Genomic DNA, 120207 nt, shown 5'->3' with positions numbered 1-120207 from the left:
ACATTGACACCGTGTCTACACCGGATGCGACCGGAACGATGCGACACGACTGAAGACATTAGAAACGCATTAGAACCCATTATAATTCAAAAGTTGTCCACACTGGATGCGGCGCATCAAGGCGCAATAAACCCATTAAGAACAAGCAGGTTGTCATGTTCATCCCGCCTGTCGCGTTCGGTGTAGACACGGTGTTATTAATTTAGCAAACGCTTTTTTCCTAAGTGACTTAGAGATGAACTTTGTTGTCATACTCTTTTGCTGAAGCTGTTCTCACACATGGTCATGGGTGAGTATTTGTTTAAATTAGATCCAGATTGCTCAATGTTATGCAAGACTATGCGGTCTTAAGACATGAATGCATAAAAACATTGGAGAACACTAACTTTGTGTCGTGCAGACACGCATGCACGCACATGCACAAAAAAGTCATTTTGCAGATTCACTGAGCAAATAATTATCTAAAGAACTGCAACTGAGAACAGTCACTGGCCTAGATAGGAATCCATAAAGCAATTATATTTCTCATGTAAAACAAAACTTCTTATCTCTTTACTGACCTTGAAGCACTTCTGGATGGCCATGATTTGTAATAACGTTAAATCTAGGCTCTAACGTTTTTGATATTTTGTTGGTTTAAAACTGCATTACAATTTTCTTACATCACACAACATTTTGTGTTTTAATGGTATTATTTTTCTACATGAAACAGTACTAGAGCACAATCAGTGTGTAGTACTCCACCCTCAAGAACTGACCTAGCATTTCACTCCTTTCATAAGCACTCAATATTGTTTTAGGAGGCAGTGGAGTCAAGAGGAAGTGAGGGTAGTGAGTGGGAGAGACATTCCAACTACTTCAATCAGATGGTGAGATTTGCTTGTTTAGACAGAGAGTCTGGGAAACAAAAGAAGTCACATTCTTCAAGTAAACAAATCACTTACTTTACTGTAGAGAAAATAGGCCACAAAATTAAAAGGATAGAAACAAGCATACAGTAAAGATGTCAGGAATACATACAAATATGTTTTGTTGATTTATGAAAATAATAAATAAGCATGTATGTAAAGAATAGCTGAAAAAACTACAGTACAGAGAAACGGAAGTCACAATATATAAAAGGCCTACTGTATTCTTTGTTGTTAAGACACTAAGAACTATGTAGAGCTTGTAAAAGCTATTCAAATGGTCACTGAGAATCAGTCTCTCTTGTCTGTACATGTCTGACTCTGACATGCAGATTAATTTGGTAAATTTCGCAATACAGAGGAAAAGAGGAACCGGGAATTCACAATATACAAATGGCCTACTGTGTGGTTGGGTGGTTTAACATATAGAATTAGAACATACCGTATACACGCTATTCTAATAGTCAGTGAGATCAGTCTCTCATGTCAGTTTATGTCTGACATGCAGATTTATTTGAGATAAATACAGAGAAACGGAACAGAGAAACGGAAGTCACAATAAAAGGCCTACTGTATTCTTTGTTGTTAAGACACTAAGAACTATGTAGAGTTTGTAAAAGCTATTCAAATAGTCAATGAGATCAGTCTCTCATGTCTGTTTATGTCTGACATGCAGATTTGTTTTGTATTTTTGGGGGGATATGCTTCAGATTTTTCCCAAATCTATTTTTAGCATATTAAGCTTAAATCCTGCATCTGGAAACAAGATTATAACTATATTAATGGCAGCCATCTTGTCAGCTTTAACAACCAAAATAACGAAAACCACAGCTGCTGTTAGAATATGTGAGGTACACATAGCGTCTTAAGAGGGTAAAGCAGTGCTCACATAGCTAAGGATGTTGGTAATGGTGAGGAGTCAACAGTATGTATTTTTAAACAGTAGCCTATCTAACTAGAATTGTTAAGTTACCAGTAAGCTACAAAAAAAGTTCACAAGTCACAACAACAAAATTAACGAATCTACATGAACTTGCTGAGATGATGATATAGATATTACAACGTCTGCATATTTGATGTGCTGTCCGAAAGGAGGGCTCTGAGCTTGGACTTTAGCCCGAACCCAGACTCCCCCATCCTTGAACTGGCATAGGAACCAGTCAAGATTAAAGAGATGGGGTGACGGAGGGATGTTCCAAAACTGTCACCACATGGGGCTTAGGTTAGGGATGGACCTCTACTCGTGCAAATTGGTTGGATTTAACTTTGATAAGAAAATATGGATTAGGGTACAACCCACAAAACAAATATACTGGTGAAGCTGTAGTCTATGTTAAATCGGGCGAAACACACGTGGTTTCTGCCAATCTCATATTAATCTTAAATTCCTATAGAGTAGTATTGCATACTTTGTATCTTCGTATAAAGTATTTAGTTTGATCACATTTATAAATGATAGAGCTTAACAACTGGGTGAAGTTGGCCCCCCACCCGATGCAAAACATTTGCAAAATAGCCTAAATCATTTGTGCTCCGTTTGTGCAGTAAAACATTTGTTTGTCAGTTTTTGACAGTTATTCAGATAGAAGAATAATATTAGGTCATTAGGAGTTCACTCATCCACCCGACATGCTCCGAAACCACTGAAAATAGTCCCGCTTGTTTTCTGCTCCGTTTTTGCTGGTGTGTGCCGCAAAAAGCTGCGTTTTTGCTATTCCGTTTTTTTTATATTAGACATTGAATTATAGGCAATGACGTCATCAGCCCAACGACATGCTCCAAACTTATCCAAAATAGCCTTGATCGCATTTGTGCTTATTTTTTGTGCTTCTGTGTGTTTTTTATATAATAAAAAATAGAATTGGTCATTCCGAGGTCACTCAGTCGAATTGCTGACTTTCTTTCAAGACTAATATGTTTGTTCAATAAATAGTTGTCTTCTCTTCATGGGTTCTCTTGTCTTTTTCTTTATTTACACGGAGTAGCCTATCATCAGCTGTGCTTCACTGCCACCACTGCGCATGACACAATGTTAAACAAGTTCCTCTGGGAAATAGTGTTAGTAGAGCAAAAATCCATTATTGAGTTACTATATCAAATTGCTGTACAACATTTTCACACTGACAGTAACAATATTATTAGACATCCTTAAAAAATAAAGGAAGGACATTCAAGAAAGCTTAGATTGGATTAGATATTTATTTAACCAAAGACTCCTTGCTAATATCAGTATCCGTAATGAAATGCTAATTACAGCTGCACGTCTCTAAAATTGTGACCTCAGGCTCAAGTCTCATAGCCTATGAGATCATGAGCAACAAAGTTTGATTTCAAGCATTAATTTTCACTATGATTTCAATTTGTGATATGGCATTACTAAGTCAATTTTAAGATATGAAGGTATTTTCACACACTGTACATTATGTAGGATGATTTCATGTTGAAAACAGCAAATCACATACCAACAGGGCTCTCAACCAACTTTTTGCACTGGTTGCGGCCAACTTTCTTTCTTAGGTACACCAGCACAAAGGTTAGGTTCACCCAAATTTTCGACCAGATCGCACTTGAGGTATTTAACATTTAACTGGTTTTACCAGTTCACTTTTTTTAAGGTCTGTATAGGCTAAATTTACTTGTAAATGATTAACTAACAATCTGGTCAACACAAAGTTCTTTACTTGAAGCACAAATCTACCAGAAAGGTAACTTACTGAAAAAGTGTTGGTGCTTAAAGTGCTTCACTGAACTGAAATTTAAACTTAAAAGATCTTAAGATAAATGGACCAGGGCTTGACATGGGAGGTTGATGGCTCCGTGTCAGAGCAATGCTTACGATTTTTGGATGGATCAGGCCTTAACTTAACATTATTCACGAAAAAGTTGTCAATTGTTCTTTTCATCTTCTCTCATCATCTGCTGCTACATCCACTCTTTTTAACTGACGGCTGCTCACCTCTCTCTGTCTGACTGCAGCACATGCATTCCCAACGTACACACCAGAGGTTGCGCTAGACTTTTTTATTGTCCGACATTTTGACTGACAGGCTCGTAAAAAAATCTGTCATTAGTATGTTCGTGAAGTCATAAATGATGAAAATAAAAGCACAACTGTCATGAATTATGGGACTGTTGTTCTTTTTTTGACCATGTGGGGTCCTCATTGCTGCTTTTTTGTTTTATGCCCGTCACATGTTCTCATTATTGATTTGGTGGTTTCACCTGAACCTTGTTAAGCTGACTATATATATACCACTGTTTTGAGTTCTTTGCTCAGTCTTGAGTCGACACCGGTGCAGTTCTGTTGACTAGCTTGTTACCGACCTTTTCTTGAATGTTCCTTGGATTACGTGTTTGCCTCCTGTGTCTGGATTTATGGACTTTGGCTTTTGCCTGGATTTATTTTGTTTCTTTATTTTAGTTTTTGCCTGTTCCTTGTTGGATATTTTTTGGATAAGTAAAAGCCCCTTGAACTGAGTTATTGTCTCTGCATTCTGAATCTAAACACGCCACCTTGTGGCACCGAGGTAGTGCTCCTGCCTGTTACGCAGGAGACCCACGTTTGATTCCCAATTCGGACATAACAGCAAGACTGAGCCATGGAAGATTCAACAGAGACGCAGCAGACCTCCTCCAAAAATCCATCATTGGACCAGATATATGTAGCAGTGGTCTGTCACGATACTACAGTACTTCGCCATGAGCAGCGGCTACAGACTCATGACTGTGCCTTTGGTTGCCATGAACAACTTCTCCATGAGATCCATCAGACTCTGACCACATTAGTTAATGTGGTCAATGTGGCCCTTCTCCTCCTGCTCTGACTCCAGCTTCCCCGGCTCCAGCCCAGCCTGCCTACGAGCCTCATCTGCCTACCCCCGAGAGATTTGATGGGGACCCAAGAGACTGCAGAGGTTTCTTGACCCAGTGTTCGCTTACCTTCGAGCTCCAGTCTTCCACCTTTCCTACTGATTGGGCTAGGATTGCTTACATCATCACCCTCCTGACAGGAAAGGCCCGAGTTTGGGCTACCGCCATTTGGGAGCAGCAAGGTCCTTCCTGTAACAGCTACCAGAACTTTACTGATGAGATGCGGCGAGTGTTCGACCATCCAGTTGGAGGAAGGGAGGCAGCCAACAGGTTGTTCCAGCTGCGTCAGGGCAACTCCAGTGTGGCTGAGCACTATGCACTTTCGCACCTTGGCAGCAGAGATCGGGTGGAATATGGAAGCACTCATTGCCACCTCTCATCATGGCCTGTCTAATTACATTAGAGACGAACTGGAGGCAAAGGACCCAGCCACAAACCTTGAGTCCCTGATCGATCAGACTATTCAGGTTGACAACCGTATGTGAGGGAGGCGACGTGAACGACAACCGTATGTGAGAGAGGTGACGTGAACGACAACCGGAGCTTCAATCCACCCACGGAGCCAGTGCCCCAGCCTCAAGACCACTGCAGTGGTCACAAGAGATCCGGAACCTGTCCCTTAGTTCTGAGGAACCTATGCAGCTAGGAGGCACCCGACTTTCTCAAACTGAACGATCTCGCAGGATGAGGGAGAGATGCTGTCTCTACTGTGGGAAGCTGGGTCACTTTCGCTCGTCTTGTCCTGAGCTTTCGGGAAAAGTCCAGTTCCGTCCAGGAGGGGGGAGTACTGTGACGGGAGCGACTCTTACTCCTACAACTTCTACCACTTGTCTACAGATTCCAGTCACTATTTCCTGGGGACATCATCACCACATCCTGCAAGCTCTTGTGGACTCTGGTGCTGCTGGGAACTTCATAGATTCCTCTCTAGCCAGTGACCTTCATCTCCCTGTAACCAAAGTGAACCACCCTCTCGCTGTGACTGCCATTGATGGAAAACCCTTGGGTAAGGGTACCGTTGACCATATCACTACTCCTCTTCTTTTGTCTGTGGGTGAGAGGCATCATGAGAAGGTCCAGTTCAACCTCATTCAGTCTCCCGAGTTCCCAGTCATGCTTGGTTTTCCCTGGCTGTCTCACCATAGTCCCCACATCAATTGGTCTTCAGGAACAGTGGTTGAGTGGGGGCCTACTTGCCAAGCTACCTATTTTCTCTCCAGAGTCTTACCCTCTGCTCCTGAGTCTCTTAGTCCTCTCGAGCTGTCCCGAGTCCCTTCCGAGTACCATGACCTGAGTGACGTTTTCACTAAGAGTGCCACATCACTGCCCCCTCACAGACCCTGCGATTGTGCGATTGACCTCCTCCCAGGTACCTTTCCCCCACGTGGTAGAATCTTCTCCCTCGCATCCGCAGAGACCAAGGCCATGGAGGAGTATATCACATCCTCCCTAGAAGCTGGAAACATTCGTCCATCATCTTCTCCCGCTGGAGCTGGATTTTTTTTTTTGTTAAAAAAAGATGCCGGTCTCCGACCCTGCATCGATTACCGCGGGCTGAACAAAGTGACTGAGGAATCTCTACCCTTTACCCCTAATGTCCTCAGCTTTTGAGTTGCTTCGGGGGCAACTATATTCACCAAGCTAGACCTTCGCAATGCCTATCATTTGGTTAGAATCCGAGAGGGAGATGAGTGGAAGACAGCTTTTAACACTCCAACAGGACATTACGAGTACTTGGTTATGCCCTTTGGGTTAACCAATGCTCCACCTGTCTTCCAAGCACTCATCAACGATGTCCTGAGGGATATGTTGAACAGGTCCGTTTTTGTTTATTTGGATGATATCCTCATTTTCTCAAAGTCCCTACATGAGCATGTACATCATGTCAGACTCGTTCTCCAGCGTGTTCTTGACAACAACCTGTTCGTGAAGCCAGAGAAGTGTGAATTTCATGTTTCCGAGGTGTCCTTTTTGGGATTCATCCTGTCCAAGGGGAATCTTTGCATGGATCCTAAGAAAACTCTGGCTGTACGTGACTAGTATCAGCCCACCTCTGTCAAGGAGGTCCAGCGCTTTCTTGGGTTCGCTAATTTCTACAGGAAATTCATTAGAGGCTTCAGTTCAGTAGTGGCTCCACTGACCAACCTAACCAAGAAGCGATCGAGTCCTTTTGTCTGGTCTCCAGAGGCTGATCGGGCTTTTCAAGCACTAAAGGTGAGGTTTACTTCAGCTCCAATCCTTACCTTACCTGACCTATGTCTCCCTTTTGTGGTTGAAGTAGATGCTTCAGATACGGCAGTGGGTGCGGTCCTCTCCCAGCATCTTGCAGACGGCAAGCTCCACCCTTGCGCCTTCCTCCTCTCGTCTCTCCCCCGCTGAGAAGAATTATGATGTGGGAGATCGAGAGCTACTAGCAATCAAGATGGCTTCGGAGGAATGGCGGCATTGGCTTGAGGGGGCCCAGAATCCTTTTCTGGTGTGGACGGACCATAAAAATTTGGAATATGTGCAGAAAGCCAGGCGTCTCAACCCTCGACAGGCAAGGTGGGCCCTTTTCTTCAATCGTTTTGATTTTGTGCTGTCTTATCGTCCTGGCTCTAAGAATCAGAAGCCAGATGCTCTATCAAGACTTTTTCAGAACACTGAACATGAGAACACACCGGCAACAATCCTTCCAGATTCCAAGATTGTGGCTCCTGTACGTTGGGGAATTGAGACAGTGGTACGACAAGCCCAGAGGAGGGAGCCAGATCCTGGTAATGGTCCCTTGGGACAACTTTGTTCCTACCTCTGTGCGCACACCATTTCTCCAATGGGGACATTCCTCTGTTAACTAACCATCCTGGCACAGGCAGAACACTAGAATTTTTAAAGAGGCGGTTCTGGTGGCCCAGGATGAATACTGATGTCAAGTCCTTTGTTGCTGCTTGTCATGTCTGTGCCCAAAACAAGAGCCCCCTGTAGGATCTTGGCCGGATCAAAGGTGACCATTTGTCGTCGTAAAATTCTACGACCTCTCTGTAGGGGTCTAACCGGTACCAGCAAGTCTGATCCAACTGCTCTCTCTTAAGCATCCATCATTTGGTCAGGATAGTTTTTAACACCTCCCTTGGACTTCAAAGAAGTCCCAACGGGGAGGATGGGGTGCTTCTCCAAAGATGGACCATTTGCTCTAAAAGGAATGTGGCCTAGGTTTCATCTCCTCTGGAAATTGTCTATCTTTTCTCCTTATCCACAAAAGAATGTTCTAAATGGATATACCTCTATATCTCCACATTGTATGTTTGTCCCAATGTTACTCGGCCTCGCCTTTAACCTCAAAAGCATGTGTGTTTAGTTGTATTCTGTTTATATTTTCATTCTTGTACAAACTTCAGGTCAATGTACTTATAATCCTGGCATGTTTTATATCTAAATGTTTCTCTTTTCATTCCTTGAAAGATGATGTATAGCACGGTAAGGTGTTTCCTACCATACTCATTTTATGTAATTCTAAGAGTTTTACAGCACCATCTCCTAAGTAATCCTAAATGCAAATGAGATAATTGGCGAAACAAAGGAATTTGACTTCGCTCCAAAATCAGCTCATCACATTGGATGTGGAGGGGCATGGAACCCCCCAGGCTTTAAAACACCCGTGAACGGAGCTATCGATGCTCAGCTCTTCCGTGTGTTCGCGCGTTCCAGTTCAAGAACACCTCCTGAGACCTGTCTCTCCCTTCGGAGACAGTTTTTCCTTTCGGCAGAATTACTTTTCCTAACATCGTCAGCCAATCCTGGCTCTAAGAAAGAAGTAGACGGACTCACCCACTTGCTTTGAAACCATCAGGACTTTGAGAAAACTTTTCCACGGGCCCAAAACCTTGTCCAAGCACACTCAAAAGGAAACTAATGCAAGTATCAACTATTTCCTAAATAGGTGCGTTTAAGCTGTAACCCCTTTTAACTAAGGAGACTGTTCTTGATGGTTCATGCAGATGTGAATAGTTGTTTGTAATACTGCCAATCTTTGCTTTGTCCATTTCTTCCATTTCTTTACTGCTTTTACGCTTCATGTTTGTTTGTTATTTCTTAGTTAGTCGGTTTGTTTTCCCTTTAGTGTGGTCAATAAACCTGCATTTGTCTGCACGCTCGAATTGTTGCTGTGTTTCTTTATCACATATTAACGTCACTTAAACTGCTTGATTTCGTTATATTTTCTGGAGCGGTACTGTACTACATACAGTAAGAGTGTTATGTTTCCAAGGCCAGGAAAGTAATATTTCTTAGGTTTGATATACAATCTGCGGATCACTCGCTGGACGAGTGAATTTAGTTTGTCGTTATTATCAGGTCTGCCGATTCCGATAAAGTGTATGAAACAGGTATAGTTTATCATCATTAATTATACGTCTTTTACTGTGATCAAACTCATAGTTTTACCCGAAATACGCTACACCCCACACCCGCCCCCATGCCCTCGATAAGGGCTTAATGTGTGTCTGTTGTGAATCACAGGGAGACTTTCAGAGTTGTGGATACTTTTTTCTCCCTCGAACAGCTGCGACTTCTGATTATTTTTAGTCGCACCATTTAAAAATTAGAGCCCTGCATACGAAACACTTCAGCTGGGTTTTCACAGAATGGGTGACATAATATTCTTATGTGTAACCCTGCCACTGAAAACCGAGTTAAAGTTATTTTTTTGGTGGTTTGCTGTTTTATACATAAAATCATCCTACATAATGTAAAGAACAGCATGTAAAAAAAAAACATGCATATCTTTAAATGAAAATTCTGACAAAATATAACATTATTTAATAAACCATTACTGCCATATCACAATTTTCAATCATAGTTAAAATCAAACTTTGTTGCTCATGACCTTATTGTTTGAGACCTCTGCCTGGTTTTCAAAAGCAGGTTCACATATATTGTTAGTACATTATATTATCCTAATATTCTGACCAATACAGTTATCCATGAAAATAAGTTTATGCTATACATGACTTTATAGTCAGGATTATATATGTGGGTACTTTCATTTTGCTTATACCAGATGCTCAAGAAACCAGCAGTTGACAGGGATTCCATGTTCACAGTCCTGTGTTCATCAAGAGAGGCAATAGTATAAAATGGCAACATCACTACTCCTAATCAGAGAATCTCCACAGAGCTTAATGAGCAGCTACAAAACAAGATCACCCCAAAGGCTCTATACACTTTTGTGAAATTAAACAGACACAACATCTGGACTGCTTTAGGGCTTATTTGTGAAAGTGAGCATGAAACAGTATTGATGTAGCGATGACACTGACTTTGAGCCAGGGTCTTTTTCCCCCAGACCAAAAGACTGCTGGACTTTTGACCTTCAAAAAGATGCCCGAGCCCCCTCACCTGGGCCCTCTCGTTGTGGAGGAGCAGCGGCTCTACTCTGAGCTCCTCCCGAGTGACCGAGCTTCTCACCCTAAGGGATCGCCCAGCCACCCTGCGGAGTAAGCTCATTTCGGGCGCCTGTATCCGCGATCTTGTCCTTTCGGTCATGACCCACAGCTCATGACTATAGGTGAGAGTAGGAACGTAGATCGACCGGTAAATCGAGAGCGGCTCAGCTCCTTCTTCACCACGACGGACCGGTACAGCGACCGCATTACCGCAGAAGCTGCACCGATCCGTCTGTATATCTCCTGTTCCATCCTTTCCCTACCCCAAGATACTTGAACTCTTCCACTTGAGGCAGGAACTCTCCACCAACCTGAAGTGGGCAAGCCACCCTTTTCCGACTGAGAACCATGGCCTCGGATTTGGAGGTGCTGATTCTCATACCAGCCGCTTCTCACTCGGCTGCAAACCGTCCCAGTGCATGCTGAAGTTCATAAAAATTATGAACCGAACCGGCGACAAAGGGCAGCCCTGCCAGACTCCAACATGCACCGGGAACAAGTCTGACTTACTGCCGGCAATGCGAACCAAGCTCCTGCTCGGTCGTACAGGGACCGGATAGCCCTTAGCAAAGGGTCCCGAATCCCATACTCCCAGAGCACCCTCCACGCGAGGGACACAGTCGAATGCCTTCTCCAAATCCACAAATCACATGTGGATTGGTTGGGCAAACTCCCATGAACCCTCCAGCACCCTGGAGAGGGTATAGAGCTGCTCCAGTGTTCCGCCGGGACGAAAATCACACTGTTCCTCCTGAATCCGAGGTTCTACCATCGGCCAGATTCTCCTCTCCAGTACACTGGCATAGACTTTCCCGGGGAGGCTGAGAAGTGTGATCCCCGATAGTTTGAGCACCCTCCGGTCCCCCTTCTTAAAAAGAGGGACCACCACCCCGGTCTGCCAGTCCAAAGGCACCTCCCTGACCGCCACGCGATGCTGCAGATGCGTGTCAGCCAAAACAGCCCCACAACATCCAGAGACTTGAGGTACTTAGGGCGAATCTCATCCACCCCTGGTGCCCTCCCACAGAGTTGTTTCTTGACTACCTCGGTGACTTCAGCCCGGGTGATGGATGAGTCCTCCTCTGAGCCCTCAGCCTCTGCTTCCTCAATAGAAGACGTGACGGCGGGATTGAGGAGATCCTTGAAGTATTCCTTCCACCGCCCGTAATATCCCCAGTCAAGGTCAACAGCTGCCCACCTACACTGTAAACAGGATTGTAGGGCACTGCTTCCCCCTCCTGAGGCGCCAGAATCTCTTCGAGGCCAACCGATAGTCCTTCTCCATGTCCTCACCGAATTCCTCCCAGGCCCGAGTTTTTGCCTCCACAACCACCCGGGCTGCAATCCGCTTGGCCTGTCGGTACCCGTCAGCTTCCTCGGGAGTCCCAGAAACCAGCCAGGCCTGATAGGACTCCTTTTTCAGCTTGACGGCATCCCTTCCGGTGTGCACCACCGGGTTCGGGGATTGCTGCCTCGACAGGCACCGGAGACCTTACGGCCACAGCTCCGAATGGCCGAGTTGACCATGTAGGTGGAGAACATGGTCCACTCGGACTCAATTTCTCCAGACTCCCTCGGAATCTGGTCGAAGCTCTGCCGGAGGTGGAAGTTGAAGATCTCTCTGATAGGGGATTCGGCCAAACGTTCCCAACAGACCCTCACACTATGTTTGGGTCTGCCGAGTCTGTCACGCTTCCTCCCCCGCCATCGGATCCAGGTGGTGATCAGTTGACAGCTCCGCCCCTCTCTTCACCCGAGTGTCCAAGACATACGTCCGGAGGTCAGATGAAACAACAACAAAGTCGGTCATCGACGTCCGGCCTAGGGTGTCCTGGTGCCATGTGCACTGATGGACACCCTTATGCTTGAACATGGTGTTCGTTATGGACAAGCTGTAACTAGCACAGAAGTCCAATAACAGAACACCACTCGGGTTCAGATCAGGGGGGCCGTTCCTACCAATCACGCCCCTCCAGGTGTCACTGTCGCTGCCCACGTGGGCGTTGAAGTCCCCCAGCAGAACGACGGAGTCCCCAGTTGGAGCGCTTTCCAGCACCCCTCCCAGAGTCTCCAAGAAGGCCGGGTACTCTACGTTGCCGTTTGGCCCATAGGCGTACACGACAGTGAGAGACCTATCCCCAACCCGAAGGCTTAAGGAAGCGATCCTCTCGTTCACCGGGGTGAACTCCAACACATGATGGGTCCAAGGGAGGATGGCCCCACGTCGCTCCTTCGGGCTGAGCCCGGTCAGACCCCACGGAGGGAGGCCCGACCACCAGGCGCTTGCATATGAGCCCCAACCCCGGGCCTGGCTCCAGGGTGGGGCCCCGGCTGAGCCATGCTGGGCGACGTCACGGTCCTTGAATTTGTGGTCATCATAAGGGTTTTTTGAAACGCTCTTAGTCTGACCCTTCACCCTTTGCCTTGGGAGACCCTACCAGGGGCATATAGCCCCAGACAACATAGCTCCTAGGGTCTTTCGGGTACTCAAACCCCTTCACCATGGTAAGGTGGCAGTTCAAGGAGGGGGAAATATATATATATATATATATATTAAAAAAATGGAAATAACCAACAGCCTGTTAAATTCAGGAAGTCAAGAATCTCTGTGCTGAACACCTGTGCTTTTGATGCTTTTTGTCAATGTTTATGTTGTGCTTTCTGCGATAGTGGCACTTTTGGAAATATAGTTCATAGTGAAAACGCCAGTAACGTCCTCCAGCTTGTGAAAACCATCACCACAAATGGTCTGAATGCACAGGTCTACACAAAGAGGGCAGAGCTGCCGAGGGAAATATTCAAAGCTGTCAATTTGAAGTCAGGTGCTCTTCAGATCAATGCACAGTGCCACATCTCTACAATCATTGAAAAGTCAATGACAAAACATGCATGTTACCTTCACAAAACATTGCTCTACTCAGTACTGCGTTCTCAACAAACAGGTAACAAGGGAAATTCCATTTGTTTCTATTTCTGTTGCTGTACTGCAGACTTCCTGTATGGCTCATCTTCAGACCGCAGTGGAGGAAGGCCTTAACCATCCAGAATCCCCCTGCCTCAGGCCCATCCAAAATCCAACACAGTGTCCCTCTAAATTCAAGACAGAGTCTACCTCAGGAACAATGCTCTGTGCAGGGAAAGTTTCCCACAGTTACAGTCTAAGAGATCTTCTGTGGATTGACATTGACCTGGGAAAAAGCAACTCCACAAAATTTCCTTTTTGTGAATTTCCTTCCAATCTGATGCTCCAAGGAAAGAGATTTACCTAAAGGGCAGTCATTGCTTTCAAAAGAAAACGTAACCCAGGATGCTCTTGGACATTATGTGGCCTACTGTAGGAGGCCTCCATGTTTCTGGGAGTTGTATGACGACCTGAAGAGTGGAGTGACAGGAGTGTCACAAAAAACCAAAATATGCCCAGATGCTGTGTTATACACAAAAGAATGATTACATTGTTTAAATGCAATTTTACAAGTACAGAGTTTTTGCTGTATTCTACCAACTTTTGTGTTTTTAGTCCTGTTTGGAGAGTCATCTTTGCTTTTCTGTAAGTTGGGCTTGATGATGTTTGTACTCAAATCTGTTATAAAGTTTGGTATTTCTGAAACGGTATTAAGTGTTTATAGGTTTACAGTGTTTAAAGATCTGTTATTTCTATTAATAGATGTTGGATTGTACATGTTCAATTTCACATTAATTAAATTACATATTAATTAATTCTTAATTCATTGATTCATACATACATTCATTCATATATATTTATATATACACTTTCTTATATATATATATACATATGAACACACACACACACACACACACACACAAACACACACTTGCAGAATTAGGAAGATGTTGAAAGTGTTAGAAGTGTAAAGTGTTCACTTCTTTGAGCATCACTGTTTAAATGTTTGTGGCTAATATAATAAGTGCTGGACAGGGGTCAAATATGCAGAAGATGCTTAAAATGCAAATATTATGCAGGACCTGTATGATCTTTTTGACGATCATTGGACAGTCCAGGCCAATCAAGCTCAAGAGAAAATTAAAAACAAACCTTTGTTTTCAAAATTCTTGCCTTTCTTAAATGTTCAACATTTTCCAGATTATGCAGTGTATGTAAACTTTTGACCACCATATATACGTACAGTATATACAACCAGACTATGTGTTAAATATGAAGAAAGTGTAAGAATATTCTAAAACCTATCTTCTGGTGCGTCTGTCAGATAACTGGATCGCAGCATTCAGAATCAGTTCAAGGGTTTATTGTGAAAAGGTAGATTAACAGGTGAGGGTGGATCTACAATAAAAATAGAATAATAAAGAAACAATTAGAATGACATGTATTTACTGTTATGCACGAAGAAACTATGACATACAATACTATGCAATTGAAGTATATTCATATACAGAAGAATATTAATATATAATAACTTATCAGCCTAACAGCAACATAATGTCAGAAAAAATTGAGGGTACACGGATGGACGTACTACATCAAAATTTCACTGCAATTTCAATAATATAAACTGAGGTAAATGCGCCGAGTGCGCTTTCTTAACCCAGCGAGTCTAGGTCTAAATTAGCTCAATGACCATGGAAACATGAGAGTAACTTATAAAATAGTGTCTATAGCTGATTAAATTAATAAATATCTTTGAAGGAACGGGTTCTCGCAATCATTCAAAGACGAACACTACACACACATTCATTTGTTATTGCTCACGTTTACTAAACATGTGCCTCCTCGCGCCTCTCTTATGATTGACATGAGCGTCTTTAAGTTGCGTGTTCTTTGACATATGTTAATTTTACCACGGCTTTTCACATAACAATATAAAATATTGAGTAAAAACACTTACCTTGGCGTTTGCGATTCCACACATTCTGTAATTCGCTGTGTCCTTTTAAACTTGAATAGGCAGAGTGGATATGTAACAAATGTGATTTGGTGGGTCGTTTTGGTGTTACCTTGATAACGTAACATCAACTTTATAGTTGGAAAAGTCGCAGAAATTATACTTTTATAGGCACAAACGGAGCACAAACGATTGAGGCTATTTTGGATGAGTTTGAAGCATGTCTGGGGCTAATGACGCCATCGCCTATAATTCTAATTCTAACATTTAAAAAACCGCAGCAGCACAAACGCAATTTTTCTCGGCACACAGCAGCACAAACGGAGCAAAAAATAAGCGGGACTATTTTCGGTGGTTTTGGATCATGACGGGGGGATGAGTGACCTCCGAATGACCAAAAATTATTTTTGTATTATCTGAAAAACTGAAGCAGCACAAACGATTTTTTTACGGCACAACCCAGCACAAACGATTGAGGCTATTCTGCAAATGTTTTGCGTTGGAAGGGGGGCCAACTTCTAGCAGGTAGAAAACCAACTGAAAAAAAACGAGAGGGTGACGGCCTGGCGGGAGATGTGTGAGAAAAACGGGAGTGTTGACAGGTATGCTCTGGGTCATCTGCCTAAAGATCAAGGTGTGGTGCCAGTGTAAAGAATCTTTGTTTCCTATATAATGTTCTTTCACGTTCTTGTCTCTCAGTTGCGGCACTGCAATGGCGCTTGTGAGCCATAACTACCATCGTCTTAAACGCGGGGTGTCCGATTTCTGAATTACGCTCGTTTAGACTAAATCTGGCCGAGTACCTAAACAACCTTGTAGCCAATCTTCAGTAAGGAGCACAGCTACAGTATGGACATTAGTCGAGCTCTGACGAAATCGAAAGATGGGGGAAGTGGTGTGTGTCTGTTTCGGTGATTTGAACATCAACAACGGCTATGAGAAATCGGACACCCTTGCCTTTAATGAGCAGACAGGTTTCAACTGCGGTAAAGGTGATGGATAGAATCCACAAATAACCAATCAGGAAACGCCAACATGAATGACGGAACGTTTAACCAATTGAACGACATCATTCCCCACATAAGGCTGTGCAATGATCAAAGATTAAATGAAAAAAAAGACTGGCATATAACTAAACAAATCAAAAGAACGAGAGCAGGCGCCCCCTGAAGGGTGGGGCCCCTTGGCTGGAGTCCAGTAAAGCCCAATGGTAAGTCCGGCCTTTCCCATATATTATTATACAATATACAAGTTACTTACCATCTGACTTTGGAGTGTTCTTTTCATCTACATGGCTCTGATTTACAATTCAACATATTATAGATTTCAATGTCATCAGTGTACATCGTTCTGAGAAAAATTGCAATAATATAATGTATTATTATATATTCTGGCTTCACATTTATTTATCTGTACTATAGAAATATTATATAGACGTGTATCGAAATATTTTCACTAACTGTATGTAAAGCTACTCAAATAAAATATTGTTGATTTTTGTTTATCTATTCTATGGACATGGAGTGGAACGTCAGCGCCCTCTTTAGGCTTTACCGGATAAATACAGGCAAATTGTTGCTACATAAAATAATATTTTGGATTTTCGTTGATGTACACCAGTGGCTCTCAACTCGGCCCGTCAGATCCACTTTCCAGCCGAGTGTAGCCCCAACTCTGATAAAACACCTGATGAGGCTAATCAATGACTTCAGGAACAGACGCGTTCAATTTAATGTTGGGCTGCGCAGATTGTTTGGCATATCGGATTAAAGTACCGCGAGAGCAGTTTCCTTCATAACCGCTGCACAGTCCTTTTACTAATTATTATTCCGTGATGATGCGCCAAATGACAAAGAATTTCCTTATTACTAAATCCTAATCTAAAGTAGGATTTAACCAAATCCTCCACATTCATCCCAGCTAGCAAAAATGTGTTCCTTAGATGTTCATTAAACCACTCCAGTCCACGTGCATTACCACTGGGAATGTTTTGGATGTCTCCCTAACAACACATGAACAAGTTAATGAGTAAAATCAGGTTGAGTTAAGGAATCAATCATCACTTATATTATCTCATTAATCATGAACAGCTGCTGTTAACAAACACAATCACTAACGAAAAGGTGAGCAATAAGAAGTCACCATAATAGTGTTTAGGGTTTCCTTTAGTTGGGCTTTACCCTTAATTTATTATGGGAAGTTTTCTGAGGCACAAATATAGCCACCAAGAAAAGAAAAAGTCATCTAAATGCTTTTTGTTGGGAAAATTTACACAACTTTGAGTGCTGGTGTGTTATTTATTAGACGTATGGAAGTCATGGAGGAGTTCTGTTCTAGGCAGTTATACCCACAATGCATAGACGCATGAATCTTTCTTTTGTTGAGTTTCGTGAGCTGATTCTTGATGTCTAAATTGTTCAGGTGATATTTCTACTATTGTAATAGTAAAAAATATATTAATTCACAATTTTTTTCACCCCAATGAGTCATACAATATCAAAACACATCTACATTTTACTATCAAGACCTCCATTGCAATTACCACCTGAAGGAGATACAATACATTTTACCTTTTGTCAAGGTGTTTTGAATGTGCTTCAGAAACACACTATTACAACTATCAACAAACTTTCCATAATGAGTCAAGGGTGATACGCACACTAAAGGAAACACTAAACACTATTATGGTGACTTCTTATTATTTCTGGTTTATTTCACTGATTGTGGTTGTTATTTCATCAATAATCAGATAATGAAGTGATGATTGATTACTTCGCTCAACATGATTTAACTTATTAACTTGTCCATCTGTTATTTAGAGAGACATCCAAAACATTCAGGGTGGGAATGCACGTGGACTGGAGTGGTCTCTGGAACACACTTTTTGCTAGCTGGGATGTTTCTAACAATTCTGTTATTTTTTTCTCAAAATATTACGAGTTTATTCTCGTATTACTACGAGTTTATTCTCGAAACATTTCGACATTATTCTGTGGAACGTCAGCGCCCTCTTCAGGCTTTACCGGAGTAACACAGTTTATCTGTAGACATTTACATATAGTCATTTAGCAGACGCTTTTATCCAAAGCGATTTACAAGGAATTAAGGGAGCAAAACGCGATATGTCATACAGGAGCAATAATACAAAAGGTGCCAACACAAAGTTACTGGTTTCAACAAGAGCTAGACCACTACCTGTTGAGAGAAAGAGAGAGGGTTAGTGTGGTCTTTTTCATTATTCTGTCAAGTATTCACAGAAGACTGCACAGTTGTTTATTTTTGTATTTTTATTGATGTGTCTGCGCGCATTCTCTAAAAGAGTGTGCAGTGCGAAGACTCGGCCGATGCAGACGGCACGTCTTGAAAAAAAAGATACGTCACAGACTGAAAACAATGTAACCATGAAACAGTATTAACACAAATGAGTAAGACATTATTTAATTCAATATTAATTCATATTTATTATTATTTTATTTTGACGTGAAAATTTTCACTCTGAAAGACAAAAGGCACATAAGGGGGCATTTAGTTAATTTAGGCATATTTAGGCCTGTAAATATCAGATATGGTCAAAACAGCACCGTGCATTACTGATGGAATTCCCTTATACAATTCCTTTCCCCACTTAACAGATAGGCCTACTCTGTATAAAACTAAAATTCTTTGATGAAGATGCATATTTTAAAACATTTGAACACTAGGCTAGAATTTCCATTTCCAAATGGATCAGTAAAACATTGGTATTACTGTTTTAAAGCTGCTGTCCTAAAATCATGATTTTTACTTTTGTGTGTGATTGTAAAATCAACAAGCTCTTTATCTAGCAGTAGGTGGCAGTGTTAAACAGTGGTATATTGACACCGTTTTATTTCACTGTTTTAAAACACGTTTATTTCATGATGTATCTTTTACTTTTAAAGTAATTAAACATATACATATATTGACATATATTGAATATAATAAAGTATATTATGTGTGCGTGTGTGCGTCATAGAATGAAGAGTTCATTTGCAAAAACAGATAACAAAGTTTAAACCAAAAATGTTCCAGTTAATATAAATCAATCTGCAGTTTGGTTATTTTAATTAAATAATAATAGCTCGAAAACATACAGCTAACTTACAAAATAAAACACAATACAGCATGATTACATAATAAAAATATGATTTTTACATTTGTTTTTATTCTTTTAAAGGGATATTTCACTACCAAAATGTTCCCCTCATGTTTTACTCACCCACAAGGCATTCTAACTTAATGGTTTTATTTTGGAAAAATAATACAATCTGAGTTATAGTACTGTGAGAATCTGGATTTCATCCTGTCCTCCACAAATACTGCATCTGTGTTTATTACAATATTCATCATATGTATTCATTCCTTTATCTTATTATTCACTTCTATTCATAATATTTGCTCCTTAGTTTCTTGTTGTTTAACCTCGTTAAATATGTATCATGTCTTATGCTGTCTTATGTTGATATAAGTATCTGTTGTTCTCCATATCAAGGTTCCTAATGATGCCTAGGGACAATTGTTTTGTTATTGTAATATTAAATATGTAATCATATCTGATTGTTCAGGAGGAAAGACTAAACAGAAAGTCTGGTGATTTTCCACTGTTTGGTGGTTTTATATGACGCCTCCTGATGCAAGCTTATAAGTATTAGTCCTTACTAGTCCTTACCATACAATAAACTTTGGACTCTGATTGAACAAGCACTTGTGTCTGTGTCAAACTCTGTCTCCAGGCCTGAAACTCTGTGTGTTCAGTCGACTAGACTCTTCAACCGTAGAATATTGTTTAGACAAGGGGACATAAGAAGTTCACATTCTTACAAGTACCACATATCATTTTGCTCTAAAGCGGTAAACTTTTTTTTGAAGCTCAGAAAATCCATTGAACTGCTCGACACGGCTCTGTGGTCTTTAAAAAAGGTCTTCTGAAGCGAATCGAAGCATTTGTTTTCTCTTAAATTCGCATTGATTTGCTACAGAAGACCTCGGTTAAGACCACGGACCAGTGTTGAGCAGTTCTTTGTTTGATGGATGCACTTTTTGGAGCTTCAAAATATCAACACCTATTCACTCCCATTCTACCACTTGGAACCAAAATGATAGGTTGTATCATAACTCTGACTGGATTATTCTTCCAGACGAAAACCATATTCAGTGACGATACCTTGAACACGAGACTTCCCTTGCCCCTTGTGGCTGATTTATTATTGTATTTATGAGAATCAGGAAGAAAGCAAGCTTTTACTACAGGCGACTGTCAGTGTGTGAAAGTGAAAGCTACATATCACAGACCTACTGCAGCTTTTGAAGAAAGTAACACACTGGCAGAGCACACGGGGTACTTTTCTGCACCAGCTGCTGGTGATGGAGCTCTATAGAGAAGCAGATCACTATCTTATGTCCTATGGCATCTCACCTGGTAAGACTGTGCAAGTAAACATTTGTTTCATTAACATGTGTTTGGTTTTACTGTTATGTTTTTACAGTTTTACTGTTATGTTTTATTAAGTTAATTATGCTTATATTGTTTATTGGTTTCCTGTTAGTGACAGAAAATGCGAATGATATGAGGGATTCTGACTTACTACAGGATGTGTTCAATGCGGAGACAGACTGGGTTTCTCACAGCCCTCTGCAAACTCTACCATGTGTGTCATCCACTCCAGTAAGTCTGCATTTAAAGCCTTTTCTGATACTTACTGTAGCTGATAACAAACTAATCCATCAGTGAGTTATTGTGGTTTTACTGTGGCTGGTAGGTGATAATTTACCTTTTTGATAAATACGCCAATACGCAACAGTTATGTTGTTTGGATGTTACTTGGTGAATTATTTGGGTAATAATGAATGGTTAACAGAATTCATATTTTTTTGTTGTAAAAATTCCCTAGATAGCAAATAGCCCAGATGACCTTCTACAGAAGAGATTGGTGGTTCTGAAAGGGCTTCTGACCAGTGAGGAGATCTACCTGACAGAGTTAGAGACGCTGCTCACAGTAATCTACACACCTAATCTACATCTGTTGATAACTGACCGAGAACATTTTTTCAATTCATCAGCATTTATTCATATCACTTCCTGTCCTAAACACTTCCTGGTTATACTATTGATATCTAAAAATAATAAGTGTGAAGACCAACCCAAAATGGAGGAACATCAGAGTCAAAAAAGAATGTGCTAGCTGTGTTATTTCCAGCCTCGGTTAACATTAAGAAGTTAGTTTTGTCTTTAAACACCTCTTCAGATTAATAGATTTTCTGAATATAATATGGAATTTCCATATTCCGTTATAAAAAAATGTGAGATTAGTCACATTTAGAGATTAGTCGCAAGCTCAATACCTGCTTCAGTAATTTATTTTCCAGTTTCCAAAACTTCTTATTCAATAAATTTCACTTCCTGCAGATCAACTTCTCTTTCTCTAAGCGAAGTACTGCTTCCCCTTCTTGTCTGGTTGTCATTAAACTAGAGTGCTCAAAAAATTCCAGAATTACATGCTAGGATGAAGTACAGAACACATAACCGTGTCATATTTCTCATTCACTTCCTCACAGTGTTGAATTATGTTGAGCTGAACATTCTGTAAATGTGTTGTGTAGTGTTCAGATAAGTGTGAATTGTGTAGTTTTGCATTCATCTGATCCCCTTCATCTTTTTACCTACAGCCCATGAAAGCTCTGAAGGCAGCAGCAGGTACATCTCAACCTGTGTTGTCCACTGAGGAGGTTCGGACTGTGTTCTATCAAATTCCTGAACTCAGAGACCTGCACAAGGACTTTTACAGTAGTCTTAAAACCAGACTGCATAGTGAAAAAGGGCTGGATCAAGAAGACAGCTCTCAAAATCAGGGGACAGAGGAAAGTGCAGTGATACTTTACAAGGAGGACCCTCAAGTACCTGTAGGAGATCTGTTTCTTAAGTTTGTGAGTTTTTTGGGGGTTTATGTAAAAATGTGTTTAGGTCATCATATACACTTACTTTTTAAAAGTATATAAATCCATATCTACAATGATTATAAGTTAACATGTTGAATTCTAATCTATCATAACGTTTTAAATTCCTTATTTATGAAACAATTAACATTTCATTGGCCACTTGGTCACATCCGTTATTTTTTACCATACACTCATGCCCAGACATGTGCATTCATATGATTGTTGTATTTATTGTATAGGTTAACCAGTTAGGAGTGTACCGGGGCTTCATTGATAACTATGAGAATGCGCTGGAGATTGTGCAGAAGTGTATGCAGTCAGACCAGCGCTTTAGGACCCTGGCAGAGGTCTTCTGTTTTTCTCTTCTCTTTTTTAAATTTTGGGAAGCCTGGCATTTGTTTATGTTTGTTATCTTTAACATTTAGAGTATGATGTCCTTCAAAGGGTCAGATAGGGTCAAAACTAAGTACACAATGGAAGGTAAACAGATGGATTTAGTTTGTTTCTCTTTGTTTATCTATATACATTTCTAAACACTCGTTCCATTCATTGATCAATTGATTCATTGATTTCCTTTTGGCACTCCATAGCTCTCCTGTATAAGCCGTTGGACAGAGTGATGAAAACCACCCTTGTGTTACATGTAAGATACTGTTCAAGATAATTTCTCCCGGCTTACATCGTATTTATAAATATTCGTTCACGCTCAAGGATTTATTATTGTTCATCTCTCTAAGGAACTGTGGAACCACACGCCACCTGATCACCACGATAGTGTCTTACTGCAGGAAGCCCTTCGTCTTTCCAGCAGCTTCCTGTCTGGGGTCAATGAAAGGTCCCAGTGCAAAAGAGCTGTCATGCTCAGCAAAGGAGAGGTACTCATACACCTTCCATGTCACATTAGAATAGCGCAATATAACAAACTGTTCAATGCCATCTTGAGTGTATGCTGATATTTAATCTATGTCGGCCATAGAGACGTCAGCTGATACGTGATGGGTTTGTGGTGGATGTCTGTGAGAGTGGGCACAACCTGAGACACCTCTTCTTGTATGCAGACTTGTTGCTGTGTGTTAAACTCACAAGTACCGGGTAGGTCCCCACCAATCAAAGCAAACTACTTAACCTTGAAGAGTAAGTAACATTGGATTTTTAAGATCCTACCTTGGTTTATGGAGTGTCCAAAAACACGTTTATGTACATACAAGGTGTAATAACTAAACAATATTATGTCGTAAAACTAGGCATTTATGCTAACAATACTTCTTGTCTGACTCTAAAATGATTCGTTCCGCGATTCATCCATCTAATCCCCTCCTATCCGTTAGCCTAGTGTCATGTGATTAGTCTGATGGGGTAGTCTGTTGTGATTGGTCAAACACGTTCAGCATGTGCCGCAAACAGAACGCCTATCATCATTTCGGGAGTCTGCTGTGATTGGTCAAACGTGTTCATCATGTATCGCAAATGGAACGGTGGAGCTAACAGGTCCAAACAAAGGTGGGATTGCCCCCTCTTTCAAGGATAGTCGTTTAACATATCCTCCAGTGAACGTGCCAAGATTATTGATGTAATCTTATTTGAAATGATGCGCGCACAGTAAAACCCTGGGGTTATACTCCTTTGGTGTGGTTTAAAAAATGTATTGTAACCATTGTTTCCTCAGAAGTTCTTCCTTTGGTAGTTTAAATAAGACGGACTTAGTTTCACAACCTAGAACACAGGTTCTAGACATGATGCACACGCATCATGAACGAGCCACAGTGTTTTGGGGAGGAGATAGAAGTTTTCGAGGCAGTCACAGCAAACGTAGGCGGGAAATATTTCTAGTGACGTAGATACGTGGCGGTTAGAGGCTCGGACTAGGTCACTTCTCGTTTCCGTGATTTAGAGTCGACTCCATTTTTTACAAGCCAATAACTTTGTTATTCATTCACCTTCGGACTTACAACTTGGCAGACTGCTTACTTTCAAAGACGGCAACATAACACACTGCATGAAATGTAATTTTCATGATTAATGTTACTTACTCTTTAAACATCACAATTTCACATTGGACCAATATGGATTTGTAGCCATAAACTGAGCCATGCAGTTTTCCACATGTAGGAGACAAGCACATTACAGGTTTTGCTGGTACCTGCCATTGGTTGGCCTGAAGCTGCAGTGGGCTTCGGAACAGCTTCCCTCATCAGAATGCCAAATAAAAATCAGCAAAACCAGAGCCAAAATGTACCAGCTCAAACAAGCACTCCAACAACATATGGTAAGGCAAGAGAGTTTTCACTGGGTGTGTGTGACTTTCTGTCATTTAGTTACTATAATAGCAAACTAAGAAACATGTTATGTTCCAGCTTTAATGTGTGTGTGTGTGTGTGTGTGTGTGTATGTGAGTGTGTCTGAGGTTGTTTCTAACCTATATTAACTATTGTGGACATATATTCAGATGGTTAGACAAATGTTTAAAACAACTATGGGGACATCATCAACAGGAATGACATAAAGTTCTGTACATGTGAATTAGAGTTAATCTATTGTCATTCTAGAGTCTTTCATAATTTAGATGTAATTTAGTATTAAAATACAGAACAAAAGAAAGAGAATGGCAAGTGCTTATTTAAAGAGCTACATAAATATCTTTGTTACAGAAAGGTGGCAAGGGGTCATTTTCACGTGCGGTTGAACGTTTGAGGCGGAAGCTTGAAGAATGTGAGCTTTGGCTTTTAACAAACACACCATCCTTTACTTTAGATCTACACAGCACCAGTGGAAAGGTGAGACCACAACACTCTCACATGTGAACACTTGCACATCCTCTCTGTGAGATGTGAGACAAGCATTATTTAAAAAAAAAAAACTCCCTCAGACGTTTAAGTAGATGAGGAACCTTGAGAAAAACCAAGACTCAGGCAATTCTATAATAGGTTTAGGTTAAATAGACTGTTATAAAACAAGGTTTCTTTCTCCTCAGAGTCACACAATACGATTGTATTCTTTATATGACTTGGATGAGTGGAAAGAGGCCACTGAGATGCAGAGTGGAAAGAGTGAGTGCATCTTCTTCCAAATAAGCACCATTTCCCATTGTTTGGCTTTATTTAATTGAGGGATTTTCAAAAAGCATTTTTTCTTCCATTAAAGATTGTGTTCAATTGTGTTATATTATTTTATCATTTATTAGGTTTGGGATTTAGTTTTAACACAAGTGACAAATTCAAATAACTACCAAGATAGTCAATAAATAAAAATATTAACATCACATGCAAACTAAGAATGTTAATCTATTTCGTATTATTTTGTAAAACAATAGTAATAGTGATGCTTTTAATTTAAGGTTCGTCAATATATTTGTCATGACTATGAATTCAAATACTCTACCATGTTTTTTCTCATATTGTGAAAATGACCTAGTTTTAACATTTTCCATTTGTATGTTTGTTAATGTGTGGTAAAATATTTGAAAGGCATAGAGACAGTTCCTCCAGACCTGCTGTCTGTCACTGGTTCCTGTATCAAACTCAGAATGACTCAACAACCTCCCCTTCATTGTGTTAAATCTAGTAAAGCTCTCTCTATATCTTCCACACAGTAAATAATGTATTCTAAATCTCACCAGTGCACAATGATCATACAGTCTCTCTCTCCTTCTGTGGCTTTCACAGATGAAAAATTGCACATTTGTGGGAGCATATATGTGATGGTTCATTCTGCGTGTGGTCTGCAACATCCAAGCAGTAAGTCACATTCACTTACATAAATATACATGTGTTTTGAACTCTGAATGCAAGTTTCCGAGTATCAAATCAAACCACAATCTCATCGCATGCAATCTGCTTTGTGTATTTAACACACTGCATTTATTGAACACTTACTTCACCAAGTCTCTGTCAATCAGAATACCCAGCCAGACATACAGTTTGATGTGTATTTGACAATTCTACTCGTAAAGACAAAAAAGATGTCATGTAAAAGAAAATAAATCAACACTTAAACCAGGGGAATGTATAGTCTTGGAATAGTAGATCAGATTTATAGCTATTTCACTGCAACACATTTATGTAAATGTAAATTGTATGTTTAAGAAACATTGTATGTATATTTGTGTGTTCTATATGCAGGTGTATATGTATGTGTGGAGGTTGATGGCTTTGAGTTCTACGACAGGCGAAAACAAACCTGCCTTTCAGCATTCAGTGTGACACCGGTGTGGGATGAGGTGAGGAGTGGGCATTTAGAATTTTTAGATTATGCCACCTTTAGTTTTTGGATGCATATATCATCTTGTGTTATGATAAATAGGAGCTAGTGTTTCAAGTGGACGGAGCTCAGCAACTGTTCCTGGTGGTTGTGTCTCAGTCTGAGAGTGACTCGCAGGATAACATCTTGGGTAGAGCTGTGTTACTAGTGAGTTCACATACTATATGTACTGTTACATATTTTGTTTTTATTTTTCGTTTATGGAAAAGCAGAAATATATGTTGTATGTATACTTTACAGCTAGACCCTGACATCATGTTTAAGAAGTGGAAGAAACTCACACGCTCTTTGGGGCATATTGATGTAACCTTGTCAATGAAGTACTTGCCCCACCCTCTTGAGCCTCCTAGCTGTACCCCTCTCATACCGGAACCAGTGTTCTGTGTGCAGATTGCACAAGTGGCAAAGTGAGTTTACAAACTAATTCGTTGTCAAAGAAGTGGGATTCATTTTTTTCCTAAACTAAACATTTGGCATGCATGTTTTTTTGTTTGTTGAGGAAATGTAGAAATAGAGGTGATTGGCCATAAAAAAGAAAGAGGGAAATTAAAACCGAAAAAGGCAACAAAAAAGGGTTTCTAGGCCTAATCGTGGGATTGTCCCTGTAATAAGTGCACTGTAAGTCGCTTTGGATAAAAGCGTCTGCCAAATGACTAAATGTAAATGTAAATGTGTCTGTGTGTGTGTATGTATGGTTTTACATAGCTATACTTCAGTAAAAAATTTGCCCCTGTGTCTGTGCAATGTCAGGCAAGAGGGTGTGTTGGTCCCACACATTGTCCGTTCCTGTGTGGAGGAGGTTGAGAGGAGAGGATTGAATGAAGAGGGGATCTACAGAATCTCAGGAGCTAGTAGAGAGATACAAGAACTCAAGCATGCATTCAACACTAGTGAGTGGGCTTATGTGTGTGTACCTATTTTAAAATTATTTAGGATTTTTTTGGGATGTCCTCCTTTTGAAAAGCGAAAAAGCAAATAATGTTGTTTTAATAATGTTGGTTCGATGTTGGTTAGGGTTAGTCTATAGAATTTTTTATTGGCAGTATATGAAAACCATAGAAGTCTATGGTATGTGTTTGTGTTAATTCTAAACTCTTTGATTTCCACAGTAAGTATCTGTCATTATGTCTGTAGATTACCGTGAGGCTGTGAGTAAACTGAGGAGTTTAGATGTGAACGCAGTGTCAGGCACTTTGAAGCTGTACTTCAGAGAACTTCCTCTAGCTCTTATTCCCTCTGACCATTTCCAGGGCTTCTCAGTAGCAATAGGTGAGTTCCTTACACACAAGGTCAAGCCTCTTTATATTCTTACAATGTAGAACCTGTCCCCTTGGTGAAAGTAAATATCAAAATGGCAACTTCTGTAAGAAAACCCCTGTATCTGTAAGGCTTCTGCAAGTTTTATTTCGATTGACAAAATTGCAATGTGTAACGTTTGTATGTATACCGTTATTTGAAAGATAAATTGCAGTTTACTTTACTCTACACCCTTTAAAAAGTTTTGTAGTCAAATGATGTTGATTTTAAATTTCTGGCAAAGTCTCAAAGTATAAATCATTATTATAAGCTCAGTGTACAGTAATCTCTCTCTCTTTCACTCTCAGACATTGCTGACCCATATGTCAGGGCAAACCATATGCTGGCTGTATTGCAGGCCCTACCAGATGTAAATCGCAACACCTTTCTCTTCCTCTTACATCACCTGAGACGGTACATCACTTCCTGTCCCCTCATTACTGTTAAAACACTGATTGCGTTTCTGTCCTGACCTTTGTCTTTGAAGATCTGTCTTTCTCTCTGGCTTTTTTGTGATTGTTCCTTGCTGTCTCTTTCTTATACACATCTTTATTATCCTTAGTGTTGCAGAGAAGCAGGAACAGAATAAAATGTCTTTTAGTAATTTGGCCACAGTGTTTGGCCCCAGTCTCTTGCGCCCCCCAGTGGATCGTGTTGACATATCTCAAGAAGTAGAAGTTCAGGCAAGTTATTCTCAAAATTGAATACTTATTTAGTTCAAATCATAGTAACATTAAAGAGTATTGATAATGGTTATTCATATTATCATATATTTTGTTTTCAATCTAGAGGAAAATGCAAAAGAGGCACATTTTCAAACGATTTACTCATTTACTTTTATGAATTTTGCAGACGCTTTTTTTCAAAGCGACCTACATTTAAAGCGACCTACATTTCATTGTATTATACGTGTGTTTCTGACTATGTGCAATCCCCGGGGATCGAACCCATGAATTCGGTATTGATAGTGCCATGCTCTGACCGCTGAGCCACAGGAAAGCTACTCATATTTCAGTTCATTTGAGTCAAAAGGACAGTTCACCCAAAAATTAAAGTTCCCTCATCATTTAGCCACGTTACTCAAGTTGTTCCAAATCTGTATAAATGTCTTTGTTCCGATAAACACAGAGAAAGATATTTGGAAGAATGCTTAAAACCAATCGGTTCTTTACCACCATTGACTTCCATAGTAGGACAAATTACAATGGTACCCAGAACTGTCCTACATCCTTCATAATATCTTATAAAAAAAAAGAAATGTATAGAACAGTTTTTCCTAATATGATTTTTAGGATTTCTGTTATAGTACAATTTTGACTTTATATTTATATATATATATGCGTTATATATAATTTTATTTTTAATTATATATTTTTACATATTTATAATTCGAAATTTTGAATTATTTGATTTAAAATTATGATAGTGGTAGATCATGGTAATACCAATGTTTGAAGTAGTCTGACTGACGACCTCTATTTATGTGCTTTTTTCGTTATAGGTTCAAGTTATTAATCTCTATCTACAGTGTCATAACCTTCCCGAACCTCTTCTTACTAAACCTTTGGACCTAGAGGAGCTTGAGACATGAGACAGCAACAGCCATAAACCAGACTCATTGAAAGATGACTCAATTTTTATAAGCCATATGTTTTATGAAGGCATATTTCTTAAATATATTAAGTGATATTCTATTCCCATTTTTTACATTTTTTTAATAAATTAGCTGGAAGTTAAACTTTGATCTTTGGACAATATTTAGTAAAACACGAGTTGGCAACTATAACATAAATGCTTTGTAGCCAGCCAAAAGTATTTCAGTTTTTAAAGCAAAATAATACAAGTTCTGTGAGATTCATGGACTATCTCACATGCCTTCTCTTGTCTGTATAAAGTAAAGTAGTCCATTGTAGATGTTAAGTTGTTTTTTGGTTCCTTATACTTCTGTGGAACGATACATCCTCTTTTTAAAAAAATTTGCAGATAGCGTAAAGTTTGACTACAGAACTTTTAAAAATTTAAATTTTCCCCTCTACCCAAGAAATATTCCTTATGCCAGACAGTTGTCCTGAGAGGTTCTTGGTCTTTTATCTTGATTTTCCAGTCCTCCGCTGGTAGCAAACAGCAATAATGTTAACTGCCATTTCTGTCAAGTTCACTATCGTTCAAAAATGATTGACATTAGCATACAGTTTAGATTGGGGGTATAGTTCTGTTCTGTGCAAAAACTCCCTGCCCATCCATGCAGCCAGCATTAATAAGAGCAGGGAGTGCAACGATAACCCCCCTGACACCATGTCTACACCGGATGCGTCAGTTGCGAAGCGACATGTCAACCTGCTTCTTCTCAATGGGTTTGTGCCGTGCCGCATCCAGTGTGGACAACATTTTTTATTATAATGTTTTGAATGCGTTTCTAATGTCTTTTCGTGTCGTGTCACGTTGCACCGGTCTCGTCCAGTGTAGACACGTTGATAGCATAAATAGAACAGAAAAAATAGAAGTCATTAGTTCTTAATGAAATTTAATTGTGACACATCAGACTTATGCAAAAGAATAATACAAGTCTAGTCCTGATTGAAAATGTGGAGTGAAGTTGGGGATGGAGGGGGGTAATTTTGCTCCTGAGCAACGCGATAAGCTGAATTTTAAAACTGAAGCTGTGATAGTGTCATATTTCTAGGTAGATGAGATTCTAGGTAGATGGAAGATACGCTGATGTGAGCCTGACTCTTGTGACCTGCCAGAACTAACGCTACACGCTTGATTTCTTAATTGCAGTACAAACTAAGGAAACTGCTTTTTAATAACTCGGACCTTGATAAAAGTCAGCAGAGGGGAGCAATTTCATACAGGCCTAGTAGTTTGCTTAATTTGTACTGAAATTAAGAAATCAAGTGTATAGCGTTAGTTCTTGCAGGTCACACGAGTCAGGCTCACATCAGCTTTTGGGGTACACAAAAAAGCTATTTTGATGAGTGGCCAATGTCAAAAAAGTCAATGATTTTTTACTTTACAATAAGGTTGTTTTTGTTAACAATGAGCTAATATACAGTATTAGGTAACATTAACAATATACAATACTTCTGTAACATTTATCATTCTTAGTTAATATTAATTTCAGCTTAAACTAAACTATTTTTAAATAAAAAGTTATAACTGTTAACATTAGTTAATGGCGCCATGAACTAAAGTAAATAATTGTGTTAACATTAACAAAAATTTACAAGGATTAGGTTATACATGCTAAAAAAAACACAGGACCACAGCAATATAGTGTACTTGAGTGTAACCCTTATACTGACTACATGTTAGATTCAGAGACTCTGGGTGGGCTAAGAGGGCATTAGTAGAAAAGGTGAAGTGAGACACTTGTAATATCCTAAAACAGATGTCCTGTTCACTCACTCTCTCACACACACATACACTTGTGGGGGCCACCAATAGCTCTACCACTCTTTCCCCAGCCCCTCACCCCAACATCCATGCAAATCAATCCGTTATAGTTCAGCTTTAACAAGACCAAGTTCACCATGGCATGAACCAGTACTTCAAAGAGATCCCAGCTTTCCAACCTCCCCTAAGTTCGCTGGGTGTTGCTTTTCACCTCAACTTGTACCCCACCTGGCTGGGGTGGAATTCCTTCTCCCTCCTTTTGCATGAATTTGACTTTGATCCATAATCCCAACTTGGAAAATTGCTGCCGTTCCCAGCATTTACCACAGGAAAAGTGCAGCTGTGTCAGATGCATGTTGTAATACCCGTATATACATGCCACAGTTTACATGAAGCAACGGATGGTTTATGAACAAAATCAGGACTCCTGCAAGCAAGTGCTAATTCAGAGAAGATAACACAACAGATTTGGTTCTCAACAAAAGGAGAACAACTGACTTAATAACAAAAACAAAGGAGTCTGTCTGTGTAAACCGTATCACACGATAGTATGCAAGTTAGTCTTCAAAGGTGACATTAATATCATTGTTGCAATAGAAACCTGAAGGTTGTGTAAGTAATCATTGTTATTTAGTTGTATTTGATGATGTTCAGCCTACAACCTAATGTGCCATACAGTTGTATGTTTGAGGGTTAGAGTGTGGTACAGTGAACGAGTGAATATACCAAAGTTGGCACCAGTTTTAGGTTTAGGTAACATTGAGCAGGAATCTTGTTGCCATGGACGCAACGTGTTCGTATGAGTGGCATGCATGCAAGAGATCAACTGGATTGACCTCCTCACTCTCGGGTTAACAGAAGCCGTGTGTGTATCTTGTTTCGTTGTGCCTGTCCATGTGTATGCATGAATGATACGAACATGAGCGTGCCGGCAGCATTGTTCACACAGAATTTTTGAACACTGGTTTGATCTATGTGACTCACACTGTGAGAAAGAACAGGAGAGAGTCCAGTACAGCTTGTTGAACTTTGTCTCTTAATGTACTGTAGGCCTCTTGTCTCGTAAAAATTCTCCAGTAAACAAAGCTCCATACTTTTGTGGGGGTTTTGAGTACTGGGCAATCGGGTGTCTTAACGTACTGCATGCCTAATGGTACAGGTGAAACTATTTTTGTTTTGTTTTACTGTGTCAAAAAAGGCACACATGTGATGTATTAGGACATCGCACAACTGTGTGTCTAAGGGGGCTCAGATAGTGTTAAGAGCTTGTTATCTGATACACACACTTGGCTGGTAGACAAAATAGAGGACATGTGGATGTTGGAGCACATGAGTTAGTGAGACTTCCTGCAATATAATTCACGAGGAAATGAGAGGGCAGTTTGATTTTTCAAGCTGTGGGAGATTTCTTACACTAAATTAACTGTCGTCAGTCAGGCAGACAGGAAAACTGGGAACAGGTGTTTCCTGTGCAACCATAGCAGGTGCATCATCGCCAGTCTCGCTTGCTTTTACTGACCCTCCCCACGTGTTTTTCCCCCTCCACATTGTAAAAAAGCAGCTATAGGATTATCTTAATTTTCTTGTGCAAATTATGCACAGTTTTTTTGACAGGACAGCAGAGAACATGTAGAAAAGAATTGGATGGAGACAGAAGAGTGGAACCAGCAAAGGACGCTCTAGACAGGAATCAAAATTGGGTCGGGCCGCAAATGCACTGGCACAATATGTCGGCACACTTACCACAGGGTTTTTGGCGCTGACTGTTTTTTTAAAGTATATTTTACTTACATTTTTTGGAAGAAGGTTTTTTACACTGTTTTTAAATGAGACTTTGTGCAAATTTACACTAAAAAATTGAGTGAATCTTACTAGTTTTGTACAGTGCAGTATGCAATAACTTTCCTTCTCTTTGGAGTAATTGTATTTTTCTCTTCAATTATTTTTACACCCATCTGCGTTGTTTTGTATAGGAAGCAAATTTATTAATAAACAACATTACGATGTGTGTTTACAATATTTATTATGAGGTAGAGTGTTATGTAAATCAATAATATTTGTAACATTTACATGTTGAATGATAGTTTGAGAAGTTTACAATAATATGACTTTAAAGGGCACCATGTGAAGTTCAGTTTAATATTTCTACAGTCTGAATTCACCATCTTTGTGTTTACAACACTGTTTTAGCAATGTTTAAGCCAAGCCACCAAAACAAACAAAAAACTTGAATTGTGAAAGCATCATACAGTCTGGCATATATCACATTTTATTTTCTTGTTTACCCAAAATTCAATCCTTTCATCAAAGATCTGAAAATACAAGGTACAATTTATTAGCTTCTCCAAACGCTGTGCTTCTTTAAGTAAAAAAACTAAATTGAAATAAATTGTGAATGTGACCCACTATCATAGGGAGGACGAAACGAGTAGTGTGTAAAGTAATAAAGCATTTCATTCTTTAATAACTAATTCTACAATAAAAATAGATATTAATCCATTTGTTTTTAACTTAATTTGTTTATTCAAATATAAACAGCAAAATGATAAAGTAATTTATTATTCATTGTTTTAATAGGCAATAAAAAGTGTGATTGTAAAAATAATTAATAATTGAAATATTAATCCATCAATAAATACTTCAAATTAAAAAGGGAAAACAACATAAAACCCGAAATAACACATAATTTTAAGTGCATTAATGAATTCCTTTTTAAATAGTGGAATTTCTAAATGTTTTTGAAAACGTGATTTAAAAAGAGTAATAAATTATTGGATTTACAAATTAAATTAGGAATACGAGTTTTAATCAGTCATTTAAAAGACTATTTATTTTACAATTTTCATTTCCATTAACCAGCTGCCTATCCTTTTCCGATTTGCTATTCAAATATCTTAGTCATTGAGCTTTTCCTTTTAGTTTCTCTGCATTTCCCTGACTCTTTGGGACCTAGCATTGTTAAAATGAGGTTAAACAATGCAAATTAGCTATTGCGAGAGAGATGTAACAAGCTCTCTGATTGACTAGTTCCTCTTACATCATATTCAGATGTTTGTCAGATGAGCAATGGAAAAGAGAGGATAGTAGGGGTAAGGTGCCTTGCTCAAGGACACATGAATCGTTACTCACCAGCCCTGAGGGTCGAAACGGCAACCTTTTGGTCACGAGTCCGACACTCTAACCATTAGGCCACGACTGCAGAAGATTCACATTCTACGTGAAAGCAGCAGTTCTGGGCTCATTTTGGCGCCGAGTCAATTTATGATGCTGACATGAGTTACGTAATACCTCAAGTCATTCATCCGGGCCGGCTGGGGTGAAAATACTACCCTCAGGCTCAGCACAAAATATAAATATCATCAATCATAACTTCTGTCAGTTAACGAAACCTTTTAATGATCTGAGACATTTCTTACATATAAGTTTCGCAACCAAAGCACCCAAATACATGCTCAGTGATGTGCAAATATAAATTAAATTAAAGACGTAAAGTACGTACATAATAAATCTTCATCAGAGTTTAACAGAAACGGTACGATCCATGCATAATTCAATACGATTTATTTGTTATTACATAAATTTACGTTTTGCCAGATAGCTCCAAATTATTTACGTGCTCGGATCACGTGAACTCGTAGCATTAGGACAGCATCAGTTATCCACACTGTTCGATAGCCTCATGGTGAATCTCGCATGCTCAGTCAGTATCCAGCTCATCGGTTCTCAATCGAACGTGTCCGATAGAACCAGACTTCGTTTAGTGTGCTGCTGAATCGTACGACGGCGTATTAGTGCCACAAAAAAAAAAGATTTCGAGAATAAAGTCGAAATGTTACGAGATTAAAGTCGAAATGTTACGAGATTAAAGTCGAAATGTTACGAGATTAAAGTCGAAATGTTACGAGATTAAAGTCGAAATGTTATGAGATTAAAGTCGAAATGTTACGAGAATAAACTCGTAGTAATACGAGAATAAACTCGTAATATTTTGAGAAAATTTACAGAATTGCTAGAAACAATGGCTGTGGAGGATTTGGTTAAAGTACTTCAGCGGGGGTCACAACGCGTTGTGGCATATGGATTCATATGATAAACCGAAGCAAGCATTGAAATAGAATACAAACATTGAAATATTAAAACAAATGCTTGATTACCTAATGTACAAAAAGCTGGCTGCATCAAGCTTTTAAAAGCCACAATCCTTAAGGATTTATAAAAATGTGCAAATGTGAACTAAAGAGGTTTTAAAATTGACTGCTGTTGTTTGCAAGGCCTTCCGAACTCACTGGTTCAGATGACGCTTAAACATAACTTAAACTCTTAAAATACAAAATCTTTTTTTTTTTTTTTTTACGTGGCATTTCGACTTTAATCTCGTAACATTTCGACTTTAATCTAGTAACATTTCGATTTTATTCTCGAATTTTTTTTTTTTTTTTTTTCGTGGCACTAATACGCCGTCGTAGAATCGGAACCTGTTGCAATCGGTTCTTGACTCGAGAACCGCTCTAGCAGTGGGACGAACATAAACGGCGCTGCAGATCGGATTACATACAGTGATAAAGCAGTAATAAACTCTTGAACATATTTCCATGTATGTTATAGTGTCAAACCTCTGATGTTTGATAAGATCTCCGACTAAAAGCTTTTATTCGCTTTAAATTACACGCATGCGCAGTATCATAGGTTCTCAATAGAACGTGTCCAAAAGAAGCAGACTTCGGTTAGTTTACAGCTGAATCGAAAGCTGTTGCAACCAGTTCTTGACTGGAGAAAGAGATCCAGTCTAGCAGTGGCATGAATGTAAACGGCGCTGCAGAATGGTGTAGGCCTACATACAGTGATAAGGTAGTAATACAACGGTTTATTTCAAGTCAGAGAGTATGGGGGACCAGGAGAGTCATGTGTAAAGTATTAAAGCATTTAATTTTTTAATAACTAATTCTTCAATAAAAATAGAGATTAATCCATTTATTTTTAATTTCATTTTTTAATTCAAATATAAATAGGCGAATTGACAAAGTAATTTATTATTTATTGTTTTAATGGGCAATAAAAAACGTGATTGTAAAAATAATTATTAAATGAAATATTAATCCATCAATAAATACTTCAATTTAAAAAGGGACTTTTAAAAATCAACATAAAACACGAAATAAATACACAATTTTAAAGCGCATTAATGAATTCCTTTATAAATAGTGGAATTTCAAAATCTTTTTAAAAATGCGATTTAAAAAGAGGAATAAATAATTGGATTTACAAATTAAACTAGAAATAAAAATTTTAATCCGTCATTTAAAAGACTATTTCTTTTAGCATTTGCATTTCCATTTCCCCTCTGCATTTCCTTATCCGATATTCGATTTACCAAGTAATTTAGTTTTTCCTTTTAGCCTCTCTATTTACCATTTCCGTGACACTCTGGGGCCTTGCATGCTAAAACGTGGTAAAACAAAGCAAATTAGCTACGGAGAGAGACATGTTACAAGCTCTCTGATTGGCTAGTTCATTTTACGTCATATTCAGAGGTGTGTCAGATGAGCAAAGGAGAAGAGAGGATAGTTCTATTATTTTAGCTTTATTTTTATTAAATACTAAAGCATTATTTTTTAATTTTTTAATATTCTTCCCATCTCCCCATATTGCACATGCCAATCACGTGGGGGCTCCGTTAGTTTGCACCAACTGGAAAGCAGATTAACGTGATCGTCACCTGATATTATATCTGTGCAAAATGGATGGTAACATGCAGCTGGGACTGAAGAACTATCTTTTAAATGGAGAATATCCCAAAGCTGCTAATAAACAGCAGTGTTACATTTTGAAAAGAAGAGCTAACAACTTTCGTATCATTGGTAGGTAATGTAAATAAGCACCTGAGAGAAAAGTACACTAGTGGGTATAGCTATAGGCTTTTCAAATATTCATTATCCCCACTATAAATATAGTCTTACTACAGTAACTGTTAACCATGGTATTTGTGTTTAATTTTTTATAAATCTGCAAAAGCATCGATCGCTATTATTTGATATTTTTCACCCATATTGTACATATTTATTATGCATGCATGGCAAAAGTTCATGGAAGGACGTTGATAGCATTTATAACAGATTTATAATAACTTAAACACAAATTCAAAAATATTTTTTAACTAAATTATTACAGTATTCTATTTTTAGTAACGTAACATTTGAAGGTATAAAGTATTCATTTCGTGATGATTTAATCACATGTCTCAGTCAAAAACGATGTGACTTCAGTGGCGCAAAATTTTGGCTAATCATATTCATAGCTAGCAATGCGGTCAGAGAGGTCCAGATAGTTTCTTAATGCTCATAAAAAAATAGAAAAAATACATTAAACTGTTTTCAAATGTATATACAACATACTGTCATACACTAAATCGACAACATCTTTAACAATAAATTATTATCAATTACAATGAAGTTAACGATAGCAAACACAGAACGTTCCCCTAATATTGGTTCCCATTTGGTTATTTTTGGGGAACCAAAAGAGAACGTTCAAAAAACGTTCCATACAGAAATTGGATACAGGTAAAGCTAAAAAATAGAATATAATGAGAAAGGTCAATATTTTTGTCACTCATTTCAGAAAGTTAACCCGTATATTATAAAACAGGGGAAGGTAACAGATTGTTTTAGGCCTTTACTGTGCATCGTGAGATATGGTGACCTTTTGTACCACAGTCACTGTTCTCATCACAGCTAAATGCTCTTCAGGATAAGACACAGAAGGCATTACATGTCAAAAGAGTGAACATGGAGAACAATGAGGCTAACCTGTGTAAAACAGGGGAAGGTAACAGTCTAACCATTTACTGTCTAACCAAACAGTAAATTTGTCACACCGGCACTGCATCTACTATATGCATATAATACACACCATGGTGTGTGTTTGCGGTTTCATAAAAAGTAGATATTGGCGGATTAAAACACAGCTGACATCAGTTACATGCTTTAATGGTAAAACTGTTACATTTCGCGTGAATCTATAAGCATTTTGGCCATAAGCACCGTAACTTATGTCACGTTAACTCCGCGTAATCATCGCATCATAAATAGACTTGGCCCATAATGACCGCAGCACTGCTGCTTTCAAGGGCAGTATGAATGTTCTAACCTGTTCTAACAATAAGTTTCATTTTCTATGATTTGTGTTAGAGAATAAGCAGGCGCTGATAACGCGCTAGTTACACGAGTAGTGAACAACAGACTATCCTCTCTTCTCCATTGCTCATCTGACACACCTCTGAATATGACGTAAAATGAACTAGCCAATCAGAGAGCTTGTAACACGTCTCTCTCCGTAGCTAATTTGCATTGTTTTACCACGTTTTAGCATGCAAGGCCCCAGAGTGTCACGGAAATGGTAAATAGAGAGGCTAAAAGGAAAAACTAAATGACTTGGTAAATCGAATAGCAAATCGGATAAGGAAATGCAGAGGGGAAATGGAAATGCAAATGCTAAAAGAAATATTCTTTTAAATGACGGATTAAAACTTTTATTTCTAGTTTAATTTGTAAATCCAATTATTTATTCCTCTTTTAAATCGCATTTTGAAATAGATTTTGAAATTCCACTATTTATAAAGAAATTAATTAATGCGCTTTAAAATTGTGTATTTATTTCGTGTTTTATGTTGATTTTTAAAAGTCCCTTTTTAAATTGAAGTATTTATTGATGGATTAATATTTCATTTAATAATTATTTTTACAATCACGCTTTTTATTGCCCATTAAAACAATAAATAATAAATTACTTTGTCAATTCGCCTATTTATATTTGAATTAAAAAATGAAATTAAAAATAAATGGATTAATGTCTATTTTTATTGAAGAATTAGTTATTAAACAATTAAATGCTTTATTACTTTACACATGACTCTCCTGGTCCTCCATAAGAGAGACTGTCAGACACGCCAGAAAAGGAGTAATTCAAGTAATTGGGATTAAGTTCTTAGTGGAGACACGAACTGTTTAGAACGGTTCAGTCCGAATTGGTGAACCGGATGAAAGACAAGGATTTGCTTAGTTTTGATTGACAGCATGATGCAGATGCTTCCCTTAGCACCGGTGGGACACTGCTCATGAACAGACTGGGGGAATCGGAACGCGAAGGGGTGTGTGGTGCGCTGCTCTTGGAGAAAATATCCCTCATAGACATTACACAGTAGAATCTACGGTATGGTGTGTGTTTGCGGTTTCATAAAAAAACATTATTTTATAAAGTCATAATGGCAGTTTAAAACACAACAGACATCAATTACATGCTTTAATGGTAAATCTGTTACTTTTCGCGTGAATGCATAAGCATTTTTGCCATGAGCACCGTAACTTATGTCAACATCATAAATAGACTCTGCGCCAAAATGACCGCAGCACTGCTGCTTCCACATGCAGTGTGAATGTTCTTACCTATTCTAACAATAAGTTTCCTTTCCTATGATTATGAAGAAATGGAATTAATGCCTATTTTTATTCTAGAATTAGTTATTAAACAATTAAATGCTTTATTACTTTACACACGACTCTTCGGGTCCTCCATCCTATCACACATAACACTGTGGACTAAAGATAAATGCATTTAGGCTAACATCTTAAGTGACTACAACATTCAGTTTTCCAGAAGTTAAAAGTTTTGAAATAGTGTTTTCATAGATGGGGTGCAAAATCATTAATAATACAAGTTCAACACATAAGCGGTTAGATACAGCATGTGAATATTCAGTGACATTAGTGGCTTGGCAATAGACACATCCTAAACTGTTAAAAATAAAGGTGTTCAACTATGCCATTGAAGAACCACTTTTGCCTGTAAGTTCCATGAAGAACCTTTAACATCCTCATGGGAAAACTCATTTAACATGGAAAAAGTTGACCAAAAGGGTCTTTGCGTGAACAAAAATGTTTTTTATGGCATTGCTCTGAATTACATTACAGTATGTAACACCTTTAATTTTAAAAGTGAATATAATAGGACTATTGTTCTGAAAGATAGAATATCTCTAAGCATCTGTACATTTTTCCCAGTGGAATCTCACTTAAGGTCTCGCTGCTCATTATCTCTCACTCTATCAGACAGGTCGCTCAGGTGACCATGTTGGACACACTGTTGGGTGATACTGGTCATGCTCAGTGCCGTGACTAATCTTTGTACCTAACAGAGGATCCAGAGTGTTCTGCAATATATTCTTTGTATCCGGAGGAGAGGTAGATGTGGAGTAACTTCCATTACGACCGGCAATTTTGGCCTTACGGCCCTCTTCTTGCTCAAGTTGCCGTGCTGTATTTAGACTCCTTCCATGTAAGGCTTTGCGTTTATGTATCGTTGTGTGTGTATGTTTGTGTCGTAAATTAACTTCAGGGTGAAGTTTCTCAAGATGTGGGGGTGTGTATTCTTCATACAAGTTTGGGTCTGAGTGTTTCTGTGCAGTGGTGTTTCCCTTTGGGCACTTTCCCCTGGTATCCTGCCCACGAAAGCCTCTTAATTTTGGGCTCCAGTGTTCCCGCCACTGCAAAGCCATTGTGGTGCGATCGGCAACTAAACGCTTTTCCTCCGGGACCCAACTTCGCCCACTTTCCTCTGCACCAATCAGAAGGAAGCTTCGACCCACCTGAAGTGCAGGGCAGGCACAGGTCAGGTCCCGGTCAGGAACCCAGAGAGCCTGAAGGCCTCGCTTCACGTGTGACGAACCTGTGCGGAAAACTGTATGGACCAACACAGAAAACTGCCACCAGGGGCCGGAACGTTCCTTACCTTTCACCTGAACCCTCAGCACTGAGCCAAAGAATCACAGAAAACAGGGAAAAGATAGTAAAAAAAAGACTAAATACTATAAATCTTTTTGTAGTTCAATTGACTTCTTAGATAAGCCATATTCCAAACTTTAGACATGTAACCCTGTAGAAAAGTCGCAACAACTGCAGTTTTACTTTTATTTTATGGAAACTGCTTGTTTCAATCGCGGGTCTAATAATGTTTTATATAACTAATGTTAACTCATAACATGCATTTACAATCCAAATGTCACTAATTGCATTTAACATCGTGCTCCATTTTACTGCACGCAGTACATACACTACAACAACAGTACAGTTTTAGGGACGTACCATAGTCCTTGAGGCAATACGTTTCTAAATTCATTCTGACCATAGCTTGGGAGGGTGGACAGTAGGAAAGACACTCCTCACCTAGAGAAGAGTTTAAAGAAAAGAGAAACAATAAATTACAGAATTAAATGTTAAATGATCTATTTTATCTGCCTTTTATTGAGACAATGCTGGAAGATAAACAAAAATAAAAAAGTTTACTCCAATAACAATTTCATCGAGTAAGTTCTAGTTTGTAAAACTAAGACCACCAATATCATACTATCATGTTGATATTCAAAGGCAAGAGATGGGATTTTGTAAAGCTCTATTAAAGTATTTAATAAAGTTCCACATCCAGCAGTGAAGTGATGTGCGTTTATATGTGTAAAATGAATTGCTGAATTCTCTAGAGAGCTAGAGCGGGCTATTCTGCTAGATACAGATCACTGTAATGTGTGTGTGAAATCAATCAGCAGTAATGTACTTTCCTGTGTTAAAGTGCTTTCAAAGATATTGGCAGTGCAGCTGCAACAGGTATATGTTACTATAATCAGGACATACTGTACAAGACTCCACAAGACTGTGGCTGCCAATAGTATGAACATGTTTTACTCATAAAAAAATCTATGTTTGAACTTGCTGTCTGCTTGTTACCAGTCCAGTCTTATAGATTTTACAACCCTGGGAAAAAATGCTGCAATTCACACAACTTTTCTAATGTTTTGTTGTGATGCATTGAGCAAATGATTAGATGTTTGTGTGTGTGTTTATTTGAGTGATTCTTTCAGGGGATCCATAGACCATATTACACGCAGGCTGATGACGCCAACCACTAAAATCTCTTTGTCACCAAGAGATAAGGATATGTTTATAAAAAACGTTAAAATTTTTGCGAAACACCAGCACTACAGCTAAAGCACTACAGCTATACTTTATTTATATGTTTTTTAATTAATAATAATAAAAAAATACTTAACATTTATTGATTCTTTGTGGAGGTCCACTAGAAGATAAGTTTGGGCCACATTGTGTTTGTTTATTTTGTTTCCACTGAAACCATCTATAGTGCCAAAGTAGTTGTTTTGTAATCTGTAGTGGCACCAAGGGCAAATAACAATAAACTAAAATGATCATGCAGCTTGTGCATGTTATTAACATGAATGCAATTTGTGCCCTGTGTACACAGGTTGTACAAAAATTGTACATATCTGATCCACAAGGGGGCAGTAAACCACAACTGGTCGTTCTATGGTTTTACAAGCAACAGTACGGAATCTTGCTTTTGTCTTAGACAAACGGTGAATCTAGATGTAGAGGTTTACAACCTTAGAGAACAATCACATGATTTTCACATGTGTGTGAATATGTGTAATATGGATAACATCACATCACCACATGTGTCAAATATGAATCCCGTGCATTTCACCCATAAGTATGTGAAATTCATGTGGCTTCTCTGTGAGAAAATAAAATGATTTGTAAAAATGGAAACTGTTATATCCATCAAAACAGCATCTACCAGTCTACCAGTTGACTTACCAATGCTGTACTGGGGCTGGTAAACTGGGGTGGGCGGCGCAACCTCCTGAATACCTGAATGAACAACAGACAGGGAGAAAGAGGACGAGGGTCTCATTAAATTACAGCAAGCAGTAACAAGTTTATTTGTGTGCCTTTCATTTTGTCCTTCCTCTTTTTCACACCTCTACTGTGGTGACTAATTCTAATCCCTGTGGTGGCTCATTAGAGCATACTTGGCATTTGTATGGGTTTGAGAATAAGAAAAAAGTTGTGCTGTGACTGCAGTTTGCCCTATTGTGTCTTAGCCTTTGGCAAAAACAAGTGTATGTTTGTCGCAGTGTGTGAGTCTAGACAATTTTGTGCATGTGTGTGGTCTTAGAGGTCAATAGGGCCACCTATCAGTAAGCTCTCTGCATGCCACATATACATACATTCTGTGCTGGGTCAACCATATATTACTCATGACATCTGTACTTCTACCCACATCTCTTGACACAACTGGGGCAGTGACACTTTATACCCATCCACCCCCCCAACCCCGCAGACTTTCTAAACTCCTTTGGCTATAACTCTTAACAAACGTCAAGGGCTTGATGTTTCAAATGCTTCATTCAAAAAGATACATGTTTGAAACGTGTTTGTAGGCTTAGCAGAGTTAGAAAGGAATTTGAGTAATTGTGAAGGCCGGATGGTTTGTGGGTAAATTTATATGCCATAAAGTTACAGTTGTCGCAGAAGATGTGAAAAACAGTTCAACCTTCGATAACATGAGACTTTCTGCTCAATGTTATCCAAAATAAAGACCCCCCCACAAATCTTGCGTGTTGTGCTAATAATATCAGAGGTCTGGTTCACTTTGCTTTTGATAAACGACGGCTGCTGCATTAGAGGGAGCAGACCGTTAGTTAGTGCTGGTTGTGTTTTTAGATGCGGCTCGCCTTTGGTGGAGGAAAGATGGGACCTCATGCTATAAATATCCATGTTGAGTCGATCCATGTAGAACAACAAACAAGCTCTCTATCACTGAGCCGTAACCCGTGAAGAATTATACGTCTGTCATGCTGGGAGGGACGCTGCTCTGGTTGTACACCACGACAGGTGTCGCTCGCCATAAGGTGTCACTTGATTAGAAATGTAAAAGCAGTCTGAGGCTGAATGTACTCTGAGGTTTAAACCCAATGCTGTTTGATGGATTATCACGTATTTAGACAGCAGATACAACTGCAGAGCGAAACAACTGGAAATCCCCGAAAGCTGATTGTAATGTTGAGAAAAGCCAAGTGATAAAAGCTGAGAGGTTCAGAGACTTTGCATGGTACTAGATATTCACAGGAATGAGGGAAAGGTTTAAAGCTACAAAAAGGGACTTCTGCTAAATCCTCCATAAACAAACAATACAATGATACAACAAACAAAGCAACGATAATGAGCTTAGAGAGTAAACAAAAAAATAAATTTGGTTTAATTGGATCAAGAGGAAGGGAGATGAAAATAAATCAAGATAAAACTAAACAACCCATTTCCAGATTGCCAGAAATGATTGGAATGAGTCCTTGATGTAACCAGAAACTTTACTTTTATTACCATTCAGACATTTAGGATCTCTTGACTGAAATGTTGTTAATTATCTTAAAAACCTCTTGATCTGAAGGCATATGTCTGACTGGCTGAAATTAGTTTTGTGGAAAACAAAACAATATTAAAGAAAAATTCTTTTAGCCATATGGTGACTTTGAAAATGCTTAAATCAAATACATTTCTGTTAAATCCTAGTAGCTGTCTTTTTTCACAAAAAAATATGAATGAACAATGAGTAGGTGCCAAACGTTTAGTACATATATGCCTTATATTGGACTAAAATAGTGATGCCTTATTATAGCAATGATGCACAGGCGCTGTGGAATTGTACTCACGAATGCAGGGTCGGAGGGGTGAGTGGCCTTGCTTATATCCAGGTGCACAACGGTTACACCTCTGCCCTGTGACTCCCTCTTTACATAAACATTGCCCTGATGACTGGTTGCACCAATGGCCCGCTGCACCCATTGGGTGGCACTGGCATGCTGGGAGAGAGAGAGAGAGAGAGAGAGAGAAAGAGAGAGAGAGAAAGGAAAAAAAACTTTGACAAGGCTGAAGACATTGACAAACATGGCTGCCACAGAATGTTTTGTCCATATCTTGATCAAAGCATCTGACAGAATGTACATAACACGTTGGAAAAGTATTATCAAACACAAAAACAAAGCAATAAAATCTTTTTTGGATAATGAAAATGTTAGATTATGATAGAAAGTTAGGAGTAGAATGATAAAAAAATATTTTAAAAAATGTTTTGAGAAAATGAATGAAATAGGACATTAAAGTTCATCAAAAGTAAAAAATCTTTTCTCATTTACTCACTCTCATTTACTTGTTGTCAAGGTGTACCAAATCTGTATACATTTCTTTGCTCTGATAAACACAGAGAAAGATATTTGTCTATACATGTCTTTGTTGAACACAAAAGAAGATATTTTGAAGAATGTAGGAAAGCAAACAGTTCTGAGGCAATTTTGACTGCCATTGTAATTTTTCCTACTGTAGTAGTTACAAGCATTTTTCTAAATATCTTTCTCTATGTTTAACCAAACAAAGAAATGTATACAGATTTGAAACAACTTTAGGAAATGATGACAGAATTTTATTTTTGGGTGAACTGTCCCTTTAATGTGCGTCTAGTGGAGTTAGACACATGAAGGGAAATGTCAAGGAACACTAAACAGAACAGTCAGCTGTGGTTCATGTCCTCGGTTATAATTCAAGTCCCGTTTGCTCCCTAAGCAACAGTTTCCTCATAAAACATATGTGTGATGACTTGGAGACCATTGAAAAGGGAGCTATGCTTCTCTGATTCTGCTCAACCCTTGTTCATCCAAACAAAGCTCCAACTGTCCTACAAACATTTATGCACTCTCAAAAAAGTCAGGCCTCCTTCAACATTAACAAGTATTAAATCTTTCACTTTCTATTTCACTTTCCAGATAATTATATTGCACTTAATTCAAATATTTACATTTTGCGATTTTTCTGAATATAAGTTAGATTTTGTATGCATTTGACATTATATTTGTACATTAAGTGACCAAGAAACATGTTGATATATGACATTTGTACTGAAGCACACGATGTAATCTGATGTTATATTGGGTTGCATCAAATGAAACGCTTCATGAACATGCCATAGACATGAGAGCAGTCAAAGGGCAAATGTCAATGCACATTCCAATGCTCACGGTGTAGCCATAACATAGACACAGACTATGCTGCCTTTCACAGCCATACACCTCAGACCCCACAGATGGGCTAAACCAAAAGAAAACCTATTTTTTCTTTATCTTAAGAAGCAGAAAGACTGATTCACACATACCAGTTTAAAACATCTTAAAGCATGAGATCCACACACAATCGTTTGTTACTGACGTTGGCAGGCCTTGCGATGGCTTAGTGGTTTGCTGTGGTCCCGTGTGTATCCATTCTGGCAGAACTGGCAATGCCGTCCCATTGTGTGATGCCGACACTTCAAACAGACGCCTCCGCTGACTCGACCGGACTGCTGATACATAGCCATACTGAACCTACACTTAGCTGAATGCCCATTACATTCACATGCTGGGAGAGAAAAAATAAAAGTGGGCGAAATTGATGAGACCAGAATATGGGATTTATATATATATTTAATATAATTTAAAATGTGGATCCAATCACAGACCAATAGACACATACACACAGGCTTGTAACTCACGGACGCACGGGTGTGGTTGGCTGGGGGTGGCCCGCTGCCATGGACGATCATAAAAAAAATGCTCACATACATCACAGTCTGGTCCAGACGTATGATGCTCACACTGACACACAGCACGGCCCTGGTTGTCTCGGCGACAGCGTGAGGCATGGCCATTGCATTTGCATCTGCCTCCGACCTGCAGGTCGGAAAGGGCGAGAGGGAAATTAGATGGGGCAGAAAGAGCAGACACAGGGAGGTCTTGTGGAGCCTTTCTTCTTGATTTAGAATGGGACTTATCTCTCCCTCCATTATTTCGTCTTCTCCTCAACTCTCGCCCCTTCGGAGCCTGCTGGTTATTTAGGGACCCTTTACAGGTGCCATCCTGGCACGGTTTCCAATTTTCTTTCTTGCGACTCATCACCTTACCTCTTCCCTCTCTGTCTTGAGATCCCAACTCCTTCCGGGTGACATTGTGTGAATTTTCTTTCCGATTTCTCTGTGTGGCCTTTTCTGTCTCTCTGTCTTGACTAGTTTCCCAAATAGTTGATGTTTTAGTACCTGTATCTTTCTCTGCAAATTTTAGTGCTTTAGTCATCCTTTCTCTCCCTGCCCTCCATCTTAACGCACCTTCCACCTCATTCTGTTTTTCTTTCTGCTTGTTCATTTTTGCGACTGACTGGTTAAACACTATCCTTATGTCAGTAACAGTCACCCAGTCTTGGAGCCCTGGACTATAGTCAAAATCTGGTGATGAAGGACGTCCATCCAAAGTCGAGAAAGCCAGGACAATATTTCCACGATGCTTCTGTAGTGGCCTGTGATCTGAACACAGTGCCTCAGTCTCTTGGTGCCTTGTCTGAGCAATCGACTGAGCGGGAAGGCCGAACATACCCATACAATCACTGGAGTAATACTGTAGGGGGCGCCAGCTCCTGCCAAAGTTCATTGACTTTAAAATGGTGATGGAGTAAGACTCCACCGACTCCACCTGTTGACAAAACTGAAGACTAATGTATGTGATTTCAAAGCGTCTGCCCAGGGGAATTGTGAAAGTCCAATCCCTTCCACCCCAACCTTCAGCAGGCATCCAGCATGTCAGATTGTGAGGATTATGAAGGTCTGTTAAAGTGCTGATGTTTGTCTTAGGTGCTTGCTTGATATCCTCCATGGTCACAGGCACTCCATATGCAGAATTTATAAATTCTGACAGGCAGTGGCGTGGACGCCCATCCAGATGGTAGCAGGGGTCATGTGGAGAAGTCCAGCTGAGAGGAGATTGAGAAAGAAGAGGTGAAAGAAGGGAGAGAGGGAAGAGGGTGAAGAGAAAGGAGAGGGCCTGGAAAAGAGGGGAGTGATATCTGGACATGATGTCATCGAGCCTGGTGCAGTAGGAGAGATGAAAAAGACAAAAAAATTATAAGACGCACAATAAAAGTTTCATGTATCGATGGATTTACACAATATCTGAGAGAGGACAAAAACAGGTGAGAACATTGCGATGTTGTTAGGTTCTCAGGTCATCTATGACCCAAAAAAATCCCAATTTATGACCACATGACCACATATTCCAACCAATCAGGGGCATATCCGTCAGTAGAGGCCCTCCCTTTACCTTGTTTATGTCAGTTAATGTCAGCTTTTAAAGATATATTGAGCCTGACATTTCAAGGCCATAAAGAATGGATGGGGCAATTTAGTGTGTAAACATGGGGAGTTTGCAAGACATGAAAAAGAGCATGTGGAGCAGCTGGTCCAATATTCCAACCCCCTTTCCATTTATCATATTTATGGCTATCCACCCAGCCTTTTAAATCTGAACCTGGCCAGTGCAGAAGGGTATTTGAGAGTGGAAAAGTGAAAAAACAATACAGACATGATTCAGATATAAAGAGGAATGTAACAGGGTAAAATAAGAATTTGTGTAGTTCAATTCCACCTTGGTCCTCAGTTTGTACAACTGCCTACAAATAAACATAATTTGGAAATAAAAATAAATGGATAATGATATGTGAGTGAAAGAGAAACAGAGAGAAAGAGAGATGAGTAGAAAAAAGTAGAGAAATTGAGAAGGTTAGAGAAATGCCTTGCTCCTCACGAAGATTAAGATAAAATGGAGTGTCAGATTTATAGATTGAATCAGAGAAATGCATGTAGGTTACAACTTGAGCTTTCATTCGGCTATACTTCCTTTGGCTAGACAGAGTAAGCCTGTGCCCATCTGTCTGATGGGACATGGTAATGAATATCTTTGTCTTCCTGTTCTCGGCCTAATGATACAGCTTGTGTATTTATCTGTTGGGAACCAACACCACGCAAACTTGTGAAAAATCTCCTGCAGACATATTGTAAGAAACAATGCATGAACTGTTCTAAAGGCCTGGCAAAATGATGTTTAAGGAGTAAAATTAGTTGCATTCTAACTCTTTTTTTGTGTTCAGTCAGTTCTTAAAGTTATTGGATCTCTGTTGTTGAACTGTTGGAAGCGCACCCTAAAATAACAGATGAGCACTGTGTCTGCTAAACATATGCTTTCTGTTTTTCTGTCAGTGTATCTCCTGCCCTTAAACTTTTGAGATTATTCCTAAATGCCGATGATTGATGATCTTCTAACAAGCGTTTGACATTGACAGCGAAGTCAGCAGGGATGCATAAACGGCCCGCTAGGAGAGAGGAGATAGGAGCACGGAGAGATCCACGAGCCATTGGCTGAAATATGACGACCCCCGACGGAAATGAAGGTCAAATGATTACTGAGGGTGAGAAGTAAAATCTCTACCTTGTTCTGTTTATGATGCAGTTCACTTTCCGTATTTATTTCAGGTTCCTTTGTGTTGATATATATTAAACATATTGATAAATGTGAAGCATTTTCTTAAAACGTCGTCAGGTGTCTGCTTCAACGCGAGGTGATGATGAACTGCCAACGTAGTACTGTCCAACCTTCTTGACCTCTGCGGCGCATTCCCAGGATCCAGTGTTCGGCTCGCGATCATTCCACACATGTTGCAACGTGCCCCGGGGGAAACTGAGAACACTGCGAAAAACCCATCCTTATTAATTGATCGTTTGATTAATTGAATCTCATGTTTCAGACAGACGGCAATATATCTGAGAACGATGCGCAAGTCTGTAAATTGGGCAATTAATGAAACCGGGTTGGGCAGATATTAGCGGTTGTTGATAAGCCAAGAGAGGCGCGAGTTTCGAGAGGGGAGGGTTTGATAAACTCCTCGGATAATTTGTAATCGTCATTATTGCTTTAATTATCTTAAATCGAATTAAACAATTTAATGTACATGGTTGACGTACCTATTGTAGATTCGACGCTCTCAACGTCGTCCTTGCAAAATCAGATTTATTTGGTGGTTCTGTCTACTGTAGTGCGTAAAGAACCATGGATACAGTTTCCACAATTTGCCCTGCTCTTTCCATAAATTAACACCCGGGGTTGTGGGATAGCTGCTAAGTGTGCTTTCCTGTTCATCAGAGCTAGCTTTGAAAATGATATGGGTCCATCTTCATGTTATCCCAAAGTCAAATGAGAATGAGCTGAACAGCTTGTTGTGCGTAAAACACATTGTTGTCGAGCCAACGAGAAATAGTATACGACGTCTTAATTTAATTAGAATCAAATATCAGAAGGGGCCAAAATATGTTTAATATCCAGACTCGGTAGGCCTTCTCGACTGGAGGAACAATCATATGTTCTGGTTGGGCAGATATTTAATCATAGTTCTTTACATGCATAATTTTTTACATGTTTATTAAATTGACATATCATTATTTAATAGATAATAAAAAATAAGTATTCATTTTGTATTCTTTTAATTGTCAGCTGGATATGAAGGTTCCCAAGAAAAACCTGGGGGAAATGGGCAATACACCCGGCCCTGACTTTAACAGACAATTCCGTCAACAAAGTGTCTTACATAAAATGTGTTAAGACGCACGAAAATATTTGGGAGAGAAGTCAGCAGGCCCGACTCTAATTTTAGTAGACTTTTTATAGCCACGTATGTGCCGAAAGAATACCCGATGACAACCTTGATCATGACACTGAGAGTTCCTTCTTGTTAGCGGGTCTTCCGTCTAAATCCTTAAACATTATGACGAAACGAACTAGGTCTGTTGAAGCTATGACATCCCTTTCAAGTACGCCTATTTAAAGTTCGAAAGAACAACTGCACTTTGGTTTATATCAAACCAAAAAGAGTTTAAAAAAATCACTTTGTGATATAAACGTTGTTTTTGCAATAGACTATATCAACATAAAATAGAAAGAAAAATGTGCTTATGTGTAGGACAGATGAGAATTGGTTTGCCTATCAAATGTAGATATTCTTTGTCGTGGATGACAATAAGCTTACTGTTGATGGTTGTACAAGTTGTTTTCAAGACACGTATACGTAGGCCTATGCGCGTAATAAAATTATCTAAATGTATGATTTATAGCTATTAGGTCAAAGGCCCTTTAATTTAATTTATTATTAAATAATCCATCTCTGTCCGCTTGAGAAATTAGTAGAGACAATTCAACCAAACTGTTTTCTTGTCTCTCTCTTTCCACGCACACACCTGTTTAGCAATTTCGCGGCTGGCAGTAATTTCGAATTATCTTCAAAAAATAAAGCCGGGATCCAAAGCATAAAACATATGCTCAATTATTATTACAGGAGTTCTTAAGATCACTGCAGTGTGTTACGTGTATTTAATTAATTATGGTAAAGTTATGAATACACTGCAATAGCTTAATGCAGTCCATTAGCACTCAACAATATCAATTCTAATACATTCATTTGTTTTATAGAGCAAGGTTTATCAGATTGAACACAAGTGTTGTTTTTAGTCATTCCGACTGTGAGGCATGGCCTGTGCTTTATGAAATTTTATTTAAGCAACTAAGCCAGATGTAACCTTGTGTGCTTATAAATTCCTTCAATGATAATATCCACAGTGCGTAAAGTTTTCTAGGTTCAAGCATGGACAGATTAAATGGGAAAACACATGGAGCTACAGAAGGGCAGGAAAAAGGGAAACGCTCTCTTTCTCTCTCTCTCTCTCTCTCTCTCTCTCCCACGCTGCAAGTGAAATCATGAAATGTCCCTGCAGGTTTCACTTCAATGTTGAAAAACAGATGCACATGAAATCGCCTTCCGTGATTCCATGCTTCACTTATGCCAAGCATAACATTCCACGATGTACCTAGGGCGGAACAATTAGCAAAGGGGGTTTCATCCCATTTAGTTTTAATTAAAACTTTAAATGAAAGTTCACCACGTCAAGAAACACAGAATTTATCATCTTGTACAGTACGTTGGCAGCTTTGCAATAGCTAATAACAGATCAATGTCGGCCTATTGAGATTTTTTTTACTCCTTATTCCCACTGCAATATGAGTTTGTATTGTGCAATAAGACATAAATCATATGGGATGTGAACTAAGGCAAACCCTATAATGATCATTTAATGAAAAGTCCGTTTTATGGAGCTGTAATTACAACCATTCGTGTTTATCAGTTGACCCGACATGTGTCACAGTATAATGAAACACAAAGTGCGGCCGCTTAAGGAGAACGGAAATTGCATTTTTGTACTAAAATAACGGTTTTGCAGCTGGCCACCTACATGGCCTTAAGCTGTTGTTTTTGGGCTTTGGTTTTTCTTTGCTCTGCAAGACCAATGATGCCCTTAAAAAAATTAAAGTTATAGCCTAATTGTTATTTGGGAACGCGATGTAATCTAAATGGGCTGTAACAAGTTTGATAATTAGGCGCATTGGTAAGGCAAATAGCAATAAAAGGCAATTAGTCAACATGCAGATAAGTTGAGGTTCACTGTATTCACTGGAAAAAATTACAACGTTTTGTTACAAAGTCACCTCTGCATGAGATTCTGGAAACTGCCCAACATCATCTTTTAAAACATGTTTGTTTTTTAAAAATAATACATAAATAAAACCCCAATATTTTTCTCAATACTTGAGTACTACGTACATTAAGCGAACTCAGACAAATAAATTGGTTGATAATTAGATAACAGTTCAAGCCTGTTTTGCACGGTGTGCCGTACAATAATGCATAAAATCTTTTATAGTTAAATTACGCTCAGCCCTCCGGCACAATTCACATAGCATCTTTATTGTAGCTACAATTAACAGACCATCCGGCCATCAGCCACTGCCCTTTGTCTGAAACATAACTTAACAACAACTTATTTTAAGCAATCTTTAAAAAGCCAATTTTTATTTATATAATTTTTATTTTATCTTTAAAAATGTTTCGAATTTATTACGATAATACAAACAACAATAGGCAACAAGTCCAAACAACAAGATTATTTGTTTTTCACATCAAATTATCTCGGAAATCATTATAATAACAACTATAATTAATATGTTACTATTAGTAATTATCAGCGTTAGTGAACGTTGTTTCTAATTGTTAATTAGATAAATTAAGCAGGATTTACACCTTTTTCCAGATGTGAATTATATCGTTTAAACAACACTGAGCAGTCGGCTGATCATTTCTAAATCACTTCCGTTTTACGTTATATCAAAAAATGATAATGTCAAATAATTGAATGCTGTAAAATAAAAAATGACTAGTTGATCCTGTGATGTAAAACTAAAAAAATATCTTTTTTATATGATTTTCTTCGATCTGAATAGCCTATGTTATGATTTCCCTTTTAATGTAGGTATAGTCTATTTATCACCTTCACTGGTTATAACTAATGAACAGTTCAATGTGTCGTTCTAAATTTAAATGATCTGCCAGAAGCTCTGAGCAAATCGGGGTAAACGCAGCGACGGAGACATGAGTGAAAACAGCAATATTGTTACCTACCATGTGGGTGCCAACGGGGGTTTGCCAACGTAGCCGCGTCCTAGTTGATCAATAAGTGCACGGCAAGTATAGCAGACATATACTCTGAGGGAGAGCAGCGCGCATTAACAACTTGTGCTTCATTCACAGCGCCGCGGCAGAGTTACGTATCGACCTGACGTCAACTCCTTCTCTAACACTGGGCACACATACACTCAAAAAACTCAACTCAGTTAGACCGTGCCTTTTTATAGGCCCTACGTTAATAACGACAATGTATGTACAAATAACTAAACTGTCGTGTTTCTTCTTCAAACTATTTGAATGGGAAGCAAGCAGTTTTCTGCAGACATAAGGATTTTGAACTTGTACCCTTACGAAAGTCAATTTAAATTTCAATGCGCAATTGAAACCCCACTTGAATAACCCAGACCAAGGGGCTCCTTCTCTAGAGATGATCTAAAGCTGACACATATGGAAATAGTGAGTGAGAGTAAAACAGAACAAGTGAATTGAAGGGAAACAAAAGAAAATTCCCCAGTGAAGTCCCATTAAACTGATTGATGACTTCCCTGGAGGACTGTGTCCCAGGTGTGTGCCTATGCGTACCCATGCTTCAGTGCATGCAGTTGAACATTTGATGTTTTTGGATGGGAGTCAAGTACAACAAACATAATTGAGGGATGAACAAGTACAATGATGCATATAATTTTTTTTCTTTCACCACCCAGTTCTGTGACAGAACTGAGATCAATGCTGTATGACTACACAATAGTGTCTGGTAGATCTATTACACTGTGTGATATTGAAAGCAAGCTGGAGAAAGTCCAGACATCGAGGCTGACAAAGAGGGTGCTGGAACGAAGGAAGAATCACACCAAATGAACACAAGAGCTACTGTAGTCAGACTGCAAAAAGACAAGTGCATCTCGAAGTGTTCAGAAAGTTATCCTATGTATGACACTTAATTTATCAATGGATGTCATAAGTGAATTTATTGTTTAATATAAATTAATATTACTGTGTGACTGCAATTAAAGTTTCTGTAAACCTCTTAACAAATAAAAGTAGCTTTAGTAATTTAACCCTGAAATGTTTTGCTTCTCCTGTTTGAACTCTATTAATTCCATCCTTAATTAAGTTTAAAGTGCATGATGGATTTGATTTCAAAACAGCTCTTGCATGGTGGGAACCTTGTTTTGTTTCTATGGAAATCTCTATTTCTGTTTTGATTTCAAATGAAACATAAATCATGTCATTATTAATTACATTTGATTTTCCTGATAAAAAGTGTGGGCATGTTCATCACTGGTGAATTTTCATTTTTATTGTATTGCATTGTATTGTATATCTTTATTGTCCACCAAGGTGGAAATTCATCTCACCAGCACATCAAGGTTAGTAGATCATACGTATTAAAAGAGAATCACAAACAAATCACATTACACAAAAGCTTAATTTTTTTGTGTTTGGTCACATGTACAGTAGCCTATATTTCTTACATTTCCTGTCTGTAGGTCTCTTATAGGTTTATTGAGTACCCTATCTTTTTAAAGGCAAAGAGCTAAACGGCGGCTATTTATTATAACAAAAAAGGGCACAACAGATAGGCTTATGTGCAGGAATACTGATCAAGGCAAAGGCATGACCGGACTGGGCCATAAAGCCAAGATAAGAAACAAAGAAAATGGTCATTCATGAACTTGTAATGTTTAAAATGTGTGTTTTTTGGGCTAATTCTAAAAAACGTTCATATGCAACTGACCAAACAAAGGTTTTTAATATCTCTCAAAAAAATTATAAATGCTAGCATAAACTAATGTAATCTACCAAATTTATGTTTTCAGATAGCAATGAGGATCACCTTGATGGACTCTAAAAACACTTGCTATTTGATGCACTGGCCCAAAAAGAAAACATGACAATTACTCACACACAACATGTATTATTTATACACAACAACACAATGCACAGCGATTTAACACTGAATCCACAAGGTTGGACTCAACCTTAGCATTCCTTGGTATTAACATATAAGCAACTAATTTAAAGGCAAAGATGAGTAGACTATTAAACGTAAAGGAACATAAACTTAAATTACTGGCATTCTTCACATGGACCGACCAGTTTATTATGGATACATATTTTAGTTGGTGTATTAGGGCATGGGCTTTACTGCCCCCGTGTGGCCTCTAATAGTAAGCACTTGGCATGTTCATTAGTTTATTTTCCCCAAAAATGTGTACTTACTAAATTATTCAGTTATTGCTAAATAAGTATACTTGTGCATGGAGAATTCCTTTAAGAACAGTTTTTCATGATATTCTGCAAAACTTGATCTTCCAGGCAGTAACACAGAGACAAAATTTCTTAAAACATTTATTTAATAAAAAAGCTTATAAATAAGACAAGCTTTAATTTTGCATAATTTAAACAAATCTCGACCTGTGGTTCTTAAGCCTACTAATATAATCACATAACAATACAAGGAGAGTGCTGCCTTGCTTCATTCCCTCAGAGAGAAGTGATGCACATTAACAAATATGTGCATGTTAAAAGTTACCAATCAAATGAGCGGAGACATCTGCCATAGTCCCGCCTCCAAAGCCTCAGAAGTCAACTCAACGAGAGAGCAAGTGTTGAGCAGTTGCGAGAGCATAGAGAATCGCGCACGCGCTCGTCAAAGGCTCTGCTCGCGGACTGAGTTTTTTCTCGCGGAACAGAAATACTCCCGCGCGAGGATTCTTTTCCGCTTGCTGATACTGTTCTGCTCTCTCGCGGAGTATAAATGCGCAATCGCGGGGCAGCTTCCTGCGCGTGGCTGTCATTAAGTGCGTTTGCATCGCGCGTGTTTGTGCGGATTCCATGTGCGTGAGTTTTGGGCCTACATAAACTCTATAGATTTCGCTTTCTGAGAATTACGAGAGCGTCTTAAAGATGCACATAGAACCCGAGAAGCCTTGGTACTGCTATATAAGCTTTATAAAACAATCAAAAATCAAAGAACCCCTAACATTACATTCCTTTAAACTAAACGGGTACTTAGAAATATGCTTTGCTTCATATAAAATAGATGTGTTAATAGTGTTCATCTCAAGGTAAAATTGTCTTGTTTCCTTTGTTTATAAAACCAAATAATGAAGGCACGGAGTAATTTTATTGCAACAATACGTTAACCGTATTACTGTTACAACAATGTAACATTTAAAAAAAAGTGTTTAAAAAACTTCTTATTGCATAGGGAAAACTATAACGAATACACAAGCATTCTACAGTTCCCGAAAATACACAAAACTGTCCCCTTCATAAAACAGCCAACACGATTAACTTGTGGGAAATAGTAACATGATGTCAAACGACTGCACCATTCAATAAAAAAATACATGTACAAAATTAAGTCTATTTTTTATGTTACTGCCTATACCTACTCTGAGACACTAAAAAATAAAGATACATTTACAGTCTTAATTCTTGGTAACGCTGTGTAAAAAAGACATTCAAAATATGGACAAATTGGTAAAACAGCTGGACAGAGAGGTAAAACAGCAAGCACTGTCCAAATCCCATCTGGCAAGGAAAACAAATATGGAAAGTTATGACAGCTGCTTGATTTTCTCGCTTGGTTGAAGCCAAGAGCATTGCACTGCATTCCATTTTATCAACTATGTTGACAATCCTGTTCTTCCACAAGTAACCTCAAATCTCCTGTCATTCGTGTCCATTCATCAATCATTGCATCTCTTCATTCAGAGTTCTGCTGAGTCATGGTTCTGTCTTTTTCCCTCTTTCTCACTTTTCTCCTTAGATTCCTTTATTCTCATGTCACCTTTCCATGCCTCCTTCAGGCACTCTGAGTGAAATTGGGAAAAATAATATGTAAGTTAGTGGTTTGATATGTGAGTGTATAACACACACACGCACACACAAACAAACACACAAACAAACAAACACACACACACACACACACACAAACAAACAAACACACACACAAAAGGACAAAGAGAAAAATAATTGCATTTCCTACCTTGGTCTGAGTTTCTCAGAACATGGGCCTCACAGAAGAATTTGTCAAGTTTCTCATCTTGATGATGGAAGTACCAGTTCTCTACAACTTCTTCATGTTCTTCTAACATTGTTTCGCACTGTAACACAAAACAGTTTCCTTATAAAACTGGTATTTGCATATTTTTAACAGACCACTATATCTACATTGTCTCACAGCAAGGCTTCCACAACACGTGTTAACGTAAATGGTCTGCTTAAAGAAATATTTCAAAATGAAAATGAGTGGGAGATGATGTCATTAACATGCCTTTGAATTTGAAATAACACGCTTATAAGGTCTGTATACAGTTGGTTTACATTCGCATGTTGTGTGCATGTGCGAGTATTACCTGCCTCTTCATGTCCGCTACCTCCACTGAAGGCTCATCCCACAGTTCATAAGGAACCCCAAGTTCAACCTTCACTCCCTTATTCACCAGGTTCTTCAGTGTGCTCATTGTCTGACTGGTGCCCTAACAAACAATAAAAGAGGTGATCCCAGTGCTGTAGTCTACGTAATATGCAGGCATACGCCATGTACCCACTAGAAAAGATCAAGAATTTCCATATACCCACTTAAAAAAGGGGGCCAAGATATTTCAATATGATTTACTGTAAGTCTTTGAGATGGCTTTAGTCAGTCAAAACCATACCAAAATGTAAAGATTATACTTTCACACAATATTTTTTACATTATGTTGGTTGCCTTGCTGAAAAAATAATAGAACCCTGCCCAAAACAAAAGAGATGCAGATGAGGATCAATAAAACACCCATAAATGCCCAAGACATTCATAAAAAATTGTGAAATAAAAACATATCGTTTATAATAGCAATAGTGAATCAATATAATTTATGTAATAGTATTTTTTATCAGGGTGGGTTCATGTAGAAATAGAATATCACAAATAAATGACTTTATAGCTGGCTTTTCACCTGGATCACAAAATGTGCATTGATAATCGCGGCCTGATAAACTGAGAGACAGTGATTAACAAGACCAGCAAGTCACCCCAGCTGTCATTGGCTATTGAAATATAACTTGCAATAAATCTTTCAGAATGCTATATGAATTACATACATCATTCGTGAGTGTGGTGGTACTTATAAATGGGTTGTCGACCTGGGACGGGTGAGTAGGCTGGGAGGGAAGTCCCGAGTATACTCACTAAAAAAACCGTAGACTTCATCACTGGGTGACCCATATGCTTACATTATATTAAAAAAGGAAGAAACGAGGTATAGTGAGTTTAAAACCTTAGCATAGCGAAGGCTCCCTGGTCTCTCAGCGTGTACTTTATACTGCAGAATTCTTTCACAGATGTTGTCCATTGCCTCAGTGAGTCGAGTCTCTCTAGCAACACAAAGTGTATTCAGAATTAATGATTCTTACGACTCACGGGGATAGAACTGTCAGAATTTACGTTATCATCACATACGAAGTGTTGTATTTTATTTTGCGTCTTCTCTTGCCACTATCCAAAACTTCTCCGATCTCTAAAACCTCTTTCGAGCGGCCAGTTTTCTCTAAGGCGTCCTGCAGCTCCACAGTCAGTAACTTGCAAACTATCAAAAGAAAATGAATATACGATACAGTGTAAAGTTAAACAGTTGGAAGAGGTTTCGCTTAGCCTACAAGCAGATAAACAAAAAGGCATAATTTGCAAAATTGTGCTATAATGCACATGTTAAGTTTCTAATAGTTAATTTAATGTTCGGGGCACTGTTGAGGAAATACATCTAAATCTACGTAACATGTCCAGTATAATTTCGTAATTGTAACGTACTTATGGTGAGTAATGCACATGATATTAATTGTTTACTAAAAAAGTTAACGTTAAGCACTTTATGATTACCTTCGCATTTATTCGGCAACCGCTCTTCTTGGTTTGCCAAGACGAGGCTAAACATCCAAAAAAAAATAGGAGCAAAGGGTTTCATAATGAAATCTTTTTACAGACTTTTCAGACAGTTCACAAGAGCCACATCAACATTTCTGAGGATGTTTGAGAGCTTCATGCTAGCACAACGGAGCATGCGCACTACGTGGACAAAAGGGAAAATACGAAATAGAGCAATCGATCTAGGCGTGGTTAATAGAAAGAAAAACGCATTGAATATTCAGTTCGCAAGCACATCAAAACACATCACAAAATGCGCCATTTTCTGATCTTTGATCGAATTATAAGATAAAGAGCATCATAGTATAATTTCAAGCATTAGTTTAAATCAGATTTAATATTAAAGATATGGTTATATGTTTTCACATTATGTATTTAGGTTGATTTGAATAGAACACAGTACTCAATATGTAGAAAATAGTAAAAAGCTTTAGCTGGTCAAGTCTGAAATGGGACACAACAGCTTATTTTTATATTAATTAACACTAATAGGTACTAAAAAGCATGCTTTATTAGGATCTAACTCTAAGATAAACACCCACCAACGATTTAATGAAGAATCAACCACAACAGACTATATTAGCTCTATACTATGTCGATGGTAAAGTTTATCAGAAGAATGAGAAAGTTTACAGTAACAGCTTTATATTTGCATTACTGTAACCCTGGCACATTATGCTCATATTTTTGCAAATCTGTAAAAGTTTAACATAGCCTATCATCAAAAGCACGAGCGATCTTGTCTCAGGTATGAGGATTGAATTAGATGTTGGTATAGAATTAAATTTTATGAGTCTGTGGGGTGTCAGGGTGCATTACCCGACCCATGGCCCTCTTGTGGATTTAGGTGTCAGTGCCTTACGCCTCTTGACAGATAGGCATGTTGAACCTACTGGAAGTTTGGTGGGGGGTGGGGGTTTGTGAGGAGAAATCCAGACAGAGGTCTGAGATAAGTACTTCATACCTGTAAACAGGAAGGCTAAATTATTCTGAGTTGGAGGCTATTTGCATGGGAAAGGTACATGAAGTGAGCTGGATTTGGATGGCCTGTGTGTTATTAGAAGAGTGAGAGAAACAGGAGCGGTGTGTGTGTGAGAGGGGGTATCAACTCTGAGAACTCCTAAGAAGTTAAAGAGAGAGTTGGGAGAAATAGGAGTTGTGTTCAGATGTTTAAGGTCACAAGGAGGGCAGCACCAAATATACTTCAAAAGTAAGAGTGAAAGCTAGGGAGAGAAATTGTTATCACAGAAAAAATATTTTAAAAGCAGACAGCCAAACAACAGCAAAACGTATGGTTGCATGCATGTACTATATTGTACTTTTAAAAATCTTTGCTATATATTTTATTAATAAGTTCAAGCATGTCTGACTTGCTGGCTATGTGTGCTTGAATGTATGGTAATGCACCTTTGTTGTTTTATTTTGTGGCCAATGATTTCATTGCAATTGATGACGCTCTCTGGCTGTGCCTAATAGAAAAACTCATTTTAACTATAATAATTCACATGTAATTATATTGCAAACAGGCAGTTAGTGGATTGGTGCATTTGCATGTACTGTAAATACATTTTAGAATTCTAAAGCTTGCTCTGGGCCATATATTTTTTTATATTTTATCACAATTGCTAGCAATTGTTTAGGCTCAGATGAAGCCTAGTCACTCTTCTTGGCTTTTGTTTCATTATAAGGAAACTGATAGTCTCTCTCTCTCTCTGTGTGAGTGTGCATGTGTGTGTACATACCCCTCACAGTATCACTAATTGTTTTTAATGTCACTGTGTTTTGAGCTAGACCGGCTGGAAGGATGATGTTACATCCACTAACAAACAACTATCTGTGGTCAGGTAGACAAGCATGGATATAAAATACTACCATATGCAAGATTACATATTACCAAGCTTAATTAAATATTATTTTAAACACATAGCAAACTCAAGAATACCCACACATGGCTTACAGACAAGACTCGGTTGTCACAGCGACGGCAAGCAGACGAGTTAAGCAGAAAGGAAACACCTGTCGCAAGGATCCTGACATATCAGCCACATGGACAGTATTATGGTAAAATTACTCAAGGCCAAAGTCTTATACCTGTCGTCCTAAACAAATACTCTGCTAACAACTTGTGACACTACATTTATTGGATATATCTACAGGAATAAAATCACACAGAGAAGACACAAAAGCATTAGAGGTTAAGGTAAGTGCTCTGTCTATTTGGCTCTGGGTTTGTATTGCATCTTTTATTATTCATGCAGTGGTATTTGGGTAGTTGAAAAATATACCTTACATGTGTACTATGGTGTGACATAGTAAAAATGTAGAAAACAAACTGTAAATAATATATTATTTGATAGCATAAGAGTGAGTCATCTTCATTGTTAGGTTTTCTTCCTAAAGGTTTGCTGTCACACCATTGGAAACATTAATGGTTAATTTGTCTCATTTATATACCAGGATCCACAGTGAACACATTCTTATTCATAAAAAAAAAATTATTAGGTATTAAAATACTTCCATAATGTTGTACTATTCTCTGTGCGTTATAGTGTCAAATTGTACAGTGTATTAACAGTGCTTGTGGATAACATGATTTTATGTTGGTGAAATTAATAGCTGCATCAAACACACAAGAAGTCTCCCAAGTCATAGTCATTTTGGCATTGCATAAAACAAAACCCATGTTACATTCTAACACAATTTGATGCGAAAGTTTACATGTTGTAGGCACCATGTAATTTTCATGATTATATACACTGCAATTTTAAAAGTATTCAGAATGTTTACCAGTTTTCTAATATGTTTAACCTGTTACAATTAAAAATGAATTATTGTACTGCTATATGGTGAAATAAGATGAGATTCAGTCCTTTTGTAGAATTGCAAGGCTTACACAGATCAAAAACAACTACCCTAACAAGGACACAATTGCCTTGCAATCTGCCTCCATGTGTGAATCATTAAAATAACTACCACATTTCCTGCAGAAAAATACCCTAGTGTCAAGGGATAATTATTCTTGTTGTGAATCTAAGGTGAAAGTGGGATGCATAGGGAGAAAAGATTATGTGGCCAAGAGCCACAAAAATTTGATATGTGTAATCCTAATCAAACAGTTCCACTTCTCAGAAAACCACATACAGTGAAGATAACTAGAAGACCCCAACATGCTGTGGGGCTTATTTCCTGTTTTAAATCCGGTAGATTTACTAAGAGAATGATCCCAAACAGACACAAATTTACATAGCAATGGCCCCAAAACAAAAAAGGTTAATGTTCTGGGCCACTCAAAAGCCTGATCTCAATCCAATTGATGATCTGTGACACATTTTGAAAATTGCAGTGCAATAGTACTGTCTGACTAAGGAGATCTATGTGAAGCAGATCTGCATGAACAAATGGGCCAGAATCTAACAGTATGCAAATAACTTATTTAGACGTTTCATACATTCCTAGGAAGTTAAATTACTTCTAAAAATATAAAAGTATATTTAAATAAATATAAATATTTAGCAGTAAAAATGAGAAGAATTATTTTATTTCTGTATATGTTTTTTTTCCCTGTGCTCAGTGGTTAGAGCAAGGTACTAGCAACACCAATGTCATGGGTTTGAACCCAGGGGATTGCACATAATAAGAAACAAAATGTATAGAACAATGCAATGTAAGTCGCTTTGGATAAAAGCGTCAGCCAAATGCATAAATGTAATTGTTGTAAAGGGCACTTTTGACATTAATATTATGTATTACATACAAAAGTTTAGAATATAATTTTCAAGGGAAAAATTATGATAAAACTTCAAAATACTGTTTCTTGGGTGTATGTTTCAAATGTGATTTAGACATTAAGAGAACATTAACAGTTCTATTTATGTGTGTGATCTGGTATGTTTGCACAGAACTACACGACTTGTGTTTTTTATTCTGAGCTTTATTTCTATCCTTATTACCCCTTCCGCAGACCGATCCTTTGACCTAAACATTCTGAATTTCAAAAGCTTAATTATACATTATATATCGTGTTGATGATATTTTCCTTGTGGGGATAGTTGATTTCAGGGATTTTTAATCTTTGTCGATACATTGAAACCTTACCCACACAATTACACTCACACACACCCACCCGCACTCACTTTATTTGGGGCTGTGCATTAATGCAATATTTCACAACTGGATCACTTTTGACCATTAACCAAATGTATTCAAATCATACATCAACAGGGTTCTTTTCTCTTAACCATTTTTCCTGTATGTTATTACTTACAAAGGAACAGCTGTATAGTATTTTCTGTAGGTTCTCATCTGGGGAAATTGTATTGAATTCAATTTCCACTCTTCTTCTTCCAACTTCCTCCTCTCTTAGTATGCCAGAGAAAGTGCGCAAGTTTCAGGGTCAGTGTTATCATAAACTGAAGAAGGCATGTTTGAAGAGAGGTGCTCTGTTCCAAGATCCATACTTTCCTCCCTCAGCTGAGTCATTGTTCTACAAAAGAGCGCCCCCTCCAGGAGTGACATGGAAAAGACCAAAGGTAAGAGAAAGATACCATTTCACATAAATGCCTATATAGTGTACAAGAATGTGTGCCATATTGAAGAAAATACATGGAAAGTTAAAAAGTATAAGAAAAAAAAAAATCTTGATAAATACAGACATCCCTGTTTTGATGTGTTTCCTTTAGGGCAGTCAAATGATTAGTCACATCAGAATAAAAGTTTGAGTTTACATAATATAGATCTGTTTACTGTGCAAAATAATTAGTTTTTTAACACATACATGCATATATTAAAGAAATATTAAAATTAAAAACGTTTATATATAATTTCAATTATTGGTAAATAAATATTATACCATGGTCTGTTTGAATACTGGTTTATGATTGGCTGGAAGGTGTGCATTAAACCCTTTAACGCAAAGGTAGCTCCAGTCAGTTTGATTACATTTATTTACTAAAATGACACTGTAAACATCAATAAAAGCTTTAACTTGGCAAATGTGTCACGGTTCAAGGAAAACAAGGAGAGGATCCACGGGCAGTAAACTATTTTTATAAAAAAGGCAGAACAGGGGGAGGGACGGAGGGCCAGGCCCGTGTAGGGAAACAAGACTACGTGGTGCAGAGGCGGACCTGGGCCATGGTGGCCGTCTGGAGGCCAGGGAGGCGCAGGGTCAGGAGGCACCATCAGACCTGGACGACATGGAAGTGCAGGCAGTGCTGGAAACCTGGATGTGGCAGCTTTCCTGCCCGCGGCCTCTGGAACGGAAGTGCAACGCACAGAGCTGCAGCCACAACCAATAGAGCCCACTCCTTTGACAGGACCTCAGGAACAGCTGCCTCCGGAATCACCTTGAACCACTAGCGAAGCGAGCGTGATGGCTGGATGTTCTGGGCTGGCCACCATCTTGCGAGTGGGCTCTGGACTGGTGACCATCTTGCCAGCGGGCTCTGGACTGGCGGACTCTGTGGACTCATGGCCCTCTGCCCCTTCCCAAAAAATATTTAGGTCCGACCACTTCCCTCACCTCAGCTACTGTAAATGTGGAACCAGACAGCAGCAGAGCATAATCCACAAATTCGGTTAGCGACCCTCGAGGACCATTGTGATTGAGGTGATCATGAAGTGTTTGATACAATCCATGGCCAAAAAAAATCTATAAATGCAAAATCTGATAAATCTGTAAAATTGTCAATCTCTAAAAAAACAGTAATGTGGTCCTCAAGGGTACGATTACCTTGGTTGCTGACAAGACATACTGCTGAATCGATGCTTTGGTGAATTGTTCTGTCAGTTCAGCAAGGAAAACAAGGAAAGGATCCAGTAAAATATTTGGGAACTGGAGTTCTTACAAAAACACAGGCAGTACACAGAGTAGCATCAGGGCGTGACACCATGGTATAAGCAAGATAATCATCCGCTTCGCGTTGGGTGTTGCTTCGCCTCCACATCGTGCATTAAAATCCTCTAATCCACAGTTAGCCATGGATTATCCCTTTCAAAAATACATCTAAATATTTCCTAAATATATATTAATGTATGTGTATGTATTTATTAATACAAAATGAATATGCATGGTACATATATTATGTAAACACAAATGTATATTCTGGATGCGATAAGTAGTTTCTTTATATACTGGAAGTTGGGGTAAACATATCAAAGGACACATGCCTTTATAGTGAATAGCAAAGAATATTTGAGGAGATTAGCACCTCACAGCCCACAAGACTCCAACTAAAAACTGCAAATACGATTTCATGGGGTTTTTAAGAGCATTTTGGTGATAAAAGTACCACACCAGTGCAAACAGCAATTACTGTTTGCTTTTTGCCTTTTGTTCATTAATGTATTACCAATGTGAATGTCAACAAGTTAGATACAATACAACTAGAATTAAATAAATGCTGATGTTACATAACACCCATGTATTTCATGTAAAGAACATGTTAAAGCTCTATACAACACATTGAACACAATGTCAAACACATTCTCTGACAAGACTATATGTAAGCACAGTAAACAAGACAAACAGAATTGTATACAAAATGTAAAGAACAGTAAATGCAGCAGTAGTTTGAAATCAATCTATCATCCACATTTAATTATTACTAGGCCAGTGTGGATTGTTCACGTATAAAATAATTTCCACTCATCTATAGAAAAAGCTGAGACGTGCAGCAGACATCCGATCAATATCACTACACAAGGCCTCAAAAAACATGTATGTTAAAACTTTCAGCTATTCCACAATCATGAATACTCTTTACTCTTTTCTACACTGCAAATTATTTCCAAACAAAACCTATTAAAAAATAGATAACTGCTTGGGAAACTCTAAGATTAATACAAGTTACTGCATATGGTTTGACAACAAGTCAAGCAGTATCTGACCCTCTATGATTGATGACTCTTGTGATTCTAAATGCGGATACAAGGTCAGCAGTATTAGAGATATGTTAAATTAAAGGGGTTTTGCCAGCTGCAATACGTCAGCCTGAAGTAACCTGACCCATTAGAGAGTGTGTGTCGTGTGTATGGTGTTGAATAAAGGGGATTACTGACATAATGCTATCTTTACATGTGATGTAATGAGTAAAAAACAGAAGCAATAAAATATAGAGGGACTATATGGGAAAATATAATTTATACATTTTAATGGGAGGAGTAAAGGATGTGAATAATTCATCAGGTACAAACTGAGATGATGTTACTAGCACCAGGTCGGCCTGCAAGGATTTTTTCTTTATATTTCTCTTGTCAGTAAAAATATGTCCGTTCAAACCTATGTATGTTTATGCCTCTTCTGTTTATAAGTAATCTGATACTGATGATGCTAAATTTGAAATTTTACAAGTCAGCAAGGATTGCTTCTATATATTAAAAGCTTGTCAGGGTCCTGTCCTTCCTGTCTTGAGTTTTCGTGCTTTGTGGACAGGGCTGTGACAATACCGTGTCTCGTGTGTATATTTTGTCTTGTGTGGAGACACGTGAATAGTTTTGGTTTGTTTAGAAATTTCGGCGCATCTCCTCTTGTCTTTCGTTTAGCTCCCCCCCCTTGTTTCTCCGTTAGCGTCCCATTAGTGTTTCATCTTTCAATTCCCTCGCCTGTCCATTCTTCTTCCCATCTCCCTTGACGTTAAGTCTTGTCACCTGTCCTTCAACGTCCCTGTATTATTATCCCTCATCAGTTATTCCCTTTATATGCCTGTTCTTTCCCCAATCCTTGTTGGTTAATTTCACATGTTACATTCCTCTGTGCTTCCCGATCGTGTCATTGTAATTACAGGTTCTGTCCATTGCTCCTGACAAAGCTAATGCACACAGGCACAAATTGGTTCAATATACCCACTTCTATCATCAAATTGAAATAAAATTTTCTTTAAATTTAACAATAACAAAATGATGATGATGCACCTAGGAATTATGTAAGGACCCAAGACTATTTGTTGATGGAATCAGCACAAGAGATCTGCATCAGGGCAGCCTGGGTAACTGCTGGATGGTAGCTGCCACATCCTGTCTGGCATCAGAACCATCACTCTGGAAGAAGGTCAGAATCGTTGGTTCAAAAGAATAAAACTATCCAGATCTGAAAGTAATACATACAATAGCATTTATGAGATGCTTTTATACTTCTATATGCTTTTTTAACTTACAAATAACACCACAAAAAATAGTTTTGCCAAATTATCAGGACTTCACATTAGTTAACACTCTTCACATTCCCAATTGTATTGCTTTCAGGTAATTCCTGACCATGCCGAACAGGAGTGGAACCCAAAACGCCCCCACATGTACGCTGGAATTTTTCACTTTTGTTTCTGGCGGCTGGGAAATTGGACAGATGTTGTAGTGGATGATCGTTTACCTGTCAGTGAGGATGCAACACTGCTTTTCTGTCGTTCTGCAACCCCATGGGAATTTTGGAGTGCTTTGCTGGAGAAAGCCTATGCAAAGTGAGACACCTGTCACACACGGACAGAATCCAAACACACGCGCACGCACACTTTATTACTCTTGGATTTTTTCAATGATAGATTTCTTTTAAAAATAATAATAATAAATAAATAAAATCTCTCTCTCTCTCTCTCTCTCTCCCTGGATGTATCAGACTGAATGGATGCTATGAAGCTCTAGAGGGAGGAAATACTGCTGAAGCTCTGGTTGATTTTACGGGTGGTGTTTCTGAACCACTCTGTCTGGACCAAGAGAAACTGATGCAGCATGCTTGCCAGAGGAGGATGCTGTTCCAAACACTAGCCTATGCCCACAACCATAAAGCACTTATTACCTGTTCCATTCGGGTCAGAAGCCATAGAAGAAATTAATGCTATAGTCTAAACACTCTTTAAATACACAAACTAAATACACATGTCAAAATATAATACCTGATGGCTAGCAAAGGCAAGAGCCCTCAAGTATAGATGCTGGTTACACAGAATTTCTTTTTAAAGGGCCACTAATCTAGATGTTTTCTGCAATGTAAAAATAGTCAGTGGTATCTCCAGAATGTCTCTGTAAAGTTTCAGCTCAAAATACACCACATATCTTTCATTACAATATGTTGAACATGGCCATTTGTGGCTGCAATGGAAACGCACAGTTTTTGTGTGTCTCTTTAAATGCAAATGAGCTTCTGCTCCCCTCCCCGTATGCAAAATATGTGGTAGAGCGCCGCTTACACATGTGCTTTGGATGACACCAAGACAAGCAATATGGTGGAAAGCGCAATTACATCTGTAAATAATTGTCCAACCAAAACCATACACTAATTGCAACAAAAATCACCGTAATGCCTTGTTCATAAATAGGAATTAAATGGAAAAGACAAAAACATAGATAGAACAACATGTGCTGACCATTTGCTGTTTGAAATGTTGGCCATTGATGATTAATCATGTGCATGCATATTACTAACAGACATAAACACTGATATAGCCATAAACATGCATTCAGAGTACTTGTATAAGACAGACAGGTATGAAAAGTATTGTAAACACTGAAAAAAACACTGAACTCACAGACAAAGACACTGCTATAACTTTCTTTCGTTGTAATGAATAAGCTTTACAGAAATTATGTCAGTGACAGTGACGTTTTACCACTTACGTTACGACATAACATTTGTCTTTGGACCATGTCTCAGGTTTATGCAACCAACAGCCGAAACTGGCGAAGCCCATGCTATACTGACAGGCCACCGGAGCTTAGATTTTTAAACTTTTCCATCTACTGGGAGCTCTAGCTCCCGACCAAGGGGTCCATCAGCTTGTGGTCAGCGTCATTTGAATGCCCCAACTGAGACCTTTCCAACAAGTCCTGGCTCATTTATCTAAGTCTTTCGGACCGGAGATGCGGAATGTTGAATGTTGGTTTGTCGATCCGAACGCCCGGGACTGTACATTGTTAATAACTCCGGCCCCCGAGATCGCTGCGGGATGAACCCAGGGTCGTCAGAAAGGTCTCCTCCCGGCCTCCTTTTGTAAAACATTTTACTTCGAACAACAGCACCCATTTGTTGTTTCTTAGACATTTTTGTAGCTGACCAGTGGCAACATCTGCTCTTGCCTGAAAATGGCTGACAGCATGTCTCTGGCAGAAGGTGACACTACACGCTCATAAGGCGGAGTCTGGGAGGTCATAGTCAGGCATAAACAATGTGACATCAGATTGCTAGGGGATCACCAACAGCCTGTTTTGTGTCACTGTTGTGGTTTAAAGGAGATTACAAAAAGAAGAATACATGGATTTGTATAATTAGAGGGTGTCTGCAAATCTTTTTAATATTCTTTGATGCTTGATCTGTCTTGACATTATCTAATAAAGATTGTTATTACTGTATATACTAATTTAGCTTAAGTTACTTTATAGAGATCATATTGAATTTAATGCTCCATATTGCAAAAGTTCTCTTTTTTTTGGTCTGCAGCCAGCAGAAGGCGAGCAAGTAGAATCAGTTCTGGATTGTGGACTGATAAAGGGCCATGCATATGGTGTGACTGCAGTCAGGAAACTCCGCATGTCAGAGAATCAACAAGTTATGTGTGGTACACCCCATTTATTTATGGTGCGGATGAGAAACCCATGGGGCACAACTGACTGGAAAGGAGCTTGGAGTATAGGGTGAGTTTGTCTCTAACCTATCTCTCTCAGAAATTAAATGATTTGAAAGTGATGTGAAGTGAGGCCAAGTATGGTGTTCCATTCTCGGAATTTGTGCTCTGCATTTAACCCATCTGTTACACGCCAGAGAACCTACCCTGCTTCAGCATCGGTGAAATGCAATACCATCAGTCCTAACCTCCACATATGTTACCGGAAATGCTAGGCTAAACCGTCAATACGCAAAAATACATAGTCCAGGGGTCACAGTTTACAACCTAACAAGATATTCCCTGCGTGCAACTTTCCCTGCGGTATGTGTTCGAACTTGAAAGCGTTACTATATCAGTGAGGTGTGTAATAATGTATGGATGCTAAGGGAGACCAACCAGAGAAGCTCGCTTACCTGGTGGCGGGGATCTTTCTCAGCCTTCTGGGCGAGCCCAAGCCTTGCTGCCTCGGAGCAACTAGCCCTCGCGTGTTTCTCACGAATCCACGTGCGATTTAGAAGATAATAATAATAATAACTTTATTTTCTATAGCACCTTTAAATGAAGATCTCAAAGCACTTTACGACAATAAATAAAACCACACACAAAAACAATCAAAACACAACAAATAAAACAATATAAAAAATAGTACAAATGTTGAATTAAAAGCTACCCTAAAAAAGCTATTGAAGAAAAAGCCCTATCGCCTATCTATCTTAAATGGTTTAAAGGAACAGTTAGAAGACCAGCTTCTGATAAGCGTAGGTCACGCTCGAGGTCAAACCCCGCTGCAACGATCCTTTGCGCAATAAAGTCCAATTGTAAACCAAAACATAACAAAACAAACAAACAAAATAAACTCTCATCACTAGGGAAAGTAAGTCCAAAGGACGTCAATAGGTTTGAACATCCAACAGCCGTAGACTCGACAGTCTCAGGCCACGCAGTATGCCAGACTGCCTTCCGCCATTGAACTGCCGTCTCCTTCTTTGCTCGCTCCGCTGGTATTTCACCTGTGACTCATTCATTCATATTTGGCCACACCTACCAGTCAGCAGCTCTCTTACAGCTCCAATATCAATATGTACTTTCCCTAACTTCCACTAATCTCATAACACCTTCCAAGTGCACACACACAGCAGTGAGTAACACACACACACCGTGAACACACACCAGCAGTTGATAATTTAACAATTCAAATTTAGAATTAAATTAAATTGAAATACATTTTAGCCTCATCCGGAGCATGTCTTTATGATAACAAAAAAAGTTTGACCCAGTCAGAAATTAGTGTATTAAAAATCAATCCATTGAGACAGATAATTTGTGTTTCTGTTTTCAAATCTAATAGTCCAGAAAGGCACATTAAACGGATACTTCACCCCAAAATAAATTTTTTGTCATCATTTAATCATCTTCGAGTTGTTCCAAATTATTATAAAGTCTTTTTTTTTGATGAACACAGAGAAAGATATTTGGAAGTGTGCTTATAACCAGACAGATTTTGTCCCCCATTGACTACCCCATAACGGTATGCTGTCCTAAATCCTTTAAATGTCGTCTTTTGTGTTCAACAGAACAGTATTTTTTCTTACTGTGGCAGTTAATGGGGGAAAAATCTGTCCGGGAAAATGGGAACTGCGTCAGGCTGAAACTAGCCAAAACACTTGCACTGCGCTTTGCGCCAGGTGTACGATAGGGAACAGTACAAGATACTGAAAGTGTCCAGTGTGCATGATTAGAGAAGAGAGTGCCACTACAGGGGGATGGTTTGTACAACCACTCATCCACTGTGGCACATTCAATATTTACACATGAGTGTTGTTAACATGGTTGTGATTAATCAGTGAAAAAAAATTGAAAACGAAGAAGGTCCAGGTGTCAAAAGAATTAAACTTTATTTGCTCGAGCCAACATAGTGAGACGTCCTCAAAGCATCTGAAGATACAGCATTTTGCATCGACAGTTATACACAAACTTCAGAGGGCAATCTCTGCTCTTTACCAATCAGACATGGTTCTGTTATCTCTTATTTTCTTTAGCCAATCCCATTTAGTCTGCCACCCTTACTTCCTAAGCAACAAGGTATGGTTCTAACTGTGGTAAAAACCAATCGGAATTTTGTTTTGAAAAAAGATTTACATGTAATAGGTACACTTACTTTTCTCCTTGTTCCAGTCTCAGAATTTGAAAGAAAAACATGTTTTTACCAATATGACTGGACCAAGAGCATTTCTATGGATACTCATACACAGTGGAATGTCTCCAGAACTTGTGCAAGCTTTTAAACAGTGGTTGGTTCACTTTCTTAGGCCTCAGACATTACTGGTTGTTTAAGGTTCTCAAATGTGCTCAAAAACATAGAAAGTGCATTTGTATAAGTAATAATTTATTAGATATACTGATTTTAATGTCTTTAGTTATAATAGACTGAAATTTCATAAACGTGCATAACAAGATTGTGACCTGTCTATGATGGCCATGTTTCCTATGACTACTTCTTATTTAAACATAATTGTTGTGAGTGAAGAATTGCGCATGTGTTTTACGTTTCGCAGCCCTCCTTTCTTTCATGTTTCGGTCAACAATCAGAGATGGCCCACTGAGAAAAGTGTCAGCAAAAATAGCTAAATCAAAACACTGACACTCATATACAAAGAAAGTTTCATTGAGCTGAAAAGAACTGTACAAAAAATGGCATAATGGTGCCTTTGATTAACCAGTTCGAAAATGAAACACAAAACCAAATGAAACTAAATGAAAGAAAACAAGTTGATAAAAAGATTGAGTCCAATATTTGGTGATGCAGGCTCAAAGAAGCACTAGTCCTCGACACTGACAAACCATAGCCTACGTATATAACAAATACCCCCAGTTAACCTCAAGTGCTCGCAAGTAAACAAAAATCTAGTGGCACATTGGTCAGCGCACTATACTTTTAAAGTCAGAATGTAGCAGGGCAATGTTGAGGTTGTGAGTTCAAACCCCACTTTAAGCATAACTTTATGATGATGAGAGACTTTCTACCGAGACAAAAGTTAATTTAGTCAAGTTAAATCGAATGATTATGCAAATTATGATAATAAGAGTCTGGGCTTTGCTTGGGGTATTGACTTAACATACATTAGCGAAAAACATCACTATGTCAACATTTAATGTAGTGATCTTAAAACCAGCGAGACAGGGAATTCCTGAATCTCTATGCAACTACATATACGGTACTTGTAAGGCAGTATGTTGCAGGGCATTGCCGAGGTTGTGCCTCTACTGGAGCATTACTTTATGATAATGAAAGACTTTCTACCTAGGCAAATGTTAATCTAGTAACGTTCAACACAATGATAAAGAGAGTTATGATAATAAGACTCTGAGCTTACCTTTGGGCATTGACTTAACATTTCGAAAAAAATTACAATGTCAACATTTAACGTGGTGAACTTAAATCCAGCGAGACAGGGAATTCGGGAATCTTTGCAACTTTAGTAGCTTTCAGCAGAACGTCTCCAGTGGCGCAATTGGTCAGTGCGTGTTCCATATAAGGCAGTACGTTCCAGGGCAATGCCATGGTTGTAAGTTCCAGACTTACATTGAGCATATCTCTGCAATAATGAAAGACTTTCTATCAAGGAAAAAGTTGATCTAGTAAAGTTCAATCTAATGATAATAAGATTTATGATAATAAGAATCTGAGCCATCCTTTGTGCATTGACTTAGAGAAAAACGCCACAATGTTAACATTTAACGTAGTGAGCTTCAAGCCAGTGGGACAGGGAATTTTTGAATCTCTATGCAACCTAATGCCACCGTAACACATGCGGTTTCTGCCAATCTCAAATTAATGCATGCGCTTGCTCCTTCTCCTGCTCTCCTTGCTGTCGTGTTGGCGTGCCGCGTGCTTTTCCGGGAGAATTGTCCAATAAGGGACTAAGAAAAATTGTTATGAAACAGTTTTATAGGTTCGAAAAAAACGTTCTGAAACCTGTACGATTGCTAGAAAAGTGTATCGGGCACAGAAATACTACGTCATATGGCCAGCTCTTGTTTTGACAATGTGACCATGTTAAGCATGAGAAGACAGCACGTTTAACATTGTAAAGAAATCAGAATGCATGAAACACCGTTGCAGGGCCGCTTTAAGAAATTCTATGCAGAACTGCTCCAGTAGCACAATTGGTCATTGAGCTGTACATATAAGACAGTGCTCAGCAGAGCAATGCCGATGGCTTAAGATTGATCCTCACCTGGAGCATAACTTTATGATTATAAAATACTTTCTACCAAGAAAAGTTAATCTAGTAAATTTCAATCCAATGATAATGAGAGTTACAATGATAATACTCTGAGCCGTCCTTTGGGCATTGACTTGACATAACGAAAAACGCCACTATGTCAAAATTGAACCTAGTGAGCTACAAGCCAATGGGACAGGGAATTCGTGAATCTCTATGAAACTTCAGTAACTCTATGCATTACGGCTCCAGTGGCGCAATCGGTCAATGCGTGGTACTTATAAGGCAATAAATAGCAGGGCAATGCCGCTGTTGAGAGGTCGAGCCTCACTTGGAGCATAGGACACTGCTCACAGTTAAAATACAGGGTGGATGGTGGATCGCGGGTGGATGATATTATATACAATATTAACAAAATTTCTCTAAAAATACGAATGTGTTTTAAATGCATTTTTCATCAGGCGCTAATTTGCAATAATTTAAAAGAAATACGCGCATGGCGGCGGTAAAGGACGGTCTCTCTCTTAAAGCAGAAATGGAGGCAAAACAGATCCGAGAGAAATTTATAAAGGGAGAATTAAAAACAAAACAAAAGGTAGGAAAGAAAAGTACCGTGTGGGAGCGTTTTAGCGTTTTAAGTGGTTAAGACCTTAGAGCTTACAGTGCATGTCAGAGCAAATGAGAGTCATGAGGTGAAAGGAACTGCCTGAAGAGCTCAGAGACAGAATTGTGGCAAGGCACAGATCGGGCCAAGGTTAAAAAAACTGAGCTATCGGGGTAGAAGAGCCTTGGTGAGAGAGGTAAAGAAGAACCCAAAGATCACTGTGGCTGAGCTCCAGAGATGCATTCGGGAGATGGGAGAAAGCTGTAGAAAGTCAACCATCACTGCAGCCCTCCACGAGTCGGGGCTTTATGGCAGAGTGGCCCGATGGAAGCCTCTCCTCAGTGCAAGACACATGAAATTCTGCATTGAGTTTGCCAAAAAACACCTGAAGGACTCCAAGATGGTGTGAAATAAGATTCTCTGGTCTGAGGAGACCAGGCACTGCTCATCACCTGTCCAATACAGTCCCAACAGTGAAGCATGGTGGTGGCAGCATCATGCTGTGGGGGTGTTTCTCAGCTGCAGGGACAGGACGACTGGTTGCAATCAAGGTGAAAGCTGAATGCGGCCAAGTAGAGGGATATCCTGGACGAAAACCTTCTCCAGAGTGCTCAGGACCTCAGACTGGGCTGAAGGTTTACCTTCCAACAAGACGATGACCCTAAGCACACTGCTAAAATAACGAAGGAGTGGCTTCACAACAATTCCGTGACTAGTCTTGAATGGCCCAGCCAGAGCGCTGACATAAACCCAAATGAGCATCTCTGGAGAGACCTAAAAATGGCTGTCGACCAACGTTTACCATCCAACCTGACAGAACTGGAGAGGATCTTCAAGGAGGAATGGCAGAGGATCCTCAAATCCAGGTGTGAAAAACTTGTTGCATCTTGCCCAAAAAGACTCATGGCTGTATCAAATCAAAAGGGTCCTTTTACTAAATACTGAGCAAAGGGTCAGAATACTTAGGATATTGTGATATTTCAGTTTTTCTTTTTTAATAAATCTGCAAAAATTTCAACAATTCTGTGTTTTTCTGTCAATATGGAGTGCTGTGTGTACATTAATGAGGGGAAAAAATGAACTTAAATGATTTTAGCAAATGGCTGCAATATAACAAAGAGTGAAAAATGTAAGGGGGTCTGAATACTTGCCGTACCCACTGTATATGAAAGCCATACGACTTATACCATTTATATGGTACATCATGTGTGTGCTAAATCGAAAGATTAGATTTAAGCATTTACAGACAAAGACAGTGCTAGAAAATTTACTGAGTAGTTTAAATGATGATCGGGTGCAGATATCTATATCAGAGAAAATTATACGTACATGTACATATATCAAAATGTACATATAGGTGCATCCCTACTTTCTACCAAGGCAAAAATGTATCTAGCAAAATGCTATCCAAAGATATTGGGAGATGATAAGACTCTGAGCCGTCCTTTGGGCATTGACTTAACATAGCGAAGAACACCACGATGTCTACATTTAACGTAGTGAGCTTCAATCCAGCGACAGGGAATTTGTGAAAATGAAGGGTTTGCTGGGCGGTTGATACAGGTATCAGCGGTCTGTTGTTCATGATAGCTGAGACTTAAGCAATGAGAGTGGAGAGTACCTTGTGCGTGAGTTTGGAGGATTTCATCTGAAGCTGCATCGAATCCAAGATCTTGCAACCAATGCCAATCAATTGCAAACTGTACATGGTACATGGCATTGCAAACCATGTACCGCCCATGTGTGAAGCACGAGGAGGGTTGAATGTCCATATGCAACTGTGGTCTGACAGAAACTGTTTCACTGCCTTTTCATGAATGCTGGAAGGGATCTGCAAGTCTTTACAGACTCCAATGAAATTGATCCCTCTGTCTGAGAGGATATGTTCCACAGGAGCCGGATGGCAACATGTTGGTTCGGAGCTCACGACTTAGCCGCCATACTCGGGGCCATCTTGAATTGAGTAATTTTGCATTTTGCCTTGAACGGTGATAGGGGCCTCAAACCCCAGGGGTTCGTATACACTGTTTACTACCGCCAGCAGGCCCCGTCGGGTGTAAGGTCTTTCATCCTCTTGGATATGGAAAGTGAATAAGTCTGAGTCTAGATTCCAAAGCAAGCGGAGACTGCTTTGCATAGAAGAGAGCTGGTGCCTATTACCAGCTCTTTAAATGAGTTGACTTAAACCTCTGATGGGAAGGCGCTCATAACTTCCTTGGTATTTGAGGCCAATTTATGCAACTTCAAATTAGACCCGGCCAGCATGTCTTGTCCTGATCGAATTACTCTTCTCATTCTTGAGCTGCGTGTCGAAGACAATAGATGCCGGGGAGGGACTATTCCCAAACACGTGTACTTTCATACGGTATTCGGTGACCTCACTCTCAGTGTCGTTTTTGTGAAACCAGTGGAACCTGAGGTAGTTTCTGTCTGCGGATCGAACTTTAAAGAAGTGGAACATTTGTTGTATGTTTACCGTAAAGGCAACAATCTCCTTGTGAAAACGCTTGAGGACTCCAATCAGGCTATTGTTGAGATCTCGACCGTCAAGAGGATCTTGTTTAGTGATGCACCTGTGGATTGAGCGCTAGGATTTGGGAAGTTTTTTTTGGATGGTATATGCCGAAAGAAGGTAACACCATGTGAAAGACATAGACAATTAACTTTCCGTCAAAAGTTGCCTTCTCCTGATTGGATCAGTCACGTCTGTAGGATGTGACATCCATACAGTGTAAAAGAGAGCCTCTTTGGGTTTTTCGGGTTCGGTTTTTCGGGTTTGTTATTTCTCTCCTCTCTTTTGAGTTTTTCTATTCTTTTCATTCGAGTTCTGTCCTTGCCACCTCTACAGGGGTAGAACTATCTCTAAAGGATGGACTAAAAGAAGACTTCACGTTTGACCCCTAAATTTGTTCCAGTGTAGTGTATATCCATTTAGAACATTCTTTTGTGGATTAGGAGAAAAGACAGACAATTTCCAGAGGAGATGAAACCTAGGCCACATTCCTTTTAGAGCAAATGGTCCATCGTTGGAGAAGCACCCCATCCTCCCCATTGGGATTTCTTTGAAGTCCAAGGGAGGTGTTAGAAACTATCCTGACCAAATGATGGATGCTTAAGAGAGAGCAGTTGGATCAGACTTGCTGGAACCGGTTAGACCCCTACAGAGAGGTCGTAGTATTTTACGACGACAAACGGTCACCTTTGATCCGGCCAAGATCCTACACCATGCTGCGGCCTCGTCTTTCCAGATACAGATCCACTGCATAAAACTGGTTCTCTCAGATCACATCAAGCCAAGATGAACTTGAGCCTCAACAAACTGCATCAGGACACTTTCTTTCTTTTGATGGGCAAGACATGCAAGTATCATCCTTGGTCTTATTCACGTGTTCGCCTATACAGATAATAGAGAAGTTTTGAGGGTATGCATATTTGGCGTGCTGTCGAGGAGAGGGCTCTGAGCTCGTTCATTCTTCCGAGCCCAGAGCACTCCCCCCTGTCCGGGGTGAGGGCTCCGAATCCGGCATTAGCCTGAACCCTGAACACTCCCCCAAAGAGATGCAACTGGTGCAAGACAGCAGCCGCAATATGTACACCCCCCAAAACGAGGCTGGTATAGGCTGCTGTTGACCCGGCCTTGCTTGGTATGAAAGCCAATGTTGCGGAGTCTGGAAGAGATTCCAGATGTTACTGAAGCGGGAATTTTGAGGTTTCTGGAGGAAGGATGCCGACTGATCAGAGAGATGAATGAAGCAGGGGGCCCCTGTGGGGGTGGTCGCCGAGGCGATACCAGCTTCTAGATGAGTTCAGACTGCTGTGGAAGAGTTTAGATGGAGGCACGTGCCCTTGTGGGGTGGTCGCTGCTGTGATGTCGGCCTCTAAGTGAGAGATGTCTGCTGATGCAGAACGTAGATTGAGGCACAGGCCCTTGAGGGGCGGTCTCTGCTGCGATACCCCGGGTCTAGGGAGTGATGTCTGCTGCTACAGAATATAGATGGAGGCACGGGATTTTGTGGGGAGGTCGCTGCTGCGATGCTGGTGTAGGATCTTGCCCAGATCAAAGGTGACCATTTGGAACATCGTAAAATATCCTGACCTCTCAATAGGGGTCGCACCAGTGATTAGAGATCCGGGTGTTGAAATAAAGAGGACCATTGAGGGTCGTTAAGACTATGACCTCTCAGTGGAACTCTAATCGGCGCCAACAAGTCTGATCCAACTGCCCTTTTGTAACACATCCATCAATTGACCAGGATAAATCCCAACCAACACTCGTGGACTTCAAAGAAATTCCAACAGAAAGGATGGGGTTGTTGTCAATAAACATGGACACCCGATGTGTTAAACAGGAATCAGGGCAAATGGTCAGTCAAGTCTTGAAAGTCTCCCTCTTGTTAACCACAAAAGAATAGTCGAAAAACGGGTTTAAACCTACATCTCCACATTGTATCTTTGTCCCCATGTTATTCGGCCTCGCCTATAACCTCTAAAGCATGTGTGTTAAGTTGTAATTCTGTTTATATTTTCATTCTTGTACAAACTTCAGGTCAATGTATTTATAACACTGGCATGTTTTATATCTAAATGTTTCTCTCGTCATTCCTGGAAAGATGAGGAATGGCACAATAATGTATGTGATACCATATCTATGTTATGTCATTCAAAAGATTTCTACTGCGCCACTTCTAAGTAATCCTAAATGCAAATGAGCTAATAGGTGGAACAAAGGAATTTGACTTCGCTCCAAAATCAGCTCATCACATTGGATAACTCAATGTGGAGGGGCGTGGAACCCCCCAGGCTTTAAAACACCCGTGAACGGAGCAAACGATGCTCAGTTCTTCCGTGTGTTCGCGCGTTCCAGTTCAAGAACACCTCCTGAGACCTGTCTCTCTCTTCGGAGACAGTTTTTCCTTTCGGCAGAATTACTGCGGCTAACTTCATCAGCCAATCCCAGCTCTAAGAAAGAAGTAGACGGACTCACCCGCTTGCTTTGAAACCATCAGGACTTTGAGAACACTTTTCCAAGGCACCAAACCTTGTCCAAGCACACTCAAAAGGAAACCAATGCAAGTATCAACTATTTCCTAAATAGGTGCGTTTAAGCTGTAACCCCTTTTAACGGTCCTCGATGGTTCATGCAGATGTGAATAGTTGTTTGTAATACTGCCGCTCTTTGCTTTGTCTATTTCTTCCATTTCTTTACTGTTTTTACGTTTCATGTTTTCATGTTGTTATTTCTTAGTTAGTCAGTTTGTTTTCCCTTTAGTGTGGTCAATAAACCTGCATTTGTCTGCACGCTCGAATTGTTGCTGTGTTTCTTTATCACATATTAACGTTACTTAAACTGCTTGATTTCGTTATAATTTCTGGAGCAGTACTGTACTACATACAGTTAGAGTGTTATGTTTCCAAGACCAGGAAAGTAATATTTCTTAGGTTTGATTGGAAACATACGCTGTTTGAAATGGCCTCTTTTTAATTGATCCGTCATACTTAGCTTGATGTGGAAAGAGATTGTTTCTGCATCCAGCACTGCTAAGTCAGAGATGGTGGGGTGGACTGTAGGGTTGAAGCTGGATGTAGTGGTCATTTCAAAGCATCTGAGAAATCCCAAAAAGGCCAGAGTGAACATGGCGTCGAGTGTGCGGGCGGTGTGTATGGAGTGGTAACCTCTGTGGAGGGTAGAAAAGCATTTGGTCAAGAGATCCAAAGTTAAAGATTGTCTTGTGTCCGGGCAGGCGGGTTCAGCTCTTTGTATTCCTTTAATGAGCATGGAGGCTTGAGGACTTGCTATAGCTGGGCAGGTTGAGTTAAAAATGAGTTTGTGGAAGAATTGAATTCCGCTTAGGTACCCTTTAATTGAGCTGGCTTGCATGTTTTTGTTGATATTTAGGAAGGATACGAAAGAGGTGATGGTAAGCAGAGAGAACCAGAGAAAAGGCATGTTGTATGTGTAGCCGGTGAGCTAGCTTCTTTTTTGTGTAGGGCGTGGCTGAGTACATGGTTGGAGGTTTATAAGCGGGCAATGGAGAGGACGCCAAAATATGAGGTCCGGTCCGTTTGTCTGGATCGCAAGTGCGTGGGTGTGCTCTCGTTGTCGTTTGTGCCCTGATCAGGTAGGCTAAGTGAATGTTGTTTTTTATGGTCACACAGCCCTGTTTTAAGTTAAGAATCTTTTTAAATGTAGATACGTGCGTCACAACCTCATAGACCTACGGTAATGCTGGGTGGTTTGAGGAAATCGGGTCAGTGGTGATGGCAGTGTTGCAGGTAATTGAAACTGTTTTATATAGGGTTGAAAGTTTTTTAAAGGTAACATGATTAAAATAAATATTTGTATTGTTATTTGAACAATAAAGTGTATTTCTGTGTTTCTTTGTAGTAGATATAGTTGTTTGCTGTTCCTCCTGTTTTTGTTTTTGGTTCTGGTTCGGTTTTCTCTTCGCTGGTCTGTCCCTGTACGTGGGTGGCGTATGTTTCCAATCTAGCTAAGGGCTATGATTGTGGTGTATTGGACTTACCAGCGAGGTGGTTTCTTTTTTCCTTTGTTTGTTTGTTTATGTCCCTTCCCAGTCTTTCATTGTCTGGCCATTAGGACATGCTCCAGACAACATTGGTACCTACCGCACGTGGACTACTCTCTTGTGTGTGGTTTGGTGTGGTGTTGCTTTTGTCATATTTTATGTTATTTGTTTTTGTTTGAATTGTATTATGAGTTTGGGGACTTGGCATATGAATTACTTTGGGTCTGGAGTGGTCCTGTGTTTAGGTTGCCATTTTATCTGGGTTTGGCCAAAGAGTTGAGAGAGGGAAGGAAAACATTTGTTACATGTTTTGTCTTTGATGGAAGAATTTATCTGTTGTTCTCATAAACTCTGTCTTAAATAAATTCTTATTTTTTGGAAAACCTTGTCCCCTTGTGTCTACTTTAAAGCCCAAGGGTTTTCTACCCATGCAAGAACAAGGCGATGGGTAACATATGTTTGGTGGAATGACTTAAAACTCCTCCACGCGGTTAGGTAAGACTGAAGGGTCCTCAGTGAGACGGCTTGGATGATAGAATTGAGTGAAGAGTCTAGGAGAGTACTTAGTTGGTGATTTTCGGGAATATCCGTTCTGAACAAGGAGGTACTGGTGTTGGTAGAGAAACAAGCAGCTTGAACTTCTGTCAGAATCTGTGATCTGATGGTTCCTGAGACGGGAGGCGGTTCCATTGCCGGTTTGTTGGCATTGCTGCTGGAAGAGAGAGAAGGGAGGGGATGGCAGCCGCTTGAGCGGCTAGCGGAGATATGTTCGTGCTAGCAGCGGCTTCTATAGTGGATGTGTAAGGTTTTGGGACCAGAGCCTGAGTCGCTAGCGGAGGCAACCCTCTCGCTAGAGGGCGACGTAGGCACCACTGGCCAAGAGCCTTGGGCGGGGTATGCATGAGCCAGGGCTCTGGGCGGTAGCAAGATAGCGTAACTTGTGTGGCTAGATGTGTCAGCTGCTGGCAGGGCATTGGCGGGAGCTGTGCTCTGGAATGACCCTGGAGGGATGATCTGCGGAAATCTCTCGCCTGGGTGGCCAATGGCATCCTGGGAATTCGTGGCGCTACCCCTGCTGGCTGATAGCTTGCTTGCACTGCTGAGGTGGTTTGAGGCGGCCATCTGCTGCAACCTCTCGATCTAAGGCTCTTCCTCGTGAGGGCAGGGGTTCGATCTGGACATGTTGTCAAAAGTGGTCTTGTGTTTCCGCAATCTGATACTGAAAAGTCTGGTGACTTGTTCGCTTCTGGCCAGGGACTGCCCGAGAGCCCACATGACTGGCAGGTATGCGATGATGTTTAGTTTCGCATGGCAAGTTTGTGACGTATAAATGTTACTGACACGTGAGTGAACGTACCAGGTCTGAAAACGATAGTTGCAAGTTTACATTGATAGTGATAGTGAAGTCTCGAGTAGGTGATACCTGTGCTTGAAGATGGAGTTATTCCGGTGTGTTTATGATGCTTAGCTTTATGTGCGAGCAGGAAGACGCAGAGAATGAGCATGGCGCTGTCACCCAAACATTCTCATTAAAATTGCTGTTATGCTGGGGTAACTATTCGAAGTTGTGTTCAGGTTGGTAGACGATGGCATGGGCGTAAATCCCTGGGGGGGACGGAGGGGACATGTCCCCCTTTATCCGAGAGTTGTCCCCCCCTTGATCAATTAAATTCGCTATTGTCATAAATATATTGATGTTAATCTAATCTAATTGCGTAATTAGTAGAAAATACAAAAGCAAAAATGTGTTTTAAATTTAGAAACTGTTGAGTTCCCCCTCCTCTGCCTCTCACAATGGTTTGGCCCAATGCCTGCTCTCCACGTTCATCTCACCTACTTAATGCAGTCAATAGATCCGCCTGAACTACAGTGACCACAATGTTGCCTAGTAACGTTAAATCAAAATCTGGTTTTCCATAAAAGAGAGTAAAGACAAAGGAAAGGGTGTCATCCTGTAACCAAGTTTTTCACCAAGAAAGGTGGTTAGGCTATAGCAGTGGTTCTCAACTCTGGCCCGCGAGATCCACTTTCCTGCCGAGTTCAGCACCAACTCTGATAAAACACCTGAAGAGGCAAATCAGTGACTTCAGGAACAGACGCGTTCAACTTAATGTTGGGCTGCGCAGATTGTTTGGCATATCGCATTAAAGTACCGCGCAATCTGCACTTGAATCTCTTTTGCGGTACTTAAATGTCATACGCTGATAGATTTGCACAGCGGCGCGTTAAGTTGAACGAATCTATTCTAGAGACGCTGATTAGCTTGTTTAGGTGTTTTATATCAGAGTTGGGGATAAAATGGATCTCGCGGGCCAGAGTTGAGAACCACTGGCCTATAGTCTGTGAGGGGTATTAACCTGTTGGCTTAATGTCCTTAGTGAAATAAGCTAGCTAGCAGCAGACTATTGTTAACCTACATTTAATCACCATTTAATCAATGCAGGGAAACGTTAAAAGCATTATAATAACCCAGGTGTGGAAATTCCTTTTTTTTTCTTGATGGCATATATGTGCAGCTAAGTAAAAACAATCTGCCGTTTTTATTGTTTTGACAGGATGATGTTAATTTTTAAGTTTATTCGTTTTTCTTTTTACTTTCATTAATAATTAATAATAATTTTGTTAAGAGAATTAAAAGTTGGGTCAAATATCACAATAAAAATACATTGAGACTGTAAAGGACAGCCTTCAGCATAATTTTATGGTTGCTTTTAATCTTGCATCAAATAGTGAACTGCATAATAGACTTGGATGCATGTACAAATCACCAGCAGTAAATATTTTGCTAGTACTAGTATTAGACTACAAGAAGCAGGACAGTTTTAATCCTTTAATTAGAGTTATGTAAAGCTTTTGATGGGACAGTTAGGTCCAAGAGATGTGGTGACAACAGCTGCGCAGAGGGGGCCCAATTTGATTTTTTGTCATGGGGCCCAAAATTCCTGGCGGCGCCCCTATCTTCAGGTAAAGCGCGTGGATAAAATGTTGCCGATACAGCCCCGCGAGCGCGCGGTTTTTATTGTCTGTAAATATTTGGATAGTTTGTTGCCCAGACGGACATTTGTGCTGCACAATTAACTAAAAGTAACATTGAAGTACTATTTCACAAGCAGAAAATATGTAAATGAGAACGGCTTTTTGCATTTTGTTGTACAAAATGTACGTTCTATGTAACAGTTAAGATAGTAGATGCAAGTACGATAAGTCGACGCCATGATTATGATGATTAGCATATGAAGAGTTGATTTGCAAAAAATAACCTGTACACAAGGTGTTAAAAAACGAAGTTTTTATTGTGCATTCAAATTAATATAGATGAAACTGCAGTTGGGTTCTTTTGATTAAGTGATAATATAAAATACAGCAACTAACACAATAAAAACATTATTAAGTTAATCTGTTTTTCCAAATAAACTCTTTATATAGATTTGATTTGTTTTTTAAATGTATTTAAAGTTGTTTTAAATTAAAAGCAAGTTTTGTAATAATAACTGTACCCGACCTTAGACGTTGACAAGAATTCAGATTTGGACCTTTGAATAAAAACTTTGGGAACCCCTGCAGTACAGTGTGTGAGTCGTGGAAAGAATATAAAAACTGTGAAAAAACAAATTAAATGTAATCCGTTATGTAACCAAAGTCTTGTGTGCAGAAGTGAATATACCTGGCTGCATTCACAATTCTCCAAACACACCTGAACCAGCTAATTGTTACTATCAAGACAATGAGATGAGAGCTGGATCCAAATGCAGTTGAGAGTCTTTATTTAACCACATTCACTATAACAGGACAACCGAAAAACCTTACAGCACGCAGAAAAAGGACAAGAGAAAGACATAAGATGTAAAGTAGTGAAGTGAAAAGTGAAAAGGGAAAGTGACCTATTTGTCAGGCATGGTGACCCATACCCGAAATGTGACCTGCTTTTAACCCATCCAGTGAGTAGTGAACACACGCACAGCAAGTGGTGAACATATACCCGGAGCAGTGGGCAGCTATCACTGCAGCGCCCGGGGTAGACGCACTAGCTCACCTATTGTCTGCTATACTTCCTTGTGTTTTGTGGATTTTACTCCACACATTACAACCACCTTGTTGCAATTTTCTCTGTATAGAATTTTGCCATTGATCTTCGTTTTGGCCATTATTTTGATCTCCCTATATGCTAATGTCCTGATGTGTCCTAAAGCTTAGCAGCTACTAGCCAGAGGACAATGCACAATGACTTTGGGTCCACTTATTTGTGCATCTTTGTTTTCTTCCTGTCTTCCTTTCATCATGTCTAAGCTCCACACCCTCTTTAAAAACAGATTACTTTTTACTGGCATTTGATACTGTTTAAGGCTTGTGGACTGACATTTATTATTGTATTGAATTAGATTTGTAGTCTTTTTTTCTTCTTTTATTAATTATCTTTTTTAGTCTGTTCTATTTCCCTCTGTATAGCAATTTGGTTAGCCTGCATGCTGTTTTAAATGTGTCTTGCACTGTAAAATCTAATAGTTGTCCTTACTTAGAAATTATTTGTTAACTTTACTCAATTGTCAAAATGTATATATTTTTCTAGTTTTTATTAAGTTACGATTACTTGCAGGGGAAATCAAACTACTTACTTTTCGCATTTAGTATATTTTACTTAAATCAAGCAAGTAGCGGCAAGCGAAGTCATTACTTTACTACACGAGCAAGAGGCAGTGGAGAGCAGATCTTGCCTGTACACAGAAAAGATTCCCAACATGCTTTGCGCCAGACTGCATTAGGAGAGTACATTTAAAAAAATGTGATTATTTTATATGTTTTTAGTTCAATTAAAGACTTGATAGTGTTTGATGTTCACTTTTCTTAGATATTTAGAAGAGCTGGATATATTTTTCAGTTTTGTGGTTACCACTGTTTAGAAGACATGTGCATGTGATTAGGGTCTGCGAACCTCATGTGTTTGATACCAATGAGCATAGTCTGTGCATACAGTTCTGAGATCAGTCTCCTCTTGCTCGCTTTGTGTTGCACAAGTCAAGGAGATGTTTTGTCAATGTTTGATTTATGCATTTTTAGAATAACATTTATGTGAAATAAAAAAAAGGAATTAGTGAATTTAAAACTCTAATGATGAATGCAATAAATCCAATGGAAATTATTAAATTGGCAATAATAGTTAATTCTGAGTACTCCACGCTAAGTCAAAAGTACATCTTTTAAGTTACTTGAACTCAACAATACCATTTCACTTTACTTAGTATTTTTAAGGCAATCGGTTTGCATGCTTTTTTAAGTAAGATCAACTAATTCGATTTTACATTGTGTAGTTAAATTAAACGCAAAACTCGATGCGAGGGAAGATCCAAAAAAGAGACGATAGGATGGAGTAATCAAAGCAATTGGTGGAATATCCCTACGAGAAAGTTCATTCTCATATCATCAAATATAAGTAAATATTAAATTAATTAAAAAATGTTAAAGCGTTAAAAATTAAGTTAAACATATTCTTGAGTTTGTTCATAGTTCATAGCCCAGTACATTAAAACTACAAATGAAGGGAATAAATAATGACAAAGAAAATATTATAAAACATTTTTGAAAAAAACATTTAGGAAACACTCTGTAGAGCAGTTTAGATAGCACTTTATTTTAAAGTAGGTGTACCTATAGTTTACTTACAGTGTACTTACCGAAGAAAGTACTGCGAAGCATAAGGTAACTAACTACATGGTATAAGTTTAGGTTCAGTACCTAGTTATTACCCAGTTATAATATTTACTGTAATAAGTACACAGTTTGTGCATGGGAAACAGGACTGTAAAATAAATTGCTACTGAAATAGATTATTCTAAGATAATAAAAACATAAAGCTTTATTATGTATGGTCTTCATACACCTTTGAAGACATAGTTATGTATGATATATTACATTTCAGTCAATAGATACGTTTAATATCTCACATTTCACTTTTAATTTATAGTATGGTGGCATGAAATTTGTCAAATAAAATATAGCAAATAACACATTTCTACTGGTGACTCTTACAGATCTCCTCAGTGGCAGCATCTCGGGCGCAAGGAGAGAGAGAAGATTGGGCTTATAGTCAGAGATGTGGGAGAGTTTTGGTAATTTTTGTTAAAATCTGTCAATGAGATTCAGAAAATAGTAAAGATGAACTTTTTAACGTTGTGTCCTTGTCTATGTTTTACAATTTTCTCAGGATGGAGTTTGAAGACTTTTGCCGTTACTTCACAGATATGGTGTTATGCAAATTGCCGGAAAATAACCTTTTCTGGCAAAAGACACACTGGAGGGAGGTTCGATGCCTGGGGGCATGGACATATGTACCTGGAGTTCCACTTACACCTGCTTCTGCCCATCTGCCCATCAAGACCCAGAAGCCTTCTACAGGACTCCTTTGGTCCAAACAAATGCCAACTCAAAGAAGAGATCAAAATGAACAGAAATTAAGCCAAAAATTGAAGGAGGGACAAACTCAGGGAGAAAAAAAGAGAAAAAGGGCGAATCAAGGAGTGAAGGAAAGGTCATTGAGGGTAGAACATAGACCATTAAAAGAAAAGTGTGTGGAAAAGCCGGAGGGGTTAGGGGAGACAAGATTGGAGAGACAAATGGACAAAAGAAATCGATGTGGAGGGTGTATCAATCACAGAGACACGTTCCTATACAACCCCCAGGTAAATCACTGCTACAAAACAATCTAGTAAATATTTTTTATTATTTCTTTGGAGTTCTAAAGGTTAAAATACAAAACTGTGCATATGACATACAGTGAGATTCACGTTAAAATCAATGTAAAAGTCCCATTGCAAAGGCCATCAAAACCAACCATTTCTAACAGAACTAATACTGACTTATATTAATTATGCATTTTTTTTCCTGTTGTTGGTTTCCGGGACTTTATTTTATGATAAATTTAATACAGATTTTATAATATAACGTGGTTAAGATATAATATTTATATTTGTTGTATCTTACATGCATCTCTCTCTCTCCTTGTTTCCGTAGTTCATGTTTGAAATTGGTGGAGATGGAGATGAGGTATTAATATGTCTGCAGCAAGAGGACAAGAGGATGAAAAGGAGGGAGGGAAGAGGGGAGAATTTACCGATTGGTTTTGAGGTTTTAAGGGTGAGTGATTGATGAAATGGTGGACAGGCAACAAGTGCAGAACAAACACATCATCTTGAGTTTTGCTTGAATTATGAAAAGCGGCAAAACTTTACTTGAAGGGGTGTTCATAAGACTGACATGACACCTTCATAATCATGACATGACACATGTCATGAATATGAAGGAGATCTTTTATGTTATGTATAATCTTTTAGTTATGCATGTTTATGACAACTATTATTAAGTGTCATTCGCTGATTTATGTCATTTTTAATGCAAAGATGACATTGTTTGAGTTGTCTTTGTTATGACAACTTAACAAAGCAATACATCATAACCTGTCAGTGTCTTTGTCATGAAAACTTGACATTACCAATGTAAAAGATTCAAAGATATTTTAAGAGCACCTAACCTCTATCCCAACCCCTACCCTAAACTTGACCACTTGTCAACCATTAAACACAACACACAAGTAACATTACAGTCACATGTATTTATTCAAAAAAATGTATAAAACAGTATAAGAGTATTACAAACGTGTCGCTTTGCAAACCTTTTGAACTGAAGCCGTACGATAACTTAATTCGAGGAACTACGGGAACGGACATCAACGCATCCTTTTTATTATTATTAATATTATTATTATTTTACGAACATCAACACATCCTTAAACAAGCCGGAACATTAGAATGACTTAATTGTTAATGAGAGCCAATAGCTTTTCACACTCAACGCTGACGCAATGACGCTGTATGTCATGAGCCAATGATATTTCATTATTAATGCTGACGTAATTTAGCGCCAGATTTGAAAATCTGGAAACGCAGCAGAAAAAGACAGCAGATGTTGATCGCTTTCCCATCTTTTCCTCATATAAATCAATCGTCTCACCTCGGTACACTTGGACTATTTGTAGGTTTTAACATTTGAACTGTTTTGTATCTGTATCATGCGTTTTCTGTTATTTAATAAATAAAAGTGTTGTGTTACTTGCTCAAAAGGCCTGAATATCTGTGTATGTGTAGTGTAAATACAGTTATCACGTCATTTTGAAATTAATATTAAACCACAACACACGCTATAATTGCAAAATAATACACCAAAATGTTTTAATGACGGTAGGCGATACAGGTGTTGTAACGAAATCCGACAACTCGTACTCCCCTCGCGTGCAGGCGCATTATACACAGTTATTAGGCGGAGTTAAGAGTTCTGTTTGCAGCTTGCTGTATTTTCACAACTCTACTGGACCAGGAATGAAGGTGTTAATTAAGCATTATCAAAATCTCCAAAACAACTATCAGCAATCGATGTTAAGCATTATTTAGGATTAAGATGGATTAAATAAATACAACATCATGGTATTTATTTAGCTCGCTCGACAGTCAAGATCCCTCGGACAATTTAACATGGATTCATCATAGTAAAGGAGTAATCCATTTTTTGCAGACTAATTTGGATGCCCAATGTTTTACACAATGTCGTGGTTATAAAATATGGTATTGTTGTAATGTAAAGCGAAGTTGATTTTAATAACGACAATAATGCTCATAATTTATCTGTGCACAACTGTGTTTGCTTTACAACGTGGATGACGTCTTTCAAGTAACTTGTAGGTTGATCCTTCACTTTTCCTTTGACACTTATATGAATGGCATTTAAAATACAAATATTAAATCATCGAAGTATAGACATATACATTTATTCACGTTTATAATGTTCTCTTATAGAAGACAATTTTAACAGTGTTTGTCTAAGTTGTACAGCCAACTTTCTCTAACTTTTGTGTAGGGTTGAAAAACTGAAACAAGTAGCACTTGAATTATATGAAAGATATACTGAAGTTATGCTTCCAATTGATGTTTACTTGGTGGCCTCATAAGCAATGGGCTTTAGTTTTAATAGAATGAGTTTATATGGGACTGCAATTTTTACAATTTTAAATTACACTTGCCAAAAAATGTCCTCCCCGTTTATCTCAGATTAATATGATCACAGGCACATCACATATATGATACAGACACATCTTCATATGGAGGTTGTCCCTTTAAAAGCATTTGACTGTAGGTTCAATACAGTGGGTTTACTGGGGGGTATAATTTCCATAATGATAATCAATATACCTGCTAAAAATGTACCCCCCCCTTAATCTGAATTTAATATTGTCACAAATAAGATGATGACACATCTTAATATGGAGGTTGTGCCCTTTGTGACTGTATCTTAACTGTAACTGTAGACAGTTCAAAATACTGTATAATTCTATTTATATTTTCATATATTGAAATTATATGATCATTTTCTCAATACATGAAAAGTAGAAATTATTAATGTATTATTCAATATATTGTAATTTAGTTATATTTTGTCATTGCATTATTATATTTTCAAATATATACAGTAGGATGAGATATATACTGAGGAACACACATGGCTTAAAAACATGTGGAAACACTCAGGGAAAACAGATTCAGGTGTGGGACTACTTAACAATGACGAGGGACAGGTGAAAACAGTAAAAAGTCAAAACCAAATGGAAACACAGGCAGGGGAAAGTTAGAGAAAGTTGGCAGTACAACTTTGACAAAATTGTTAACATTGTCTTCTATAAGAGAAGATTATAAACTTGAATACATGTATTTCTCTATACTTCAATGATTAATTTGTATTTTAAATGCCATTCATATAAATGTCAAAGGAAATGTGAAGGATCAACCTACAAGTTACTTGAAAGACGTCATCCATCCATTGTAGTTTTGAAGATTTCGTGACATTACTTTTTTTAAGAGCAAACATATAAATTATATAAATTATGAGGTCTATTGTCGTTATTAAAATAAACTATGCTTTACAACAGTACCATATTTTATAACCAAGACATTGTGTAAAACATTGGGCATTCAAATTAGTCTGCAAAAAATGGATTACCACTCCTTTACTATGATAAATCCATTTTAAATTGTCTTGACTGTCGAGCGAGCTAAATCGATCAATCATGATGTTGTGTGTTTATTTATTAATCAAATTAAATCAGTATCGTATATTTAAGTTCAGTCATTTATATATATATATATTAGTGGTGGGCCGTTAACGGCGTTAACGCAGTGAGACTCTTATCGCGCGTTAAAAAAATTGTCGCCGTTAATCTATTCTCAAAGTTGGGTTGGGAGCTGGGTCTATACTACGCAAGCTATGATGACTTTCACCTTGATATTTTAGCGCGGATGTATACCAGCTTAACTGCACTGTACGGAGCGAGAACGAGATTTTTCAACTCGCGTGATTCGCGTCATTCGCGGAAGCGGAAGCAGAAGCCGCCTCATCATCTCATAAGCAGGGCTTCATTCGCGCAGCAAGTAGGTCTATAGGTTGGTTTCACGTGACGTCACGATGCTGCATCGTGAGAGCGCGAAATTCAGATGGAGGGCAGGAAGTAAAATAGTTGAGGATCTGCCAGTGCCGTCTGAAAAAATGCCAATGTTTTGTGTAGTTTACGGCTGCTCCAATCGTTCAAACAGAGAAAAGGATTTTACAGAGTACCAAAGATTGTCACTCATAAATGTGAGAAATGTAAAAAGTTCACAGAACAACGCCGTAAAAAGTGGATTTTTAACGAACTTCTGCGGTCGGGAGGAGCAGGGTCTGTTAATGCCCGTGTGTGCAGCGACCACTTCGTCGGAGGTTATGTTATATAGCCAAATTGTTTTTTGTGTCTGTGTTTATATAGCATTCGGTTTTCGTTAAATGCTCTTTACTTAGTAATTATTATAAAGTTAACAGTATGTTTAATATGCAGTTCATTTGGGCTTTTTTGACTGCCCTAGCGCTTTGGGTGACGTTGAGTCGGTAGATTGGGCTCCGACGGTCAACCTAAGGTCCCCAAAAACTAAACCCAAATCAGAGGCATCTCTCAAACGAGAGCAGAGGATGACGCTCAAGGAAGACCAACAAAGACGGTCGAAATGTGCAGAGGCTATGTTGGATCTCCAACAGACAGATGAGAGCCAGGATCTGACACAGACAGCCGAAAGTTCCGAACCGAAGCAGCGTGACTAGTGACCAGTGGATAAAAGTATTACACTTGTGTAAAACTAGTGACGAGGGCTAGTGACTAGTCCAATTGTACTGGCTATATGTATTATATGTAATGAAATGGAATCTAATCTGTTATTGCACACCATGTTCTTATTATAACAATTGTTGAAAAATCTAATATTGTAAATAAACCACCATTTATAATTCTGTCTTCTCAATGGCATTTAATGTTTGCATTTATATTAAACAACAGCCAGAACTTACAAAGACCACACTTATAACAATAGTCAAAATGATAGATAGTTGGTGATGTCAACAGCATCCACTGTTGGCAAATCTTCAAGTTCGACATAAAAGCTCAATCATCTTCACGAGTAACGGGTCACGACCAACATATCTGTTTACTAACTCCTTGTATATTTTGCTTGAAACTGGTCCTAATTTCATACAATACGGACTCTCCGCAACGGTTTCCTCCATAGACGTATTCTCCATATTTACTTCCTGCCCTCCATCTGAAATCGCCCCGCCTTCGAGCGTCATCATAATCACGTGACTGAAACCCAGCTATTGGCTCTTTGCATTAACATATAAATCACTCGCGCTTGACACGCCATTCGCGTTTGGTCTGAACACAACATAACGTTACTGTGAAATTACCGCATCAAACGTGACGTGCTAACATGGATGCAGCTATGAAGCCGCCGGGTTTGCTTCAGGGAATATTAATTTTAAAAAAGCTTCCCAATGGAAACATCGACAAGACTAAGGTTGTTTGCACCTTGTGCAATGCGGAATTGGTTTAAAAAAAACACTTTCTCTCAACAGGTAGCGGTCTAGCTTTAGTTGAAACCAGTAACTTTGTTTCGAGATCTAATGTATTATGGCTCCTGTATGACATATCGCTTGTTGCTCCCTCACTCTTTGTAAGTCTCTTTGGATAAAAGCGTCTGCGAAATGACTAAATGTAAATATACTGTAGGAGCTCTTCCAGTCTCAAGTACCACCTAAACGCAAATCATCCCTTAGCTAATGCGGAAGTAAACACAAGTTCATTTTCCATCCATCCATTTTCTACCGCTTATCCGAACTACCTCGGGTCACGGGGAGCCTGCGCCTATCTCAGGAGTCACAAGTTCATTTTATTGAACATAATTTAATTTTCATCACCAATTATCATAGTAGAACAGCTTTCTCAAGCAGTTTGTGATGCATTTTGGAAACAGGAGATGAGCCCCTGGTCTAATGCGCCACCTGGCTTTAGACACCCGTTCTCAAAGACTTACTTTTAGTCATTATTTGGGTAGCACACATTCTGAATGCCTTCGGCAGAATTCAAATGAGCCATTTTAATCTAGATTAATCTTGGGATTAAAAAAATTAATCTATGCCCACCACTAATATATATATATATATATAAGTAGATAGATAGATAGATACACTGTATGAATATGAGGTACCGTATAAGTAACCTTAGGTAAGGTAGCAGTTCCAAAATAGTTTTTGTTAATAGTTGGTATGTGTGACGAGACCACAGTCATTTAGAAATACATTACAAAAACACAGTAAAAATAAAGTAGCATTTTGAGGGTTAAGGTCTGTTACCATGGTAAATTTGCGCGCAACGAGCACAGTAGCCTATGACTGACAGGACTGGAAAGTTCGTTTTTTTTTAGGTGAGGGAATTTTTATTTTATAACAAGTTATAAAAACGTTAGAATAATGACACCGATATAAAACTTGACAACATCTCATTTGACCGTAAATACTGAATGAGGAAAAAGCGTTTTTGATAGTCAACCGCTTTCACGCACGTCTGTCAAAATAAAAGTCTAGCGTCAGAAAAAAACAGAATTCATTTGTTGTTTCTTTGAATGCACACTCCGCAACCCACTCAAAACGTATTTGCGACCCACCAGTTGAAAACACTGCTTTAATTTATGTTTTTTGATGACTTAAGGTTAACTAAAGAGCATGAGACGTCATCCTGCTGGTCAGTAACGTTATTTGGCAATGGCATAGCCTATTTCATTCTGTAACAAACATATTTGTATTATGCTATTGTTTTTGTTGGTGTTAATCATTTCTTTCAGATATTAACGATGATCACTGCGTTTGTCTTACCAATGGTGGTATCTTCCTGTCAGCAATTAAGTTACAGTTTGTCTGTAAGCTTTTTTTTTTATTAATGTACAATGTTGCCAGATATTGCTATGAAAAACAAGCAATTTCAAAGAGAAAGAAAAAGATATCCGAAATAAGTTCAAAGCTTGTGTTTTGTGAATAAGATTAATATATCACTAACACTAACGTTCAACTTTACACTTTATAAACGTCCCAAGACTCCCAAAGTGTCACAATAAATTGGAAAAACGAGTAAAAAAACACGTATAATAGGTGCATCTGGCAACAAATGGAGGCATACCCGCGCTCTCACTCAACGCGCTCTCAAGCCCCGTTCACTGCGCTAGCTTCTCGCAGCAACATGATGAATTGCAAACACTCATATGATATGGGTTGGTTTAAATGGCAAAATAATCATTCAGAGAGCTTGACATTTTATTTTTGAATATAAAAAAATGACCGAGGTCCGGTCATGTCATGATTATGAAGGTGTCATGTAAGTCTTATGAACACCCCTTCAAGTAAAGTGTTACCGGAAAAGATGACTTGATAGCTTTTTACTGGTTAATCTTTTTTTTTTAAGTTCGAAATATGCTCGTCTTTTATGCAACATTTTAGGTTTGCTAAGAAGCTGAAAAGAAGCAAGACATTTTCTGAATATTACTTTAAGTTCTAAATAGACTGGTCACTTTCTAAGGTGGAGGTGAATCGCGTGTGGCGGGTACAGTGTTTATGTGAGCAAGCCGCTAGCTCAGTGTATATGGACTCTCGAAGTGTCACACTCCGTGTGACCCTTGGCCCTGGTCGATATGTTATCATCCCCACTACGTTCCAGCCTGGAGATACTGGACAGTTCCTACTCCGTTTTTTCTCACGCTCACATGTGTACCTCAGGTAAAGATAAATAAATATTTAATTCCTCCATTTTAATGTCTGGTGCAATCATGCCTCTGTTTTGATTTTCCTTATTCATTGTTTGTCCTCTTTCTACAGAGAGTTAAAGAAAGAACCGCCTGCTCCTTCGTTGTTGCATTGTTGTGTTCCAGAGCCAAGGGCGGTAACTACAGTCCATCTTCTAAGAACCTCTGGCTTCAGCAAGCCCAAACAAACAGGTTAAAAGTCCATGTCCATCAGCCAATCAAGAAGAGTCTGCATTGTCTGTAACTAAACTAATTATTGAGTTATTATTAGAAATCTGTTGAAGATAAAAACGCTTGCCTTTCCAGATGTTTATGACTTCCTTTATTCAGATAAACAAAAACAATATATTTTATTATGCTTCTGTTAGTCTGTAGTGACCCAAAAAAAGTTTGATTTAACTATTCATTTCACTGTGACTTTAATTTTTGACATTGCATTACTCGTTGAATGTTAAAGATATCTGGGCAATATTTTGACAGAATGAAAAAAAACAGTTAATCACAAAAATAACATTACCTGGGTTTTGACAGATAGGCTCACGATCTAAAACAAAATTTTGGTATGTAAGAAAACTATTTTTCCAAGATTGAAACTATAGGTTAATGAATCGGAATTAATGGTGACATGCCTATACAGTAACTTCACATCTCTGATAAATAACCTGATCTGAAGATCCTGTGCCTCTTACTATAATATTCTATTTATGCAATTGGCAGGCACTTTCATCCAAAGCAACTGACAAGCGCACTCAGCTCGTACATATATTTTATTAGTATATGCAGATCGAACCTGTCATGATCCTAACTCACCTTGTCATGCTTTTATAGTCTTATGGCTGAATTATTTTTTGTGTGGCCATGTGCTCTCCTGTCATGTCTTGACCCCGCCCCCTCATTTAGCTTCCTGACTGTAATTATCCCTTCCACTTGGCTAGTGTAATTTTCCCTTGTTTGCTCCCCTATTTAGTGCCCTGAGGCCTGTTCTTCCTACCTTGGTAACTTAGGTAGCTGGATATGATTGTTGACGATTTCTCATGATCTTGGATTGTTTGGTTCTTCAACGCTCATCCTGGACTTGTTGTCATAGCAACAGGTCCGTTAGTTTAAATAAGCAGGCTTATTTCATATAAAAAGGGATTAGATTGCGGCCATAACGCAGTCAAGTCGGCTTCATTCATACAAAAGCATCTTGTTGTGCAGGGTACAGGATTAAAAAAATGAGTTTTACAAAGTTAACATGCAACGATCACAATGTTTTGCTTTTATAAAAATAATTATTGTTATATAATATATATAGAATAATTTTTATTTACCGAGTCTTAGGTGAGGACCGATATAAATTAATGAATAAAAAATATATAGTTTTTTTCTTGTGAAGGTGATATGTGCCATATTAATTTGTAGGACCTTCATATTAAATATATAAAAGCACAGAGAGATTATACAGTTGTGCTCAAAAGTTAACATTGCCCTGGCAGAATCTGGAAAAAGCTGAAACATTTAGAAGAATAAGAGGATTTTTGAAAATTAAGGTTTATTTTTAATTTAGTCCTGCCCTGAGCAAGTTATTTCACTAAAGAAATGTTAACAAAGTTCACACTAAAGAAAAATAACAAAATTTCTAATAATAGCCCAGGGCAAAAGTTTACATACCCCTGATTCTCAATACTGAATGATGTTACCTAAGCAATCAATGACCGTTTTTATGTTTAGTCATAGTTGTTTAACGGTTTCTTGATTGTCATGAGTTATTAGACTGTCCACTGATCTTCAAAACAGTCACCCAGGTCCTCCACAATTTTTGCTTTTTCAGCATTTCTGGATAAGCAGACTGCATGATGTTAAAATTCCTCTTTTTATATTGAGGACAATCAAGAGACTCATACACAACTATTACAATAGATAGAAATATTCAGTGCTGCCCACATAGTCAACACGATTGATTTAAAGTCAGGTGGGAGTAAACCTCTGAAAATGGTTTCAGCTTTTTCCAGATTCTGCCAGGGGTATGTAAACTTTTGAGCACAACTGTATGTATATATACAGTATATATAGAAATGCAGTCTGTCCTGCCATTTGCAAATTTGTGGTATTTCATTCTCGTAAGACCCCAGTTTGTAAAACTGTTTTTACCAATAACTATTATACAAGGGAACTAAAGATTATAAAGTCATGATGATGTCAATACGTATTGTATGTGTCTTTCAGTGTTGACTAATGTCATAGACTGCATAATAGGCCTAAAAATAAATGATAATATTTGCAGGAAATAATAATCGTAATATCATTAGTAATAATATTAAGCAAAAAGGAACTAAATCGATAAGGAAGCTGACTGATTAAATCTCTTAGATGGTGTATGACCTAATGTGCACCAACAGTATCACTAGCACTGAATCAAAATGACCTGAATCTGCACAAGTCAACAATCTTCTTTCACATTTATGATGGGACTGTTTGAAGACATCCTTCCGTGACCCAAAGCTGTTACACTGCAGCTCAAGTCAGGACAGAATCATGAAATAGGATACAACAGCCTGTTTGTGTCACTGTTGGGTTTTAAAGGAGATTGTAAAAAGAAGAATAGATGGATTTGTATAATTACAGGGTGTTTCTGCACCTATGCTAGTGACTCAATTTCTGGTAGATAAACATTTAAAAGTTAATTTTCTAGGATTGCGGCCCTTTAAAGACATTAAAACATAACATAAGACATAAAGTTTATGCCTCTTGTGTCTTTTGTGGAGATAAATCAATAATTCACAATACATTAAAAGCAATAACATAGCATGATTAAATCATATTTTCCTCATCTCTGTACAACATTTCCGTGCTTACTCAGCAGATGAATGCCTTTCAGATGATGTGGACTCCTGCAAGTGCTATACTTAGTTTATCCAATTTATGAAATGTAATTGAAATGGACAGTCTTCAGACACTTTCCTCAGTATAATGAACACTGATGGGTATAAAACCCTTTATTTTGTGGGGGAAAACACCATCTCGTTTCAATAAAGAACTAAAAAAGAGAACTTAATTAAAAAAGAACTAAAAGTTAGTTTATCGAAATATACTTAAAAAAAATACATTTTTAAAGCTTTAAAATCGTATAAATATCTCTGAAAGTAATCTGTCTGTGCATTGTTAGAAGTGTTCCTGACAAGGTTTTAAAATTTGTAATAATCTTAAAGCAGAGGGGAAAAAACGGACGTAACTACGTCTTTTGAAGTAACAACCAGCCAATAGCAGTGTTGCTGATCACTAGTTCTTCTATCGATATATGCTGCCTTTCCAAAAAACGGATGAGCAATGATCCCAGACAATTTAATCCAGATATTCTAATCGTACACAAAAGGTCAAGCAGAACCGAATTATCCAGATCATGATTTGCAGGGTTAGGTCATCTCGGATGTTTCACTTGATCTTGGATGTAGCAAGCAACGTGCAAAGAATGGGCCCCTTGTTTTTTACTGTCCTTTTCCGTTTCGTTTTGCTGTGTTTGGTTGATGCTTAGTCTTGACCATACTTACCTAGTGTAATACTTTAGTTAATCCTGCTTTTCTCCTGTTTTTGCCCCCTCGTGGGAAGTCTTTGTTTTCAAATTCATGTATGTTCAGTTCTCGTTTTACCCCATCATGGATCTTTTGTTTTTTGTTTAAGTAAAGTTTGAGTTTTTGTACCTGCCGCCTACACTTGGGTTCTCCTTCTTGGTTCCCCTATTTCATGACAGAACCCATGACTTTTGCATTTCACTCTATAACAGCTCCTGGTGTGTATGCTATAATCCGGTGTGAAGAGGAGACTATCAGGACCCGAATTTTCCAAAAAGATGGAAGCCCTGAAATGAACATCAAAGCCATCTTTTACAGAAGGAATCCAAAATCCCATATCTCCATTGAGGTTAGATGCACTTGTTTTCAGAAGGTTGTATAGCTTTTTCTTCTGTCCTGATAACATTTTTAAAACTTTCATGTGTGGAATGTGAACCAAGTGCAGATTAAAGATCTGAAATCTAGGACTTGAAGGTGTGTCCTCTTTCATACTTGCATGTATTAGAATTGTGTTGGCAACACAAAAAAATATTGGCTCCAAACTAAATATTGGGGTTTTATGAAATTAAATGATCGGTCTGTTTATTAAACGTGTCATGAACTGGGAGTTTTCAGGTTTTGAGGCCAGCTCGACAAACGCATTGAAGACTTGCAAGTAAAAGCCCCCTGCTATGATTGGATATTAATTTGGTTAGACACGTAACGTTAGGCTACACATTCCCCCTAACCGCACAGGATTAGTATTATCTGGGGACCTTGTGTGATTTCGAAATTACCTCCCCACATCTGTATGTCATGTGGCGCATTCGCACAGGATAAATGAAGCCTGAAATGATTTTACCCAAATTGACTGACTTATTTCCCAGATGTGATGGTAAGGCTTTGCATATAGTTTGTATAGCCTATAGTTGTATGGTGTTTAATGATATCCATACCTATCAGCATTTGAAACCCGTGATCGCGAACCAGACAGAAGATCACCGCGATCAAGGGTCTCAAATGTTAAAAAAATGAACTTCCACCATGCATTACTAATATCGGAATTCAAAGGAAGGTTATGCAGCGACTGTGTTCTTCCACAACCAGGCACTGACTGCAAAATATTTTGCGATCTTTAACGGCATGTTTATTGATTGCTCGCTCCAACTGTTTCGCCCAACTTGTGTTACTTGAGTGCGGTCTTGTTCGAACCAAAGTGCGGGGCTAGAGAAGTAGTCGTTGATTTTCTTCTGTGGAGGACGTGTTCAACCTATCTATGTCGATGTATAGATAGGTGCATTCCAGAATCTGGCGTTCGCTGGGCCTGTTGTCAATAACAGTTGTAGTTTCAGTAGCAGGGGCGTTTTCAGTTCTGTTTTTCAGTTTTTACAGGATGTTTGCTTGAATAATCTCTCATATTTAACAAAAGCACAGGTTAAAATTGATATCTTAATTCATCGCTCCTTTAAGGTCGTGGGATGGAAAACCGATCCTACACCAGCTGTTATGGGCAAACACCCAAGAAATTTGAAGCACAAATCTGTAATCCCTTTTAGACGTGTATTCATACACTCATCAGTTCCTTTTATAGGCAGTAAATTTAACCACACTGTAGAGAATAATGTTTAGATTACTGGTGTGTTACATTACTGTTTGTGTGTGTGTGTTTCATTCATGAGTAGCTATGGAAAAAAGGTTTGCTGTTGGACTCATTTCTGGGAGCAGCCCAACTTCAGACAAGAGGTGATGAGCGAGGACGGAACAGAGTTATTGACTTGCAAGGTGGCCAGTCACGAGGATGTGTTTTTGTAGAGACTTCCTCAAGCCAGTGCCTCACTGACCTCTGACTGACAGGTGTGCTCAAGGTAAAGACAGATAGTAATGAAGTTGGATTGATCGAGAAAAAACAATCAAATGTCTGCCATCTCTATCATAATTTATTCCCATATAACCATGGCCAGTGGAATTTAAGGGATGTACATCCCTTTGGAGTAACATGCTCTGCTCAAGGACACAACAGATGTTTATAAGCAGCATCTTTCAATGGAATTTATGGAGGAGTCGTCATGTTGCCTGCCTGGAGAACACTCTACCACCCTAGAAGACCACAGGCATAATTTCAATGTTCAATGTTTCAAATGGTTTGTTATGGTGTAGCTTTAGTTCTTTTATTTACTTTGAAGACATTTTGTTAGAGGAAATATGGTCATAATGTTTAAAAACATGTCATAATACACTGTCTGAAGGGCAGAAGAAATATTAGCAATGCCTTAATTTACAAGCACTGTATTTTATATTTCATAATGTTATTGATGGAAAAATTAGGATTCTTCTTATGCCTCTTGAAATGTTATTTTAGTCAAACTGTGATCCTGCCAAAGTTTCTTAGACTGATACTTATAGTGACTTTTTCCCTGGAGTTTTTGAAAACAAAATAACTGTTTTATCTTTGTGGTACAATAAAGAGAAAAGGTAAATACCATCACCTTGCAATAGATTTTTGATTGAAAGCAGACCCTGACAAAAGGGATTTTGACAAAATGACCTTATTTGATTTCTTAAAACATCTTGCATTTCATCCCAGTACATGCCCTTCAAAGTCCAAAATTAGACTAGATTTTGATCACTTGTAAAAAAAGAACCTTCCATAATATTAAATCTCTTGACAACTAATTTTGACACCAGTCATAAGAAAACAAAGTCACTGAGGAATTGTTGGAATGATTGATTCTGATTGGACAGTCGTGACATTGGCAGGTTCGTTGTTCCCAGATAATAACCTCTCAAAACTAATAACACACGCCCACCCAGATGCAGCATATCATTTTGAGATTTTTTTTGACAAATGAAATATAATTATGTATTTTATAACATATGTGACATTATATTTACAAATGATAAAACCTAATTGCCTGTTCGTGACATTTGAACGTCATTTCTTACCTTAAAACCGAAAGTATACAGCTTTTCATCGTGGAAAGTCTGCATTCGGTTTAAATTAGCTATAATAAAATATTTTTTAAAATTAACATTTCATGTCCAGTTTTTTCTCATGGGGCAAGTAGACGTGTAATGAGCGGGATAATGTTCAAGCAGCTATCACGAAATAAGCCCCTTAAGTGCGATTCGCTCTGCGTCGGATCCTGATCACACTGTCAGGAGTTATTTCTGCAATAACAACCTGCTGTCTGTACATTATCCCTTAGATTATCCATTAGTCCCTTGGTGTATGTATGTCATGTTTGTGATGCTGTGATTTTGTGTGAACTGGTTTGACTTGAAATGCAACATGCTACAAGGGTTTTAAGCTTTCTATAGCATGAAGCACAAACCCTGCAAAAGTGATTTCAGACAGTCCCCATCTGGGTGTGTCAGGACTCTGTCTATCTGGTCTCGAGTTCTCCAACTCACTGGACTGTCATGACAGAACCATGTCATACGGGCGTTATGTGTGGAGGTGCGTGGATTTTTTGTTATTGTGCACCACGTGTCCTCCTGTCTGGTCTCTTAGCCCCGCCCTCTTGTTTCCCGTTATCATTACATTATTATTAAATCCTGGTCACCTGGCTCCTCATCTCTTTTGTAATTATCCTATGTAGCGCTTCCCTATTTAATGTTTCCCTCATTCTCAGGTTTCTTGTCGATTCGTTGTTATTCGTTGGCATTCATTGCCGGTTTCTAGTGTTGTAGACGTTTTTCGCCTATATATTCCAGGATATATTTACAGTGGCGCCTCCAGAAATTTTTCATAGGGGTGGCCAGATGGGGCCACTTAAAATCTTGGGGTGGGACACCAAAACTATAACACATCATTTCAGAATTGTTTTCTACTGTTGTAGTAAACCGGCCTGTAGAAACTATCAGAAAGACTTCTAGAGAAACTTCTACTGTTACTCCCCTTCAGGTTAAATAAAGGCTCGAGTCGTTCCTGGGTTTTAACGGGCATTTATTTGTTCAGATGTTCCTTTATTGGTCATTTCTTCATTGCCGTCAGAACTGGTATAAATAAAGCACAAAAGACGTAAATTAACCTTAAATTCTTGACATACTTGCAGACAATATTAAACAAAATAACAAGAATTAAACTAAGAATTAAAGCATATGTAACCCTCTTCGTTGATGTGCTCCCCCAATTGTCTCTAAGTTGTGTGATGTATTGGGTGTAAGAGCAGGACACCAAGACCGTTGTTGTGTCACAGCAGTGAAGCTTTCTGTATTTTTTTATTTGTCTGGTACACATCAGCCATCTTGTCACAAAGGAAGAGCATTGTGTCAATAACAAATTAACATCCAAAGGCAGCAAATTTAGCTGTAGTTGCAGCCAATCACAAATAAACTTAAATTAAAGAAAACTAAAGATATAGACGAAATACAAGCAATAAAACTACAAAATACAGAGATAAACCTCGAACACAATACAATATAAGAAAACCGTATACTCCACCACATGGGATTTACAACATATGAAATAATATCAGAAATACGAAACCATCCATCAAAATAACTGCGTATACACGTTAGTAAACCTCTCTAATAACACTATATCTCCACATATAACATGGATGGTCATAATAATTACATAAATTTAACGGATGGAAAAAAAACCCTCCTTACCTTGTCACAAAGGAAGAGCATTGTGGCCGAACCACACCTCCATCTACTGCTGGAGGAACATATTACATCTTCCCCACATCCACCCTCTCTTTAAATGATGCAGTCCCAGTCATCACTTAAAAAACAACATCTTTAAGTCAATTTCAATTTTAGGAATCTCTTTGAAGTGTTTGTGTGGGGTGTGTGTATTGCTTAGGCAAAGCTTCTTCTTCGCCTTAGCCCTTTCCCACAATTCCCTTCCCCTCTCTACCTTCTCCTCGTCACTTTCAATTTGGACAACATGTATCTCCAAAGAGAGTCTATTTGGTGGGCGCCTTTCCCGGTGAGGATATCTCCTCCATTGCTGCTCAGGATTTGGGATTTCCAATGGTGTCTGATCCTCATGTTTTCCCTTTTCACTCATTGTCTCTTCCAACCGACTCTCATACTGTTCACACTCTTCCTCAACAAATTCTGGCAATTCCACACTTGTACACTGCGTGATAGTGCCACTTTCTCCACCCATGTGGGCATCTTCTTCCTCGGAAACACTTGAGTCCATTCCAGACACTTCCTCCATGTTAGACTCTTCTCGGCATAGGTACCTGGAACCCACCGGGAAAAACATACACTGGGACAGAAGATTGCGGTGGATGACTCTTTCCCTGCCACCATCTTCCGGACGGACAACATACACTGGAATTCCTGCCTGTTTCTTTACAACCACATATGGGCATGGTTCCCACCTATCAGCCAGCTTTTGTCTCCCCTCGACATGACAGACTTTCACCATCACTCTGTCACCAGGTTCGAACATGTGGCTTTTGGCTTTCTTATCATAGTGCTTTTTCTGAAGATCTTTAGCATGCCTCCACATTCTGTCTGCTTCATCATAAGCATAGGTCAAGCATTCATGCAGAGTCTGCACATATTCACTGTACTCACATGCCTCTGTTGCTGTAGACAGACCAAAAAGGAGATCAACAGGCAGTCGTGGATGTCTGCCATACATCAAGAAGTATGGGGAGAAACCAGTCGAATCGTGTTGAGTGCAGTTGTAAGCATGTGTCAGTGCATCAATGTATTCATGCCACCTGGGCTTCTGATCAGGATCAAGAGTGCCTAACATATTCATTAGAGTCCTGTTAAATCTCTCTGTGTTCCCATTGCCCTGTGGGTGGTAGGGACTGGTATGAGTCCTTCTGATTCCTGTCAGCTTACACAGCTCCTTCACCACTGTACTCTCGAAATTTCTGCCCTGATCTGCATGTAGTCTTGCTGGGAAACCAAATCGACAGAAGAAATTCTTCCACAGCACTCTCGCCACAGTAACAGCCTTCTGGTCTTTTGTGGGGTAAGCCTGGGCGAATCTTGAGAAGTGATCAGTGACCACCAGAACATTCTCAATTCCTCCCTTTGACTTCTCCAGGACAAGGAAATCCATGCAGATGAGTTCCATAGGGGCCTTATGGTGAATGCTCACCAGCGGAGCTCTATTTCCAGCTGTTGGAGTTTTTCTCAGACAACATCTTTCACACTGCTCACACCAGGACTTTATTTCACAATGCATTCTGGGCCAAAAGAATCGTTCCCGGAACAGATTCAAGGTGCGCTCAAATCCAAAATGACCAGAGTTGTCATGAAGACTTGTTTTAGCCAGAAGTTTCATTTTCTCTGGCAAGACCAGCTGAGCAAACGACTGTCCCATTACATTTTTAACATGTCTGTAAAGAATTCCTTCTTTAACCACCAGCCTCCTCCACTCTTTTAAGAGAAGCAGAGCATCTTTTCCTTTCTCCAACCTTTCTCCACGTCTTGGCTTTCTGTTAAGTGTCTTGAAGTGCATAACTGGCCCAATGACAGGGTCCTTTTTTTGGCATCCTCTGATCTCCAGCTTTGTCATTGCAGGCAGCGCATAAGTGCCTGCTCCATCAAATGGATCGGGAGACTTTTCAACCCGATCCAGAAACTCTCCCTCTTTGCATTCGACATTTCCCTTCACTTGATCATTAACATCTACTCCCTTCCTTCCTGTCTCAACTTCACAGTACTGGTCTCGCTTGGTGGAGGAAATCCACTGGGGGCAAATCTGAAGAGTATTTGTGACCTCTTTTCTCGACATCCTTGAGAGTGCATCTGCATTAGAGTTGGATTTCCCTTGCCTATACTCAATGTCGAAGTCAAACATAGCAAGCTGTCCCAGCCGGCACATGACCGACCCTCAACGTTGAAATATGGTTGAAATAATGACATTTGTTGTTTCAACGTTAAAACAACGTTGATATAAGGTTTAATGGTAAATGGTTGAAAACCAACCAGTACATTAACGTTGAAATATGGTTGAAATAATGACAGTTGTTGTTTCAACGTTGAAGCAACGTTGATATAACGTTTAATGCTAAATGGTTGAAAACCAACCGGTACATTACCAACCTTCAACGTTGAAATATGGTTGAAATAATGACAGCTGTTGTTTCAACTTTGATTGAAATGCTAAATGGTTGAAAAAGGGTAATAAAAACACTTACAAATCAATTTTTTTTTACAAGATCCATATGTTAAATCAATTAATGTATGCACAGAATAAATAATTTCTGCCTTCTAAATTATTAAGATCATTATTATTATTATTTTATTATCCATTTACTTTTTTATCATGAACCTTCTGGTATAAATATTATCAACAGCAATAAAAGATTGCGCTGCTTTACCACACTGAAACAATTCCTATTGGTTATTTAACCTTATTTGCTTTGATTATGATTGGTTAATCTGTCTGGCATTCATGAAACTGCGCGCGCCATTTTAGGTTTGAAAATATGGCCGTTATCCTGACCGTCTTTCTGATCGAGGACGACATTTGAAGCGAGACTGGTCTGGCCAAGGGAAGAGCACGATAGAAAGTGGTCTGCGAGGGATCAAAAAGGTATGGGCCTACTGTTAAACTGGAGCACTTTGCTAGCGCGTTATTTAACTCAAAGAAACGCATCCAATATTAGATTAATCAGATTATATACAAAATAAACATAATATTACAAATTATATCTGCACAAAATGACGTGAATGCACAAGTGAACTTGAACTAACGTGCCATTCAGAATTAATCATGTTGTGGACGCACTCTTCCTGGAGCAACGCGACACGGCAAATAAACCCAAATAATTCACAATGTTTTATTAAGTACACTTTTTTTGAGGATCTGTCCTTTACTTGAGTATTATTTTTTTTCCTGGAAACTTGACTTTTAACTTCACTAAATCTGAACGACAAATATTGTACTTTTCACTCCAATACATTTCTATCAAAGTAGAAAGTCGTTCCTATATGTAGCAGCTTTGAAAGTTTGTTGGTTAAATTATTATTATAGTTTTTTTGACAGAGCATATCAGTAATGACTCTAATCAGGTTACATAAAGTAATTTTCACAGTATATTTTTTTAACACTGCTAAATGAATAAAATGTCAAATGTAAAAATGGTCAGACACTTTTATCCAAAGCGACTTACAAATGAGAACAATAGAAGCAGTTAAACTAACAGTAGGACAACAATTTTATGTTATTATTATTTTTTTTAATAGAACAGAATAGAATGGAAGAGAAAATTGGTATTACTTGATCAAGATGTTTGAATTGAAGCAGACATATGTGATGTATAATGTGCGAGAACGACTGAGCTGGCTTATCGAAAACAGGGAAGCTACTGTGCATGAGGTCAATTGTGATCCTAATAACTTTGACATCCTTAAAAGCTTTTCCATAAATTTATAGCAATTTTGTTGATCTTGGCTGTTTTGATTTTTCCCTTTAGATGCAGTCGTCAATGCACACAACACAACCAGTACAAAAGTAATGGAGACCATGTCCAAATATTTAAAATATGCACCAGAGAGGATGGGTGGTGGTGGCCGTAAGAAGACTCTTCCTTGAAGACACCTTTTTTTCCTTCTTCTTTTTTAATGACTGTTGCTAGTAAAATGTTAAGTTCTACTAAAGACTTCTTGTTCTACAAACTTTCCTTACTTTACTTGGATCTTTTTCACTTAATTCTTGAGATTTTAGAATGTTACGAAATGAGTACATATGCTGGTAACGAAATGAGTACATATGTTTGTTATTATTTATATATAGGCTATTGTGTATATTTGCAGTGTGTATGAAATTAAAATTAAAAGCTTTTTCCCTCTGCATTCTGATATCATTAAACCCTTAAGAAGTGCTTTGTTGTTGATGAGAATTTTTCAATAAATTATGTGAAAGTGTAAATGTAGAATATAGATGTATATTTAAATTCTAAGAAAATTATTTTTCCATTTGGTGTAATTGTTCAAAACTTTTTCTTTAGAAAATGAAGCATCTCATCCCTGCACTGCAGATTAATGAACATCTAATTGTTAGAAAGAGATTTTTTTATGCCGTCCAATTGCAAATCATGTACAGCAAGTTTTATTAGTTGCTGAAAACACTATGTGTACCGAAAATCTTAGTTTACATCTCAGTGTTGACGTTTAAGCAAAATTACAGGTACGCCGGTGAAACAGGGTTACAATATCAACGTTGATTCAATTCGCAAAATCGAAAGGTGATTCAACGTCGACAAAAGACCATAACCCGAAAGGCAAGAGTGAAACGACGTCGCGATTTCAACGGTGAATCAACGTTGTTTCTTCCGCGGTAAATCGAAAGGTAATTCACAGTTGATTCAACCATGGTACCTGACGTTGTTTCAACGGTGAATCAACGTTGAAATGCCGGCTGGGGTGACACCCAGCGCTGACCTGTGGAATCCAACTTTGCGGTACTCATCACATATTTAAGTGGATTGTTGTCAGTCAGCACAGAAAACTTATGCCCATAGAGGTGGTCATAAAATTTATCCGTAACAGCCCACTTTAGAGCCAAAAACTCTAACTTATGTGCAGGGTAACGGGTTTCAGGTGGTCTCAAACCTCGGCTTGCATAAGCAATTACTCTTTCCACACCATCTTGAGCTTGTGGAAGGACGGCTCCAAGACCGTCACCAGAAGCATCCGTTTGCAGTACAAATGGTAAATTGAAGTTGGGGTAGCCCAGGATTGGCGCTGTTGTCAATCTCTCCTTCAATGCTTCAAACGCCTTCTCACTTTTATCTGACCACTCAAAAGGCTTTGAAAGTCCAGTTGTTCCTTTTCCACCTCTTTTCTTTTTCTTAGGGTCTCCAGAGGTAAGCTGATACAGAGGTGCTGCCAGCGATGCATATCCCTGAATCGCCTTTAGTACCCTGTGAAGCCAAGGAACTTCAACACCTCTTTCGCACTCGATGGCCGCTTCCAATCTTTGACCAGGCTTATCTTTTCAGGATCTGTATGAACACCTTCCGCGGACACCACATGGCCCAGGTATTGAACTTCTTTCCTCAGTAGCCTGCATTTTTCGGGTTTCAGCTTTAACCCATGTGTGCGGAGCCGGCTGAACACTACTTCCATCCGTTCAAGGTGCTCTTCAAAAGTCCTGGAGAAGAAAATTATGTCGTCGAGGTAGATAAGAAGGCTTTCAAAGTTCAGATCACCAAAGCAACAGGTCATTAATCTTTGGAAGGTTGATGGGGCATTCTGCAGACCAAACGACATTCTGTTGGCCTCAAATAACCCCATGGGGGTGCTAAAAGCGGTCTTGGGCTTGTCTTGTTCAGCCACCTCAACTTGCCAATAACCAGAAATAAGATCGAGAGTAGAGAAGAACCTTGCCTGTCTCAATGCCTCCAATGAATCCTCTATTCTGGGCAGCGGAAAAGCGTCTCTGGTGCTGCAGGAATTCAGTTTTCTGTAGTCCACACAGATCCTCAAGGAACCATCTTTTTTAGATACCACAACGATGGGGGATGCATAAGGGCTTTTGCTTGGACGAATAACTCCAGCTTCTTCCATCTGTGATATGGCCTTCCGTACCTCCTGGTACTGAGAGGGGGGTATTTTCCGGTAAGGGAGGCGAAAGGGTTTGGGGTCTACCAGAGGTATCTCATGTTGCACGGTGGTGGTATGTCCATAGTCCATGGAGTGTTTGGAGAAGACATCAGCATTTCTCCTTAACAAATCCTGGAGCAACACCAACTGCTCATCCTCCACTGCTGCAGCACTAAGATCAACTCCACATGTCATAACACAGGTAGACTGCTGTTGACTTTGACAAGACGTTGTCACTGAATTCCCACACTTACTCGGATACATGAACTGGTTCTGGCATGGCATTTGGCACTTTCCTCCTTCTTCAACCACATTCTGGATCAGGAAAGCATCTGCAAGAAGGGCCCTTGGAAGGACGATAACATCTTTCTCAGACAGATTCAAGACACGGACGGGAACACAGCCTTTGTCCACATTAGCAAGCAGTCTGGCCACCATAAGGCCTTCTGGTACCTTTTCAAAGGACTGGCTCTCCACCAGAACTGTGTACTGTGTTCTCTTTGGCCCACCCATCACTCTGCCGATAACATCCTGCTCCTTACCAGCTGGTATTTTTATTCTGCGGCCAGCATACTGTACTTGACCCACTTTACCTTTAGCCCCATCTGGTTCACTTTTACTCACAGCCACTAGTGCGGAATGGCACTCAGGATAAGTCAACTTTAGTTTGGCCAGATATTTTCTGCCGTATGACGCTTGGAGGTCACTTCTAGAAACCCTTATTACATTAGTCCCAATGAGCAATGGAACACGGGATCTTTACTCCGTTACAGGGACAACAAAAGCAGGAACGTTGGAGTAGACCCTTCCCAAAAACTTGAGGTTGATACAAAGCACGCCAACATGAGATACGGGTTGGCCAGCGGCACCTTCAATGGGGATGTCTGATGGCTGCAATTCCTGAGCACATAGGACAGGGTGTCGTTTCCAGAACACATCAGTAATTGTGGTTACTTGAGAGCCAGAGTCAATGAGAGCCTGACACATCTCTCCATTCAATTCAACCACCCCTTCATTACAGGGACCTACCAACAGGGTATCGACTCGTTTAAACTTGGCCGTTTCATGTTGCTGGGGACACTGTTGCATGCCTGTGGTTGCCCCGGTAACCACAGGCCCTACGCATTTAAATCCTGCCTGGTCTCTGCTCCAATTTCAGCTTGGACTGCCTCATCAGTCATCATTGTCCTACACATACGTGCAATGTGTCCCGGTTTTCCACAACGATGGCAAACTACACCCCTTCCTGCAGTTTCTGTACTCCCTTGCGATCTCTGGGTCTGAGGAAGCACAGGCCATCGTCTTGCTCCAACTCTAGCCTCCAGTTGTGTGTCAATCTATTGATCTGATCCTCTTGGCTGCTCACCAGTTTCTTCACCATGACTGTGAGTTCAGTAAGATCTGTGTTCTGTCTATTTCCTTTCTCTGTTCTCAGCTTTTCGTCAGACAGGTTGCCACTTGTTGTCGTAAACTGAGCCTGGGTGTACGTCTTTTTGGCCCTTGGCTGTGTCTGAAATTTCCTTGTCTCCCTAGCGAGGTTACGAAGTTCCGCTTGCAGTTCACGAAAATGTAAAAGTCTAGGCTTCATCGATGCTATCCTGTGATAAACCTCTTCATCACTCAAACCTCTAATAAACTGACGAGTCAGTTTGCTGTCTCGGTCTGGAAAGGGTTGGCCTCCGCACTGCGCCTCTTCCACTGAACGTAAACTGGCCTCCAGAGCAATGCCGTATTGAACATGCTGATTCGCCAGGGCGCTGGCATCTCTCATAGAAATCAGCTAATGGGTCCAGAGATGTTTGCATATCACTATATTCAGCTCGTAGTTCCTCAAAGGCTCTGCCAGTAGTCTGCTCCTTAGAGGGGAGATTCAGAACTAGCCTCCTGGCTTCTCCATTCAAAAGTCGCACTACAGTAGCAAATGTCAGATTTTCAGGCATTCCTCCAGCATCAAGAAGATACTGCATGTCCCGAATCCATTCTTCAATAAATACTCTGCAATCAGGACCACCACTGAACATTTGCACATTTCGAACTTGATGTGTCTGTGTAAAGCTGGGTTGTGGCGTAGTCATTGCAGAGGAATGAATGTTTGCATCTCGTTGATAAGCAAAATACGGAGCAATCTGGGATTGTTGCAAAGAACTGGGTTGTTGTGCATACATATGTGAAGCAGGATGCACTGGAACTGTCATAGCAGCATACACAGGAGTAGAGGAGGATGGCACAATGGCACAGTTCGAATGTAAGGTGTGCTTTGGATCATAGGAAGTTTGTTGCAATTGAATGTGGTCGGCTTTGTGAGGATAGCTGGTTCCAGACAACACAGGAGGTACTGGGGGGAGGAGTGAGTCAGGTGGCCTTGAGTACATAGCATTTGGCACATCATAGCCGAAGGAAGGAGGAATTTGAACAGCCGTTGGATGACCAGGCAAGTTGGCTTGGGGTGAAACAGCCATTGCAGTAGGATAGTGCAGATCACATGGAGAAGTGTACATACTGGGTGCCCTGGATCATACCTGGATAAGCAGGAATGTGAGCTTTAAGTGGCACGGTCAATGCTGGCGACCGGTATAAGCCATTTGGAGAAGGAGACATGTCAGTTGGCATTCTGTTGGGCATGTTTGGTGAAGCCTGGGTGGTAGTGACATTGTTATGCAGGTTAGTTTGAGATGAAACAGTCGGCACTTTAGATTGGTGTGGGTTAACTAAAGACTGGTGCCCAGTGGTTGGAAGTCCGTAGAAGGGGTTATCTGGGCCAAGGGCATGAGCTGAGGGGTGATGTTGTGCAGCAGCGCTGGAACAGGTGCCCGACTGGTGCCAGCTCACCGCAGGGGGAGGCACATTCTGTGTGTGTGTCGCTAGCTGTGCCGTCTTTGACCTGACAGACTGCTGGGGGTTATCATATGGCTGGGATCCAGTTTCAATACTCACATCGACAGGCATGCTTATTTCATACTGTTGAATTTTGTCCTGCTTTACTGGTAATCCTTGGGTGGCCTGGAAGTCCTGCCGTAGGGGTATTTGGGGATGGGAAAGTGGTCTATGAGGGGTGGTTTCAGGGAGCCTCTGCATTTTTCTTCCACTTCTTAGACTCTTCTTGCCTGTGCAGAACACAGTGTATGTGTATGTTGTGGGCAATACACTATGTGTGGTGTTTGCAAATGTAAATATGAAAAAAATCTAGTAAAGTGCAAGCAGTTAATGCAGTAAGTAAATGTGTTTTGGTTTTTTCTTATGTTTCCTATATTCACAAAGCACTTTATCAAGAATAAATTAAAAAACTGCAGTTCACCAATTTCCAACTCAAATCAAACAAAACAACACTAAAGCAAAACTCAGTTCAGTCAAACAATATATTTAACACTGCCACTTTAAGACAAAAGAGCCTTTTTTTATTTTATTTTTATAACTCACTACATCTTCATCTGAAAGCTTACTTCCGTTGACATAGAAACAAACGATCCGGGTCACAGCACCAAAGATGTAATCCTCTTCGTTGATGTGCTCCCCCAAATGTCTCTGTGTTGTGTGATGTATTGGGTGTAAGAGGAGGACACCAAGACCGTTGTTGTGTCACAGCAGTGAAGCTTTCTGTATTTTTTATTTGTCTGGTACACATCAGCCATCTTGTCACAAAGGAAGAGCATTGTGTCAATAACAAATTAACATCAAAAGGCAGCAAATTTAGCTGTAGTTGCAGCCAATCACAAATAAACTTAAATTAAAGAAAACTAAAGATATAGACAAAATACAAATAATAAAACTACAAAATACGGAGATAAACCTCGAACACAATACAATATAAGAAAACAGTATACTCCACCACATGGGATTTACAACATATGAAATAATATCAGAAATACGAAACCATCCATCAAAATAACTGCGTATACACGTTAGTAAACCTCTCTAACACTATATCTCCACATATAACATGGATGGTCATAATAATTACATAAATTTAACGGATGGAAAAAAAAACCTCCTTACCTTGTCACAAAGGAAGAGCATTGTGACCAACAACAGCTCCTCCACTCATGTAAAGAGGGCACAAACAACAATGAACCACAGCTTCCCCTACTGCTGGAGTAACATATTACATCTTCCCCACACATACATTATAACACGAAAAATAATATCTTAATTAGCTTATTACAACACAGTTGCGTAACACAAATAAAGGGCAAGGAAAGAAAATATACCTCATTGGCCACATAGACCCAAGAGGGTAAACATCATCACGATTCAGCAAACAACTTATCAATAACCTTTCAATCGTTCGCGAACTTTAGACACATGGCACGCAAGTCGTAGCACGTAGCTATGATTTTAGAGAGTGCACCCATACAGCGTCCACATAACAATAAATTTCCACACGGAACAAAAAATAAGTTCCCACCCTTTCCACAAAGTTTTAACAAAATAAATTATTATTTATCATCCATAAGACATCATTTATTTCAAACCTCTCATATATATTTATATATGAACCAAATTGAACTGACCTATATAAGTTGCCTTTGACGGCAGCTACATCTACTGATATACTTCTTATATGTTTAATGTTACTTATGATATAATGTGCATAGACCAACAACAGTACAGTTAACATTTTGAGTTTCACAACAATTCTATTTTATTTTGCAATTATATTTGGCATAAGGTTTATTTGTATTGCATTTATTGCAAACAAAACAGTTACTGGGGAAAAGCAGATACAAATAAAGGCAAGGACAGAAACAATCACATCTTTGCTTGATGTATTTCCCAACAGGGATCAATAGTCTGATTCGGATTACCAGGCTATACAGTATATGTAAGAAACATTTATATATTTGCTTATTGTAAAACAAAAATAATTATTACTGTTACAAAAAGAACTTCCAAACAGGGATCAATGGTCTCTGATTCTGATTACCAGGCTTCAGAATAGCTTTATTCACCTGTTGCTATGTTTTTGGCAATCACATCCACAAAGCCATCAAGATTTATGGCCCTAGCCCTTCTTGATTTTACACTCAGCACACCCAAATTGCTTAAACGCAAAAAAAAATGACATAACATATACATGCACCAGCTGGTAAGCTAGGTAACTTGTCAAAACGGGTCAAAGACACATCACAAAGCTGCTGTAACAGTATACTGTAACTATTTGGCACTTAAAAAGCACGCCACGACACGTAATTCCCAGTCTTCTTTTACCAAATTATATTTTTGACTTATTTACTTACCGGTAGTCTTGTTCGTCTTCTTTCTTAACTTATTTTGAAATTGTTTACCGACGGGCACGCGCTGAGCTGCGCAACAGCGGCATGGACGGAGGTGGCGGGGGAGTGGCAGACGACTGTGTGCGATCGAAGGTCTAGAGCGGCTTGCCTGCCTGGCTGTGCATTAGGGATGAAATGCATAACTGATGCTACTAATATGTATACTGGCCAGTGGGGTGGCCAGGAGTCGGCCGTGGCCACCCCCTGGTGGCGCCACTGTATATTTACCCACGTCTTTCAATCGTGTCATATCCTGTGGTTTAATTTCAAGTTTATTTTAGTGTGTTACTCTTTAATTTTTTTCCCCTTCGTGAGTTTTGTTTTGTGTTTTCAGTTAATAAATATTATATGTTCTCCCTTTGCCTGCCTGCATCTGGGTTTTCATCATATCCCCCGTAACCGTTGTGGCGAGTCACCCCTTGCAGAATTAGCGTCGCCGGGTAGACAGAGGAGATCACACACCTGCCGGTCGTCAGCTCATAATGGGAAGTGCTCACGCTGGCAGAGAATGCAGGGGAGAGCAGCGTCTCGTAGGAATGCAGACTAACGACGTTACCTGTTTTTTTCTCTCCTAAACAGACACAAGCACCTTTGCCGATACGGAAACCTCAACCAAAACCACATCACACGGAAGAGGAGCACCCAGGAGTTTGGACACTTTCCCCACTGCACCTTTCACGCTTTTTTGCTTGATAAAGCATACTCCGGGGTTGGTTGTTTGCAATTCTGTGCACGTCTCGTTTCTCTCGCCACACAGCGTGTGTCAAGTAAATCAGATATCTATCTCCAAAATAACAGGTAAGCACGTTTAATCAAACAAAAACTTGTTTTTGTTTTACTGTTATATTTCTGTCCCTGTTTTATTTGATGCATAATGGTCCATGTATCATCTGATCATTTGATTATTACATTCAATACAACAAACGGGAAAAGAAAAAAAGAATCGATATTTCGTTTTTCCGTTTTTCTGTATGTACAATAAAAAAAAAACGATGGTTATCTTATAATTTCATTTTAAAACGGGAAATCCAATAAATACATAAATCAAAACGAAAGAACGGCCCGAATTACTGTTTTTCCATTTTGGGGTATTTTCGCAGGGACTTCTGCGCACGCAAGCTTTGCGCAAGCGCGTTATCTGAGCACGGCATCACGCTCCACAACTGCGTTCCATCAGTTATAATTTACAATGTCTTTAGCTGTTCATGTTCATAAAATGAACACGGGGGAAGGGGCTGTTTGCATCACATAACTTCTAAATTACAACCGTAATGTATGGATTTACACCTTTGCTGCTGCTAACAAGCTGTGGGTAACTGTTCACTTAAATGTCACATATTAAAAGCAATAATGCTAACAACCTTCGACTGTATAAGCTCTGGAAAGTATTGTATGTGAATGTTAGGCATTGTCCAATATTATATTTTTGAGATTTTCCACCGTGATGTCCTCCTCTGTCAGTGTGACTCTTTTAACGGGAGTGAAAAGTACAAACGAAGCATATGTAAATGCATCCATTTCGAGTTTCGCAAGATCGCATGCGGTACTTCACCCTAACCCTAACCTAACTCTAACCCTATAAACAACATATGATTGTTAAACTTGCTAAAAAACAGAGTTGCGTGATGACGTCAGACTGAAAACACCAAGGATTTACTGAGAGGCGATCCCGGTAGGCGGCTGTGCATTACGCAAAGCGTGCACGCGCAGAAGACTTGCGAAAGCACCCAAAAATGAAATTTCGATTTGGTTTATTTATTTATTGGATTTCCCGTTTCAAGTTGAAATAAGAAAAACATCGTTTTCCAAAAAAAGGGGCAGGAATTAAAAAGGAAAAAACGAAATATCGAAAGTTTTTTTTTTTTCTTTTCCCGTTTGTTGTTTTGAATGGAATAATCAAATGAGCAGATGATACACGGACCCATAATGTCAAAACAATTTAATTTTTTTATTTTTAGAGTTACAAAGTTGCATTGGTGAACTTTGTTGCACTGCTTGTGAATGACATAAAATAATCATAGATCATGACTTATAATTGAATAAATAAAGAGGACAAATAATGAAACGCCCATTTCAAACCAATATTTAATTGGATTAACATTTAAACACATCTACTCTACACAGGTTTAGCAATGATTTTGTGTCCCAATACAGGTTAAATATAACCCTAAAGATTCTGCTCTCTGTGTCTTAAAAGCTTAAATATATGTACAGAATGTGCTGTAAAAACGGAATGCTTTGTGTCAGAAATACTTTAGAAAGCAGGTCATGCATTTCTATATGCGGTTTCTTTCTTCAGGCATCATGGATCCAAAACAAATGTGGGGTTATGTCAAGTCTCCTCCGATAACAAATGTGGCTTGCCTTGGTATGTTCTCTTGTAAACCTTATAAATCTTTGCATTCAATTTTGACTCAAAATTAACCTTATTTTTTATTTCAGTGATTACAAAATTACTCTGCATGGCTTTTCCCATCGCTCAGATTGCCATAGGTGTGTTGTAATCGATCTAACGTATTATATGTTTATTCTCTATGCCTTATATTTACACTGTTGTTATGATGTTTATTAACACAGGTGCAGTATATCTCCAAGACTGTCCCCGACAGCACTACATCCCCATATATTTGCTTGTGTCTGGGGTATTTGCTGTATTTTTGGGCTTGTTGACTTGTCTGCCATGTGCTAAAGAGACCGAAGAGGAAGGTCCTAACAAGCTCCGCAATATCTGTGGCTATTGGAATTCTCTGGTTTCTACATTCATTTTCTGCTGGGTGATCTGTGGTAAGAAAGGGTGGGATGTGTGGAAAAGGTTACTTAATGTGTTCATAGTTCATTCACAGCTTCTGCAAATTGTTTTTGTAATACACAAGAAATTTTTGTTTTAAAAATTTAATGTTCTGAATGTGTAACATACCATCAACAAAACTGTTTGTGCCTGAAATTTGGGTGCGTGTATGCATGTTAAGTAAAATGGCTTGGAGATCATGCCTGTGCTTTTTCAAAAAAGATCATGCCTTTTCAAAAAGAATGAAGTGTCATGTTTTTAAACAGGAATGATTTTTTTTCAGGGAGTGTGTGGATTTACTCTATTTACCCTCCTAACTACAACCAAACCCTGGCTGGAGACCTCTACTGCAATAAGACCCTCTACCTGTTTGCCTTCTGGACCACCACACTGGGATATATTCTATTAGCTCTAGTGCTGTTAATTAGCTGCTGTTGCTGTGTTTGTTCTTGTATATTTGGCGCAATATTGAGTAAGTAGTATAAACATTCATATCAGAGGATTATATATTAGTTGACTATTTTTAATCTTGTACTTTCCTCAATTTGATTCAGTGGTAATAATGTCAAAGACAGGTTATGAGGGATCTAAATAATAGGATGACTAACCAAACTTTTGTGAAAAAGCATTGGAAATAAAGGAATTAAAAGTTGTCTTCATACAACGTGCATTTGTCCAGGTTTACGGGTGTACATTGATCATTTGTGATGCAAGAGAAAGCATATCTTCTAAGATAATAATTTTGTTTGCAATGATCAAAGAGCAGATAAAATAAGGTAATTATGTACTGTAGGCAGAGCACTCAACAAGCTGAAGTGTAACTTCACTTTTTTTTTTATTGAAGAGTAACAATTTTATCCTGCCAAAAGAAAAGGTAACAAATAAACCGCAAGCACTTGAATATGTTCCCATTCTACAACTTATTACGTGGTGTCCCCAAAATTAAATACAAAAAAAGGAACCACTTTTTAAGGGATTTTTTATCAGCCCTCCAAACTGTGCGTGTGCGCGTGCGCGTTCACGTTCACCTGCCCCTGAGTGTTCGAACTTCGATCCAGGGCTCGTTTTAAAAAGCACGTTTCGGTGCCCAACCTTATATAACATGTTCATATTGCAATGACAATATAAATACGATCAATCTTATCTGCAAGCCCTACTTTCTATACTTATATACTCAAACTGCAATGCTTACTCTGAAACATGGCATTAACTTACCACTCTTTGTGATGCCTTTGTGTAGTACCCCTGAAGAAGTACAAAAGGATTAAAGAAGAATAAAATAAAAGAGAGCGCTGCAGTGATTGCTTCTTTAACAGTGTATAGGTTCTGAATGGGTAAATAATTAAAACATACATGTATAACAGTACATTACATTATCAGTGCATATAACACTAGCTGTAAATATAAGTAACTTCAAGCATGTCTCATCACACTAGAGACGTGTGGCATTTACAACTGACACAGTGACACTTGTTCTTTACATAGAGAAAACACATTGTCAAAATAAATATTTACCCGAACCCACTAAATGACAGTATGAAATTGATGACAATAATGCAGCTGAGATATTAATTACATGCTCATGTCTAACCAATGTATTTCCTACAATAGTCACTTTCAAGATTGATGAAAACTATTGAAATGCATAGCAACTAACTCAATTCACAAACATGAAGTAGTTAATTACCCAAATGTGCAAGTTTCAGATAACTCCTACAACTGGAACAACATCATAAACTCTTATATTCAAACAATGTTGACATAAATGCCTTTCTCTCCCGTGTATAGCAGGCTAACGCGCTAATCGCGAGGCATCCATGCTAACCATGTGCGCAGAAATGCTAACACATGACACACTATCACTAAACTAAAATGACATCCTTTCAATCCGTACAACTCATCAGTATTACATTAAACACTGTTACTACTCAAAACCGAAGTGTTTCAGTTACCTGAAGAAGAAGTACAAAAGGATTAAAGAAGAATAAAATAAAAGAGAGCGCTGCAGTGATTGCTTTTTTAACAGTGTATTGGTTCTGAATGTAGTGCATCACCGGCGCGCGCCACATACCGAAGTGTGCGATGACGTCATCACTCTAGTAAACCAAATTAAAATAATTCAATGGATTAACACTCTTACTCATTTCGTTTACCTAAAGCACAAATAAACATTCAAGCAATATTAGAAATATCAAGAAAATAACATTGAACAATTCTATAATGCATTTGAAGAAATTAATAAACATAAAATCACTATATCACATTTGCATGTGTTTTACGAAATTGGATGTTGTCCCAATTTGTCGGTGTCCTTGCTCGATGGAGTCGCATAGGTAGAGTTGGGTCAGGGTATATTCTGGCAAACTGTTTCCCGATCACGTTTTGCAATCGGCAAAGCAGATTGTAGCACACGCCGTTTACCAACACACGATGGGTAATTCGCAAAGCCCGATGTTCCTTCTTGTTTTCCCACCACGATCCCATATAAAGGAGTTTAAAGTACGAGGTGGAGAATTAAGGGGCGGACCAATAATACACTAGAGAGGCAACAGCAATGGTTGTCTGTGGAGGACTATAAGGGGATGAAATGCTCAGATCTGTTGTCAGATCTTTTGCCTTGGGGGATCTCCTCTGTGACTTGGATTTGGATCAGAGTATAAGTGAGCCCCTTGACAGTCTATGGTGTTACTTGACAGCTTCGGATATACAAGATCACAGAGGGTCTCAACTGGATTTAGGTCTGGGTAACATGAGGGCCAGTCAATGGCATCAATGCCTTCATCATCCAGAAACTGTCAACAGACTCTGGTCA

General features: G+C 39.0%; 5 protein-coding genes across 7 annotated transcripts; 3 read left to right on the top strand and 2 right to left on the bottom strand.

Annotated features, from left to right (window-relative positions):
* Window positions 1-20013: 20013 nt before the first annotated feature.
* On the top strand, window positions 20014-30416 carry si:dkey-33c9.6 (active breakpoint cluster region-related protein). 3 transcript variants are annotated; one of them, XM_056749280.1, is made up of 22 exons: window positions 20014-20497; window positions 20625-20743; window positions 20970-21074; window positions 21745-22002; window positions 22254-22361; window positions 22440-22494; window positions 22605-22657; window positions 22752-22889; window positions 22991-23106; window positions 24124-24280; window positions 24663-24788; window positions 24986-25061; window positions 25479-25574; window positions 25677-25748; window positions 26133-26230; window positions 26314-26418; window positions 26512-26678; window positions 27022-27161; window positions 27406-27540; window positions 27876-27981; window positions 28130-28250; window positions 29069-30416. In XM_056749280.1, exons 1-22 carry the CDS (start codon window positions 20443-20445, stop codon window positions 29156-29158), a joined length of 2496 nt encoding a protein of 831 aa, XP_056605258.1. In that variant the 5' UTR covers window positions 20014-20442; the 3' UTR covers window positions 29159-30416. The 3 variants fall into 3 exon arrangements, with proteins under 3 accessions (XP_056605258.1, XP_056605336.1, XP_056605402.1); XM_056749358.1 differs by lacking the exon at window positions 25479-25574; XM_056749424.1 differs by lacking the exons at window positions 20014-20497; window positions 20625-20743 and having other exon boundaries at window positions 20976-21055.
* Window positions 30417-40063: 9647 nt separating this feature from the next.
* Window positions 40064-47731, bottom strand: ntn5 (netrin 5). Its single transcript, XM_056742884.1, has 6 exons — window positions 46384-47731; window positions 46062-46250; window positions 44516-44665; window positions 42621-42674; window positions 41100-41180; window positions 40064-40767 (listed from the first exon to the last, which is right to left on the bottom strand). Exons 1-6 carry the CDS (start codon window positions 47729-47731, stop codon window positions 40064-40066), a joined length of 2526 nt encoding a protein of 841 aa, XP_056598862.1.
* A 7827-nt stretch (window positions 47732-55558) lies between these two features.
* On the bottom strand, window positions 55559-59263 carry cnpy4 (canopy FGF signaling regulator 4). Its single transcript, XM_056749468.1, has 6 exons — window positions 59092-59263; window positions 58675-58801; window positions 58493-58589; window positions 57587-57709; window positions 57217-57334; window positions 55559-57042 (listed from the first exon to the last, which is right to left on the bottom strand). Exons 1-6 carry the CDS (start codon window positions 59174-59176, stop codon window positions 56939-56941), a joined length of 654 nt encoding a protein of 217 aa, XP_056605446.1. The 5' UTR covers window positions 59177-59263; the 3' UTR covers window positions 55559-56938.
* A 1897-nt stretch (window positions 59264-61160) lies between these two features.
* LOC130410840 (calpain-5-like) lies at window positions 61161-101211 on the top strand. The gene is made up of 13 exons (XM_056735797.1): window positions 61161-61336; window positions 63500-63665; window positions 67052-67183; window positions 67378-67589; window positions 67745-67937; window positions 69563-69756; window positions 87112-87189; window positions 87285-87759; window positions 88091-88213; window positions 95052-95248; window positions 95348-95466; window positions 99038-99174; window positions 100487-101211. The coding sequence occupies exons 2-13, from the start codon at window positions 63501-63503 to the stop codon at window positions 100649-100651; spliced, it is 2190 nt and encodes a 729-aa protein (XP_056591775.1). The 5' UTR covers window positions 61161-61336; window position 63500; the 3' UTR covers window positions 100652-101211.
* Window positions 101212-115099: 13888 nt separating this feature from the next.
* LOC130417348 (transmembrane protein 272-like) lies at window positions 115100-118644 on the top strand. Its single transcript, XM_056742872.1, has 6 exons — window positions 115100-115405; window positions 116907-116975; window positions 117050-117100; window positions 117185-117391; window positions 117679-117809; window positions 118636-118644. Exons 2-6 carry the CDS (start codon window positions 116912-116914, stop codon window positions 118642-118644), a joined length of 462 nt encoding a protein of 153 aa, XP_056598850.1. The 5' UTR covers window positions 115100-115405; window positions 116907-116911.
* Window positions 118645-120207: the final 1563 nt, after the last annotated feature.

The sequence above is a fragment of the Triplophysa dalaica genome, chromosome 1 (genome assembly GCF_015846415.1).
Source record: "Triplophysa dalaica isolate WHDGS20190420 chromosome 1, ASM1584641v1, whole genome shotgun sequence".
Taxonomy (NCBI): domain Eukaryota; kingdom Metazoa; phylum Chordata; class Actinopteri; order Cypriniformes; family Nemacheilidae; genus Triplophysa; species Triplophysa dalaica.
The sequence above is the reverse complement of the archived record's forward strand: the minus strand, read 5'-3'. Positions and strand labels throughout refer to the sequence as shown.

Bases quoted from the DNA above. Each gene is read 5' to 3' on its own strand.
- si:dkey-33c9.6 (XM_056749280.1), top strand. From the start codon at position 20,443: ATGGAGCTCTATAGAGAAGCAGATCACTATCTTATGTCCTATGGCATC. The intron at 25,062-25,478 runs GTGAGTGCATCT...AATATTTGAAAG, and splicing joins TGAGATGCAGAGTGGAAAGA to GCATAGAGACAGTTCCTCCA. The intron at 27,982-28,129 runs GTACATCACTTC...TATTATCCTTAG, and splicing joins CTCTTACATCACCTGAGACG to TGTTGCAGAGAAGCAGGAAC.
- ntn5 (XM_056742884.1), bottom strand. From the start codon at position 47,731: ATGTCCAGATATCACTCCCCTCTTTTCCAGGCCCTCTCCTTTCTCTTC. The intron at 44,666-46,061 runs GTCAGTAACAAA...TCTCTCTCCCAG, and splicing joins CCATCGCAAGGCCTGCCAAC to CATGCCAGTGCCACCCAATG. The intron at 40,768-41,099 runs GTACGTCCCTAA...TCTTTGGCTCAG, and splicing joins GTATTGCCTCAAGGACTATG to TGCTGAGGGTTCAGGTGAAA.
- cnpy4 (XM_056749468.1), bottom strand. From the start codon at position 59,176: ATGAAACCCTTTGCTCCTATTTTTTTTTGGATGTTTAGCCTCGTCTTG. The intron at 58,802-59,091 runs GTAATCATAAAG...TTCTTTTGATAG, and splicing joins GTTGCCGAATAAATGCGAAG to TTTGCAAGTTACTGACTGTG. The intron at 58,590-58,674 runs GTATGTGATGAT...TTGTGTTGCTAG, and splicing joins AAAATAAAATACAACACTTC to AGAGACTCGACTCACTGAGG.
- LOC130410840 (XM_056735797.1), top strand. From the start codon at position 63,501: ATGCCAGAGAAAGTGCGCAAGTTTCAGGGTCAGTGTTATCATAAACTG. The intron at 63,666-67,051 runs GTAAGAGAAAGA...TGATGCACCTAG, and splicing joins TGACATGGAAAAGACCAAAG to GAATTATGTAAGGACCCAAG. The intron at 67,938-69,562 runs GTCAGAAGCCAT...TTTGGTCTGCAG, and splicing joins TTATTACCTGTTCCATTCGG to CCAGCAGAAGGCGAGCAAGT.
- LOC130417348 (XM_056742872.1), top strand. From the start codon at position 116,912: ATGGATCCAAAACAAATGTGGGGTTATGTCAAGTCTCCTCCGATAACA. The intron at 116,976-117,049 runs GTATGTTCTCTT...TTTTTATTTCAG, and splicing joins AACAAATGTGGCTTGCCTTG to TGATTACAAAATTACTCTGC. The intron at 117,101-117,184 runs GTGTGTTGTAAT...TTATTAACACAG, and splicing joins CATCGCTCAGATTGCCATAG to GTGCAGTATATCTCCAAGAC.